This window comes from Sus scrofa, chromosome Y (assembly GCF_054392235.1).
Source record: "Sus scrofa isolate SSC_HxYL_T2T_F1_AM1 chromosome Y, Sscrofa_HxYL_maternal_Yorkshire_Landrace_v2.0, whole genome shotgun sequence".
NCBI classification, from domain to species: domain Eukaryota; kingdom Metazoa; phylum Chordata; class Mammalia; order Artiodactyla; family Suidae; genus Sus; species Sus scrofa.
In genome coordinates, this window is record NC_139402.1 from 10,968,427 (window position 1) to 11,112,605 (window position 144,179).

The 144,179-nt window shown below is 37.6% G+C and overlaps 3 protein-coding genes and 1 pseudogene across 18 annotated transcripts; 2 read left to right on the forward strand and 2 right to left on the reverse strand.

The window, feature by feature from the left end:
• Positions 1 to 853: 853 nt before the first annotated feature.
• Positions 854 to 20,945, forward strand: LOC100624149 (eukaryotic translation initiation factor 2 subunit 3). 2 transcript variants are annotated; one of them, XM_021080929.2, is made up of 12 exons: positions 854 to 936; positions 1,881 to 1,944; positions 2,833 to 2,960; positions 3,053 to 3,174; positions 6,823 to 6,917; positions 8,336 to 8,494; positions 9,656 to 9,790; positions 10,844 to 10,977; positions 11,180 to 11,324; positions 12,845 to 13,014; positions 15,267 to 15,439; positions 20,518 to 20,945. In XM_021080929.2, the coding sequence occupies exons 1-12, from the start codon at positions 868 to 870 to the stop codon at positions 20,579 to 20,581; spliced, it is 1,458 nt and encodes a 485-aa protein (XP_020936588.1). In that variant the 5' UTR covers positions 854 to 867; the 3' UTR covers positions 20,582 to 20,945. The 2 variants fall into 2 exon arrangements, with proteins under 2 accessions (XP_020936588.1, XP_005658004.1); XM_005657947.4 differs by having other exon boundaries at positions 10,844 to 10,938.
• On the reverse strand, positions 20,481 to 48,544 carry LOC146394363 (uncharacterized). The gene is made up of 3 exons (XM_085009131.1): positions 48,413 to 48,544; positions 47,300 to 48,380; positions 20,481 to 22,501 (listed from the first exon to the last, which is right to left on the reverse strand). Exons 1-2 carry the CDS (start codon positions 48,542 to 48,544, stop codon positions 47,547 to 47,549), a joined length of 966 nt encoding a protein of 321 aa, XP_084865257.1. The 3' UTR covers positions 20,481 to 22,501; positions 47,300 to 47,546.
• Positions 47,615 to 108,525, forward strand: LOC100624329 (zinc finger X-chromosomal protein). Of its 15 annotated transcripts, none has more exons than XM_021080934.2 (9): positions 48,075 to 48,132; positions 50,958 to 51,093; positions 84,119 to 84,207; positions 89,801 to 90,361; positions 102,101 to 102,250; positions 102,569 to 102,712; positions 103,081 to 103,236; positions 103,694 to 103,834; positions 104,811 to 108,525. In XM_021080934.2, the coding sequence occupies exons 3-9, from the start codon at positions 84,147 to 84,149 to the stop codon at positions 105,992 to 105,994; spliced, it is 2,397 nt and encodes a 798-aa protein (XP_020936593.1). In that variant the 5' UTR covers positions 48,075 to 48,132; positions 50,958 to 51,093; positions 84,119 to 84,146; the 3' UTR covers positions 105,995 to 108,525. The 15 variants fall into 15 exon arrangements, with proteins under 15 accessions (XP_020936595.1, XP_013846511.2, XP_020936593.1 ...); XM_021080935.2 differs by having other exon boundaries at positions 50,958 to 51,073; XM_021080936.2 differs by lacking the exons at positions 48,075 to 48,132; positions 50,958 to 51,093 and adding an exon at positions 47,615 to 47,732.
• On the reverse strand, positions 74,604 to 76,139 carry LOC146394364 (large ribosomal subunit protein eL29 pseudogene; annotated as a pseudogene).
• Positions 108,526 to 144,179: the final 35,654 nt, after the last annotated feature.

Genomic DNA, 144,179 nt, shown 5'->3' on the forward strand with positions numbered 1-144,179 from the left:
AAGAGAGTTAAGGAATTTAGCCCTTTTCTCTGTATGGGACAATGCAAGAGTGTAGATTCAGTGAAATCATTCCTTCCACATACATCTTAACTACCTTGGACCAGTAGACAGTTTTTTCAACCCTAAGACGGCTCGGGGTTTAACTGTTTATTTTTAAGCCTCTCTGGGTGCACTCTAAGGCCACCCCAAACTCTTAGAGTTCTCCCCTGCAGAGAACTCTAAGAAAAAGCCACAGATTTCCTTTTGGCCACAAGTTGGCCATTGAACCATTCAGTGTACTTATCCAGGAGGGTTCCCCTCTGTCTTCCATCTGTAATTCACCTTTTAACAAAACTCAACACACTGTGTCTTAAGCAAAAGCAGCTTAGAGCAGCAAAGCTGGGTCAAAACGGCCAGACTTTAAAAGACCTAACGTTATTAAGTTATGGGAATTGGTAAAGAACTCCATTTACACTGCAAGAGCCATGCGAAAAACAAAAACAAAAATGTTTCCTCAGCTTTGGGAAACTCTACCAGCTAAAAATGCCAGAAGCCTACTTCTTTGCTAGCAAGATGCTGGTTGACATTACTCTCCCAGCGAGGGTCCTTTACTGGGGCTGCCCTCAATGTTGCCTGCATAAATATCCAACAAGTTCGCTTCCGCTAGATCCTTAGAGTCGGTCTCGCGTTTTACGGTAAGCCTGTCTGCAAACACGGTGTAATCTCAGGTGGGAAGAAGTCCACGGAGCCATTCTCTGACGCACCTATCATCTTCCTTTCCCAGGCGTGAGCCTTAGTGGACCCTCTGGCCCTTACCGCCCCGCCTCTCCACGAAAGGACCTGCGTTCAGTCAGGCAGCTACGGAAACTTCTTTCTTTTCACCGCAAGATGGCGGCGGGAGAGGCTGGTGTGACCCTAGGACAGCCTCATCTTTCTCGCCAGGATCTCACTACCTTGGTAAGGTTTCTCTCTAGAGTGTGCCCAGAAGTGATGATAACTTTGCCTCCGAGGAGGTACTGAGTAGCGGCAAACCCACGCTGTCGGGACCGTGGGTTACGACGAAGGCCTGGAGCGCGGCGCCCTGAGCAGGGTGGGGGTGTTAGATCATGGCACCGCAAACTCCCAGAGGTTTCCGCTGGAAAATCGTGTTAAGTGATAGGTCTACCCCCCCAATACCTGGGAGAAGAGTGGGTGATCCCTTTTGGATCTAGGAAGAGACTGTTTTACTTTTCATGGTAATTCTAAAATTGGGGGTTTCGGCCCTCCGAATCTTCTAGAGTTAATGGGAATAAGAGTGTATAGGGAGTTGGCGCGGTGCGGCGGGAGACGGGGGTTTAGTAAGAATCCGGCTTTGTCTCAGCAAAGGCTTAGGAGGGTGCAGAGGCGATGGGGGTCCATCCCTGGCTAGGGAAGGGGAACTTATGTATGGCCTTGGTGCAGACAGAAAAAAAATTTTTTTTTAAATGTAAAAGAACCTTTACAACTTGTAAGCTCCAAGATTATGAGTTTGCAAAAAAGGGTTCCTAAAAGGAAAGAACACTTTATTTTTTTGCTTTTTAGGGCGAAGTTCCTAGGCTAGAGGTCAAATCCGAGCTACAGCAGCCAGTCTACACCACAGCCACAGCAACCCCAGATCTCAGCTGCATCTGCAGCCTGCATACACGACAGCTCACAGCAACATCAGATCATTAACTTACTGAGCAAGGCCAGGGATGAAACCCCATCCTTATGGATCCTTGTTAGGATTGTTAACTACTGAGCCACTAAGGGAACTTCTGGAGGAACACTGTTTTTCAAAACAAGAGAGAGCTAAATAGGTGGTGGCAAGCCGCATATGCAAAATAATCAGAGTTCTGGTTTGTCCTGAGTGCTTCAGTTTAAACTAAAATGTTTCATTGCAGGATGTTACCAGGTTGACGCCACTCTCACATGAAGTTATTAGCAGACAAGCCACAATTAATATAGGTGAGAATATTGCATGCAGTTCCCATGACTTGGCTGCTCTCTCATATGATTTTTAATACCTTCTTGTGCATTTCAAATTCAGAGGAGGATTCAAATTCGTAAAGAATACGTTTGAGCCCTTCTGAGCAAATCACCTGCTGTATTTCTCGCAACATTTCTCTCCATTCCTGTCTTAAGGAGTAGGTGGAGTGGAATGACAACTATACATAGAGAGACAATGTGCTATATGTGTACCTAGCAGAAGATTAAAGAGATGAAAACTCTTGTTACACAGCATTAAGAACTCAGTTATTAACAAGCCATGAAAAATCTTAATGCTGTTTAATCTTAGAATATTAGGATAATTTATCTGTTGTTTCTTAATTGAGACTTTAAATTTAGAGAAGTTGATTGACTATAAACCTCATATTTTTTATTCTATACCAGCAGTAAAATCTAAAAAAAATTCAGGTATGAAGAATTTATAAAACATTACTCTTAATGTGTACTTAATTACTATAAACTGGGGTTTTCATGAATTCCTCTTATTTATTTTTGGTATGGTATTTTCAGGTATGTTTACCTCCGTCAGAATACTGAAAAGTTTCTTAGAGTGCTAAATTTGTGTTTCTCATGAATCTTTATTTCAACTAGTATTTTGTGAGATTAAGAAGTCAAAATAGTGTTCTACTAGTATTTTTTATATGTCTCTAGGTGCATGAAAAGTAATCTGGTCATGTTTCAGAGAAAGTTTTGTGATGAAAAGGGTATGTAGAGGGTGGAAAATGAAATCACTATTGGTTGAGGATTGAAATATTTACAGTGAGTTATACTTTTGATTTTTCTAATTGTAGTAGAATGTTTGGTGAAGTGGGATGCATAAATACATGTATTTTTTGGTCTTTGTAGGTACAATTGGTCATGTTGCCCATGGGAAATCTACTGTTGTAAAAGCTATATCTGGAGTTCATACTGTTAGATTCAAAAATGAACTAGAAAGAAATATTACAATCAAGCTTGGATATGCTAATGCTAAGGTATGTAGAATTCGGTGGAAGGAGACACCATTTTACTTGAATTGTCAAATAATTCAGATGACTGATTTGATTTTTTTCACTGAAACTTTTAGATTTACAAACTTGATGATGCAAGTTGTCCTCGGCCAGAATGCTATAGATCTTGTGGAAGTAGTACACCTGATGAGTTTCCTACAGACATTCCAGGAACCAAAGGGAACTTCAAACTAGTCAGGTGATCATTCTTGTGCTAAATATACTTTTTTAACATCTTTTGCGTGTTGAACTATTTAACAGAGTAAACAGTGATTAAAACCTGAGTTTAAAGTGAATGTAGTTTGCTAAAACATTTTCTGGCTAAGAGATTTTCAGTTGACTGTATTTGCTAATAACTTTTCCTATTCACTAATGTGGAATATCTCTTTGTTTAGTTCTTTGGCTTCCTTCATCAGAATTTGGCAGTTTTCCTCATAAAGACCTTATAAGTATTTCGTTAGATTTATATATACCCAAGTATATTCTTCTTAGGGATAATGTAAATGACTTGTATTTTTATTATATAAAATTTTTTGTTCATGCCCATGGCATGTGAAAGTTTTGGGGCCAGGGATCACATCTGCACCAAGCAGTGACAATGCTGGTTTCTTGACCCACGGAGTCACCAGGAAACTCCTATGATTTGTGTTTTTAATTTCAAATTCCACTTGTCCATTGCTTCCCTTTAGGAAAGTGATTGACTTTTGTATTAATTAATTAATTTCGAATCTTTCCTTAATCACTTACTGGTTCCAAGAGTTTTTGGTTGCCTCCAGTTTTTCCACTTTAGGTCATTTCCTTTGCAAACAAAAACAGTTTTATTTCTTCAGTTCCAATTCGAATACCCTTTTTTCTTTTTCTTGTTTTTATTTTATTAGCTATGACTTCATTACAGTGTTCAGAAACAGTGGTTAAAAAGGCCATCTTTGCTTTTTCCCAATCTTAGTGGAGACCATTTAGTTTCTCACCATTAATCATTGCATTAGCTGTAGGATTTTGTTAGGTACTCTTTTTTTTGTTTGAGAAGGTGACCCTCTGTGAGTAAGAGGAGATAACTGTTTTTATGATTGGGTGTTGGATCTGCTCTTTCTGCATCTGTTGATATAAAATATAAGATTTTACTTTAATCTGTTTATATGATGGGTTAGTTCATATATTAATTCATATTCAGATACTGCATCAGCCTTGCATACCTGAGTTAAATCCTACTTGGTTGTAGCATGTGATTATTTTATACATTATTGAATTAAATCTGTGCTAACACTTTGTCCCACAGAGTGAGGAAGTATTTCATCTGCTATTATATAGTGCTTCCTGTTTGGGAAGATTATTAATAATTGAATTTTTGATATTGATATAAACCTATTCAGATTGCCCAGATTGGTTTGCAGTTATAATGCAGTTCTTCTCCGAATCAGCAAGGTTTTGTGTGTGTGTGTGTAAATAAAATTGTTTTAAGTAGAGATAATAAGGAGGTCCTGTTGTGGCTCACCAATTAAGGAACCCAACTAGGATTCATGAGGATGCAGGTTTGACCCCTGGCCTTGCTCAGTGGGTTACGGATCCCATGAGCTGTGGTATAGGTCACAGACACAGCTCAGATCTTGTGTGGCTGTGGATGTAGCATAAGCTGGTGGCTGTAGCTCTGATTCAACCCCTAGCCTGGGAACTTCCATATCCTCTGGGTGTGGCCGTAAAAAGCAAAAAAAAAAAAAAAAAGAAGAAGAGAGAAACAATAAAAGGCATGCAGATTGGAAAGAAGAAAGTCTTGTTTCATTTACAGGTGTGCAAGCTACAGGGTTAACACACAAAAGTTAGTTGCATTTTTGTATACTAGCAGTGAACACATATATTAACCAAAATTTCAAATACTCTACTTAAATCTCAAAAATATGAAATACTTAGATCTCAAACATAGTCTCTTTAGAAAATTGAAACAGACAGAATACTTCCTCATTCCCTGAGGCAAGCTTTACTCTATCCCCAAACCAAATAAAGACATTGCAAAAAGGGGAAGATATCTCCCATCAATACGTATGCAGAAATCTGTGAAAATTACACAGTTCTGAAAGGAGTCAAAGAAAATCTAGATAGATACATTCTGTTCACAGATAACTCAGTAAAGATGCTGATTCTGTTTAGACTGATACACAAGTTTAATGCAATTCTTATCAAAATCTAAGCAAGTTTTTTTGTTAATATAGATTAAATATTTTAAAATGTATTTCAAAAGATGAACTGAAGTAGCCACAAGAACTTTGAAAAGTGAATAGCAAAAAATTAGTCTATGTGACTTCAAGGTGTTTGTAGCTACAATGACAAAGATTGTATTGCTGGGTGAAGGGAGGCATTGAATAGTGGAAAAAAATTAGAGAACCCAAAAAAGACCTGGGAGTTCCCATCATGACGCAGTGGTTAACGAATCCGACTAGGAACCATGAGGTTGCGGGTTCGGTCCCTGCCCTTGCTCAGTGGGTTAACGATCCGGCGTTGCTGTGAGCTGTGGTGTAGGTTGCAGACGGGGCTCGGATCCCTGCTTTGCTGTGGCTCTGGCGTAGGCCAGTGGCTACAGCTCCGATTCGACCCCTAGTCTGGGAGCCTCCATATGCCGAGGGAGCGGCCCAAAGAAATAGCAAAAAGACAAAAAAACAAAAAACAAAAAAGACCCAATTATTTCCATCCAACTGATTTTTGGCAAAGTATGAAAAGTAGTTCAGCAGAGAAGAATCGGCTCTTCACCAAACAGGTACTGGAGCAATTGAATGCCTAAAGGCAAAAAAATTAATCTACATTTAAATCTAATGCTTTGCATTTGTAATGTACACTTTCTTTTGACATTTGCCTGTACTCACGCATTTTGATTGCATATTCAAAATATGCACACATTGGAGTATTAAACTAAAATCTTCTAGAAGAAAATATAGACAAAATTTTAGGGCCTGGGGTTTGTTGAGATGTTCATCAAAATTGAGGTGATTATATAAAATTAAAAGTGATCTACAGGAGTTCCTGTCGGTGGCTCAGTGGTTAACAAATCCAATAGGAACCGTGAGGTTGCAGGTTTGATCCCTGGCCTTGATGGGTGGGTTAAGGATCTAGCATCGCCATGAGCTGTGGATTAGGCCGGCAGCTACAGGTCCAATTAGACCCCTAGCCTGGGAACCCCATATGCTGTGGTGAGGCCCCAGAAAAGACAAAAAGACAACAAACAAAGTTATTTTTTAAAAAGTGATCTACGGGAGTTCCCAGTCGTGGCGCAGTGGTTAACCAATCCGAGTAGGAACCATGAGGTTGCAGGTTCGATCCCTGCCCTTGCTCAGTGGGTTAAGGATCCAGCGTTGCCATGAGCTGTGGTGTAGGTCGCAGACACGGCTCGGATCCCACGTTGCTGTGGCTCTGGCGTAGGGCAGTGGCTACAGCTCCAATTTGACCTCTAACCTGGGAACCTCCGTATGCCGTGGGAGTGGCCCAAGAAATGGCAAAAAGACCAAAAAAAAAAAAAAAAAAAAAAAGTGATCTACAAAGATCTGCTAGAAGGGTGGAAAGACAGACTGCTGACCCAGAGATAATATATCTCAACAATGTGTGTGTTTTCTCAAGCTTAATAAAGCCTGTTTTTGGATAAGTTATGTGTGTATGTAGCTAATTTTATCTGTTTTGTAATGGATCTTCGGTCACTTAAATTAAAACAGTCTCATTTCAAAATTCTGGAAGCATCAGTGTTATAGCCACTTTATTTTTCAACCAGATTAAATTATTTCAGAGTGATTAAATTTATAGAAGCATGTGACTTGTGTGTTTAAGTGTTAAATGATCTTAAAGCTGGTTGTTATTTCTTGGTTATTAGACATGTTTCCTTTGTTGACTGTCCTGGTCATGATATTTTGATGGCTACTATGCTGAATGGTGCAGCAGTGATGGATGCAGCTCTTCTGTTAATAGGTAATTGATACCAGAAATGGGTTAATATAGTCACTGTGGAGCCAGGCCAGGATGGAAAACTTAAAGGAGAACCTGAGGCTAATGATATCTTACCAGAATTCTTAGTGGTATGGGGGGAAAATTACTTTTTAAAGACAGTGGTGCATTTTCTTACTGTCTTATATAGAATTTTTTTTTTCTTTTTTTTTTGGTGTGGTAGTATGTGGAGAACATGGGAAATGTATTTTTCAAATATCCCTGAGCTAGTCACTGCAGTACTAACATACAGGGACTTTTAAGACAAGAACCTCATTTATGTGAAATGAAGTCAAGGGCTGTGTGGAAGTTTTCAGTACTAGAGTTGTGCTTTCTTACATGAGGTTTTGTTATTGGAATCTTATGTGAATTTTAGAGTCAGATGTTTTAGAGGTCCCTGTGTCCACTCAAGACCACTTTTGCTTCTGACACACAACTACAAATTCAAGGAATTCTCTAAATCGTCAAGTTTGATAATTAGATTTTGAAATCTCACTGAACGATGTTATACTTACAGTTTATTACAGGAAAAAGTATAAAATTAAGGCGAGCCAAAGAGAGAGGCACATAGGGCAGAGTCCAAGAGGGTTCTGAACTTGAAACTTCTATTGTCTTCTTTGGAAGCAGAGATTACTTTTACGGCGTCACTGTATAACATTGCATGGAAAATACTGCTGATCAAAAAAAAACTCAAATCAGTTTTGGTGTTCAGTTCAGGTTCCATAATGAGTGTTATCTATCAGCAGAAACTACAGTTATTTAAAGACCTGTCTGAAGCTAGAGTCCAATTTTTTTAAAGTTTTCTCTGGCCTTGGTTTCTCTTCATGTGGGTCTCCATAAGTTTCCCATCAGTCCTTATGATATAATAGCTCTTTTGAGAGAGACAAAGAGCTTCCAGTTATGAAACGAGTCTTTGTAACCTAACCTGATAGGATGATCCATCCCTTTTGCAGTTTTCTCTTTGTTAGATGTCATTAGATCCCTTCCATTAGATCCTTTAAAAGGGAGAGTTTCACAGGGGTGTGAATGCCAGAAGATGGGTATCATTGAGCCATCTTTGTGGTTGTCTGTATTTGTGGTTGGATAATTACAAATCATAGACTACATTAAGCAACTTTTCTATTCTTCAGTATTCTGGAGCTGGACAGAATCAGAGGGTAATGTGTCATACCTGAATAAATACCTTGCATAGACTGAAAGAAGCCAAATTAATTGACTTTAAGCGTGGTGCTTAAGGCCAGGAAGAGGAAGAAGTCAATCATGGAATTTAAATGGGCACACAAAAAGACTTGGCAGTGGTGTCCAAGAATTTGCTTTAAGATATCCAGAAGTCTCTTTTTTAAGTGCTGACTGATTCTTATTACTCATCTTGTTTGTGTTTTAATTCTTTGTCATCAATTTAGCTGGTAATGAATCCTGTCCTCAACCTCAGACTTCTGAACACTTGGCTGCCATAGAAATTATGAAGCTGAAACACATATTGATTCTACAAAATAAAATTGATTTGGTAAAAGAAAGTCAGGCTAAAGAACAGTATGAACAGATTCTTGCATTTGTACAAGGTAACATGTTGTAGTATTCAAGAAATGTATGAAACAACCTTTGAGAAGCATTTAATCTCTTTGTTAATATAATTATTTTGATACTAATTACAAATAATAACAAAGTATATGTATGGATTGTAAGTCCACTTTTCCTCAGTGCTTACTTAATGCTTTTGCTAGTTTTAGCCTGATGATAGAGGTAGTAAATATGAGTTTGATACACTGAAAACATGTGTTATGTAGAAGAGAAGTTACATGCTATGAATGTTCCAGTTGGGTTTCTTCCAAATGGAAACACATTCCTTGTTGTTGTTGTTTTTAACTCTATAAAAATTACTTGTCACAGTAGTAAAAACATGGAACATTTTAGTTTGAGTGTCATCTTTACATGGAAACTATATTAATATTCCCTGAATCAGTACAATATCTAGTATATATGCTGCCAAGGTGAGCACCAGTCAGATGTTTAAAAAATTATTTCCCAGGTGGTAGTAAAATGAATGAAAGCATCTTTTTTGTAAGTTTATTTTCTAATTATTCAGAGTCAAATCTTTGTATCTGTTTCCAGGATTGCAACTAAAAGTGACTTCTTTCATCTTTAGTGTCCCTTTTTCTAGAACATTGTTTTCTTTATGTTCATTTTCAGCAAGACATGATGCTTTTTTTTCTGTTCTTTTCCTTTTTTTAAGGGCTGTCCTCACCCACATGGAGGTTCCCAGGCTAGGGTTCGAATCAGAGCTGCAACTGCCAGCCTATACCACAGCCACAGCAGTGCAGGATCCTTAACCCACTGAGCAAGGCCAGGGATTGAACCTGTGTCCTCATGGATACTAGTTGGGTTCATTAACTGCTGATCCATGATGGGACTCCCTGATGTATATTGTTTTTGATATTTTACTTTCTTACTTGTTAGAAAGCTGGCTTTATTAGCCAGATTTTCTGATGTAGAACAGGAAGAGTTATGCCAAGCAACTATTAGGTCAGTTTTATATAAATCTTGTCTGAGATTTAATTAGAGGGCAAAAAAAAAATTGTAATCCTTCTAGACAGGATGATAGCGCTCCATAGTTTTCTCACATTTGTGTAGGGATGCCAGTATCTATTTTAGTAATCTCTGGTGATGTATAGAACAGATTCTTTAAAAGTGATGAATTTTATCTTTTGAATTTTGTCATGTAGGTACAGTAGCAGAAGGCGCGCCTATTATTCCAATTTCTGCTCAGTTGAAATATAATATTGAAGTTGTCTGTGAGTATATTGTAAAGAAAATTCCAGTACCTCTAAGAGACTTTACTTCAGAACCTCGACTTATTGGTAAGGACTTAAACTATTGCCTTTTAATTGCTGACTCAGTCTTTTTTCAAAATGTTTGTAATTTGCTTTTAAGGGTATTTTTTATTATTTGTTGTTTGCACAAAGATGATAAATTATAATCTTGTGTTTGGATTTTTAAATAAGGAATGAGTTTATGAGAACCAGGGCAGCATTCCATTTCAGTAGAATTGAAAGTTTATGTATTATAAGATAGATTGGGAGTTCCCATTGTGGCTCAGCAGTTAAGCAACCTGTCTGGTATCCCCGAGGATGTGGGTTCGACCCCTACCCTTGCTCAGTGAGTTGCAGATTCAGCATTGTCATGAGCCATGATGTACGTCACAGGTGGAGCTCAGATCATACATGGGAACCTCCATGTGCTGTGGTTGTGGCTCTAAAAGACCACAAAAAAAGACAGATTGAGTCTAAGATTATATTGGCAGTGCTAGGTTGGTTGAAGAATAGAATTCTATATAAAAGAGGAACATTTATTTCTTTTTTTTTGCTTTATATATGATATGTGATCAAGATTAAGGTGGTATAGTGTTGTTTATGGGGAGGTAGTAAAGATTTTCATGTTCCTTTTATCTTAAGTTTTACAATACCAACATTAATAAAATTAAGTTTATGGTTCTTTTACACCAGTTCATTAAAAATATCAGCCTTTCTGGGCACTCATCTGGGTCTTGTGTGTGTTTTATGGAAAGTTTTTGAGTGATTGGGAAGCACAGTCTCTGTTAGGTGTCACTGTACTTCTTGCAGGTCACATAGTCCAAGAATTATTTTGCAGTTTTAAAACTAAATTTTTATTACATAAATTTAATATAAAAGTATATAAAAGAAAAATTCAGTCCTATAGCACTGATGACATATGTTTTTCCAAACATCTCTTTGTTCCCATAAGCACATAAGCAGATAATATTTGTACAGTCTTTTAAATGACTGGTTTTTTTTCTTAGGTGGAAAAAACCCCCAAAACCTAACTTAAATAAATGCCCTGTTTAAGTTAACAGGATGAGCTTTATGGTTTCTTTTCTTTCTTCCCCATCCCAGTTATTAGGTCCTTTGATGTCAACAAACCTGGCTGTGAGGTTGATGATCTTAAAGGTGGTGTGGCCGGTGGTAGTATTTTAAAAGGAGTATTAAAGGTGAACTTGATTTTGACACTTCTGAATCAGAAAAGTATGGTAAAAATGAAATCTCAAAGTTAACTTTTAAAACAAATTTTCTTTACTATTTTATATTTTAAATGTTTTTTAATCATACTTATGTTGTAGGTTACTGCTAGATAATTGAGTGGTGGTTGTATTTAGCAATTTACCAATTAGAATTCTTTACCTATAAATGGTAATTGTGTTTTCCCACATGTTTTAATTACTCATGTTTCAGGTGGGCCAGGAGATAGAAGTCAGACCTGGTATCGTTTCCAAAGATTGTGAAGGAAAACTCATGTGTAAACCAATCTTTTCAAAAATTGTCTCACTTTTTGCGGAACACAATGATCTTCAGTATGCTGCTCCAGGGGGTCTTATTGGTAAGGGTTTCACTTACATCTGTAAGATTTTGTTAGTACCTGTTCATGTCACTTCCATGTGAAATGGATTTTCTAAGAGTTCATATCTCTGGTTAGATATTTTAACAGAATATGAAGGAGTGGGGTGGTCATGTGTGCATGTGGTTGAATTGTTTATTATAGATTATAAAGTATTATATGTTTATTAAAAATATTTTATACATAAAGAACATTTTAGGTTCATGCATAGGAAAAGTTTGGTAACAGTTTTATGAGTTAACATAAAATGTTTTATTTGTAGTGTTCTCAGTTGCTTTTTATGTGAATTCTTCAAGTGGGAAATTGCTCACAGGTTTATTATTTTCCTTCTCTTTTTCTTTTTTTGTCTTTGTCTTCTCTTTATAGAGCCGTACACACAGCATATGGAGGTTCCCAGGCTAGGGGTCTAATCAGAACTGCAGCCGCCGGCCTACACCAGAGCCACAGCAATGCAGGATCTGAGCCAAGTCTGCAATCTACACCACAAGCTCATGGCAACGATGGCTCCTTAACCCTCTGAGGGAGGCCTGGGATCAACCCTGAAACCTCATGGTTCCTCCTTGGATTCGTTAACCACTGAGCTACCAGAACTCCCTGTTATTTTCTATATATGATTTTGGGGGGCGGTTTATTTGTTTTTTTGATTTTTGATTTGTCTTTCTTTTCTAGGGCCACATCCGCAGCATGTGGAGATTCCCCAGCTAGTGGTCTAATCAGAGCTGTAGCTGCCCACTTACTCCACAGCCACAGCAACGCCAGATCCGAGCTGCATCTTTGACCTACATGGCAATGCTGGATACTTAATCCACTGAGCGAGGCCAGGGATCAATCCCACAGCCTCATGATTCCTAGTCACATTCGTTTTCACTGCGCCACTACAGGAACTCCGGTTTACTTTTTTATGGACAAGGAAATTTAGAAAACATTTTCTGTAACTTTTTATTATACCAGTGTATAAACATATAATTAGAATAGTGTAATGGCATCCCTATATACCTGCCATCCACTATTAACAATTATCCGTCTGTCTTCTACAAAGTACATAGTCACTATGAACTTTGTACTTTTAAATCTTTATACATGCTATTTTAAATAAAATTCATTTGCCTTTATTTATAATTTTAAATTAAGAGGATCTTACTCTTTTTAAATTTCCAGCAACATTTGTTTCCATTGTTCCCTTTTTTTTTTTTTTTTTAAGATAAAACAATTTTAATTGGAATTGTATGGGATTTTGATTATGTAGCTGTTACATGGCATGGGTAAACTGGGTTAAAATGTATATGTGTGCTGGTGGGGCAGTCTTATCTTTGCAGGCTTTTTAAGAAATAACAACTTGGAGAGTTTTCTTACGGTGTTAAAGTCTAGCATGTGTCACCAGAGCAGCTTGGGTCACTGCTGTGGCACAGGTTTGATCCCTGCCCGGGGAACCTTGATGTGCCAAGGACATAGCCAAAAAGAAAGAACAAATTAGAGTTTGTAATATTTATATCTTATATTAGGAGTTGGAACAAAAATTGACCCCACTTTGTGCCGGGCTGACAGAATGGTGGGACAGGTGCTTGGTGCAGTTGGAGCTTTACCAGAGATCTTCACAGAATTGGAAATTTCCTATTTCCTACTTAGACGGCTTCTTGGTGTACGTACTGAAGGAGACAAAAAAGCAGCAAAGGTAAATGCTTTTTGATACTGAAAAACACAGACAACATATCACATTTCAACTAGTTTTAATTACAGTCTATTGTAGTGACAGTGGAATTACATGAAAAAGGGAAATATGTAGCAATCAGCAATAAACCAAGCCAGAGTTTCATTTTTTTTTTAATGGAAAAAATGATTGTGGCATATATGGCAAAGATGTAATACTTCTAGTATACAAATGAATTTAAAAAAGTAGTAGTTCCTGCTGTGGCTCAGCGGTTAATGAACTCGGCTAGTGTCCATGAAGACAAAGGTTCGATCCCCGGCCTTGCTCTGTAGGTTAAGGATCTTGTATTGCCATCAGCTATGGTGTAGGTTGAAGACATTGCTCAGATCTTGCATTGCTGTGGCTGTGGTGTTGGGCCAGCAGCTACAGCTCTGATTGGACCCCCTATCCTGGGAACCTCCCTATGCTGCTAGTGTGGCACTAAAAAGACAAAAAAAAAAAAAAAAAAAAAAAAAGTAAGGTTTTGTTGGCAGAGATACACTGGAGTAAGCCCTTAATACTTTTCGAGAAAGTATAAATTGGTAAACACTGAGCAGTTTCACTTTTCAGAGTTGTTATCTTAAGTTATTTTCATATTGTTACAGGAAAAATGACAAAAAGGAATGGGGTGTATAATGTGTATTTTGACGTTAAGAGATCTGAAGATAGACTAAGCTTGGTGAGAGAAACAGCAAAATTCTGTGGAATTCTATACTGACTTTTTTTTTTTTTTTGGTGGCATCCAGGGCATGTAGAAGTTCTTGGGCCAGAGATGGAACCCGCACCATAGCTGTAACCAGAGCTACAGCTGTGACAGTGCTGGATCCTTAACTCACTCTGCCACAGGGAATTCAATATGGACATTTTAACATTGCTTTTTATAGTAACAAAGTCTCCTTTGTGTGGCATTATCATTGTGGGATTCTATTCTCTACTTTTTCTTTAGACCTTATTATTGGTTGATTTTGTGCTTAAAATTTCACATTTCTTTTTTTGAGCATATTCCCATTATAGTACTTAAAATTGTGTGTGTGTGTGTATATATGTGGTCATAAATTTTTTTTTTTTTTTGTCTTTTCTAGGACTGCAACTGCAGCATATGGAGGTTCCCAGGCTAGAGATAGAATTGGTGTTGTAGCTGCCAGCCTACCCGACAGCCACAGCAACGTGGGATCCAGGCCACATCTGTGACCCATACCACAGCTCATGGCAACACCCGATCCTTAACCCTTTGAGCATGGCTCATGGTTCCTAGTCGGATTCGTTAACCACGGAGCCATGACAGGAACTCCTGGTCATAAGTTTTTTTTTATGTTAGGAAAAAAGTACGGTCATGAGAAAAGCAGTAGGAAAGAGATTGATTTGAATGTGTGCTTATAAATTTGTATTTGTCATTTTTTTGGAGTTGCTTTAATATTTATTTTCCTTAGTAATTTAAGGAAACATAAAGTCTTTAAAAACACTTATCTGAATTTTGATCTGAGGTCGTAAATGTAGACAGCAGCAAACGGCAGTATAACGGCCAATAATTAGGTAGTAGGTGTTATCCATTTTTACAGAGGCCAGGAAGTTTAAGTACCTAGTTATATTACATGAACCAAATTAGATCTTCAGAAACCAGTTAGCTATGTATTGTGTTTTTGTCTTGCTGCCCTTTTTAGGAAATTTTGTAAATTATTTTTGCCATAAGTTCTTTAGAATTTTAAGTTTCATTGATCTGTGCCATGCTAAGTAGCTTAGAATTAGACTTTGTGTATGTTAGGTAAATGCTAAATAATTATTTAACACTTGTATATGTATATAGTTCAAATTATAATGTAATTTCTGCAGAATTTTTTTTCCTTCATAGCTTACTTATCTCCAGAAGTTATTTTGTAAATTCTCACTGTATTTATTTATTTATTTATTTTTTGTCTTTTTGCCATTTCTTGGGACGCTCCCTCAGCATATGGAAATTCCCAGGCCTAGGGGTCTAATCAGAGCCGGAGCCACCAGCCTATGCCAGAGCCACAGCAATGCAGAATCCGAGCCGCGTCTGTGACCTACACCACAGCTCACAGCAATGCTGCTGGATCCCCAACCCACTGAGCAAGGCCAGGGATTGAACCTGCAACCTCATGGTTCCTAGTCAGATTTGTTAACCACTGAGCCACGATAGGAACTCTCCAATTCTCACTGTACTTTGCAAAGCATTTTCTTAATTTAAGTGTTTATTCTTTCTTAATCTATTTCCATAGGTGCAGAAGCTGTCTAAGAATGAAGTGCTTATGGTGAACATAGGATCCCTCTCAACAGGTGGAAGAGTTAGTGCAGTCAAGGCTGATTTGGGCAAAATAGTTCTCACTAATCCTGTGTGCACAGAAGTGGGAGAAAAAATAGCCCTAAGCCGAAGAGTTGAGAAACATTGGCGGTAAGTTGGTTGGCTTTGCTGCTTTTAATTTAAGAGGAATGTCATATTTACTTGTGGTGCACTAGTTCTTGATAATGCACATACAAACACAAACATACTTTGAATTCAGTGCTTAAGGCTTTAATTCTCAGCTCTGTATTTGGATAACTAAAACCTGTGTTTCCAACTCTTGATTTGTAAAGCTTACTTTTTTACTCCATGTATTGCAGCTGGCTTTCACTTTAGTTTAAGACAGAATCTATATAAAATCAAATGATTCAGAAATAGTATTTCAGTTTTCTTTGACTTTTTATATACATACACTATTCATACTATTTATTACATGTGCACATGTATAAGCATACACATTTATTTTTTCTAAGCCACTGAGTAGTTTGCATAATCTAGAGTTCTTAATGTTTCAGAGTTTGTTTTCCTAGAATAAGAATACCCTCTTATAGAAATAACTCAAGAAACTTAACATTGATAAAATCCAAAACCCGATCTCCTCATTCCAATTTTGATACCCATCTCAACATTGTCACTCATTCAGTTCCTTCATTCATTCATTCTCGTTTTAGGACCACACCCACAGCATGTGGAGGTTCCCAGGCTAGGGATCCAATCAGAGCTGTAGACGCCAGCACGGGATCTGAGCCACATCTGCGACCTACACCACAGCTCACAGCAATGCCAGGTCCTTAACCCACTGAGTGAGGCCAGGGATCAAACCCACTTCCTCATGGATCCTAGTTGGATTCATTTCTGCTGTGCCACAACAGGAACTCCAACGTTGTCCTTTATTACATTTTGTTTGCTCCAACCCAGGATAACACATTTCACTTCCTTTTCATGTTCCTATGGTCTCTTTATTATGGTAGATAGATTTTTAACCTTTTTGTTTTAACATGAACTAAAATTTGAACTAGCCAGTTAATTTATAGAATCTTCTTCAGTTTGAGTTTGATATTTTTATTAGATTTTTATTATGGACTAGAATGCTAAATAGTTTGTGTTGTGTCACTATCAGCAATCACCAGTGCATACAGAACCTGGCTACATCTAATTGGTGAGGCCAATTTTGTTTATATAATCAAGGCATGTGATTTTTCTCTTATGAAGTTTCTTTTTATGCTTGCACTAATAAACAAGTCTATGGGGAAACAGTCTTGACTGCAAGTAGCCTGCTTCTTATTGAATTGCCCTTACCCCTTTCTCACTTGATTTTTTGTACTTGAATTGATCTTCACTTTGGGGATAGCATAAGTTTACATTTATCATTCAGCATTTCTTCTTTTCATATTATTTACTTATTTAGATATTGTAATGCACACTCAAAAATATTTACTTAGTTGATTATGAACATTACTGATTGTATTTATTTTGATGCTCATGATCCATATTGGCCAAGGTTTTCTTCACCCTTATTCCTGTGTTCTTTTGAAATCACCACATCATTTTCTTTCGTGTGTTTCCTTACTTTTTTAAAATTTAATTTTTTTAATTTGGCCACCTCAGGGCATATGATGTTCCCATATGTTAGGGATCAGATCCCATCCATGGCTGTAGCAATGCCACATCTTTTACCACTCTGCTGGCCAGGGATTGACCCTGTATCCTCGTGCTCTGGAGGTGCCCCTGATCCAATTGCACCACAGCAGGAATTCCTTTTGTGTATTTTCTATATATTTGTTGTTGTTATCACGGGATTACATATTATATTTTAGCATTAAAACATTCTATTTAAAACTAGTAACAGCTTGACTTAAGTACAGTAATAGCTTACTCTTTAAATTTATTCATGCATTTACTGCTATCAATAAACAAATTACATCTTTGCATATTGTGTATCTTCTTGTATAGATTTGTCATTACTTCCTGTGTTTTTGTCATTTTTCTCCTATGCAACAAAATTAAATACTACAGGTTACTAACATTTCTGTGGATTTTACTTTAACAAGTATTATATTTTCATAGGGCTTTATTTTGCTGTGTATTACCTTTTCAATTCAACTTAAAGGATTATCTGTAGTATCTCTTTAAAAGGAGGGGTAGGGATAATGAATTTGCTCAGCTTTTATCTCTGGAAGTCTTCATTTTTTCCTTTTTTTCTTTTTTCCGTGTGTGTGTGTGTGTGTGTGTGTGTGTGTGTGTGTGTGTGTGTGAGAGAGAGAGAGAGAGAGAGAGAGAGAGATGGAAGTTCCCAGCCAGGGATCTATTCAGAGCCACAACTGTGATAGCACTGGATCCTTAACCCACTGTGCCACAGAGGGAGCTCCAAAAGCAATTTTTTAAGTAAAATTTCTAGATTGATGTGCAAAAAATTTCCTTCATTTTGAATATATCATCCCACTGTCCTTTGGCCTGCTAGTATCTGCTAAGAAGACCATTGATGATTTTATGAAAGTTCTGTTATAATTTTTTTTTTCTCGTGCTATTTTTAAGTCTATCCTTCTCTTTGACTTGCATAGTTAGATCACAGTGTCTCTTTATATGGTTCTCTTTGGGTTATGCTAGTTGAAGCTTTAGCTTTTTGAATACATTCATAAACTTTCTGAGCCATTGTTTATTCAAATAATCTCTGCCTTGTCTTCTCCTTTCCCCCCAATACATGTATTGATCCTCCTGGTGTCTGTAACTTCTTCAGTTGATGTTTTCTTTTTTTTTTTTCCCCCTGTCTTGCCTTTTCTAGGGCCGCTCCCACAGCATATGGAGGTTCCCAGCTAGGGGTCTAATCGGAGCTGTAGCTGCCGGCCTACTCCACAGCCACAGCAACGCCAGATCTGACACGCATCTGCAACCTACACCACAGCTCATGGCAATTCCAGATCCTTAAACACTGAGCAAGGCCAGGGATCCAACCTGCCACTCATGGTTCCTAGTCAGCTTTGCTAACCACTGAGCCATGATGGGAACTCCGATGTTTAGTTTTCTTCATTGTTTTTTCTTTTTTTTTCAAGACTCAGTAATTTCAGATGACCTGTCTTCAGGATTTGTTATCTGTTTGTGGATAATTTGCAATCTGCTATTTATTAATCTAGTGAATTTTACTATTGTCCTTGTATTTTTCAGCTTCATCATTTCTCTTTAGTTTTTTCATAAATTCTCTTTAATTCTTATTTTGTTCGTATGTCATCTTCCTTATTTATATCTTTATTTCTCCTGCATTTTAGCTCTTTGAAAGTATTTAAAACAGTTCTCTTAAAGTTTTTCTCAATTGAGTATGAGGCCTCTGAATCTATAGGTTGGGTACATAGGTATTTCAGTCTCTTATGGACCACGTTCATGTTCCACTTTTTCTTTATAAGTCTTGTGATCTTTTATTTAAAATTGGGTATTTAGGGAGTTCCCATTGTAGTGCAGTGGAAACAAATCTTGACTAGTGTCCATGAGGATGCAGGTTCGATCCCTGGCCTTGCTCAGTGGGTTAAGGATCCGGTGTTGGCCTGAGCTGTGACATAGGTCAAAGATGAGGCTTGGCTGCAGCTCCATTTTGACCTGTAGCCTGGGAAACCTCCATGTGCCCTGGGTGCAGCCCTAAAAATCACACTGTCAGTCAACCAATCAAATTGTGTATTTAAAGGAAAAAACGAAAGAGCCATTTTTCCCAGTCTTTTGAACACTGGCTTCACTTAGAAGACCTTCACTGATCAATCCAGTATGAAAGGTTGTGGTCTTCTGAGGCCTTCCTGGGTATGCATTTTCCCTGGAACTGTGTCCTTTTGTTCAGTTTTCCTATATACACAATTATTTTATATATCTTAGTTTACTCTTGTGACCCCATTTTACTGTATCCCTCTGCTCAGTCAGCCTCAGTGTATAGTCCCTCTGAAGCTTTTACTCACCTGGTCTCACATTGCTGCTTTGAGCAATCTTAAACCTGTTATGCAACCATGCTTCAGTTCTCCAGGTATTCTTTAGTCAGGCAAGACAGAAACCAGTCCCTTGTGCAGCCCTCAAACAAGCCAGAACTTTGAAAACAAGTTCTAGTCCTTTCCTTTTGTCCAATGGAAAGAGTTGGACATTGGTTGACTTTCTCTTGCTTGTACTCACTGGATGAGTAGGGCCACAAAACTTCCTTCAATTATGAGACTAGCTTTTTTTTGTTTAGCATTTGCTAGGCTACTGCAGATCCATAAAACTGCTTTAGTCAGATGTCATGTTCCTAATAGTTCTGTAGTAAAGCAGGAGTGGAATCTTCAGCCAACCCATTTTTGCTAACCTTCTTCTTCCCTTACATTCTTTAGAATTGTAGTTTTTACCCATATTTACTGTGTTGTGTTTTATAACGTAAAGTTGAAATATCCAGTCTGGTCATTCTCTGAGAAAAGTATTTTTAACTATCTGTTCTATTTCTTCACTTCTTTCTCTCCACCTTTTTCCCTTCAAAGCCATTATAATATGAGTTACTGTCAAAGAAATTTTTCTCAAGGAAAAAAAGGATTTATAATGAGGTGTGTGGGTTTTTTGTTTTGTTTTTGTTATTTTTAAATTAAGTTGATGTGTTTTGTCCATTGATATCATTCCTTAGCGGACCCAAAGTGCTTTTATTTGAGGTTCTCAATGGGTAGGTATTATATTATTTTTTTAGAGAAATGTGAGCATGTTTATGATATGCTTTTCTTTGCCTTTCTTGTAATTTGGGCTAGCCAAATCCAAGTATAAGGCTCTAAAATCTAAGAAAGCAATACAGACTTCTTTTATAAAAGACCATGTTGTGGACACAAGTTTGACTGTAAGAGGAAAGAGTAGTAAAATCAGTTATGTCAAGATTTTGGTGAGTTCCCGTCATGGCACAGTGGTTAACGAATCCGACTAGGAACCATGAGGTTGCAGGTTTGATCCCTACCCTTGCTCAGTGGGTTAACGATCCGGCGTTGCCGTAAGCTGTGGTGTAGGTCGCAGATGCGGCTCGGATCCTGCGTTGCTGTAGCTGTGGTGTAGGCTGGTGGCTACAGCTCCAATTAGACCCCTAGCCTGGGAACCTCCATATGCTGCTGGAGAGCGGCCCTAGAAAAGACAAAAAAAAAAAAAGATTTTGTATTAATGCTAATGAAATGGATTTAAAATTCATGATATATTTTATTTTCATTTTGCAGTTTAATTGGTTGGGGTCAGATAAGAAGAGGAGTAACCATCAAGCCAACAGTAGATGATGACTGAAGATTATCAGTTACATAATACAGTTGGATAAAGTCAGAATTTTTCTTTAACAACCTGGGGATATAATGTCAGAGTAATACTGGAGAAGCTGTTGTTAGAAGCTGTAAAGTTATTTTCATTTTCTTCTGATGAAAATTAGCCTCTATTATTAAAGTAATTAATAGGTCTATAATAAATGTCAGGATTGGTATATTGATGGATTTAATCCACATTTTAGCAGAAATTGATCATTGATTGGTAAACAGTTTCACATTTATGCCTTAATTCAGATTTGAAATGTGACTGCTGTTACAACTAAGTTTTGCTATATAGCATACATAACCATTGAACATGTTTGAAATAAAATTTTTCTCTTATTTTTTCATGATTTGTCTGAGTGTTTCTGGGCCTGGAAGTTTATTTTACCAGTCAAAACCTGAAGACACAAAGTCTCCTCGAAAACCAGATTTCCTTTTTACTCTACATATTATGTTGACTTCTCAAAATTTAGAATGAAAATTAATAGGTTCAAATTAAATTACCCTTTTAGAGCGTATGCTCATTTACACGAACAGAACTTTCCACTTACTCCGTTCCTAGACCTAAGAAAGAAACTTAAGTCAGTTTTACTTAACCTCTCTCTTACAATGCCCTGTATTTGTTTTTCATTCATTCATTCTAAACCCAGCAGTCATTCTCAACCAGAAAATACTGTTTTACCAAATAATCCTACGTAACTAACAAAGAAGTTTCGGATCCTTACTTTATGTTATATCCTAGTTCAGTTAATGTAATATGGATTCTAATAGTAATTTTTTCTATCAAGTAGCAAGTATTTTTTTCTCTAAAATCTTCGTTAGAAATTATTAATATTAATAGTTGTACAAATGCTGGAGAGGGTGTGGAGAAAAACCCTCCTGCACTGTTGGTGGGAATGTAAGCTGGTACAGCCACTATGGAGAACCGTTTGGCGATACCTTAGAAATCTATACATAGAACTTCCATATGACCCCGCAATCCCACTCTTGGGCATATATGCGGACAAAACTCTACTTAAAAGAGACACATGTACCTGCATGTTCATTGCAGCACTATTCACAATATCCAAGACATGTAAACAACCCAAATGTCCATCGACAGATGATTGGATTAGGAAGAAGTACATATACACTATGGAATACTACTCAGCCATAAAAAAGAAAGACAATACCATTTATAGCAACATGGATGGAACTAGAGACTCTCATACTCAGTGAAATAAGTCAAAGAGAAAGACAAAAACCATATGATTTCACTTATAACTGGAATCTAATATATAGCACAAATGAGCATTTACACAGAAAAGAAAATCATGGACTTGGAGAATAGTCTTGTGGCCACCCCAGGGGAGAGAGAGGGAGTGGAAGGGATTGGGAGCTTGGGGTTATCGGATACCACTTGGAATGGATTTACAATGAGATCCTGCTGAGTAGCATTGAGAACTGTCTAGATAACTAGATTGTGACAGAACAAATGGTGGGAAAAAATGTGTACATGTAAGTGTAACTTGGCCCCCATGCCACACAGTGGAAAAAATAGATTTAAAAAAGTAAATGTAGAATTATTAAATATTTTTTTAAAAAATAAATTATTAATAGTTGTAAAATTTGGCATATTGATGATTTTAAACCACATGTGAAAAAGATAAGAGCTTGCAGAAGACAAGATACTAGAGTTCCCATTGTGGCTCATCAGTTTAAGAACCTGACCTTATCTCCATGAGGATGCAGTTTCGATCCCTGGGCCTCACTCGGGGGTAAACATCCAGGGTTCCCACAAGCTGTGGCATGAGATGCAGGTGAAGCTTGGATCCAGAGTTGTGCTGTGGTGTAGGCCTGGAGCTGCAGCTCCAACTCAGTCCCTAGCCTGGGAACTCCAATATGCTACACATGTAATGAGGCTCTAAAAACAAAAAAGACAAGGTACTGATAACATACTGTAAGTTATGTAATTTTACTTAGCTCTCATACATTGAATTGATTTGCTCAATAGCCAGTCATGTTTAAAAAAGTGACCATTTTATGAGTTCCTGTCATGGTGCACTGGTTAATGAATCCAACTAGGAACCATGAGGTTGTGGGTTCGATCCCTGCCTGGCCTTGCTCAGTGGGTTAAGGATCCAATGTTTCCGTGAGCCTGTGGGGTAGATCACAGATGCGGCTCTGATCCCACATTGCTGTGACTGGCATAGGCTGGTGGCTGCAGCTCTGATTAGACAGACCCCTGGCCAGGGAACATCCATATGCTGAGGGAGCGGCCCTAGAAAAGGCAAAAAAAAAAAAAAAAAAAAAAAGACAAAACAAACAAAAAAACCATTTGAGATATCATAGGTTGGGACACTTAAATATTGATTTTTTAAAAGTATTAAGTCTATTACTATTTAGGCTGTTGGAGAGTATAGGTCATAAATTTAAGAACAAAACAGTTAACTCCCCCAAAAAATTCATTTAAGTCTTAAGTTTTCCGTAGCCTCACAATGCCACTGGAGCCTTTCATAAATTTCATATTAAGAATTCCTATAATCTGGGATTTCCTGTTGTGGCTCAGTGGTAACAAACTGGACCAGTATGCAAGAGGACTCAGGTTCGATCCCTGACCTCACTCAGTAGGATAAGGATCCACCGTTGCCATGATCTGTGGTGTAGGTCACAGATGCAGGTTGGATCCCACATGCATGTGTCTGTGGCATAGGTCACAATTTGACCCCTAACCTGGGAACTTCCATATGCTGAGGGTGCAGCACAGCCACAGTAACACCGGATCTGAGCTGTATCTGTGACCTGCACCACAGCTTGCCACAACTTTGGGTCCTTAACCCACCAAGCCACAATGGGAACTCCTGTATTAATTTGCCTCAAAATCCCGCTTAGCTGGGTACTGTTATTCCCACTTTACCACTGAGGAAACTGAAGCACAAGGAAGATAAGAAATTTGTCCAAGTCTCGTAGCTAATAAATAATAGAATTAGAATTCAAACCTAGGTACTCTAGCTCAGAGTTTATGCCCTTTACCATAAAATTACACACCTCTTGGCATATTTTCCTGTTACGGAATGATATTGCTTAGATTTGCCAGTGAGAGAAAATTTCAACTTTGTCATTCAAATTTGTTTCATACATTTTTTCTCTGTTCCTTTTATTCTTATTTTTACCTGCTTGTTATAGTAATGCTCTTTCTATTGCTATTGAGATCTCCTTCCAGGTGTTACCACTATGGCTTAGCAGTAACAAACTTGACTAGTATGCATGAGGATGCTGGTTCGATCCCTGCCCTTGCTCAGTGGGTTAATGATACCACATTGCTATGGCTGTAGTGTAGTCTAGCAGCTGCAGTTCCAATTTGACCCCTTGCCTGGGAACTTCCATATGCCGAGGGTATGGCCCCAAAAAGATTTTAAAAAAAGAAGGAATTCCTGTCATGGGTCACCAGAAATAAATCTGATTAGTATCCATGAGGACTCAGGTTCAATCCCTGGCCTCCCTTAGTGGGTTAAGGATCCGGCCTTTCCATGAACTATGGTGTAAGTCGCAGATGCCTCAGATTTGGTGATGCTGTCTGTGGCTTTGGGGTAGACCAGTGGCCACAACTCTTTTTCCACCCCTAGCCTGTGAACTTCTATATGCCAAAGGTGCAGCCCTAAAAAGACAAATAAAAGATCTTTAATGGAGGAATCCTTGGTTTCCTTTTCTGCTTATCGGTCTTGGTTTTACATGTATTGAGAGTAAGTGGACTAAGGGCATTTTTCAGCTTAAGGAAATAACTTAATATAACTTAATATATAAATGTCTGTTATAAAACTTAAACCTATTGTTGGTATAGCTACCCTAGCATAATCTTGATTAGTATCTACCTCAAGTATCTTTTCATCTTTGGCCTTTGATTTCAACTGTAATTTTAGGCAGAAGTAAAGCATTTGGGAATTTTTGTTTCTTTTACTTCCATAGGTGACAATATTTTCCTTTGTGTGAGAAAAAAAATAAGATGAGCAAAAACACTTGTAAGTTTGGTTTCTATAGCATAACTAGGTCATAGCCTATTGGTTCTTTACCAACAAATCACAGACACTGTATAAATCATAAGTTCCATATTTAAAGTAATACTTGGCCTATAGTAAGGTCATTGGGAGGATATATAGAGCTTTTTTGAAATAAACTTTCCTAAACATTTAGTTTAGAATTTAGTATGAATTATTTTTTTGATTTTTTTGGAAGGACTTATACAGTTGAAATATGGGAAGTAGAAGCTCAACTGTTTGTTCTGTGTGGATATTACCAAGTATCTAAATCTTTAAAACTGGGTTAAAAGGAGATGGTGATTCCAAAGGATAATCAAGAAGGGAAAAATAGTAGCTTTTTCTATTGTTTTTTTCTTTAACATTTTCTCTGAAAAGTCATCAATGGTGAAAACAGTACTTTGGATAATGATTTCTTCTGTATTTGCCATTGGCTTGTTTGAGTCTAATTATTCAGAATAATAAAATTTCATAAAAAAGGGCCTCCTTCTTCCTTCCTTTCTTTCTTTTCCTTGTCTTTTCTTTTCTAGGGCTGCACCCACAGCATATGGAGGTTCCCAGGCCAGGGGTTTAATCAGAGCTGTAGCTGCTGGCCTACACCAGAGCCACAGCCACACCAGATCTGAGCCGCGTCTGCAACCTCCACCATAGCTCATGGCAACACTAGATCCTTAACCCACTGAGCAAGGCCAGGGGTTGAACCGCCATCCTCATGGATACTAGTTGGATTCATTTCTGCTGAGCCCCAAAAGGAACTCCAGGGACTCTTTATTTCACTTTACTCTTTTTTTTTTTTTTTTTTCTTTTTGCCATTTCTAGGGCCGCTCTCAAGGCATATGAAGGTTTCCTGGCTAGGGGTCAAATCAGAGCTGTAGCTGCCAGCTTATGCCAGAGCCACAGCAACGCGGGATCCGAGCCGCGTCTGCAACCTACACCACAGGTCATGGCAATGCTGGATCGTTAACCCACTGAGCAAGGGCAGGGATCGAACCTGCAACCTCATGGTTCCTAATCGGATTCATCAACCACTGTGCCATGATGGGAACTCCAATTTCACTTTACTCTTAAATGAGTCTAAAACACTAGATTTTAGACCTGGGAGTGGAAAAAAATAAAGGTAAAAAGTTTATAAAATCTTACCTTACTCTACATTTAGGGGTGGCGATTTTTAAAATGCTTATTCAGGAGTTCCCTGGTGGCCTAAGTTTTAAGGCTCTGGCATTGTCACTGCTGTAGCACAAGTTAGATCCCTGGCCTGGAAATGTCTGCATGCCTCAGGTGTGGCCAAAAAAAAAAAAAAAAAAAAAAAAAGTCTTATTCATGTGTGTGTTCACACTATAGTTAATATTTATATTCTTTTACAGAAAAAGATCATATCCAAAGGACTATAAGCATTTGTTTATGCAGATGTATTAATTGAATACATTTAATCAAGGAACAAGATCTTCAAAATAAATATATCCTGGGAAAATGTGCTTTTGTAGAGTGTGGAAAACTAGGTCGAATTTTGCAGTTCTTTTTTTGTTTGTTTGTTTTTGCCTTTTGTCTTTTTAGGACTGTACCTGTGGCATATGGAGGTTCCCAGGCGAGGGGTCTAACTGGGGCTACGGCTGCTGGCCTATGCTATAGACACAGCAATGCAGGATCAAAGCCAAGTCTGCGACCTACACCACAGCTAACAGCAGCGCCGGATCCTTAACCCACTGAGTGAGGCCAGGGATTGAACCCGCAACTTCATGGTTCCTAGTTGGATTCGTTTCCATTGCGCCACGACGGGAACTCCGAATTTTGAAGTATTGATGAAAGGTGCGAAGAGATCAGAATTAAATTTTAGGTTTTAAACTCATTTGAGTTAATTTTGTGTGTGTGATATGATTCTTTTTCTTTGGACAACCAGATATCTCAGCATCATTTGTTGGGATATGATACTGTTATACTGTTACACTGTTTGGGCTAGTAAAAACAGCATGTAGATGTCCACATGGTACTTTGTCCTCAGATCTTTCCTCTGTGTCTGTGCATCCCTAGTATTTATTTGTCTAAATTTCCTGTTCTTACAAGAATACCAGGCAGCAGAGTTCCCGTCCTAGCTCAGCAGAAACAAATCTGACTGGTATCCATGAGGATACATGTTCTATCCCTGGCTTCGCTCAGTGGGTTAAGGATCAGGTGTTGCTGTGAGCTGTGGAATAGGTTGCAGGGCACATCCAATCTGGCATAGCTGTGGCTGTGATGTAGGCTGGCAGCCACACCTCCATTTCAACCCCTAGCCTGGGAACTTCCATATACTACAGGTGCAGCCCTGAAAAGTAAAAAAAAAGTAATAATAATAATAACTGTCAGATAAATTTAGGTCCCACCCAATGGCCTTATTTCACTTTAATCACCTCTTTAAAGGCCCTTTATTTCCAAAGTCAGTCACATTCTGAGGTTGAGGGGTAGGGACATAAATTCACCGCAAAACAATGTGGTATGTTACATTGATTTATTATCATACTTTGATCCATCCTTAGATTCCTTGATTAATACCAGTTGATCTTGTGTACAATCATTTTAATGTGCTGGCTGGATTAGGTTTGTTGAGGTTATTGGCTTTGGTAATCCTGAGGGATATTGATTTATCATTTTCTTGTGATGTCTGTTTGGTTTAGATATCATGGTAATGCTGGCATTGTGGTATGAATTATGAAGTGCTTCCTTTTCATTTTTTGGAAAAATTGAAGAAGAGTTTAGTAATGTCCCCATTTTCTTTGCTGCTGTAGTCATTTGAGGCTTCTTTTTTTTTTAATAAGGCCACTTAAAATTTTGTAAATTTTACTCATCTTTCAAAGGAACAATTTTTGATTTAAATGATTTTCTCTATTTTTCTGCTCTATCTTGGGCTGTCCGCTTTGGGGTTGATTTGTTCTTCCCTTTTTTAATTTTCTTTGAGGTGTAAAGTTAGAGTACTGATTTGAGGGTTTTTTTTTTTTTTTTCCTGATTGTACCCAAGGCACACAGAAATTCCCAAGCCAGGGATTGCACTTGCACCACAGCAGTGATCCGAGTCTCTGTAGTGACAAAACTATATCCTAGACCCACTGTGCCACATGGAAACTCTTTTGAGAAATTTTTTTAAATGTAGGATTTTATGGCTATAAATTTCCCTTGATCACTGCCTTTGCTGCATTCTATATTTTTTTTTCTAAAAATAGAACATGAACATACACGAAGCAAAACTGACAATAATGAAGGAAGAAATCATTGAAAAATAAATAACATTTGCAGACTTTAGTACCTCACTTTCAGTAAGGAGTAGAACAAGTAGACAGAAAATCAATAAAGAAACAGCACATGTGAAAAATACTATAAGCCAAAGACACTGCTGGAACACATTGCCCAACATCAGAATATGCATTCTTGTCAAGTGCATATCAGACATTCTCTAGGGCATAACTTGAGCTAGGCTACCAAAAAAATTTAAAAAATAGCAGTTCCCTCTGTTTTGTACCACAACTCTTTGCTGCAGTGCATTAAAAATCTATAGCAGGAGTTCCCGTCGTGGAGCAGTGGTTAACGATTCAGACTAGGAACCATGAGGTTCCAGGTTTTGTCCCTGGCCTTGCTCAATGGGTTAACGATCTGGCGTTGCCCTGAGCGTGGTGTAGGTTGCAGACGGCTCGGATCCAGCATTGCTGCGGCTGTGGCGTAGGCCAGCGGCTACAGCTCCGATTTGACCCCTAGCCTGGGAACCTCCATATGCCTTGGGAGTGGCCCTAGAAAAGGCAAAAAGACAAAAACAAAAAACAAAAACAAAAAACAAACAAACAAAAAATCTACAGCAGCCTAACGTCACAGCAAAGGCATGGGTTTAATCCAGTTGCAGTGTGTTAAGGCATCCTGCATTTCCACAACTGCAGCATGGGTTGCAGCTGCAGCTTGGTTTCAGTCCCTGGCTCAGACACTTACATGTGCCATGGATGCAGCCTAAAAGAAAAAAAGAAAAATTTAAAAATAAAATAAATTAAGTAGTTCTACTTTTGTGCCGCAGGTTAAGGATCTGACATTGTCATTACAGCGGCTTGGGTCACTGCTGTGGTGCAGGTTTGAATCCTGGCCCAGGAACTTGCAAATGCCATAGGCTTTAATTTTTAAAAATTTAATAAAAGTAGGTAAATTTAAAGGAATCGAAATTAAAAAACATGTTCTTTTTACCACAATAGAATGAAACCACTCTATGTTATTGTTTAAGAAAAAATTCTTATGTTTCACTATTGTAAAATTTTTGTTTTATTGTGTGTCTAGCACATATTCTAATCAAATGTTCATTGTTCCATTGAGAAGAATGTCTGTTCTGCTGTTTGGACATGTGTTCTATATGCAGCTTTAGATCTAGTTGGTTTTATGTTTTTGTTCAGGTCTGTTTGCTTGTTGATCTTCATTGTGTTCTATCCACTACGGTAAATAGGATATTGTAGTTACCAACTGTTATTGTAAAATGTCAATTCCCTTCATTTCAAACATTTTTCTTCATCAGTTTGAAGCCTCTGTTGATAGGTTTAAGTTAATAATATTTATATATTCATGATTTATTGACTGTTACCCTCATACATAATATCCTTCAACTCATGTAACAGTCTTTCACATAATCTATATTGTCTAACATGCATATTACCACTCTAATTCTTTTCTGTTTTTTCCTGTTCTTTTATGCTCAACCTATTTGACTGAAAGTGAGTTTCGGATAGACAGCGTATGAGTGTATTCATTCTGCTCATCAGCTCATAGCTGCTTTTTTTTTTTTTTTTTTTTCATCTTTTTTTTTCTTTTTAGGGCCCTTCCGCAGCATATGGAGGTTCCCAGGAGAGGGGTCAAATCAGAGCTGTAGCTGCCAGCCTACACCACAGCCACAGCAATGCTAGATCCTTAACCCACTGAGCAAGGCCAGGGATCGAACCTCACAGTTTCTAGTCGGATTTGTTAACCACTCCACCACAACCCGAACTCCGTTCATCACTGCTTTTTAACTAGAAAGTTTAATTTATCTACATTTAATTTATCTAAATTTAATTACCAATTAAAAAGGGCTTACTTCTGCCATTCTATCTGTTTTCTATATGCCTTATTATGCCTTTTTTGTTACTCAGTTTTTCGATTACTGCCTTCTTTTAGTTTAGTTTACTTTTTTAAATTAAGTTTTTGTGATGTTCTAATTTATATATAAATTTTGTGATGGTTATTTTGGGGATTAGAATTAACATTTTAAATTTACAATACTCTTAAATGGTTTATCAGTTTATACAAAACTTTTTATAAACACCTCTACTTCTGCTATGCCATTATGCTATTATTATCACAAATTATATCTTTATACATTGATTTTAACATAGATTTATGATTACTGTTTCATGCACTTGTTTTTAAGTCCTAGGAAAAAAAATGGAAGAGTCACAAATAATATATTCAGTACTACTGATAATGATATATTGATATAGCTACCTTTACCAGTATTCTCTATTTCTTTGAATGGCTTCAGATTACTTGATAGTATCCTTTTATTAGAGACTGATTGGCTTCTCTTAGCATTTCTTGTAGGATAGGCCTGCTAGGATTGAGTTCCTCCTTCATTTTCAGCAATGGTTACTGGTTATAAAATCCACCATTGACATTTTAATTTTTTTCCAACACTCTAAAAATACCATCTCACTACCATGTAGCCTAAAGTTTTTCTGATTAGAAATGGGCTGTTAATCTTACTGGAGAGTCTTGTAACTCAAGAGTTGCTTCTGTTTTTCTGTCTTCAATATTTGCTTTGGCTTATATAATTTCATTATAATATATTTGGTGAAGAACTATTTTATTCTGATGCTTTTTGAGTTTCTTTAATTTGTAAATTTCCACCTTTAATCACATGTTAGGTTTTTTCCAGCCTACTTCTTCAAATATAATTTCTTCCCTTTTTTTCCTCCTCTCTTCCTAGACTCTAGACTCTCATTACGTGCAATGTGTGTGTTTGCTGTTTCACAGGCTTCTTGAATATCTTTCTGCTCCTTGAATTGTCTTTTTTTATATCTATATTTTTTCATTTAAAAATTTTTTATTTTAAGTGAGAATTGCAATGATTTTTAATTTTTTATTTATATATTTATTTATTTATATATTTTTGCTTTTTTTTTTTTTTTTAGGGCCACACCCACAGTGTATGGAAGTTACCAGGCTAGGGGGCAAATCAGAGTTATACCCGCCAGCCTACACCACTGCCACAGCAATGCAGAATCCGGGCCTCATTGTGAACTATACCACAGCTCATGGCAATTTTGGATCCTTAGCCCACTGGGCAAGGCCAAGGATCAAACTCACAACCTCATGGTTCCTAGTCGGATTTGTTTCTGCTTCACCATGACAGGAACTCCTCCTTGAATCTTCTTTCTGCTCCTCACACTGAATAATTTCAACTGACCTACTCTCCAGTTCAGCAGCACTTCTGTTGAACCATCTAGGTAATTTTTCAGTTAATACTCTTTTTTTTTTCCTCTTAAATAAACTGTATTTTATAGAGTTGTTTTGTGTTCACAGAAAAATTTTTATTTTTGCTTTTTTGCTTTTAGGGCTGCACCTGCTTCATGCGGAAGTTCCCAAGCTAGGGGTCGAAACAGAGCTCCAGCTGCTGGCCTATACCACAACCACAGCAATTCCAAGCTTGTTTGACCTACACCACAGCATGTAGCAACACCAGAGCCTCAACCCACTGAGCGGGGTCAGGGATCAAACCCACATCCTCATGGATTCCAGTTGGGTTTGTTACTGCTATGCCACAACAGGAATTCCCTCTTAGTAAAATTAAGAAAAAGGTACAGAGATTCCCACATGCACAGCCTCCCCCACTATCAACATCCCACAGCAGATGGTACATTTATTACAAGTGATGAGCCTACATTGACATGTCATCATTACCCAAAGTATACATTTTTTAATAGGAATTACACTTGCTGTTTTGCATTCTATATGGGTTTTACAAGTATAATAACATGTATTCACTATTTTTTAAATACAAATTTTATCTTTAGCAAATGGAAGCCTCTTCTTACTGGGTTATGACATCTTTAGAAACAATCTGATTTTTACATTTTTTTTCCTTAATTTTGTATTACAAGATGTCCTCACCAGTGAATTGCCACTCCAAGGGAATCTGTTTTCTTTTTGTGGAAAATGATATATAAAAGCCTTAATCTGAGTAATGTGGTACTTATTGCCACTGGTCATTTTCTAGGCTTCCTATATTGATTTTTACCTATTTAGTTGTGCTAATTTGCCATCTTTTGTGACCTATAACCATAAATTATAGTTCAGCTGGTGATGATTTTCAGAAATTAATTAAACAATATCTATTTAAGAAGTGTGAAAATACTGCTTGAAAGTCACCTAATTGGCAGTCATTATTTTAAACTAATTTTATTCATAGAGTAAGTGTCTCTTAAATATGCAGGTTAAAATTGATACTTGATATTGTTTTACAAATTCAAAAGTTACAACACAATATGAACTTCACCCACTGTTTAATAATAAACTTTTGCTAGACACAGAGTGATGGTTAATTTAGATGTCAATTCATCTAAGACAAAGTACTCAGATACTTAGTCCAGCAGTATTTGACATTTTTCTGTGAAAGTGTTTTTTAAAATGAGATTATTTTTAGGAAAGCAGATTACCATCTATAATGTGAATGGGCTTTTGTCAATCAGTTAAAAAGATTGCATTCAGACTCAAACCATAGCATTAACTTTCTCTTATTCTTCAGCCTACTGGCCTACCCTGTACATTTTGGATTTACCATGTCTCTCATTCTCCTAGGACAATTCCTTAAATTGTCTTTCTCTATCTCTGTCTCTTTCTCTCATACTCTTTTTTTTCATTCTCCTCCTTCTCCCTCTCCCTCTCCTTCTCTTTCTTACTCTTCTTTTGCCACACCCTTGGATTATGAAATTTCCCTGGCCAGGAATTGAAACTATACCATAGTAGCAACTTGAGCTGCTGTAGTGCTTCATTTGCCTGATTCTTAACCTGCTGAGTCACAGGGATCTCCTTATTTTTCTTTTTAATGTATAAAAAATGAAATGGAGATGGCATACCAGAAGCGAGCTCTCACACTCTAAGGATGAAGAGCCCAAGAGGAAGAAGAAAGTGTCCTCTTCTTTCCTGGCAAGGACGCACCTGGTGAAGAGCTCTGTGTTTATTGCATCTTCCTTTTCTTGTCTACAAAAGTCTCCTCTTGGTGTGGCGGATCTTTTCATGGCTTGCCTACGTGGTTCCAGATCATGAATTTCTATTCTCTGCTGATTTTGAATAAAACAATATTTGCCAGGGAAAAAAACTGGCAGTCTACTTTGGGAGAAGGGGTGCATGGTGTCAACATTTTGGTGGGCTACATGGAGACCAGGGAAGAACCCCCCCCCCCCCCCCCCCGCCCCGACAGCCCTCAGTGGTTCTGATAGGGATGGAGTAGGCACAGGTAGTTGTAGAAGTCCTAATAAAGGACCATAGTTAAAGAAGGAAACTTAAGGGACATTAGGAGATCACTGTAACTTAATAACTGCTCAAGAAAGCCATCAGAACAAGGCAGGCTTTCTTGATTAATGGAGGTCTGAGAATTGCCTGAGCTCATTGGTGGGATGCAATGGGGTGGGGGATGGGGGGTGAGGCCTGCATTCACATTCAGACAAAGGGCAGGAATTTGAGAGCCACCCTCCTGAAGATCTGAATACCCATCTTACTGGTTACTAAGGAGGAGCTACTACTCCCAGAAAGGAAGAGGCTGGCTTTTCCCACCCCCACTCCCCTTGGAAGATAAAACTGTAGCCCACTGAATCCTCAGGGCAGAGCTTCCTTGCCTGCCCACTTGCATCTCTCATAAGCATCCTATGCTAATAAATTTATTTATGCCTATCACCTGTCTCACTGATTTCCTTCTGCGTGGAGGCATAAAGAACCCGAACCTCGGAAAGTCCAGATACTGGTTGAGTGATTCTAATTTAAAACCATGTGTTCAAGTCCCAATCTGGGTTTTGCCTGGGTTCAAGTCCCAGTATTTGGGTTCCTGTTCTGGCTAGGTTCAGGCTGTTAGTATTGTCCATTTCAGCTCCAGGACTCAGTGACTAAGTAGGAACATTGAATCCATTACAGCCTACTTCTTTTTTTGCCAGCCTCGAGTTTGAAGGTATGTCTATCTCCTGGATTTGAACTAATGTACCCTTGCTTTTCAGCCTTTATTCAGGATCTATTTTAAAGTTTTGTCCTTTCTGGTTAAAGCTTGTTCTGCCTGCAAGTACTCCCTTGTTACTTTGGTATAATTTTGAAATCAGGCTTGCATACGAATTCCACTGGTTCAACTTTCAGTCCACTCCTTTTGGAATAGGGGTTGTTCTGTGGTAACTGAACTGAGAAGCCTTCATCTTGGTTCTTCCGGTACACATGACTGATATTAAGCCTGCAGTTTGATTGAAATAGTTGAACTATTCAAGCTGTTTGACTTGTAAGCTCTCTGGAATATATGAGTTTTTTGAGGTGTTCAAATAAGGTGTTCAAATAAGGTGTTTTTTGAATTGTTTGAATTCTAAGCTGTTTGAGCTGTAAGCTCTTTGAATTATATAGACTGTTGGAAAGTTATTCTTACTCTAGAGAAAAACATTTGAGAAATGGGATCCCAGATGTCTGAATATTTTGAGGGTATCTCCCTCCATTACAACTGCCAACTTGATGTTTAAAAACTTCAGTTCTTCCTCCTTTATATTTATATAAGTGGATTGACATAACCAAAAGCAATTTGGAATATCAGTGGCCATTAGGGACAGCATTTGAAGTTTTTAAACTTACTTTTCTTAAAACTGAATTGGACTACAATAACTCCAAAATTTTCAGAACTGAGTGGAATCTCTATTTCAATTGATATTTTGAGGTTTCCAAAAGTTTTCGGGAGCCTAAGATTTCCTCTGTGCAAAAAAAAAAAAAAAAAAAAAAAAAAAAAAGAGTGTAAGATTACCTGAAGCAAACAAACAATAAAGAAAGACAAAATGGCTCCCCAAGCCTTGGCTCCTCTTCCTTGGCTTCTTTGCCTCAGGTTCTGCTTCTGGTTCTGTCTTCCTCCTTTCCTTCCACACCTACCTGTGCCTCAAATCTGCACTCAGATTCCCTATACTAATATTCTCCCCAATTTAATTTTTCCCTGAAACTCTCCTCACCCTCTTTTCCTCTGTACCTATCAGAACCTGCCCCTTTAAAATTAAGTCTTTTGAGGATCCAGAGGCTAACTCTTTAATTTCTTTCTTTCTTTCTTTCTTTTTTTAAGAACCACAGCCACAGCATATACAAGTTCCAGGCGGGAAGTTGAATCACAGTTGCAGCTATAGGCCTACACTTCAGCCCCAGCAATGCTGGATCCAAGACATATATGCAAACTTGACTGTAGCTTTCAGCAACATCAGATCCTTAACCCACTAAGCGAGGCCAGGAATCAAACCCACATCTTGACAGACCCCTGTCAGGTTCTTAACCCAATGAGCCACAGTGGAAATTCCTAAACCTTTAATTTCTTACTGTCCCTGAACTAAGGCTGAATTGCAAGCCATGGTCAAAGATTTTCTGTTTAACTAAACATTCTTAGGTTTGGTAAGAACTTAATATATTCATTCAAATTTATCAATCTGGTTTCTCTGACTTAAATCAGTTATTCATATGCTGTGAAGGCCAACCTAGCAACAGATGAAAACTGATAATTGCCAAAGTTTGAAAGGTCTTTATACATACAACTGGGGGTGTGGGGTGGGGAGTATTTTAACATTACGTGAATAGGTTCAAATAATAAGTAAACAAATTCACGGAGAAATTCATAGGGCTTTTCCAAAGCCTGCTGATTGGAGCAAAATTCAGGTTTACTTACAAAAAATCTGATGAACCCATCATTACAATTGGCTTCAGATGGTTTTTAAAGAAAATTCTATTTTTTATTTATCTATTTTTTATTTACCCTTATTTCCATGAGGGTAGATGATAACTCTATGTTTACTAGTGGACTGAACTAGGATTTTTTTCCTTCCTAGTAAAAAAGAAAAGGATGAAGGTGCCATGGTGGTGCAGCATAAATCTAAATAGTATGTATGAGGACTTAGGTTCAATCCCTGGCCTCTCAGTATCTGTGAGGCATTGCCATGAGCTGCAGTGTAGGTTACAGACAGGGCTTCCATGTCTCCTGCATTGCTTTGGCTATGGCATAGGCTGGCAGCTGCAGCTCTGTTTTGACATCTAGCCTGGGACCATCCATATGCCACATATTTGGCCCTAAAAATAAAAAACAAAACCAAAAACATTAAAAACAGGATGGTAGGGGAAATTATATCCACCCAGATTTAGTTAATCTGGTAAACCATTTCTCTTGATCTCCAGGTAAATCATCTAAAGGAAGTTTGCTAAAATCCTTAATTTATAACTACATGAAATGAAGGCATCTGAGTGAAACAAAAACACTTCTAGTTTCAACTATTATTGCAAAGATCCAGGACATTTGAAATTATTAAAAATTAAGTGCTGAGACACCTCAGCCCTGTAAGCAGCATTCCCAAAATCCTCCCACTTCTCAACCATGGGGTTCCAAAGAACAAGGGGCTCTTCCCAATATTCCCTCTTAAGCAGCTTGGGGAAACACTTTCTAGAAACACCTTCTAAAAAGACTAAGTCTCTTCCAGTCATAACTGACAGTGAGACCACATTCTTGGTGTTCAATTGCACTGGTATAAATAAAAACCCCTACCCTGGAGTACTAAACCATTCAAATAGTGTGAACTCTAAAGAACCTCAAGAGGTTCCTCCTCTGAATTTGTTCCCTTTGTTAACACTCTTTGAGAAGCATATGATGTGCTATTTTCTTTTCTCCTTCACTCTTCCACTTCTGTTTATTAGTCTGAAACTTCATAGATAAGTATTTTGCTAGAATGTCCTTCTCCCCAAAAGGAAGCATAATCCTATATATATATTATTTATTTTTTTATTTTTTTTGTCTTTTTGCCTTTTCTAGAGCCACACCCGCAGCATGTGGAGGTTCCTCGGCTGGGGTCTCATCGGAGTTGTAGCTGCCAAGCCTATGCCAGAGCCACAGCAACGTGGGATTCGAGCTGCATCTGCAACCTACATCACAGCTCACGGCAATGATGGATTCTTTAACCCACAGAGCGAGGCCAGGGATCAAACCTACAACCTCATGGTTCTTAGTCAGATTCATTAACCAACGAGCCACCACAGGAACTCCAGAATAATTCTATATTTAGACTGTAGTAGTGAAAGTAACAAACCAGATGAATTAAATGCCCCTTCAACGTCTTGTATTTGCTCCATCTCTGAAGGTACTATAGTTAATTCTGGAAAGCTAATCATTTGTCCCTATTGAATCAGCTATCACCTTCCTGTGGGCAAAATCTCAAATTGTTATTGCCAAATTCCATAGCATACCACTCATCAAGGTTCAAACAGACCCCTCAAGATCTCTTCCCCAAATTAGTCAATATTCTATGAGTAAAGAACCCATCAAGTCCTAAAGATGATTACAGAATCAAGGTTTCATTATCCATTTTTCTAACCTCTATAACTCTCCTATTTTATCAGTGAGAAAACCCAAGGGCTGAGATTGAAGTTTAGTCCCGGACCTCATAGCAATAAAAACGTTGTTATACTTGACAACCATCATGTATTACTAACATCCATTCTGAGGCAAAGAGAGTCCCTTACTGTAACTGAGTTATGCAGTACCTTCTGTAGTATTCCAGTTAAAGAACTAGCCTTCACTTGGGAAGAAAACAATTCAACTGACAGTAATGACTTGGGGTTTTACCGAGTAGTGGAAGTTCCCGTGTGGCACAGTAGGTTAAAGATCCAGTGTTGCCACAGCTGTGGTATAGCTGAAGCACATGTTCCATCCCTGGTCCAGGAACTTCCACATGTGGGGGTGTGGCCAAAAAATAAAAAAGTGAAAAGTTTTTCCAAATTCTTATTTCTCACAGATCCTGGAGGCTGATCTGGATGGTTGATAGAAAGTTCCCTAGAACCGCTTTATTGAAATATGTGGCTGAATCACTTTATCTCCTTCTCAAGCCTCCTCATAGGAAGACAGCATACTTGCTAAGGCTTTTAGCCTTAAAGAGATACAAGATTGCCAAAGAAAAATTGCAGTTACTCAAACAAAATTTTGATATTTAGGACCTCTGATATTGGAACAAAGGCTACACATAACCCAGGTAGACTTCATGGTACCCCAAGTTTCCCAAAACCCAAGACTTTGTGGTAATTATGAGTCTCTCTTGGACTAGTTGGTAACTGCTGAAAATGGATTCTAAATTTCTCTTTTATGGGTAAATGTCTATGAAGGAATAACAGCAATTCAATTAAGAGAGTTTGATGAATCCATCTCCCCTTGGGAATCCCAACTACTCTTTTAGTGTTTAAAAAGGAGGGAATGCACTTGGAATATTCACCCAAAAAACACAAGACTAGCATGGACCCAGCTATACCCAGCAATTCGAATTGTGGCATGAAGATAACCTCTGGAGTTTAAAATAACTACTCCCTTTACTTTTTTGGTAAAGACCACTAAGAAATATTTCTAGAATTTCCCTTAACTAATTTTTTACCTCAGGCATTCTCCAGAATTCTCATCACACTGCATTTCTTGATTGCTTTACTGCCAATGTAGTCTTGTCCTTTTGGTAAGTCTTCACTTGTTTAGATTTTGCTTGTTATATAAGTCTTCTATGTTGTAATAGCTTTAATCTGTTCCTTTTTTTGTTTTCCTTTTTTTGTCTTTTTGCCTTTCTCTAGGGCCGCACCTGCAGCAAATGGAGGTTCCCAGGCTAGGGGTCAATTCGGAGCTGTAGCCATCAGCAATGCCACATATGAGCGGCGTCTGTGATCTACACCACAGCTCACAGCAATGCCAGATCCTAAACCCACTGAGCGAGGCCAGGGATTGAACCCGAAACCTCATGGTTCCTAGTTTTATTTGTAACCACTGAGCCATGATGGGAACTCCTAATCTGCTCCTTTTTATCCTCCCTTACTAAGTCCCTCAATGCTGATAACTGCTGACTCCTTATGATGATTAAGGAAATTCTATTGGGTGACACTAATTTCTCCTGCGGCAGTGTTGGGTTTTCTTTATTCTTTCTTTCTGTTTTTTTAAGGGCCACACCCATAGCATATGGAAGTTCCCAGGTTAGGGGTTGAACGGGAGCTACCGCTGCTTGCCTTCACCATAGCCACAGCCACAGCAATGTGGGATCTGATCTGAAACGCTGGATCCTTAACCCACTGAGCAAGGCCAGGGACTGAAACCACAGTCTCATGGATACTAGTCACATTTGTTTCCACTGCGCCACAATGAGAACTCCTCAGAGTTGGTTTTTACTTAAAAGTTGACAATGGCAGATATTGTGCTGGGTGTACTATTGCAACTACTTTTTATGTTCTTGAAGCAGCAACTTTATCTATAGCTACTTCAGACCAACAAGCTGAATTGTGTGGTCTTACATAAGGACAAACCTGCCAATATTTACACTGGTAGATATACCTTTGGAGAAGTACATGATTGTGGGATCAACATAATTTCTTTCCTTACAGTGGAAGTAAAATTTCAAATGGACTCTATGTCCAAGAATTACTGAATGCCATATTTTACTTGCTGCTGTGGCTATTAAGATTCAAGGGCATTCTAAACCTGCTCTCTGGAATATAAGGTAAAGCACCTGTTGGTATTTTCATAGGGAGTGCTTTCCTTAAAGGGACCTACAGCAGCCAGGTATCGCTTATGGTTCAAAGGAATATTTCCCTAAATAATAACTTAGAAAAACTCACATGAAAAGTTTCAGAAATTGCCCTCAGAAAAAGAAAAATAGGATTGGAAATTTAACATTTGTTGATTTGATTTAAAAAAATAGAAGGCTCTATAGAATTATAGAGACATCTGTAAAATTCTCACTCCTTACCACTGTACATGCATTAAACCAGTGGTCTACTAATAAAAATGATAACATTCACAAACAAATGTTTGTGGAGAAACATTAACAAGTTCACAAAGAGTCTAGCTTACTTGTCTAATTTGTCTGAAATACAACCAAGGAGAGGAGCCTGATTATAATGCTCACAGATATTTTAACTTCCTTATTGACCACTCAAGATCTGGTAAATGGATTTTATATAACTTCCTCTATCTTGTGGAAATAAATATATTTCAGTAATGGTCTATATTTTTTTAAAATAGTGTGAAGTTTCCCCTGTAGATAGACTCCTGCCTCTTCTGTGGGAAAGATCATCTTTCCCTGGGAAACTCCTCTTGAACTTCATAGAACCAAGAAACTCATTTTACTCATTGGGTGCTGGTACAAGTCTGTGCTACTTGGCTGGCTTTGCAATAGGTATGTAGTGCCTACAACCACAACTACAATCCTTCCTTCTAGTTGAGCATACTAATGAGATTATTAAGACTCAATTGGCAAAATTTGGAGAGTCTTCTCAAATACTTTAGCCAAAAACATTGCTACAGGTCCCTTTAAAGCTCATATCAGTACCCTTGTTAGTACTCATAAACTCTAACCTTTTAAGGTAGTCACAGAGTGCATAATTCTCTTGACTTCTGCTTCTTTTGATCTACAACCAGCAAAAGCAGAAATGCTACAACACTGTGAAGGTCTAGTTGTTTCTATTTTAAAAAGCTGTGCGTTTTTCTGTCTTTCTTTCTTTTCTTTTTTTTTTTTTTTTTTTTTGTCTTTTTGCCATTTCTTGGGCTGCTCCTGCGGCATATGGAGGTTCCCTGGCTAGGGGTCTAATCGGAGCTGTAGCCGCCAGCCTACACCAGGCCACAGCAACACCTGATCCGAGCAACGCCGGATCGTTAACCCACTGAGCAAGGGCAGGGACCGAACCTGCAACTTCATGGTTCCTAGTCGGATTAGTTAACCACTGCGCCACGACGGGAACTCCCAAAAAGCTGTGTTTTTTTAGAGAAATCTTTTCACAGTGTACTCAAGGAAGGTACACACCACATCTTGCAACTTGGAGATTTTTTCCATTGGAAAAGACACCTTCAGAAAGACTCTCTTCAACTAAATGGTAAGGCCTCTATCAGGTACGTGTAAGCCATCATGTGACATCAATCTCCAGGGAATAGACCCTTGGATTCATGAGCACAAAAAAAAAAAAAGCACGATTTAAAAAAAAGAACCAAACCCTGCATACCAAATGGTGACCTGAAAGTGAGGATTTCCCAGACTCGAAGGGGATGATATCTGATGAGACAGCTTTCTGAAGACATCCAGATCAGACCTAAAGTAATTTTGCCACTAAGCCTCTGATGGTGACAGAATACTTCAGATGGTCTACAGTGTCTATGAGCTAGGTTAACGTATAAGCTTTGAATAAAAACTGGCTGAGAGTTCTTCTTCCTACCCCTCCTTGTTGCTGGAATATGACCTCAATGTTTTCCAACTGGTACCCCCTCTCTGATATTAAAAAAACAAAACAAACAAACAAACAAACAAAAACAAAAAACACCCAGAAAAGAAGTTTCCTAATGCAGAGGGTCAAAAACCACAGTAACTAGGAAAGCTGCCTCTTGATCTTCAATGTTTGGGTGAAAAATGTTGATCAAAAGAGGGAAATGTGGGAGTTCCCGTCATGGCGCAGTGGTTAACGAATCCGACTAGGAACCATGAGGTTGCGGGTTCGGTCCCTGCCCTTGCTCAGTGGGTTAAGGATCCGGCGTTGCCGTGAGCTGTGGTGTAGGTTGCAGACGCGGCTCGGATCCCGCGTTGCTGTGGCTCTGGCGTGGGCCAGTGGCTACAGCTCCGATTCAGCCCCTGGCCTGGGAACCTCCATATGCCGCGGGAGCAGCCCAAGAAATAGCAACAACAACAACAACAACAACAACAAAAGACAAAAGACAAAAAGACCAAAAAAAAAAAAAAAAAAAAAAAAGGGAAATGTGAGGAGTTCCCCTTCTGGCTCATCAGGTTAAGAACTTCATGTGGTTTCTGTGAGGATGCAGGTTTAAGGATCTGGCATTACTCCAAGCTGTGGCATAGGCTGCAGATGTGGGTTGGATCTGGTGTTGCCGTGGCTGTGGTGTAGGCTGGCATGTGTAGGTCTGATTCCACCCCTAGCCCAGGAACTCCCATATGCTGCAGGTGTGAACTTAAAAACTAAAAAAAAAAAAACGTTGGGGGGAGATGTGAAATTTTAGTAAATAGAAACTGAATAAAATGAAATTGGGAGACCAAAATGAGGAGCTCTCACATTCTGCCCAGATAGTAGTCCCAAACAGGAAGAGGAAAGAGTCCTCTTCTGTCCTGGTAAGAACTCAGCTGATGTAAAGTCACAGATTCTTTGTTTACTCTCTCTCTCTTTTTTATTCCCCTCTCTATAAAATCAATCTCCTTTTCTTGTACTGGGATTGTGTATGGCCCACTATGACTGCAGACTGTGAATAGCAGTTCTCTGCTGATCTGCAGAAAATCCCCCTATTTTCATCCCCCACCTCTGTTACATGCATAACGTCCTAGGCCAGGGGTCAAATCTGTGCCACAACTGTAACCAGAACCACAGCAGTGACAATGCCACACTAAGTCATGAGGGAATTCCTCCTCTTTTATTTTCTGTAGGAATAACTGGTAGTCTATTTGTTGTAGGTCCAAACGGGGGAACATGGGAGAGTTCCTGCTGTGGCTCGACAGGTTAAGAATCCAATGAATATCTATGAGGATGTGCATTTGATCCTTGGCCACACTCAGTGGGTTAAGGATCTGGCATTGCAGCAAGCTGCAACTCTGATTCAACACTTAGTCTGGAAACTTCCATATGCTACAGGTGCAGTCATTAAAACAAAACACTGGAGAACACTGACTAATAAAGATTTTGGGTATTGAGAAGTGGGGTGCTGCTGTAACAAATACTTAAAAATGTGAAAGTGTCTTTTGAACTGGATACTGAGTAGAAGCTAAAAAAATCTTCAAGACTAAGATAAGATTCCTATATTTTAAATCATGTGTACTTCTGGTACAATGATTTGTCATATACTGGTATTTCCTTACTGCTATCCATAAATCTATTTGAAATACAAGTGAATTCAATTTTTAAAAAGCTGCTGTAATATAGTTCACTTCATCTGTATAGTCATCTATAGAATAATCTTTCTTGAATTCTAATAAAAGTTTATCTAACAAATTAGGCCATCCTTTACTTGAATCCTATCAAAAGTTAAGTCTCTTTAAAAAAATTTTTATTGGAGTATAGTTGACTTAAAATGTATTAGTTTTAGATGTTCAGAAAAGTGAATCAGTTATGCATATATGTATGCCCATTCTTTTTTCCTGTATAGATTATTACAAACTATTGAGTAGATTTCCCTGTGCTATACAGGAGATTATCTTTATTTAATACATGTTATTATTAAATGTAATATGTTATCGTATATGTTATTCCTATCCTCCCAATTCTTCCTTTCCCCTATAATTTCCCCCCCGGTAATCCTAAGATTGGTTTTGAAAACTGTGCATTTGTTTTTATTTATATTTATAAATAGTTCTTTTGTATCATTTTTTACTAGATACTATGCATAAGTGAAGTCATATGATATTTGTCTCTTTCCAACTCTCTTTACTTAGTATGATAATTTGTAGGTCCACCCATGCTGTGCAAATGACATTATTTCATTCTTTTTTTACTGCTGAGTAGTAGTCCATTGTATATATGTACCACAACTTCTTTATAAATCCCTCTGTTGATGGTCATTTAGGTTGCTTCCATGTCTTGGCTATTGTAAATAGTGCTGCAGTGAACATTGGGTTATAAGTATGTTTTCAAATTATGGTTTTCTTTGGGTAGAGGCCCAGGAGTAGTATCTCTGTATCATATGCTAGCTCTATATTCAGTTTTTTTAAGGAAACTCCATACTATTCTCCGTAGTGTTTATAACAACCTACATTCCAACCAACAGTGTAGGAAGGTTCCCTCTTCTCCACACCCTCTCCAGGGTTTATTTTTTGTAGATTTTTTGATATGGCCTTTCTTACTTGTGTAAAGGGATACCTTATTGTACTTTTGATGTGTACTTCTCTAATAATGAGTGATGCTGGGAATTTTTTCAAATGCTTTTGGCTATCCATCTTCTTTGGGGAAATGGCTATTTAAATCTTCTGACCATTTTTTATTGAGCCGTTTGTTTTTTTGGTATGAAACTGTACATGCAATGTTTGTGTATTTTGGCGATGAATCCTTTGTTGATTTATTCCATTTCCAAAGATTTTCTCTCATTCTGTAGGGTGTCTTCTTCTTTTTTTAATTGTTTCCTCAGAAGTTCCCATCCGGGCATAGCTGAAATGAATCCGACTAGGAACCACGAGGTTGCAGGTTTGATCTGTGGCCTCTTTCAGGGGGTTAAGGATCCACTCCAATTGGACCCCTAGTCTGGGAACCTCCATATGCCACAGGTACGACACTAAAAGGACAAGACAAAAAAAAAAAATTGTTTCCTTTGCTGTGCAAAAGCATTTAAGTTTAATTAGGTCCCATTAGTTTGATTTTTATTTTTATCTCTCTAGGAGGTAGATCCAAAAAGATATTGTTGCAATTTATGCCAAAGAGATTTTTTTTTTTTTTTTTTAATTTTTAGGGCTGCATCAGGGCATACGGAGATTTCCAGGCTAGGGGTCCATTTGGAGCCACAGCTGCTGGCCTACACCACAACCACAGCTATGCAGAATTTGAGCTGCCTCTGTGACCTACACCACAGCTCATGGCAACGCTGGATCCTTAATCCACTGTGTGAGGCCAGGGATCGGACCTGAAACCTCATCGTTCCTAGCTGGATTTGTTTCCGCTGCACCCACGGCATGAACTCCTAGAGGGTGTTCTAATTTCATTCTTTTACCTTGTAGCTGTCCAGTTTCCCCAGCACTATTTTATTGAAGGGGCTGTCTTTTCTCCATTGTATATCCTTGCCTCCTTTGTTGTAGATTAATCAACCACAGGTGTTGGGTTTATTTCTGGGCTTTCTATTCTGTTCCATTGATCTTTATTTCTGTTTTTGTGCCAGTACCATACTGTTTTGATAATTGTAGCTTTGTAGTATAGTCTGAAGTCAGTGAGCCTGATTCCTCCAGTTCCATTTTTTTCTTTTTCAAGGTTGCCTTGGCTATTTGGGATCTTTTGTGTTTCCCTACAAATTTTAAAATATTTTGTTCTAGTTCTGTGAAGAATATCATTTGTAATTTGATAGGGATTGCATTGAATCTAAGCATTGCCTTGGGTGGTATAGTCATTTTGACTATATGTATTCTTCTAATCCAAGAGCATGGTATATCTTTCCTTGTATTTGTGGCATCACTGATTTCTCTTATCAGTGTCTTATAGTTTTCAGAGGATTGCTCTTTTGTCTTTTAGGTCAGTTTATTCCTAGGCATTTTATTTTCTTTCATGGCATGGTAAATGGGACTATTTCCCTAATTTCTCTTTCTGATCTTTCCTTGTGAGACTACAGAAACACAAGAGATTAAATTAAATGTATTCATTTAATTTATTTAAAAAAATTTGTTTTTTTGTCTTTTTTAGAGCTGCATCTGCGGTATATGGAGGTTCCCAGGCTAGGGGTCCAATTGGAACTGTAGCTATTGGCTTACACTAGAGTCACAGCAAAGCCAGATCTGAGCTGTGTCTGCGACCTACACCAAAGCTCATGGCAATGCTGGATCCCTAACCCACTAGGCGAGGCCAGGTGTCAGACCCGCAACCTCATGGTTCCTAGGTTGGATTCATTTCCCCTGCGCCTTGACGGGAACTCTGTATGTGTATTAATTTTATATTCTGCAACTTTACCAAACTCATTGATGAGCTCTGACAGTTTTCTGGTAATGTCATTATTAGGGTCATCTGCAAACTGATAGTTTACTTCATCTTTTCCATTTTGGGTTTCTTTCTTTTTCTTCTCTGATTGCTGCGGCTAGGATTTACAAAACTATGATGAATAATAGTGGTGAGAGTGTACATCCTTTTCTTGTTCCTTTAGCATAAATTCTTTCAGCTTTTTACAACTGAGAACGATGTTAGCTGTGGGCTTGTCATATGTGGCTTTTATACTAATGTAGGTTCTCTCTCTATGCTCACTTTCTGAAGAGTTTTTATCAAAAGTGGGTGTTGAATTTTGTCATAAGTTTTTCTGTGTCTACTGTATATTATGTATTGTCAATTTCCAGAGGCTCTTCTTAAAACATCACTATCTAAACTACTTCTCATCTTTGCAATGAGGAAATATCTTTTTATTATGTGGCCACTCTTTCCTAGTGCCTTATACGATGGTCTTACTAGCATATTTTGTAATCATGGGAGATCTAACAATAATACTGACATGGTGCTAGAGTTGTAAGGGTGATGTCAGGCCCATTCAATGTAGAGCACAATATAAAACAAGGCCTTAGAAAATATTTAAACATTTATTTTGAAATTACATTAATTATATTTGAGCTTAAGCTAGTTCTTTTTTACTTGAAAAGTATTTGTTTTATTCACCTCGTGAAATATATTCCAGCACAGACTTTTGTAATTTTCTATAAAGACATGTTGTCTTTTGTGATTTCTGAAAAAAAAAATCTAGTTACCTAGGAAAAAAAAAGCTGAAAATTGAGAGGAAGTTCTCATCAAGAGACTTCTCAGAGGTTATTTTTACTATACATTTATCTTTCCTTTTTAAAATAAAATCTCATTATATTTGATTATTTTATTTTTTGGCTTTTTAGGGCTGCACTCCCAGCATATGGAGGTTCCCAGGCTAGGGGTCTAATTGTAGCTACAGCGCTGGCCTATGCCACAGCAATACCACATCTGAGCTGAGTCTTCTAACCACGCCTCAGCTCACTGCAATGCCATATCCCCAACCCCCTGAGCAAGGCCAGGGATCAAACCTACAACCTCAGAGTTCCTAGTCAGATTGTTCCACTGTGCCACGATAGGAACTCCTATCTTTCCTTTTCTAAAGCATTTCATGATTTTAAGGTGTATGAAGGAAGAACACACATTCTGGGAGTTCTGATAGTGTGTATGATAGGAAACTAAAATATATTTGTCCTCTACATAAAAAGAGATTTGTATACCAGTATTGTATTGGTTCTCTTGCTCCCTTGCTCTCTTCTTTATATTTTGCCTAGGTCCACAGCTTGTGGAAATTTTAGTAGGAATGATGGAACCTGAACCACAGCAGTGAAAATCATGGGATCCTTAACTTGTCAAGCCACTAGTGAATTCCTTAGGTCTACAATTTTTGTATTCTTTGTAATTTAAACTGTCGTTTACTACTTAGTCATACTGAGAAAGTATAGCATGTCAGTTTCCAGATTAATGTAGATTTAAAGCCACTTTTTGCCTTTTAACTAGTATCTTTCAAAGGAAGTTTGGATCCCAAGTTCAGAATGGAGCATAGCATAGAAATTTAAAATAATGAAAGCACAAAATAATGTATTTTTGGAACTTATGTTAACTGTTTAATCAAATATATTTTCCTTTTTGTCTCTTAGACCTTTTTAACTTTTAAAGAACGGTTTATGCAGTTGCTAAAAAATAAAAAAAAATTCCCAATTCTATCTGTATATGCAGAAAAATCATTATTTATGAAATAAGTACACAAGACTTACCTTTCAGCGGGCTCCCAAATCCTCAAACACAAGCTACCTCTAATAGTCATTGTCCACCACTTTAATGTATTGCACCATTACGTTCAAAACAATTAAGGATTCCATTATTTAAAAAAAAATTAAAGTTCGTTGTAAAATAACTCTTCTTTTCCTCTCGCCCACAGCATCCTAGTGCAAGGTTATTTTCACTTTGTTTCAGATTTTTTTTTCTTTCTTCTTTAAATGAAGGCAGGTACGGAGGGGGTTACTAAAATTTCTTCTGCAGCTGCAGGGATGCAGAACACACATATACTGTAAGCAGAATTCTGACGGCTTGCAAATAACTCGAATAGGCACCTTGGTCAGGACCCGGCGCGGAGACCCACCAGGTGCAAACCGCCTCCCTCTCTGCGGGATCGACAGAACGCGGCCCCGCGCGGACTTTACGACCGAGGTAGCGGCAGTGGCGCGTGAGCGGCGGCAGCGGGCGGGAGCGGGGAGGAGGGGAAAAGAACGTTGTAACTCGGGCCGCCGGAGACCCCACCGCAGCGAGGCCAGTGGGCTTCTGGGTGGCGGGCCCTGCGCGCTTTCGGCACGAGGCGCCTCGGGATCCACGGGGCAGAGGAGGGGACCTATCTACCCTTCCGGATTTTCCTGGGTCTCTCTCCCGGGTGGTGACGTGACGTGCTGACGGCAGGCCCGTGCCGGGGAGCTGGGCCGTTTTTGTTAGCTCCGAGCTCGGCCCCTCCTCCCTCCCTCCGCCCGCCCCACCAGCCGGAGCCCGGCCCAACGCTCCAGAGAAAGGCCGGCTTGCAGCACCCGTCACCGTCGCTGACCGCCCGCACCCGGGTCTGGTGAGTCTGGGGTGCGGCCGCGGCCGTGAGGCCTGGTGCGAGCAGGGTGGCCTGATCTCGGCCTGGTGGGCGGCCTGCGTGGAGCCTTTCCGCGGTAGGCCGGGCGGTGTGGCGCGAGGCGCTGAGCAGGCCCCAAGGAGGCCGCAGTTAGGCCTGGGGAGGAGCCCGGGTGCCCCGAGCGGCGGCTGAGACAAGCTCAACAAACGGGCGGGGGTTGGGGGAGGGTCGCCCGGTGGCCTGAAAGGCGGCTAAGGGGTCTCGGGTTGGCGTAGCTGCCGGCCTGGGGCACCGAGCGGGGGTGAGGCCTGGCACATAGGCGAAGGCTGCAGGCGTAAGGTGAAGGCCGTAGGCCTGCCGGGCCGTTTTGCGCTATGTAAATATGAGCGAGCGGGGGAGGGACGGGGGACGACATGGCGGCGGACTTACGCCCGCTGCAGGGTACCATTGGGAGGGGTTGCCGGGAGGGGGAGCCGCCATCTTGAAGGCGGTGTCTGAAGAAAAAATTCCGCTACAACCCGTGAGGGGGTGTCGGAGAGGGGAAGGCGGCACCACTGGCGGATCTGGTGTGGGGCTCGTAGGCCGGGCGCGACATCCTGTGCGCGCGGAGGGGGGGGGGTGTTTCCTCCCCACAGTGGCCGTTACCCTCGCCGCCATCATGGGCGCTTGGGCTCATGGCGCTCGTAGGCAGCGCCACCTGCCTGCCTGCTGCAGCCCGGTAACTGGCTGCTGCTGCTGCTGCGTTTTTGAGCTGTCGCACTGGGTCGATCAGTGTCTTATTCCTCCGAGTTTATAATCTCCCGACATTCTTGGGGCCACTAGAGTTCCAGGCACGTGGCCTCACTATGCAAGTAGAGCCATCAGAAATATTATATTTTTACTTACGTTAAGTCATAAGGTACCTTCCATGCCTTTGTTTTCCAGGAATTTCCTCCCTATCTCAATAGGAAATATTTGGTGGGAAACAAATTCCTACAACCCGTTTGTTTTACAAGCTAAAAACTGCTCAAAAGCGGAGATAAAAACTTTAAGTCTTTTTTCCTTATGTGGAGAAACTTTTAAACCTACGTTTAAGTAATTTAGTGATCATTTTATACCGTATATTGAAAGATGGAAGTGTGGTTTCGTATCGAAGTACAGTAAAATGGGATACATTATTGATTAATTTTTGTACCTTAGTGCTGGTTAGATTTTGTCTTACTTGTAACGTGTTAAAGTACAGCCTTATTCCTTAGAGGGCTTGAGGTTATATATTATTCCGCTTTGCTGAACTCGGAAGCCTGTGTGAGATTTTGTTCCTAAAATCAGGTTAAGCCTTTCCTAAGTTCAGTTCTAGGGTTTGACAGGCATGAGAGGTTTCCATCTGGAGCTTTAGGAAAGAGTCAGGAGTAGGTAGCATTTGAAGAAGGTCCTTATTGAAAATATGTGGGATTTCATTGAATAGAAAGAGGTGGACAAAGGTTATATTGTAAGGGTGAAGTTGCTTCAGAATACAGCAGATGTTTACAGTTTCATTAAAGTGGATGGTATACGTACAGGAGTAGTGGGAAAAGACAGATTCTGAAAGTAAGTGAAGGAAGAGAGCTGTGCTTCGTATTTTTTGGAGTTCTGGGTCCAGGAAAAGTTTAACGTTGAGAAGCAATTAAAACAAGTAGTAAATTCAGCAGTATTTCATTACTATTAGAAATCGTATCAGGAGTTATTGGTGCTTTTTATTTTTATTTTTTTGGTCTGTTTAGGGCGAAACATGTGGCATATGAAATTCCCAGGCTAAGGGTAGAATCGGAGTTGAAGCTGCTGGCCTAAGCCACAGCAATGCCTGATCCAAGCCGAATCTGCAACTTATACTGCAGCTCACTGCAACCCTAGATCCTTAACCCACTGAGCGAGGCCAGGGATCAAACCTGCATTCTCATGGATACTAGTCAGATTAGTTTCTGCTGCACCACCGCATGAACTCTGTTTGCTGCTTTTTTGAATGACTCATATTTCCTTGACAGCTGCTTTTTTTTTTTTTTTTGTATCTGAAGTTCTCACGCCAAATAATTTGCTTAGAAGTTTTAAGCTTCTAACACTGAATGAAATTTTTGCTTAACCATAGTTGGAAGTAATCTAAAGGTTTGAAAAAATAGCTTTGAAGAATAATTCCTGGGAGTTCCCGTCGTGGCTTAGTGGTTAAGGAATCCAACTAGGAACCATGAGGTTGAGGGTTCCATCCTTGGCTTGCTCAGTGGGTTAAGGATCCGGCGTTGCTGTGAGCTGTGGTGTAGGCTGCAGATGCTGCTCTGATTTGACCCCTAGCCTGGGAACCTCCATGTGCCGCAGGAGCGGCCCAAGAAATGGCAAAAAGACAAAGAAAAAAAAAAAAAAAGAGTAAGTCCTGAAAAGTATGAATGGCTTTCAGGGTCTTTTCACCCTGGTGAAAGTAACCCCCTCATGAGAATAATCTAAATACTCTTCTCTAAGCCAAACTTTAAAACTTTTTTTGATGGTGGGGGCCCTGTGTAAAATCCCATGCTGGGGATCAAACCTTTGCCATAGCAGTGACCTGAGCTGCTGCAGTGACAACTTGGGATCCTTAACCTACTTCTCTACAAGGGAGCCCCTTAGCTTATATTTTGAAAATATGTGAATGTCCAACATGCACATTTCAGAAAACATGTTTCAACAGTGATGTTCCATGAGTAAGAGTCTCATGAGGGTTGTGTTTAGAAAACTTTTAGAAACTGGATTGAAGGAGACAGATGAAAAGCAAATTGCTAATTCAACTTAGTTTGAAATGTTAAGGGTAAACAAAATGTAGAAGAAGTTGCTTTATATTTTGACAGCTGGGAAAGACAAAGAGTACTAAGAAGATAGAATTGTGTGCTGCTCAGTAAAGCAGCAGCGTATGTTCCAGTACAGCAACAATGGATGTTCAAGATTAAGATTATGTTAGACTCAGGTGTGTAATTAAGAAGACAGGTAAGTGTATAATGTTAAAGCATCTCCATTAGAAACAGCGAAGCATAAAATGTTTTTTGTGAACGGATAGATCTTAACTATAGGTATAATACTTTATTAGCCTGTTAGTTTTTATTTTGTGTATTTTTTAAGTAGATGCAGTTTTTCTATTCCGAAAACCATACAGTGCTTTTTGTAAATGCTTTCTGTGACCCTTTTTATGTTTGTATTTTCACTAATTAAGCCTTTTTGTGTTATTTGTGTTTGCAAGTACAATTACAAACCTTTTTACATTTTTCAATTTTAATTTTTATTCTTTGTCTTTTTAGGGCCACAGCCATGGCATATGGACGTTCCCAGGCTAGAGGTTGAATTGGAGCTGCAGCTGCTGGCCCACACCACAGTCATAGCAACCTGAGATACGAGCCTTGTCTGTAACCCATAGGTAATGGCAGTGCTGTGATCCTCAATACACTCAGCAGGGCCAGTGATCACATCTGCATCTTCATGGACAGTAATCAGGCCCATCAACTGATGAAGCACAACCAGATCTCCACAAATCCTTTTTTTAAAAAATTCTCTTCTCAACCCCAGTCTTTGAAGTCTTTTATTCTTTTACTAAGAAAGGTAGATGATAATCTGATGTAAATGTTTGTTTTCTTCATTTTCATGCTTTCCCTCTTCCTAGCTAGGCTTTCCTCCATTTTCTTTTGCTGCAGTGTTCTAAGCCCTAAGTTCTGCATAAGCACTTCCCTGACAGTCTGCTGGCTTATCTCTCTCTCATTATAATTAACTTAGATTCTCTAATCTTATAGAAATCACCACTGTTTTTGTTTTTATTTCACTTATTTCTATTTACTATGTCCCAAATCATGAAACTGTTCCACAGCATGTTACGTGATGTGTCACGTAAAAAGTAAGTGTTTCTGAAACCCTGCCTTCTCTGTTTTCTGTGATTCTATTCATAAACTAAATGTAGACTTTTTCTTGAGGTCAGTGCTTTATCCTTTTATCTCCATTCTTATCCCTGGCTTCGCTGTCCCAAGTTATGCCCACCTTCTTGTCTAAATTTCTCATCTAGCATTTCTAGTTGCCTACTGAACAAGTTAGCTGCCTTCTTGATACTCCATTCTCAGTATGGCTGAAATAAAACGTGTCTGATACATTTAGATGCCCAGTAATTTGAACTGGTAATTTGTTTATCTCTCTAGAGTCCTTAAAACCCCTTTTGCTTCCTTCTTGATTTCTTTCTGTTTATAACTTATTTTCCTAGGCCAGTTTTTTTTTTTTTTTTTTTAATAAGGCAACTTATTTTATCAGAAAGTGTTTATGAAAAGGCAGGTTTTTTTGTTTTTGTTTTTTTTGGCCTTTTCTAGGGCTGCATCCATAGCATATGGAGGTTTCCAGGCTAGGGGTCTAATCAGAGCTGAAGCCCCTGGCCTATGCCAGACCACAGCAACGTGTGGTATCTGAGCCGAGTCTTCGACGTACACCACAGTTCACAGCAACTGGGGAACCTTAACCCACCGAGCAAGGCCAGGGATCGAACCCGAAACTTCCTGGTTCCTCGTCGGATTTTTTAACTACTGTGCCACGGTGGGAACTCCAGGTCATTCTTTCTTTGTCACATAGAATAATATAGAGATCTTTAATTTAGTGTTGAATCTATTCTGTTCTAACTCTAATTTATATTTTGTCTTCTTTGAAGTCCTATTAAGGGGAGTCAGTTTCTCATCCTGCTTTGTCAGCCGAACAAATTATCTGCCACATGGGACATTGTTTCTTAAAAAATATTATTTAAAGATTGAATGCAGAGATTTATATGGAGTTGAATACCTTTTCAGTTGAAATTAAGTAACTGAATTCATCTGGCAGGGATGTGGACAGCCCATATTCTTACCACATTTTTCAGAGCAATGTTTTACAAAATGTAGGTCTTTTATTTCTATATATCATAAAATAAAGAAGAGTTGCTGGGTTAGAACCTGGCTAATTGAAATAGGAATTTTAATCAGGGAGACCTACCAAAGAATCTGCAGTCTTGAAGACTTAAAAAATGTAGTAGCAAAGTTAATGTAGTAAACATTTAAGTTATAAAATGTGTCATGATTACTGGAAAATGAGTACCACCTAGATACAAGAAATTAAATTGTAATGTTTTACTTTATATTTGCTTCCTATTTTACTTAAATGAAATCCTTTTAAAGGATACATGTTTCCCTCACTCAGTCTCAGTTTTTCCCCAGAAGTAACAGTGTACTCAGCTGTCTGTACTAAAAATAATCTGATTTACCAAGATACATTGCCTTAAATGTATCATTTAATATTTTTTTCACTCAGCTGACAGTTTTCACTCAACTGAGTGTTGGTTTTTGAAAACAAATCACCTTACGCAGAGATGTAGATTAGTGTTTTCTAAAAATGTGGCTCAGGAATCCCTGGGGACCTTTTCAGGATGTCTTGAGGGGAAAACTATGCATTTTCAAAAATAATAGTAAAAATACTTCTCTTTTTTCTTACATTCTTCCATAAATAGCGTGTAGTATAATGTGGTGTGTAATATTTCCAAAAAAAAAAAAAAAAAAAAAGCAGCTTCAGATAGGGGAATAAAGCAGAAAAGCTTTTCAGCAACACATTCGATTTGCAAAAAATTAAAAAAAAATTTTTTTGGCTACACATATGACCTGCAAAAGCTCCCAGGCCAGGAATCAAACCCAAGCTATAGCAGTGACCCAAGCTGTAACAGTGCCAGTGCTGGATCTTAACCCACTATGCCACAGGAGAATTCCCCCCAAAATGCAATTTTTAGTTTGGAAAATACTTTATGCAAATATTATGTTAGTGTCAATGAGTTACAGACTAGTTTTAAATGGAAGTATTAAGTGTTCTTAAAATTGTGCAGCTTTAATTTTTCCTTGTTTTTAATTATATACACCCATATGCACAAATGCATATATGTATGTATATATGTGTGTGTGTGTGTGTGTGTGTGTGTGTGTGTGTGTGTGTGTGTGTGTTAACTGTTAGCAGTGGTTTATAGTTAGATATTTACAGGGCCACAATCTAAAATGTGTTTCTTTTGGAGTTTCCATTGTAGCTCAATGGTTGGTGAGCCTGACTAGTAGCCCTGAGGATGTGTGTTTGATCCCTGGCCTCACTCACTGGCCTTGCTCAGTGGGTTGAGGACCTGGTGTTGCTGTGAGCTGTGGTGTAGGTTGCAGATGCGGCTGGGATCCAGCATTGCTGTAGCTGTGGCAAAGGCTGGCAGTTTCAGCACTGATTCCATCCTTGGCCTGGGAACCTCCATATGCTCTGGGCGTGACCCTAAAAAGACCAAAACAACAACAAACAAACAAAAAAAGTGTTTCTTTTTAATAGCTTAGATTCAGAAAAAGCTCGACTCTTTGCACTACAGCATGCTTATTGTCTCTATATAATTTTGTGAATGGTAATTATCATGGTGTAATTTTATATACAAAAACTCTGAGGTCCTCAAATTTTAAAAATCATACAGGAATCCTGAGGTAAATGAGAAGTTACTAATCTAATTCACTCATTATTTAACTTGTATTTTAGTAGTTAAATAAATAGGCTGTGGCTTATTTATTCATTAATAGCTGTAGTTAGATTTCAAGTTGTTTGAAGACAGTGCTACCCTGAAAATCTTTGCACATGATTCTTCTTTGGATTTATGATATGAAAGAATTGGTACATGAAGTATATGTGCATTGTAAGTGTTACTGGGAATTGAGGAATTCTTTCCACAGTGGTTGTATTTATTTGATACTAAGTTGACTGTGGGCTTCTGGTCCTTCATATTGTTACCAAAGATTTAAGAATTTAATTTCTTTGAGTCTTAAGGGATTAAATATTTTCTGATTGTAGCTTTAACTTTGCATTGATCAGAATATGTGAGATGAAGCCTTTTTTTAATTAACCATATATTTATTGGCTCTCCTGTGAATTGCTTATTCTTACTCTTTTTTTTTTCCTTTTTGGGGCGGCACATGGAGATTCCCAGGCTAGGGGTCCAATCCGAGCTACAGCTTTTAGCCTACAGCACAGCCACAGCAATGCCAGATATGAGCCCCCTCTGTGACCTACTCCACAGGTCACGGCAACACCAGATCCTTAACTCACTGAGCAAGGCCAGGGATCGAACCCACAACCTCATGGTTCCTAGTTGGATTTGTTTCTGCTGCGCCACTATAGGAACTCTGCTTATTCTTATTCTTGATGCATTTTTCTTTTTTCCCTCTCCAGTTTTATTGAGATATGATTGATATACAACATTGTAACAGTTTAAGGTATACTGTACAATGATTTGACTTATAAACCTCATGAAACTTATCACAGTAAGTTTAGTGTACATCAGTCACCTCATAGATATAAAATTATGCAAGCGGAAAAAAAGTATTTTTCCTTGTGATGAGAACTTTGAGGATCTAGTCTCTTAACAGACTTTGATGTGTAACATATAGCAGTGCTAATTATATTTATCATATTATACATTGCTTCCTTGATACTTATTTATCTTGTAACCTGAAGTTTGTACTTTTTGACTGCCCTCATCCAATTATCCCTCCCTATACCTCACCACTGGTAAACACAAGTTTTATCTCTTTTTCTGTTTCTTTGTAATTGATGTACCGCACTGTTACTCCCCTCGGCAGACTCCCCTCAGCGATTCAGTATATCTATACATTTCAGTGTGATCACCACAGGGTCTGGTTATAATATGCCACTATACAAAAATATTGCTTAGTTATCGACTGTATTCCTCACACTGTATATTCATACCCATGACTTAACTTACTTTGCAGCTGAAAGTTTGTACTTCTAATCTCCCTCACCTTTTTCTTTCCCCTTCCTCCTACCCTCTGACAACTACCTCTTTGTTCTTTGTATCTTTTACTCTGTTTCTGTTTTATGTCTGCTAACTTTTTTTTTTTAGATTCCACATGTAAGTGATAGCATAGAAGTAATTGTCTTTATCTGACTTATTTCACTAAGCATAATACTCACTAGGTCCATCCATGTTGCTGCAAATGTCATTATTTCATTCTTTTTATGGCTGAGTAATATTCCATTGTATATATACATATATGTAAATACATTGTATATATACTTTATCCATTCATCTGAATGGTGCACTTAGATTGCTTTCATATATTGGCTATTGTAAACAATGCTGCAATGAACACAGAAACACATCTATCTTCTTTAATTAGTGTCTGTGTTTTATTTGGATAAATACCTAGGAATGTAGCCTATGTTCTTTTTTTTTTGTCCTTTTAGGGCTGTACCCACAGCATATGGAGGTTCACAGGGTAGGGGTTGAATTGAATTGGAGCTGTGGCTGGCTGTGCCACAGTCTCGTTTCCCACCTACACAACAGCTCACAGCTACACTGGATCCTTAATCCACCAAGCAAGGCTGGGGACCTCACCTGCATCGTCATGGATGCTAGTCAGATTTGTTTCTGCTGAGCCGTGATGGGAGCTACTATTTCTAATTTTTTTGAGGAATCTTTTTTTTTTTTTTTTTTTCCTGTAGTGGCCTACCAATTTACATTCCCACAACAGTGTTCAAGAAATCCTTTTTTCTTCACATCCTTGGCAACACTTGTAATTTGTTGTGTTTTGGATAATAGCCCTTCTGACAGATGTGATGTGATAATTCATCATGACTTTGATTTGTGTTTTCCTAATAACTAGCAATGTTGAATATCTCTCCATGTGTCTTTTGGCTATCTGTATATGTTCTTGGGAAAATGCCTATTCAGATTTTCTGCCTTTTTGTTCTTTGGGTAAGTTTTTTTTTTAAGTTGAATTTTGTGACTTTTTATGTTTTGGATGTTAACCCTTTATCAGATATATCCTTTGCAAATATCTTCTCCCATGCAGTTGGTGGACTTTTTATTTTGTTGATATTTTCCTTTGCTGTGCAAAAGGTTTTTAGTTAGATGTAGACCCACATTTCTTTTTTGTTTCCTTTTTGAAAAAGAGACATGGGTAAAGAAAATACTTCTAGTATTAATGTCAGAGAGCTTAATGTGTATGTTTTCTTCTAGAATTTTTATGATTTCAGACCTTACATTTATATTTTTGTACATGATATGAGAGTTGTCTGGTTTGATTCTTTTGTATGTACCGGTCCAGTTTTTTTTTTTTTTTTGTCTTTTTGCCTTTTCTAGGACCACTTCCCTTGGCATATGGTGGTTCCCAGGCTAGGGATCCAATCGGAGCTGTAGTCTTCAGCCTACACCAGAGCCACAGCAACATGGCATCCAAGCTGCGTCTGTAACCTACACAGCAGTTCATGGCAATACCGGATACCTAACCCACTGAGCAAGGCCAGGGATCGAACCCGCGACCTCATGGTTCCTAGTTGGATTCGTTAACCACTGAGCCACAACGGGAACTCCGTACCTGTCCAGTTTTTTCAACATCATTTATTAAAGGGGGTTAAGTTCTCATCTGGCTCGTCAGGTTAAGGATCTGGCATTGTCACTAGTGGTCTGATCACAGCTGTGGTGTTGGTTCCATCCTTGGCCCAGGAACTTTTGCATGCTGCTAGTGCAGCCAAAATAAATAAATAAATAAATAAGAGTCTCTCTTTCTCCTGTTGTATTATTCTTGCCTCCTTTATTATTGATTAATTATTCATATAAGCATAAGCATTTCCTTTCTAAGTAACTTGTTACTTCTAATATTGTTTTTGATTTTAAGTTTTACAATTTAAATTACAGTGTGTCTTTAATTACAGTGTTCCTCTTTGGGTTTATTAGGTATGGGACTGTCTGTGCTTCCTGGACTTATACCGTGTCTGTTTATTTCCCTATTGGTAAAAGTTTTTAGCTTTTAGGTCTTCAGATATTTTTTCAGCCATTTTCTTTATCTCTTCTCCTTCAGGAACCTCTAATGTAAATATTAATGTATTTGAAGTTGTTCCTTAGGTCTTTTAAATTGTCCTTATTTATTTTGATTTCTTTTTTTCTGTTCGACATCAGTAATTTCCACTCCTATTTTCCAGCTCACTGATCTGTTCCTTTGTATGATTTAGTCTACTCTTGATTCCCTTTTGTGTACTTTTTCCCCCCCGCAATTATTGTATTCTCCACCTCTGTTTGGTTGTTCTGTTTTCTAACTCTTTGTTAAAAGGTTGTAATTCTTACTGTGTTCATCCAGTATTCTCCAAGGTTGTTACTATTATTTTTTGGCTGTGTCCATGGCATGTGGAAGTTCCTAGGCCAGAGACTGAACTTAAGCTACTGCAGTGACCTAAGCCACAGCAGTTAAAACACCCAGCCTTAATCCTCTGTGCCACCAGGGGACTCCTCCCAAGTTCTTTGATTATCTCTGTGATCATTGCCTTGAACTCTTTATTGAGTAGATTTCCTCTCTCCACTTTATTTCCTCTGGGGCTTTATCTTCTTCCTTCATTTGGAGTATTTTCCTCTGTTGCCTTATTTTGCCTAATTTGCTGTTTTTATTTCTATGTATATGGTAGTTTGGTTTATGTTTCTTGACCTTGGAGGATCTTGGCCTCTGTGGGAGATAGCCTGTGGGTTGCAGCAGCACACTTCCCTCTGTTTACCAGAGCTGTATGGTCTGAGCATGCCCTTTGGATTGCCTAGGTCCTTTTCTTGTGACTACTGTGAGTGGTCTCATAGGCATGGCTGACTTCATGTCCAGTTGGTTGCCAGGCCCTGCCTTGCATAGAGGTTACTGGCTTCTGGTGGAAGGGTCTGGTTTACAGGGCAGCTGACTGTGAAGCATCAGTGGGTCTTGGGACTGGTGTTGGCCCAGTGGTGGTCATAGTAGAGTCCTATGGTTTCTGGCTGCAGGGCCCTGAGTGTCTTGAAGTTGGGATGGCCAGCTGGTGGGTGAGACCTGGTTCCAGTGGCCAGGATCCCTGGGGTTCCCTGATTAGGTAGTCCTGTAACTAGTTCATTTTTATGTGAGGTCAGGTAACAGGGCATCTGTGGGCTCAGGCTCAGAGACTTTAAAGCAGCAGGCCTCTTTGGTGGGTGGGGTGTGTCCTGTCCTGGCTAGTTGCTTGGGAGTTTGATCAGTGGTGCTGACAGGCCACTGTGAGCAAGGTAGGTCCCAGTGCTAATAAACTTGAAGGAGGATTCCAAGTGATCCTTGTCATAGCAACATCTGTATGACAGAGTAAGAGCCCCAAAATGTCTGCCTCAACCAGAGACTATATCCCCAGGTTGAGTTCCAGTTGCCTCCTTTCTCTCTAGGAGGGGCTCTTCAGTATCAGTATGTGGGTCTGATCCAGATGCCTTTCAGATTGCTGCTTCTGCCTGTGTCGTTTAATATTGGAGTTTATTTCCCAGAGCCCTCTGGGTCTCCTGTAAGAAAGCCCTACTGGCCTTTGAATTCACACATATGGGGTACTGCCAATGCAAGAGCCTCCGGTTGTGGAGCCTGTTGTGGTGCCTGAATTCTTTGCTCTCAGGGAGAACCTTTGCAATTGTGATTATGTACCCATGTGTGAGTCACCCAGCCAATGGTATTTGTAGGTCTTAACTGCATTGCATCTCTCCCCCTCCTTCCTGTCTCATTGTGGTTCCTTTTTTATATCTCTAGTTGTGGAAGATTCTTTCTGCTAGTCTCCTGGTTTTTCACATCAATGCTTGCACTGTAGATAGTTGTAGTTTTGGTGTACCTGTGAGAGGAGGTGAGGTCAGGATTTCTTACACCTCCATCTTGGCCACTTTCCACTGACCCTTTTTTTCTGTTGCTGTTGCTTTTCTTATTTATTTGTAGGTATTATTTTTACATTTTGTATAAAAGTGGTTTGCTGATTATTTATGTACTCCAAATACCCTCTCAGTCTCTCACAGACAAATCACAGACTGAGATACTTTACCTTCGTTTCTGTCATATTTTGATCAGTGGAACTAATGTGACTTTTTTTTTTAGTCTTCACAAATAGCTTTTTTGTTTTTTTTTTCCTCTTTTCTTTGTTCAGAGCCTGAAACATATTCAAGTTCCTGCGGTAGGGGTGGAATCAGAGCACAGCTGTAGGTTTACACCATAGCCACAGCAGCGAAAGATCCAAGCCACATCTGTGACCTGTGCTGCAGCTTTTGGCAGCGCCAGATCCTTAACTCACTGAGTGAGACCAGGGATCAGCTCTGCATCCTCATGGATATATTCATATTTTTAACTCGCTGAGCCATAATGGGAACTCCGAGAATTTCTTGAAGACACAAAAAACAAACCAGACGTTCTATTGTGGCTCAATGGGTTAAGAATTCAGCCAGTATTCATAAGGATGTAGGTTCTATCCCTGGCCTTGTTCATTGGTTTTGGATCCAGTGTTGCTGTAGCTGACAGCTGCAGCTCAGTTCAGCCCCTAGCCTGGGAACTTCCACATGCCTAAAGAAAGAAAAAAAAAGAAAACAGAAATTCTCTCCCTACCACCTGTATAGTCTGAATTAAAAAAAAAAAATACAGATTTTAAATTTGCTCTTTTATATGTTAGTTATTAGTCCCTCTGGATTTTTTCTGTATTTTTGTTGTAGAATTGTACTTTTCTCTTTTTACAGGTAAGTTTATTGACAGACGTAGCCTTTCTCCCCCTGCTTCATGTTTAATTCATGATGTATTTTGAATTCTTTTATGTACCAGTGTATTTTCTCTGTTTTAAAACCTTAATGTATATTCTCTGCTTTAGACTTTTCTCTTTTAGCTTATTTTATTTACTTATTTTATCATTATTGTTTACTTATGTATTTTTTGGCCACACCTGCAGCATATGGAAGTTCCCAGGCTAGGTGTCAAGTCGGAGTTAGAGCTGTGCCTATGCCACACCCATGGCAGTATAGATGCTTAACCTACTGAGTGAGGCTAGGGATTGAACTCACGTCTTCATAGATACTCTGTCATTTCTTAAGCCCCTGGGCCACAGTGGGAACTCCCTTCTTTAGCTTGTTTTAGATTTTATCTAAAAAAATTATAGGAAAAATACTAGATTTTTGAGTTTGCATTGAGTTCATAAAATGTATGGACCTATAGATTATGCTTTTTTATTTTTATTTTTTTACTTTTTGTCTGCACACACCTTTGGAATTTGGAAGTTCCTGGGCTAGGGATCACACCCCTACCATAACAGTGACAATATTGAATTCTTAACCCTAGGCCACCAGGGAACTCCTATATATCTGCTTTTAATGAATGTTGTGTGTTTGTTAACTTTTGTGGGCTTTTTTATGTCTTTTCTCCATTATCTTCTAATTTTCTAACATCTAATTTTCTCCATTATTGTCTTTGCCCTTGTTGTCAAACACTTACTTTGTGCTAGCACTGTAATTCAGACATTACTGTTATAATAACCTTTATATATATTAACTTCCTGTGAAATACATATTATTTTATGTTCTAATTTTGATATGAAACTTTCAAATCCAGAGGATTGAAATCCTTAATCTTCTGGGTTTCAAACTTACTGATAGAATTTTAATTTTACCACCTGGCTCCAGAATTTTAATTTTACTGTATAACATAGGTATATGGTATACCTATGCCATACTCTGTGTTGCTTTTCATAGAAATCTTGCAGAATTTGTTAATTGTGTTGTATTATATTGTGTCATTTTTGTGGAGATAGTGAATAGCAATGTTTTAAAAGTTAGTAATTTCCAGTTATAGTAGACTCTGTTGACTTGCAAAAATTTATTATGCACCCTTGCATTATTAAATGCATGACATATATTAATGGATTCTGAGGTGTACTTCCCCCTTTTGTATATTAACAAGTCTGAAATTGAAATGTATTTTACGTTAGCAGGGTCCTGTAATCAACGCTATTCAGACAGTAGACACGGTCTATTTATCACAAACTGTAATATTCACTAACTGTTCACTATTCCTTCAAATGAATTACAGTCATTATTGAATGGTACATATGTTGCTAATGCTTTTCAGATAGTACCACTAAAAGAATAAATTGCCATTGGAAGAAGGGAAAGAAGTTGAAAAGCAATCAAATCCTGATTTGATGGATTCATAATCCAGTGATAGCAAATGTTGTATATTTTGTCTTTTTATTGCAGAATTTCCAACTTTGAACAAAAGGTGCTTAACTTATTTGAGCAAAAATGAAATAGTAACTTTAGGGAGTTCCTGTCGTGGCTCAGTGGTTAACAAATCCGACTAGGAACCATGAGGTTGAGGGTTCCATCTCTGGCCTTATTCGGTGGGTTAAGGATCTGGTGTTGCCATGAGCTGTGGTGTAGGTTGCAGATGTGGCTTGTATCTGGCATTGCTGTGGCTCTGGTGTAGGCTGGTGACTACAGCTCCAACTCGACCCCTAGCCTGGGAACCTCCATATTCCATGGGAGCTGCTTAAGAAATGGCAAAAATAAAACAAAACAAAAAAGAAATAGTAACTTTAATCAAAATATAAAGTTCTAGTGTCACAGTTTGTGAAGAAGGTGTCAGTGACTTGAAAGAAGATTCCGCTAATTAAGGGATGATTCATCAACAGTCTTATTGTTGGGCAGACACTATTGTTAGACATGGATATTGAATATCTTTGAGCAGAAAATAGAACCAGAATGGTTGAATGTAATCTGAAGAAAATTTAATACAATAAGCCAGTTTATTGCAGTTATTTATCTTTTTTCTTTTTCTTTTGGCCGCACCTGTGACATACAGAAGTCCCTCGGCCGGGGATTGAATCCAAGCCACATCTGTGACCTGCACACAGCTGCTGCAATGCTGGATCCTTAATCTCTATGCCAGGCTGGGGATCAAACCCAGCCATCCACAGACACAATGTTGGCTGGATCCTTAACCTACTATACTGTAGCAGGAACTCCAGATTTTTTTTATTCATATATATATGTTATATGTACTTATACATATGTACGCACATATGCATATATATTTGAAATCCAGTATGTAATTTAAAATTCTAAATGATAATTATTTTATTTAGCAGTAGCTTTTCTTAGTGGTATATGAAGTAATGGTTTAACTAATAATTGGGAGCATCTCTTCTGTGAAATCCAGTAGTAGTATTGGTTAATGATCCTTTTGTATTTTCTCTGTGAGTGATAATACTAGATTTATTTTATAATGATCTAGATACTTTAAAGAAGTGCTTCCAGTTTTTTATCTTTAAATATTGATACTGTAGTGTTCTCTTAGGAGATATTTTTCAAGTTCTCTTCTTTTACAGTTTAAAAGTTTTTTTTTTTTTTCACAAGGAGGTGTTGAATTTGAGGCATTCCTCAAATTTTATTGATGGATTTCCTAATTTTATTTATTTATTTATTTATTTATATGTCTTTTTAGGGCCATACCCCTGGCAGACGGACATTCCCAGGCTAGGGGTGGTACCTCTGGACTGCACCATAGCTATAGCAACATCAGATCTGAGCCACGTCTGTGACCTATGCCATGGCCCACGGCAACGCCGTAATCTTAACCCACTGAGCAAAGCCAGGGGTTGAACCTGTGTCCTTACAGATGCTAGTCAGATTTGTTTCTGCTGAGCCATGATGGGAACTCCAGATTTTCTAAAGGTAAATTCTCCTTGAATCTTCTGGATATTTATTGTGTATATCTCCTTGTGCTATAATGTGTCATTTATTTTTCTCAAGGTCTTTTTAAACATTAGCTTATGTAGTACTTATTTGGGCTTTAACGGTAAACATTTTTAACTTGATTTCAGGCAATAAAGGTTTTTAAAAAATTTTTCTATTCAAGTTTAGTCGATTTACAGTGCTCTATCATTTTTTGCTATACCACAAAGTGATCCAATTATACATATGTGTGTGTATATATATAAATTTACACACATTCTTTTTTTTCATGTTATCTTCCATCATACTCTATCACAAGTGATTGGATGTAGTTCCCTTTACTATACAGCAAGACCCATTGCTGGTCCATTCTACGTGTAATAGTTTGCATCTACTAACCCTAAACTCCCAGTCCATCCCACTACTCCCCCCTTGGCAACCGCAAATATGTTCTCTGTGTCTGTGAATCTATTTCTCTTCTGTAGATAGGTTCATCTGTGCCATGTTTTAACTTTGTAAGTTAAATCTTATGATAATTGTCTTCTCTTTCTGACTTCATTTAGTATGATAATCTCTATTAACATCAGTGTTGCTGCAAGTGGCATTATTTTGTTTTTTTTATTTTTATTTTTTAAAGATTTTTCGTTTTTTCCATTGTAATTGATTAATGTTCTGTCAATTTCTGCTGTATTGCAAAGTGACCCAGTCGTATGTATATATATACGTCATTTTTCTCATATTGTCCATCATGTTCTATCACGAGTGACTAGGTATAGTTCTTTGTGCTATACAGCAGGATCCCACCACCTATCTACTGCAAATGCAACAGTCTGCATCCAGCAAACCCCAAACTCCAAGTCCGTGCCACTGCCTTCTCCTCCCCCTCCCCCATTGGCAGCTTCAAGTCTGTTCTCCAATTCCATGAGTTTGTTTCTTTTCTGTAGATAGGTTCATTTGAGCCGTATATTAGATTCCAGATATAAGTGATATCATATGGTATTTGTCTTTCTCTTTCTTACTTACTTCACTCAGTATGAGAGTCTCTAGTTCCCTCCGTTTTGCTACAAATGGAGTCATAGTAATTTTGACTTGCATTTCTCTAATAATGATTTTGAGCATGTTTTCTTGTGCATCTTGGCCATCTTCATAACTTATTTGGAGAATGTCTATTCACGTCTTTAGCAGCTGGGGTTTTTTACTGTTGCATGAGTTATTTGTATACTTTGAAGATTAAACCCTTGTTGGTTGCATCATTTGTAACTATTTTCTTCCATTCTATAGGTTGTCTTTTCATTTTTTTAAAATGATTTCCTTTGCTATGCAAAAGCTTGTCAGTTTGATTAGATCCCATTTCTTTATTTTTGTTTTTATTTCTGTTACCTGTGGTGACTTTTCTAAAAAAACATTTGTATGGTTGATGTCCCAGAATGTTTTCCTTAAGCTCTCTTTTAGGAGTTTGATGGTGTCTTATGTTTAAATCTTTAAGCCATTTTGATTTTATTTTTATGCATGTTGTGAGGGTGTGTTTTAGTTTCACTGGTTTATATGCAGCTGTCCAGTTTTCCTAGTACCACTTGCTGAAGAGGCTATCTTTTCCCCATTTTATATTGTTGCTTCCTTTGTCAAAGATTAATTGACTGTAGGTGTCTGGGTTTATTTTTGGGCTCTCTGTTCTGTTCTATTGGTCTGTCTGTTTTTGTACCAGTACTACACTGTCTTTATTATTTTAGCTTTGTAATATTGTCTGAAGTCTGGGAGAGTTAATGCTGCCTGCTTGATTTTTCTCCTCATTAATGCTTTGGCGATTCTGGGTCTTTTATGGTTCCATATACATTTTCAGATTATTTTTTCTAGTTCTGTGAAAAATGTCATAGGTAATTTGATAGGGATTGCAGTAAATCTGCAGATTGCTTTGGGTAGTTTGGCCATTTAACCATATTAATTCTTTCAGCCCAGGAGCATGGGATATTTTTCCATTTCTTTGAATGTTCTTTAATTCCCTGTATTTTTTTCAGTTCTCAGCATATAAGTCTTTCACCTCCTTAGTTAGGGTTATTCCTAGATATGTAATTTTTGGGGGTGCGATTTTGTTTTTTCTTTTTCTTTTTAGAACTGCACATGAGGCATATGGAAGTTTCCAGACTAGGGGTAGAATCAGAGTTGGAGCTGCAGGCCTGTGCTACAACCACAGCAACTCCAGATCCAAGCTGCATCTGCAGTCTATACCTAAGCTTCAGCTTGCAGCCATGCTGGATCCTTAACCGACTGAGTGAGGCCTGGGATTGAACTTGTAGCCTGATAGGTACTAGTCGGATTCTTAACCCACTGAGCCCCAGTTGGAACTTCTGGTGTGCAGTTTTAAAAAGTTCTTTAAAAAAAAATTCCTTTTCTAATTGTTCATTGTAAACATACAGAAATGCAACTGATTTCTGAATATTAATCTTGTATGCTGCTACTTTTTTGAATTCTTTGATCAGTTTGAATAGTTTTTTTGTGTGGAGTTCTTATAGTTTTCTATACAAAGTATCATATCATCTGCATATTGTGACAACTTGACTTCTTTTCCACTTTGGATACCTTTTATTTCTTTTGTTTGTCTGAATGTTGTGGCTAGGACGTCCAATACTATGTTGAGTAAACATGGTGAGAGTGGGCGTCTTTGTCTTATTCCAGATTTTAGTGGGAAGGCTTTCAGCTTTTCTTCATTGAATATCATGTTGGTTATGGGTTTGTTTAAATGGCTTTATTATCTTAGGGATATGTTCCTTCTATACCCACCTTGGTAAGAGTTTTTATTGTGAATGGATGTTGGATTTTCTTAAATGCTTTTTCTGCATCCATTGAGATGATCATGTGGTTTTTGACTTTTCTTTTGTTTATGTGCTGTATGACATTAATTGATTTGTGTATGTTGAACCATCCTTCTGAACCTGTGATGAATTTGATCTTTTTTATGTGATGTTATATTTGGTTGGCTAAAATTTCGTTGAGAATTTTTACTTCTATATTCATCAAAAGAATATTGCGCTGTAATTTTCTTTTTTGGTAGTATCTTTATCTGGTTTTGGTATAAGGGTGATGGTGGCCTCATAGAAAGTCTTTGGGAATGTTCCTTCTTCTTCCATCTTTTAGAAACGTTTAAGAAGGGTGGGTATAAGTTCTTTTTTTTTTTTTTTGTCTTTTTGCCATTTCTTGGGCTGCTCCTGCGGCATATGGAGATTCCCAGGCTAGGGGTCCAATTGGAGCTGTGGCCGACATCCTGTACCAGAGCCACAGCAACACGGGATCCAAGCTGCGTCTGTAACCTACACAATATCTCACAGCAATGCTGGAACCCTAACCCACTGAGCAAGGCCAGGGATCAAACCTGCAACCTCATGGCTCCTAGTCGGATTCGTTAACCACTGAGTCACGATGGGAACTCCGGGTATAAGTTATTTTTATGTTTGTTGAAATTCACCTGTGAAGTTATCTGGATTTTTGTCCCGGGAGTGTTTTTTTGTTTGTTTGTTTGTTTGTTTGTCATCTTGCCATTTCTAGGGCTTTTCCCGCAGCTTATGGAGGTTCCCAAGCTAGGGATCTGATAGAAGCTATAGCCGCTGGTCTATGCCAGAGCCACAGCAATGCAGGATCCAAGCCGCATCTGCAACCTACACCACAGCTCACAGCAATGCCAGATCCTTAACACATGGAGCAAGGCCAGGGATTGAACCCGCAGCCTCACGTTTCCTAGTTGGATTTGTTAACCACTGAGCCACGATGGGAATTCCCTGGAAGTGTTTTTATTACATATTCAATTTCGTTTCTAGTGATTGGTCATTTCAAATGATGTGTTTTTTTTGGTTCAGTTTTGATGAGCTGTATGTCTAGAAAGTTGTCCATTTCTTCTAGGTTGTCAAATTTGTTGACAAGTAATTGTTCATAATAGTCTCTTAAAGTTTTTTGTATTTCTGCAGTATTTTGTGTTTCTGTTGAGATTTCTGCTTTTTCATTTCTTAGTTTATTTGGGTTCTCCCATCTTCTTGGTGAGTCTTGCCCAAGAGTTGGTCAATTTTGTTTACCATTTCAAAGAACTGGCTCTTGGTTTTATTGATTTTTTTTTTTCCCCTCTTGTTTTTTGACTCTTAGTGATTTCCTTTCTGATCTTTATGATTACTTTCCTTCTGCTGACTTTAGGTTTTTGTTGTTATTTTTCTGATTCTTTTAGGTGATAGGTTAGGGTGTTGATTGAGATTTTTCTTCTCTTTTTAAGTAAGAGAACTTCCCTCTAAGAACTGCTTTGGCAGCGACACATAGTTTTTCTGTTGTTTGTTTGTTTGTTTGTTTTTGCTTTATGGAGCTGCACCTGTAGCATATAAAGTTCACAAACTCAGGGCAGAATTGGAACTGCAGCTGCTGGCCTATACCACAGCAACACCAGATCTGAGCACATCTGTGACCTACACCACAGCTTATGGCAACTCCAGATCTTTAACCCACTGAGTGAGGCCAGAGATCGAACCCAGCTCCTCATGGATGCTAGTTGGGCTTGTTACTGCTAAGCCATGACAGGAACTCCCTAATCATTTATTTTCATTAGAACTGTGAATTTTTCCCAGGAAGCCCATGATATTCATTTTCGGGACCTAGGTTATAATTTTCCACATCAGTGTCCTTGCAGTTGGGGGAAGGGAAATCTACTATGAGTTTGAGGTGGTACTAGTTTTACAGTAAAGTACTTTCAGGGCATTGATAATCAAAATGAACATTAGAGTTTGTCCATGTAATTTGAAGACTCTTGGCTTTCTGGTTTATTCTCTTTCTTTAGATTCAATTGATGTGTAGGCCTGGTTCCTTCTGTAGGGGCATGAACAATTTCAGTTAAATCATCTGACTATATTATTTCACCTTTACCACAATTATGGGACTTTTTGGAATATATCCCTTTTAAGGACATGATCTTAACTTTGATTTTTGGAGGGAATTGGCAGTATTAATGCAAGGAAGATTACTAAAGTAAGATGCAGTCAGCTTTGAAGTGCCAAGTTTTTTTTCTTTCACCGATTTGAGGTTTTTTTCAGTGAAGAAAAGGGAAGAATAACTAGTCAAATGCATTATTGAAAAATGATTGTTCATTTTAGTAAAAACAATACAGGTAGGCACCTTTCTTATAGGTCCCAGACTGTGTCTTAGTTAATGCATATGATGTAAATTTGTATGTAAAAAGCATGTGTATTTAGCTTCTTTTTTTTTTTTTTTTGAAGATTTTGATTTAGTAGCTTTGTAGAGCAGAGTTCACTAGAGTGCAGCTCAGCAGTTATTGGTGATTTCTCACCTTGAGCTCTTCTTTCCTTCTTTTTATTGTTAGAATTCAGTTATCTATGGCATGTATGTCTGGATATATGAACCAGTTTTCTCTTACCAATCCCCTAAGTCACTGGCATCAGTATCATCTTCCTGTATGTATAAATATTTGTATAGTTAGTTATTGACCCTGTCTATTACTGGTGAAAAGGTGTAGTTTCAGTTTAGAGACTTCACCTCCCAGAGAGCTTCATGTTGTCAAATACCAGAAGTGGTAAGGAAGTATAAAAGCCTTTTTTGAAGAATGATACACACCATTTAGACTGCAAAATAGGATAATAGCTAATAGGATGTTAGCTTGAATATTGGGAAATTTTGATGTTTCAGAATGTCATGGTCAAAGTTGTGCTTTAGAAGAATTAGTCTTCCTGCAGATTGTAAGAAAACTTCAGTATTTGGCATTGACCCTTTCTGTGGTAGGGTGCCTAGTCATTTTTTTCTGGGAGTGACAGAAGCAAGGCCATTTGAGAGGCTCTTTTCATCACTTAGGATCTGGAAATATGGTGCTGACCATAAATATTCATTATGGGAATAAAAGAAAGGAACAGATAATTAAGAAGTTGTGAGAGAAGGAATGGAAAAGATCTGACATTCTAACTGACAGAGAAAAGAGAGAAGATTGTAGTGTCCTTTCTAGAGGAGGCTAGGTTTTGTTCAGATGAAATAGTAGGTGGTTTCTAGGCCAGGCTTTTTTGGATTTTGAGGACCCATCTTCCTGCAAATGGTAGTTGAAACCTTAGGAAAGCAGATTATAGGGCTGATTGTACAATGACGGGCTGGGCTCTTGTAAGGGCAGAGGGGTGGCACAGTAGCTGCAAGTTGGGAAAGTGAAAAGTATCTAAGTGACATTTTAAAAAAGACTGAGACAGTAAATCATTTCAAAATTGAGGGACTTCACTGAAATATGATTGACACATAACATAAGTTTAAGGCACATAGTGCAGTGATTTGATGGCAGGTATACATTGTGAATTGGTTAGTAGGTTAGTTAACACCGCTGTCTCATCATTTAATTACCTTTGTTTGTGGGAGGGGACATGTGGATATTAAGATTAATAAGTCTTTTAGCGGCTTTGAAGTTTGTAGTACAGTGACCGTGCTATTAGATTCACAGAACTTACTTGTCTTTTTTTAAAATGACTGCACCCACAGCAATGGGAAGTTCCCAAGCCAGGGATTGAATTCAAGCCCCAGCTGCCACCTACAATCTACACTGAAGTTGTAGCAATGCCAGATCCTTTAACCAAATGCACTGAGCTGGGGATTGAACCTGCACCTCTGTAGCAGCCTGAGCTGCTGCAGTCAGATTCTTAATCCACTGCACCATAGCAAGAACTTCAATCTTTTTTTTTTTTTTTTTTTTTGGTCTTTTTGTCTTTTTGCCATTTTTTGGGCTGCTCCCGTGGCATATGGAGGTTCCCAGGCTAGGGGTTGAGTTGGAGCTGTAGCCACTGGCCTACACCAGAGCCACAACAACACCAGATCCGAGCCGCACCTGTAGCCTACACCACAGCTCACAGCAACGCCAGATGCTTAACCCACTGAGCAAGGCCAGGGATTGAACCTGCAACTTCATGGTTCCTAGTCAGATTCGTTAACCACTGAGCCATGATGGGAACTCCAAGAACTTCAGTCTTTTAACCGAAACGTTTATTTGTACTCTTTGACCAACCAACATCTTTCTATTTTTCCAACCCTCTGGCTGCTGGCAACATTGATCCTATTCTGTCTTTCTGAATTAGTTGTTTTATATTCTAGATGTTAAGTAGGATCACATAATATTGGTCTTTCTCTGGCTTATTTTTCTCATGGCCCATTCATGTTGTTCCAGCAGGATTTCCTTTTTATTGCTGAATGATATAACATTGTGTTTATATATGGGCATACCTTGTCTTAAGTGTTTGCTTTTATTATACTTCACAGATACTGAGGTTTTTAGAAACTGATGGTTTTTGGCAATCCTGTGTCAAGCAAGTCTATGGTAATTTTTCCAACAGCATTTTATTGCTTTGTGTCTCTGTCACATTTTGGTCATTCGCTGTGTCCAAATTTTTTGTTATATTTGTTATGGTGATCTGTGATCATTTATCTTTGATGTTACTATTTGTAATTTTGGGGGGTACCATGAACTTCATCTGTATGAGATAGCTAACTTAATAAATGCGGTGTTTTGTCTGCTCCACTTCTGAGCCATTTTCTCTTTGCTCCCTTTCTTTAGGCCTACCTATTTCTGTGACAACAATATATTAAAATTAGGCCAACATGGAAAGATTCTTAATAATTAGAGAAATGCAGATCAGAACTGCAGTGAAGTATACACATCAGTCAGAATGGGCATCATCAAAAAGTTTACAAGTAGTAAATGCTGGAAAGGGTGTGGAGGAAAGGGAGCCTTTGTACCTTGTTGGTGGGAATGTAAATTGGTGCAGCCACTAGGGAAAATAGTGTAGAGGTTCTTTAGAAAACTAAAAATAGAACTACCAAAAGATTTAGAAATCCCACTCCTGGGCATATACCTGGGGAAAGCTATAATTAGAAAAGATAAATGCATCCCAGTGTTCATTGCAACTCTGTACACAATAGCCAAGACGTGGAAATAACCTAAATGTCCATTGACAGATGAACGGATAAGGAAGGTGTGCGTGTGTGTGGTGACACAATGAAATATTACTGTCACTAACAAAGATTGTGATAATGCTATGTGCAGTAATGTCGGTGGACCTAGAGATTATCATACAAAGTGAACCAGATTAAGACAAATATTATATAATATTTCTTACATAATATTATAAAAAGCAATGCAAATGAACTTACTTATAAAACAGACTCACAGACATTGAAAACAAACTTACAGTTTTCTAAGTAGGGGCAAAGAAAGTAAATGAAAAGAATGAGATTAACAGATACACACCCTTACATGTAAAAGAGGTAAATAGTAAGGACCTAGTCTATAGCACAGGGACCTCTATTTAGTATCTTATAATAAACCTATAATGGAGAAGAATATATATGTATTCAGTTATGTACACTTGAAACTAACACAGTATTATAATAAATTGTAAATAAATAATAGTTCAGTTAAAGGGAAAAAAATTAGGCCAGTTAATAACCCTCCAGTGGCCTTTAAGTGTTATAAGTGAGAAGAGTCAGCTGATGTGGCCAACTTTAGTGCTGGCCAACTTTAGTGCTGGCTCACTTAATGCCAGGTTGCCACAGCCTTTCTACAACCAGCAAAGTGCTCAGTCAGCAGCTGTCAAAATCAGGGCAAGACCCTCCATTAGCAAAGATTATGACTTTCTGAAGGCTCAGATGATGGTTAGCAAAAAAGTATAAATTAAGATTTTTTAATATGTAATGCTATTGCACACTTAATGGACTATGCAGTATAAAAATAACATGTATATATTCAGGACTCAACCAAAAATTTTCATGTGACTTCTGAACCTAAAATATCTTCAGGGTTTGCCTGTTCCATATCTTGTGCCCAGTTGGCCATTTTGGGCACTAAGCTGGTTTTCATGTCTGGGCTGTTGCAAAAAGGTACAGTTGTTCCTCCTTTTGTAAGATTCACTTTTCAAGGGTTTTAGTTATCTATGGTCAACTATGGTTGGAGAGTATTAAAAGGAAAGTTCCAGAAATGAACAGTTTATAAGTTTTATATTGTATAGGTGTTCCTGCTGTGGTGCAGTGGGTTAATGATCTGCCTTGTCTTTGTGGAGGTGCTGGTTCAATCCCAGATTGGTGCTGTGGGTTAAGGATCTGGCTTTACTGCAGCTGTGGCATAGGTCATAGCTTTGGCTCATTTGGTTGATTTGAATATGGCCTGGGAACTTCCATATGCCTTGAGGGCAGCTGAAAAAGAAAAAAACTGTTTAAATACAGATACCATTCTGAGTAGCGTAATGAAATCTTTTGCCGTCTTGCTCTGTCCTACATGGGACAGATGAATTATATCCCTTTGACTGGTATATCCTGCCTCCTAATCAAGTAGTTGCCTACTTCATTATCAGATCTCCTGTCATGATGTCACAGTTCTTATGCTCAAGTAACACTTATTTTACTTAAAGATTACCCCAAAGCGCAAGAGTAATGATGCTGGCAATTCAGGAATAGCAGGTTAGTCCAAAGAGAATCCTAAAGTGTATATTTTAAGAGGACAGGTCGAAGTTTTGGATTCAGGAAGGAAAGAAAAAAAATTGCTTAGGTTGCCAAGGTTTAAAATAAGAATTAACCATGAAATTATCCATGAAATTAATTAACCATGAAGTTAATCCATGAAACTATGAAGAAAGAAGAACTCATCCTAGCTTTACTATTGAACCTCAGATTTAAAGTTACAGCCCAGTGCATGATAAGCATGTAGTTGAGATGAAAAAGGCATTGAATTTGTACAATAACATATTTTGAAAGACATTCCCATAACTTTATGATGCCTTTAGGATTTTTTTCTATATATAAGATTGGATCATCTGCATGTAGACACGGTCTTTTCTTTTCCAATTCTCATGCTTTTCTTTTTCTTGCCTAATTTGTCTAGTTAGAACTTCCAATACTGTGTTGAATGTGAATGGTGGTTGTGGGCACTCTTGTCTCGTGCCTGATCATAGAGGAGATGGTTTCAGTGTTTAACACTGAGTATATTATTAGCTGTGTGTTTGTTACATGTGATTTTTTATTCTTTATCTTGTTAATGTGGTAACCATTTTTAATGTGCTGTTGAGTTTAGTTTACTGGAATTTTAAGAAATTTTGAGTTTGTATTCATCAGGGATAAAGACCTAGAGTTTCCCTTTCTTATATGAGCCTTAATATTTCTTTAATATCAGAGCAATGCTGGCCTTATACATTGATTTGATACTGTTCCCTTCTCTTCTTCAGCTTTTGAAAGTATTGGAGGTTTGTCATGGTATCAGTCTTTGTATTGTCTCGTCCTGAGCTTTTTTTCTATCTTGGGAGGCTTTGTTTACCGATTCAGGCTTCTTTCTTATTTATTGTTGGTATGCTTAAATCTTCTATTTCTTCCTGAATCAGTCTTTCTGCAGCATTTGTCAAAAAAAAAAAAAAAAAAGACAGTATGTTTCTTGGACTATGTACATTTTTTGTAAGTTCTCCTATTTGTGGGCAAATAGTTCTTAATGATTGCATTTCTCTGTTGTCAGAAGTAACGTATACTGTTTCTTTTCTGATTTTATTTATTTGACCATATTTTAAAAATTTTTTGTATTTTTAATCTAGCTAAGGTGGGTCAGTTTTCTTTAGCTTACGAAAAAACAGCTCTTAGGGTTTGTTCATCTTTCTTTCTTTCTTCCTTTCTTTTTTTTTTTTGTCTCTTATTTCATTTATTTCATTTATGTTATTTCATTCTTTCTGCCAACTTTGGGTTTAATTTGTTCTTCTTTTTCTAGTTCCTGACATGGTAATGTAAAGTTGTTAACTTGAGATGTGTTTTTCTTTCTTTCTTTCTTCTTTTTTTTTTTTTTTCCTTCTAATTGCTGGACCTGACGTATATAGAAGTTTCCAGGCCAGGGACTGAATCTGAGCTGCAACTGTGACCCAAACTGCTACTGTGGCAAGTTGGATCCTCTAATCCACTGTTCTGGGCCCAGGATGACACCTGCACCTCCACAGTGATTCTTAACCTACTGTGCAACAGCAGAAACATTGAGATCTTTTTTTTTTGACAGATCCTGCAGCAGGTTTATTTATACAAATAGCACCGGAGGACACAGCCCCATATAGAGAGCAGCCCAGAGGTCACACCAGCCCTTTTGTCCTCACATTGGCAGACAGATGCCCCTAATGTGGAGCCTTTGTGGGGGTCTGGGCACCTTGGTAGGCAGAGCTGGAGCTGCAGGTGTGTATCTCCACCTGTGTCCTTGACATTGGTCTGAGCCTTGGCCTGGGAGAACCTGAGACCCTGGGTGATGTGGGCATGAGCACTTTTCTCAAGTTTGGCATGCGCATTGTAGGCAAATTGACTGTGTTTGCAGCTATCACCCTTTGGGATGTTGGGCTTGACCTCCTTAGGTGTTACAGGGGCCTTGATAGTGTCAGCATGTGTGCTCAGGGCCTTGGTCTTGTCTGTGTGCATCTTCTTTAGGCCTTTCTTGTGCTTTTTGGCAGAGTGCATATTCCTCAGGAACTTGGGGTCCACCCCCTTAAGAGATGGTTGTGATTGGGATTTTTGATGCCGTTTCTGGGACAATTTTGGGACTGATTGTATGTGGTGTTTTTATTGGACTTTGATGAGAGCCAACCGTTCCCAAAGCACCTAGGGCCAGAGGAGGAGATCTTTTTTTCTTAATGTAGGTGTTTATTATCTGCTTTTGCTGAATCCAGTAAGTTTTGGCATATTTTGTTTCCATTTTTGCTTTAGAAAATTTTTAAATTTCTACATTACTTCTTCTTTGACACATTGTGTATTTTGGAGTTTTTGGTTCAATTTCCACATAAATGTCAGTGTTCAGCTTTCTTCCTATTACAGATTTCTCATTTCACACCACTGTTGTAGGAAAAGATAGGGGATAATTTCATTCTTCTTACATTTGCTAAGATTTATGACCTATACAATGATAAATCCTGAAGAATAGTCTGTGTGTGCTTGAGAGGAGGTATTCTGTTCCTGTTGCATGGACTGTTCTGTGTCTGTCTGTTAAGTCCAATTGGTCTGATGTATAGTTCAAATCTAATATTTCCCTTTAGATTTTCTGTCCGGATGATCTTTGTGTTAAAAGGTGAGGTATTAAAATCCTCATCTCTAATTGTATTATTGTTATTTCTCCTTTTAGATTTGTTAGTATTTACTTAATATACGAAAGTAGTCAGTCTTGATTGCAGGGTCCAAGGTAGGCTGCATGTATATTTATAGTTTGTTATATCATATTGATAAATTGACCTTTTATCATTACTTAATGACCTTCTTGACCTTTTTTTTTTTTCCCTGTTTTTTTTAAGTTGTGCTTGGGGCATCCCATAATTCCTGTGCCAAGGATCAAACCCATGTCACAGCAGTGACTTGAACCACTGCAGTGATAATGCTGTATCCTTAACCTGTTGCGCCATAAGGGAACTCCCCTTCCTTACCATTTTTGATATGCAGTTCGTTTTGTCTGATATGTGTAGTAGTTATGTCTGCTCTCTCTTGATTTCCATTTGCAGGAAAATACTTTTTCCATCCCTTCACATTGAGCCTGTGTTTGTCCTTACTTCTTTTGATTGGAAAATTAAATCTATTTATGTTTAGGGTACTTAATGATACATAAAGACTTAACTAATGACATCTTACTGTTTACTGAATAATTTGTAGTTCCTTTATTCCTTTCTTCTTCTCCTACTGCTCTCCTTTGGGAACTGATTATTTTTCATAGCGGTAAGCTTTGCTTCTTTTTAAAAATTTTTAATGTATCTGCAGTATGGTTTTACCTTTCAGTTTCCACAAAGCTTAAAAATGTATAAATTTTCTTGTACATATAATCTTTTTTAAGCTGATAACAGCTTAAACTTGATTGCATACAAAAACTTGTCCTTTTACTCCTTGTATTTTGTTTTTTGTTGCATAATTTACCTTTTTTGTATTGTACCTACTAACAAATTGTAGCTAATGTTATTTTAATGCTATTGCCCTTTATAGGACAATTTAATATGTACTTCATTTATGTGCTTCATAAATAGAGGAAAGATATTCTCCCAAACAAAAAGTAAGGTAGTTCATCACACTTACCTGCCTTATAAGAAAGCTGAAAGGAGTTCTTTAGGCTGCAATGAAAAATAATCAGTGGGAGTTCCTGTTATGGCTCACTGGTAATGAACCTGACTAGTACCCACATGAGGATGTGGGTTCTATCTCTGGCCTCGCTCAGTGGGTTAAGGATTGCCTGGCTTTGCCATGAGCTGTGCTCTAAAGAGCAGATGCAACTCAGATCTGGCACTGCTGTGGCTGTGGTGTAGGTTGGCAGCTATGGCTCCAATTCAGCTCCTAGCGTGGGAACTTCTATATGCTGCTGATATGGCCCTAAAAAGACCAAAAAAAAAAAAAATTAATTAGGAACACAAAAACTTAGAGGACAGTAAAAAACACACCAGTAAAAAGTAAGTCTGCACTCATATTCAGAACAATCTCATACTGTTTTAATCTACCCTGCGGTATTTTTGCTGAAAAATTCACACTTCTATGGTTTCATGTTGGTTCCCTTATGAGAGAACTTTTTCCTCTTGCTGATTTAAAAATCCTCTATTTCTCTTTGATTTTGTAATTTTTTCTTTCTAAAAACGGCCTCATCTGTAACATGTAAAAGTTCCAAGGCTGTGGGGTCTGCGCCACAGCCACTGCAACACCAGATCTGAGCAGTGTCTGCTGCTTACACCACAGCTTGCATCTATGCCAGGTGCTTGACCCACGAGTGAGGTTAGGATTGAACCTGCATCCTCACAGAGGCAATAACCTACCAAGCTGCAATGGGAATTCCTGTTTCTTTTTGACTTTACAGTTTGACTGTGTGTCTTGGAGAAGTTAATTTTAGGTTGAAATTCAGGGGAGATATATCTTGGATGGCCAAATCTCTACAGTTTGAGGAAGCCATTATTTTCTTAAATAAGCTCTGTGCCCTCTTCTCTTAGTCTTCAATTTCTGGTCCTCCAGTGATATGTAGATTATTTCCTTTGATGGTATCCCATTGTTGAAGTAGGTTGTCTTTTGTTTTGTTTTGTTTTTTTGTTTGTTTACCTCTATCTAGGTGGATCAAAGGACCTGTCTTCTACTTCACACATTTTTTTCTTAGGCTTGATCCATTGTGCTGTGATGCTCTATTGCATTTTTTTTTCCCATTTCATTTCACTGATTTCTTCAATTTCAAAGTTTCTATTTGGCTATCTTTTATGATCTCTGTCTTTTAAACTTCTTATTTTATTTATCATTGCTTTCCTTACTTTGTTAAATTGTTTTTCCAAGTTTTCTTTTAGTTTACTGAGCTTTCTTAACTGCTTTGAATTCTTTTTTTTTTTTTTTTTTTTTTTTTTTGTCTTTTTAGGGCCAAATCCACGGTTTATGGAGGTTCCCAGGCTAGGGGTCGAATCAGAACTGTAGCTGCTGCCCTGCACACAGAACCGTGGGATCTGAGCCGCATCTGTGACCTACACTACATCCAACAGCAGTGCCAGATCCTTAACCGACTGAGCAAGGTCAGGGATCAAACCCGCATCCTCATGGATACTGATTGGGTTCATTAACCACTAAGCCACATCAGGAACTCCTGCTCTGAATTCTTTATGGCAAATTACAGATCTCCATATCTTTGGGGTTGGTTACTGAAAAATTTTCATGTTCTGTTAGTAGGTAAATTGTAAGAATAATAAAAAGGTAGTCAGAACTAGATCCTAAGATGCTTGTGTCATGTGTCCTTGATTTTTCAAATTCCTTCAGGTCTGTCACTTTCTTTGCATTTGAAGAGTTACTTCTTCTAGTCTGTACTTAATTGGCTTTGAGAGAGGAATACCTTCCTTCATCCCTGTGAGGGATTCTAAGGCTTTTTCGTACCTTTTCTATGAATGTGCCTGTTTCATCTTTTTTGCTCCCACTTTTGAGGCAGTTTTTAGATTGTGTGGCCTTGTCTATTCTACAAAGCTAGCCTGGGTGCTGAGAGCCTTATGTTTGCTTAACTGAGGGTGGTGCTAAATCCCTTAGTTTGTGTGGAATCGCCCAATCCCACAGAATCAGGCCTGCTCTTGGCCACCCTTGGCAGTGCAGACAGGGAGTCAGCCATGGGATGGGAATGTGTATGGGTAAGTCGGGTGCATCGGTAGGAGAAAGAAGCAGGGGGTCCTTGCAGCTCATGAGTGGGTTTTCTGACAGAGCTGTGAAGCAGTTAGGAGGATCATGTTCTTTTGATGCCCTCTAAGGACCCTGGCACTGTTCTCACAGCTTCTCTATACCCTCTAATCCTGTAGCACATCTCTGTGTTGCAGATATGGTAAGAGTAGTAGATCTCTAGAGCAGGATTCTGCACCACTGGGAAAGTGAGACACTCATTCACAGGCTAAGACCTTGAATACTTGGTACTGAGCTGTGCTATCTTAGGGGAGGTTTAGTGTGGTGAAGTGAAATCATTTTTAGCTACTTTAGTGCATCCAGTCTCAGATTTTTTGCTTAAAAGAGTCCTAGAATTTCTCTGTTGGATTCTCAGACTTCCACAAAGGCTTATCCATGGACGATTGTCTCAATCTTCTTTTTTTTGTTTGTTTTTTTCCCATTTCTTGAGCTACTTCCACTGCATATGGAGGTGGTTCCCAGGCTAGGGGTCGAATTGGAGCTGTAGCCGCCGGCCTACACCACAGCCACAGCAATGCAGGGACTGAGCCTCATCTGCAACCTACACCACAGCTCATGACAACACTGGATCCTTAATGCACTGGGCAAGGCCGGGGATTGAACCCACAACCTCACGGTTCCTAGTCGGATTCGTTAACCACTGCACCACAACGGGAACTCCCTCAGTCAATGTTCTTTGGGGCGAGAATGGTATAAAATTCTTATTCCACCATGGTAAGTCCAAGTTGAAGTTTTATTAGCTCAAATGAGATTGACTTCTATGGGGAAATTCAAAGACTCCCGTAATAAATTAGTTTTAATTATGCTCACAGAATGTTGTCTCATTTATTATTTTGTAGTCAGATTTTAAAGAAGGGGCAAAAATGTACATGCCAGAAAGTTTTCAGCAGAGGAAGCTGTGAAATTTATTTAGAGGATGTATTTTTTCTGTTTTTATGATTGAAAATATATTTATTAGTGTACCCTTCATGTCCTCTTTATTTAAAGTATTTTGACTAAATGTCATAAGACTTATTTTTTTAAGTGAATTGGGTATGTCTCAGGGGTGACATGTTGGAAACTAATTTTTTAATGATATAAATTAAAATTGAGTTTCTTACCTGTGTATTTCCCTAAGGACTGTGTAGTTTAATATCAAACTTTAAAACATAAAAACTATGACATATGCTTTAAAAAGACAGGGATAAAGTGCTATGTAAATTCAGTGGTGGGAGGGGTTGTTTCTAGCATTTTCTTTCCCCCACCCCCATAGGATGCAATAGTTTTATTTTAGGTGTTTGTTTTTTTGGTTTTTTTTTTTTTCAGTATGGGGGTGGTCTTTTTAGAGTTGCACCCATGGGACGTGTAAGTTCATTAGCTAGGAGTCAAATCAGAGCTGCAGCTGCTGGCCTACACCACAGCCACAGCAATGCCAGATCCAGGGGCATCTCTGATCTGTGCTGAAGCTTGCAGCAATGCCAGATAGGTTTTATTTTTTAAGTTTATTAAGGTATAGTTAATTTACACAGTTGTGATTATTTCTGCTGTACAGCAAAATGATTCCAGTTTTTATACACACACACCCACCCACCCACGCATATTCTTTTTCCCAATTCTTTGTCTGTATAGAATATAATAGAGTATTGGGTAGAGTTCTCTATTCTATACAGCAAGTCCCCATTGGCCAGTCATTCCATATACCATAGTGTCCATATGCAAATCCCACACTCCATTTCATTCCTCCCTTCACCCACGCCTGTCCCCTTTGGTAACCATGAGTTTCGTTTCTTTTCTTTTCTTTTCTTTTTTTTTTTTTTTAGGGCCTCACCCACGGCATATGGAAGTTCCCAGGCTAGGGGGAGAATTGGAGCTACAGTTGTTGGCCTGCACCACAGCCGCAGCAATGCCAGATACAAACCACATCTGTGTCCTTCACCGCAGCTCATGGCAACATAGGATCACTGACCTACTGAGCAAGGTGAGGGATCGTGTCCTCATGGATACTTGCTTTTGTTTTCACTCTACCAACCGGGAACTCCTGTAAGTTTGTTTTCAAAGTCTATGCGTCTTTATTGGTTCTGCAGGTGAGTTCATTTGAATCCTTTTTAGATTCCACATATAAGTGATATCATAGGTTGTTTGTCTTTCATTGTGTAATTTCACTAGAGTATGAGAACCTCTAGGTCCATCCACATTGCTGCAAATGACATTATTTCATTCTTTTATATGGCTGAGTAGTAATAGTCCACATCTTCTTTTTCTGCTCCTCTCGATGGACACTTAGGTTGTTTCCATGTCTTGGTTATTGTGAATAGTGCTGCAGTGAGCATTGGGATGCATCCATCTTTTTAAATTATGTTTTTTTTCTGGTTAGATGGTTGGTAGTGGGATTGCTGAATCATATGATAGTTCTGTTTTTAGTATTTTGAGAAACTTCTGTACTATTTTCCATAGTGGTTGCACCCATTTACATTCTTACCAACAGTTCGGGAAGATTCCCTTTTTTCCACACACCCTCCAGCTTTTATTGTTTATGGACTTTTTGATGCTGCCCATTCTGACTGCTGTGAAGTGGTATCTCATTGTAGTTTTAAGCATTTCTATAATCATTAGCAATGTTGAGCATCTTTTAATGTGTTTTTTTTTTTTTTTTTGCCATCTCTAGCTTTTTCTCTGTGAGAGGAAATACATGTAGGGGATAAATTAAAGCAGAAGTGATGTGGAAAGACCTTTCACATTGGACAAATCTAAAACCAAGGATAGATGGAGACACTGAGTATTTTTGTTTGGCTAAAGACAGACATAAACAAATTATGGTAGTGGTAGAGAGGGGGGCAAGGTGAATTGAAGGTAAATTGTAAGAATAATAAAAAGGTAGTCAGAACTAGATCCTAAGATGCTTGTAGGCCAGGGAGTTTGAATTTTATTTGGAGTCGGCAGGGAGCTGTTAAAACATTTTGAGTTGAGTTCTAACATCATTTAAATTATGCTTTAGAAAATCACTCCTTTTTATGATTACATACAGTAAGATATTAGATACAGCAATGATTGGCATGAAGGAAGAAGTTTATATGCACATATATAAGAGGAGAAGGAGGATGGCATCCATTCCATGAAGGGCACATAAGGGAAGGAAGCAGAGGAGATATTATGGCCTAGAGCTTTTGTTAGGGTTCAGTAAGGAAGAAAATGGGCAAGGAAGGGTAAGTATAATAAATTTAGGATTGGATTGAACAGTTTTGGTAGGTTCTGAGCTTTAGGAAATGTCTCTAGTTGTTTGGTACATGACCCTGTGTTATTTTCTGGTAAGCAGCATCTTGGCTTAGTATGTAGGTTTGATGGTTGGAGGGTATGCCCTAATTGGTTGGTTTATATATCAAAGGCACATTCACTGAGGAGACTGTTGCTGTCCTTAGGATTTAGCTAATTCTGGGAGGGGCAGTCCCTCTAGGATCAAGGCCACAGAAGAGAAAATACAGTGAGTACACTACATTTACTTGAAATTTTAACAAGCATCTATTTTGTATATAAAAGTGATAAAGATTAAAGAAGCTGCATCATATAGCATGTTGAAGGGTAAATTAGAAAACAAGAAAGTAGAAATAGGAGTTCCCTTCATGGCTCAGAGTTCCCTTCCCTTGTGGCTCAGTGGTTAACAAATCTGACTAAGATCCATGAGGATGTGGGTTTGATCCTTGGGCTCACTCAGTGGGTTAAGGATCCCTTGGTGGCTGTACCTCCAATTTGACCCCTAGCCTGGGACCCTCTGTATGCTGTAAATATGGCCCTAAAAAGCAAAAAAAAAAAAAAAAAAAAAAAAAAGTAGAAATAAAACCAGTTAGGAAGTTTTGTATGATACTTTCAGCATAAGTAAATTATGGCCCCTAATAAACCTTCCCTTTCTGCTCTTTTTATCTACTCACTTGCATTTTACACATGTACTAGGTTCTTTTTTAAGTTTTTTTTTTAAACTGGCTGTTTCTTCTGCTAAGCTGGATTTGATAGATGATTTTCTTCAGCTTTTGTTTTCCTGTGTTAGTTTCATTTAGCATGAGACAGAAAGACAGAGGGTAACTCTTCTTCACAGTTTCAGATACCCTGTAAATGGGACCTTGATTTTATTGTTTTCAAAGATGAACTTATTTTTTAACTTTTTGTAACTGGTACCTAATCTGCTTTGACGTGGAAAATATAAATATACCATGAGAATTACTTCTTCATTTGGTCACTTAAGGAAGGTCAGGAGTGTTTACCATGCATTTTGAGTTTTTACCTCTTTGTAATATATTGGTAGGAAGATTGTAGACTATATTAAATTTAAATATGTAGTAAAATCTGGCTGGAATTCCCCCAGTAAGTACAAAATGTGTTAAAGTTGATGCATTTTGGATGGAGAGAAGCAAGTGGGAGTTTTCTGTGGTACAATAAATGTTCTATATCCTATTTTGAATAATGCTAATATAAATGTACATGTATATAAGTTTATTAAGCTAATCACTTGAGATTTATTTGCTTTAATATGATAAATCAGTATGTATAACAAAAAGGAAACCTTCACACATATACTGAACAAACTAATGTTTATCAGTGGGGAGAGGAAGGGGAGGAGGGACAGTATAGAGGTGAGGGAGTAAGAGGTACAAACTACTTTGTATAAAATAAATAAGCTACAAGGATATATTGTACAACACAGGGAATGTAGCCAATGTTTTATCATAACTATAAATGGAGTATAATATTTGAAAATTGTGAATCACTTGCTGAACACCTGAATCATAGAATAATTATACATCAACTATACCTCAATTAAAAAAAGAAAAAAATGTATGTACTTTGTGTAGCTTATACGTAATTAAACAAAATCCCCAAACACTGTCAACTTGCCTCATTTAAATGATAAAGATAAAGCTGCCGAAATATTATTGTAAATCATTATGTTTCCTTTTATTTTACATTGGTAGGCTTTTCTCGTCTTTATTTTATTTTATTTTTTGGTCTTTTTAGGGTTGCACCCATGTCATATGGAAGTTTCCAGGCTAGGTGTCAAATTTGAACTGTAATCACCAGCCTATGGCATAGCAATGCCAGATCTGAGCCACTTCTGCAGCCTATACTGCAGCTCACAGCAATGCCAGATCCTTAACCCACTTATTGAGGACAGGGATTGAACCTATATCCTCATTGATAGTAGCCAGGTTCATACCTCCTGAGCCATAGAAGGAGCTCCTACACTGATAATTTTTTGATAAATCAAGAAATATAACCATTCCTGAAGTATAATATCATGATGATATTTTAAATGTGTGATATGTAAAATAATTAATGTTTGATATACTTTATTTCCTGGTTTAGGAGCTGTGACTGATGAGAATCAAAGGCCATGGATGAAGATGAACTTGAATTACAGCCACAAGAGACAAACACATTTTTTGATGAAATAGGTATATGTCTTCCTTGGGTTGTTCCGCTTTCATCTGCCAGTTTGGAGTTATCTATCAAGAGGGTGAATTGCTTTGTCTTAAACTGATTCTTAATAGGTATCTTATCATCCTGTCACAGTCTTACTGCCAACTCATAATCTTGTCAGTAACATCATCAGCATCAAAATCTTCCTGTTATCTTCAGTTATTCTCATTTTTCTCAGTTATGCCACTAAATTCTATAGTTTTCTCTTTGAAAGTATTTATTTATTTCTGCTGTTGGTTTTCTCTTGTTGGGTAATACATTTCCACAAATTAGTGACCTAAACTAACATCAGAGTTTCACAAAGCCAAAATCAATATGTTGATAGGGCTTCACTCCTGTCAACAACATTCCTGGAGCTTCTAAGTGAGAATTCTCTTTCAAGAATATTCAGACTTTTGACTTTTTATTAGTTCTTTATGGTTGCATGATGGAGGTTCTTATTTCCTTATTGACTATTAGCTAGAGCCATTTTTTGCCTGTAGAGGATGCTTATATTCCTTCTCATTTCTTACATGTGGTTCTCTTTTGCAGCAGCAAGTTTAGTCCGCATGCTCCTGACTCCAGCCAGAAACCCCACCCAGGATAATCTACCTGCTTGGATTTAGAACTTTCATTCCATCCACAAGATTTCTTTTACAGTATCATACAGCATACTTAACCTAATCTAGGAATTAGGGTTTGGATGTCTATGGGGGACCATTCTGCCTGTCACTGTCTGCATTATTCTCTGGAAACATTTAAGTCCCTAACAAACATAAAATCCATTTACTCTCTCCTGATGTTCTCAGACTTAGCATCCAAAATACTTTTCTGAAATTAGGCAGCTCAGAAATCTAAAATGTCATCTAAATCACATGTACATGATACTCTGGTTATAGTTCAGTTAAGTAAAATTCCAGGAAATAATTCTTCTTCATCTGCCAGTTTATAAAGCGAGAGAAGCAAGTGCCTACAATATAAGTAGTAGGCAGGTTTTGAATATTCTGGTTCAGCAGGGTGAAATGGAAGGTAAAATGGAGTTTTAAAAAATGTTGAATTCCAGCTGGGTAAAAACTCCATTAGGTTTCAAGTCCTAGGCTCTCTTTACCTGGCTTTCCTCCTGAGTCATCCTTACCCTTTTTTGATAAAAGACGGCTGGTGTTTTTTAGCTGAGTAGTTTTATTCACATGCGTCCTACTCCTAGAATTTGCAGTACCATTCTTCTTTGTATTGTAATTTTTCCTTTTCTTTTAGTTCAAAGTAGCAGTCCAAAATAGTATTGATTCTGATGAACTAAGTTTTTAAAGAATTTTGTGAACCTCCTGTGTATCATAGGAATATACTTCATTAGAAAAGAGATTTGTTTCCATATCTTTTAGAGATAATCCCATCTCATTTTGACTTCTGCTGGATACTTAAGGTACAATGCCTTAATAAGCTTATTTGAAGCATCCTCTTTTGATTAAGGCTATCTGTGAAGCATACCCTTAACAGCCTTAGAAGATGTTATATGACTGAATTCTCAGACCTTTTGGATTTTAGGAAAAGTCTGAGAATTCAGTCCTGAGAGACAATAATTTTTTTTCTCTAGAAATAACTTCCTGACAGCAAATCACCCCAATTTTAACTTTTTTCTTTCTGTCCTTTCTTAAGGCTGGTTTCCCAAATTGTTAAATCCTGCTATCTTTTTATTTATTGATTCTTCCCACAGTTTTTCTTTTCTTGAATTTGCCATAGTAGCAAGAAAAAACCAGGGAACATCATCAACACTTTGCCAAAATATCCTGAGCTATAAATGTCTCAGTTCACTGTTAGAAGTTATGCTTTTCACATAACTTGGAGCATACAATTTTTAAGTTGTCTGCTACATATGATAAGAGTGTTTCTTCAGTTTTGGTTAATGTGTTTTCTCTTCTTTTAACCTTAGCTGTGTGCTTTTTTTTTTCCCCTCTCAATTCTTTGAATGATGATATATTTTCAGAATGACTGGGTTATTAGAAATATTTTTACAGAATTCTGAACCCTTAGAAAGCTATTTTAGCAATAGTCCTGCATTTATATTAACTGCATATAGTGACTTAGAAAGTCCATCTAAAAATTTTCTATTTTGGTGGTTTCCTTTTTCTGAATTCCCACTAGTATGAGTTGTTAACATTGTATCTCTATTAGTAGTCTATTCAAGTGAATACAAAGCACTTCACATGTATATATATTTGCATAGCAGCACACCACTCTCTAGTACCAAAAATCTATATTCATTTCTATTAATGTTCCAAACATTTGACAGACCTAGCGGTTTAGAACAATAAAAGTCATCTCACTTCTCACTTCTCATCTTATTCGATAGATAATAAGTCTGTCATGGCATGACTCTGCTATCTGGTCTTGGTTTCATATGGCTGAAATAAAGTAGTGTGCAGGGTGTTGTTCCTTTCTAGGGATTTTGGGGTGAATCTAATTCCAAGCCAATTTAGATGTATGGTGGGAATTCACTTCCTAGCATAGTTATATGGCTGGGATCATTATTTCTTTGGTCACTGTGAGCTGAAAACCTTTTCTTTGCTGCTCGCGGCTACTTGTGTGTATTCCTTGTTATGCTTTCCATGTGTCCACTTCCAGCACTAGTGAATTGAAACTCTCCCAGACTTAACATTCTGCTTCAGCTCTATGATGCCAGCCTTTGAAATTTTTCTGCTTTGAGGGTTCGTGTGATCAGATTGGACCCTTACAAATTATCTAGTAAAATTGTCCTATTTTAAGATTCATAACTTTAATTTTATCTGTAAAATATTGATGGCATAAGGCAGCATAATGCGAAGGAGTCACAATTCCAATCATTGAAATTTGGACATTTTTCAGGAAGGTTGAGGTGGAGTGGATGACCCTGGGAGTCTTACATACTGCGCTGGCTCCTCATGCCATTGCCTCCCACTTAACCCAGGCACTATTAACTCATTCTTAATAATATTAAATTATTTTCCTCATAGTTTCTTTTTTCATTAATGATACCAGTACTTATCCTAAAATAGCACATGGTTGACATCATTTCTGTTTTCTGCACTACTTAGGAGATAATACAAGGTCCTTAGTATTTTGACAGTATCTTAGTTATGCAATACTGTGTCTTCAAAGGCTTTCTAGAAAGAGCCTTCTGCATTGTTGCAGATGGAATCTTGCTTCATTCTTCTAACTGTCCAAGGAAAATTATATTCATGAATTTGTGATAATGAAAAAAAAAATGACATTTATGGATGCCCATGGTTCTAAGTACATCATATTGTAAAGTGATTTATACAGCTACTCCTTTAAGTTAAAATTTTAAGGATTTAAGTTGTTGAATTTTATGTGGTCATATTGCCATATATTAAAGTAGAATTTACCAAGAAACATGAAGATTTTTAATATGCTCTCTAAATCCTGTGTGTGTGTGTGTGTGTGTCAAACAATTTAGGGTAGTCTTTTGATAGATGTTTGATAATTTCAGTTTGATAATGCTAAATACATCTATGTTCATTTGAACATATTGGAGGATGTAATGTACTTGAAAGAGAGATTGTGCGTTTTTTGGAAAAAAAAAAAAAAGAACAAACAAACAGTATTTAAGCTTAAAGCCATAAGCCTCGTGCAAGTCTGAGTCATGGGCTAAGTGGTAGATTGAAAGACTCCTGCATTTTAGCCACAAATCACTTAATCTTCCAGGACCTCTATGTTCACATGTCTAATAATAATGAAACCTCTCATTAGTTTTTCAGAATACTTCCCTTACATTTCTGCTTGATCATCACAACAGTCCCGTGAGGTATGCATGGTAGATATTACTGTCCTCATTTTACTGGTGAGGAAACCAAAACTAAATGACTTGAAGAAGTTAGCAAAATGAATATGTCTAAACCATTGTTTCTGATTTAGATCTTTTTATCAGTGCTCTTGGCACTAAGTGCTTTAAGAGCTCTGTTTTTAAGATGGAGATTAAAGTCATCTATTGCTTCATGTGAATGATCACAGATATTGAAGGCAAATTATTATATATTTTGTAGAAGTTCTGTAAAAATGGAAGAAAACATCTCTCGTTATTGTTTCTCTGTGTCACTCAAGTGAGTATTAACTGGCTTTAAAGACTTCCTGTAGCCTTATTTTTCTTTGATCTTTGTTAATCATTTTTTTGTTTGTTGAAGAATCTGTTTGTTTCTTGGACAGCCTAGTCATTGACATACAGTAACTGAGGTAGACCTCTGCTTAAATTCAGCTTCTCCGAGTCACAGCCAGGGGCACTAATCAACTAAATAGCATTTTAGTTAAGACTCCTGTGTTGACTTTTCAACAGAACCAAGATACCAGAAATCTTTTCTTTTCTTTTTGTCCTTTTAGGGCCGCACCTGGAACATATGGAGGTTCCCAGGCTATATATCTAATCAGAGCTTCAGCTGCTGGCCTTTGCCAGAGCCACAGCAACTCAGGATCCAAGCCAACTTACGCCACAGCACATGGCACTGCCAGATCCTTAACCCACTGAGTGAGGCCAGGGATCGAACCCGCATCCTCATGGATGCTAGTTGGGTTCGTGAACCGCTGAGCAATGATGGGAATTCCGTATGTAAAATTTTTGATAAGGATATTTTACTTATTTTCCCGTTGATGGCATTCGTTCAGTACTTTGTCTTCTGGAAATGACTGTGTGATCTTGGTGAAGTCATTTAATCTCATTGGACTCCAACTGATTCACTTTCTTAATGGCACAGTGGAGTAATGTAGGTTTCTTATATTTTGAGGAATTGCCTTAAAGAGAGGTGTAGGGGGTCATTAAAAGACTAGATGTAGGTGAAATACCCTGGTAAACTTGTGAAAAGGCCCCACAGCAACTGACCTCACCTTCCACTGCTCTGGTACAACTGTACATTTTCTCATCTTATCTAAGTGGTCATTAACCAGTTGTCTTTCTCCTTTCTTCTTAACTCTGGTCTTCTAGTCTTCTTTGCATTGATGAGCCAGTCTTTTTATTTCTTAAATTCAGAGGATAATTTCTGAATTTCCAGTCTGGTAAATGGATACTGGTAGAATGTTACAGCAGAATAGAACGGGATGATTACAGAGGATAAGTTTTTTTAAAAGGAAAGTAATAAAATGGAAAAAGGAAGGAGAGAAATATGAAGAAAACTGTTACGTTAAAGGAGTGGGGGGGAAAGGAAAAAAATGGAACAGATGTGAAAGAAGATCATTAGTTTTCAGAATTTATATTACTTGCTTAATTTTCATAATTATCATAATTATTGAATTTTTTTGCCTGTGAACTTTAATGTTCTTTTTTAATGAATATTTTTCTTTTGTGACTGCTCTGCATTTTTTGTCTATCTAGTATTTCTTTCCCTATTAATTAGAGTTGAATAAATACAGTGCATGTGTAAAAATTTTGTGTTTCTTGTATGACTTAAAAATACAATAGATTCACTCTTTATTTCTTAAAGCTGTTTTACTATTTGCGAAAACTAAGGCTATGTTTTTTTCTGGTGGAAGTTAAGTAACATTTATATCGTTTGAGTTAGTCTTGCATGCCTACCTGAAATTTGTCATTTTAATTTTTGTTTTTTTAAGGAGCTGATGATACACACATGGATGGTGATCAGATTGTTGTGGAAGTTCAAGAAACTGTTTTTGTTTCAGATGTTGTGGATTCAGACATAACTGTACATAATTTTGTTCCTGATGACCCAGACTCAGTTGTAATCCAAGATGTTATTGAGGATGTTGTTATTGAGGATGTTCATTGTTCAGATATCTTAGAAGAAGCAGATGTGTCTGAAAATGTCATCATTCCTGAGCAAGTGCTTGCCTCAGAGGTAACTGAAGAAGTTTCTTTAGCACATTGCACAGTCCCAGATGATGTTTTAGCTTCTGATATTACTTCAGCCTCAATTTCTATGCCAGAACAAGTCTTGACAAGTGAATCCATACATGTGTCTGAACACATTGAACACATTCATAATAGTGTAGTTGAAGCAGAAATCGTCACTGATCCTCTGACAGCCGACGTAGTGTCAGAAGAAGTTTTGGTAGCAGATTGTGCCTCTGAAGCAGTCATAGATGCCAATGGGATCCCTGTGGACCAGCAAGATGGTGACAAAAGCAGCTGTGAGGACTACCTTATGATTTCCTGTAAGTCTTGGGGTATAGTGATTGTCAGAGGTATTTTTGAAGGCTGTCTTTTCTAACATATATCTTTTGACTTATGTAAAAATAAGATAAGTCTCATAAGCATATTTGTTTTATTGTTTTAGTTTGGTTTCTATAAAATAAGCCATAATTAAGAAAAGTGAAATGATAACAAAGTAAACACTTACTTCTTCATAAGGATTGTAATACAAAAGTAAAGGATGAAAAGAATAGGGCTGAACTATATGAAATCATGAAAGATGATAAGGCTCTTACCTGCTTTATTAGAATTTCACTGAAATTATTTGAATTTCAGTTTCACTTGCAAGGGTTTCACCTGGGGTAGGGGTGGGGTGGGAAACTTCTGTCTTTATAATGCAGTCATCTGCGCACTTACTGTCTTTCTCTCATATAATGTCTTTGTCCCTTTCAAAGGTAAAATCATATTTTAAAAATAGGTTCACTTTGGTTTGGAATTATATTAATTAGTTTAATGCCTAGCTTCTGGTTTAAAAAACTTATTTTTCCTACATCACCAGGTCATGGGACAAATAGGGTCTTTGGAATCAAGTTTTGCAGTATAGATAGAGATCAGAGTGTTCCCAGTAACTCTTGAGTATATTTCCACTTGGGTCTTTGGGCATGGCACAGCAAAAGTTATTACAGAAATTTTTGGGTCAGGGAAAATAGGCATTTATTTACCTCTTATGTGATCAAGTAAAACATCATGATCCAGCTTTATGATAATGATACGTTTCTGCATTCAGCTGAATTTGCTTAAAACCGTCAAGAGCCTGATTCTCCTGATTTAGTAACCATTTGATGAATTTATTCTCTGTATGAAAGCTTGTTCTAGATTGAAGATGTTGAGATAATTAATAAGTATTTCCAGTTATTGTCCTTGAGTTTGTATTCTAAAGAAAAGGGGGTAAAGGTAGTATTTATCATAACTGGTTTAGGATTTAACTTTAATATAAATTTAATTGAAATATTGTTTTAATAAGGTGATTTTATTTAAAGACTTAATTTTTTTGATATCCTCTTGTTTCTGACTTCTGTGAAAGATACTTCCTGTAATGCTTTCTTATAATTTAAAACACTATTTGGAGAGGAGGGTGGTTGGAACCTATTTTGGTAAGTTAGCTAGAGGAATTATGGACTGATACATTCTATACATGATAGAGAAAACTGAGATGCTGTTATCGACCATCTGCTTCAGTGCTTTTAATAATTGCATGAGATGTGGGAGTATTTCAGTCCCTTTGATATATTTATTCAACATATATAGGTCAAAGAATGTAGATGAATGTCTCTTCTCTTCTTGTTAGAAATGTCAGTAAGTTGTTAGGTCTAAATGCCTAGTAGTTTTTATAATCTTTAGTGTCCATCTTGGCAAGTTTCTTCCCTTTGAAGATCTCACCTAAAATAGTAACAAAGAATAGTTTTCATAATAGTGTATCTGGACATAAATGCTCATTATTACAGTTGCAGTATATTGTCTTCTATTCTGTATGCTACTGTTGCTTAGAATTGGTTATATCTTTCTTGAAGACAATCTGATACATCTTACTTAGCTATCTGTCCCATCAAACTCTATGCATATTAGATTGAAATATTTGTGGATTGTTGCATATATTAAAATTCTGTGGATAGCATGCATCCTGCAGGGCCATCTAGTTTAGATGTTTTAATCAGTTGACCTGTTACTAGTTTCTCAGTGACTGGTTATAGTGAACATTTAATAAAAAGAGATCCAGTGCATTCTCACATCTAATGCATAACTTTTGATGATCAGTATAATTTATGAGTTTTTTCCCTTTTAGTAGTTAGTAGAAGGGATGGTAATTTTTTTTGTAGGGGGGGGTCTTTTGTATTTTTAGGGCCACACCTGTGGCATATGGGGGTGCTCACACTAGGAATCTAATCAGAGCTGTAGTCACTGGCCTACGGGTTCCTAGCCACGTCTGTGACCTATGCCACAGCTTACAGCAATGCCAAATCCTTAACTCACTGAGCAAGGTCAAGGATTGAACCCTCAACCTCATGGTTGCTAGTCAGATTCGTTTCTGTCACAATGGGAACTCCAAAAGATATTTTTAACTTGTATTTTTAATGTACATATTTATTCCTTTGTTCTGTATTTAGTTGTTGGATATGTGTATACCTTACCAGGCTCCCTACGAGGTGGTTTTGCTTAATTTTTTTTTTAAACTGGTAAAACAAAATTTTGAAGTTTTAAACATAAATATACACAAGAAAGTATTTCTGAAAATTGAGTAATATGTTATAGGACATTTTTTTTTTTTTAAAGGTTGTTCTGATAAAACTTTAGAAAGGCTTCTGTTCATTGGATGAGAGTTGATGTTTTTTAATGTAAGGACTCTGAAGTGTATTTAGAAAATATAAATCCAGGAGTACAGTATATCAAAGGAAATAGGCAAAAGGAGGTGAAAATTAAACTGTTAGATTCAGGAAATAAGCAGTAGGGAAAATAAAGTCATCATTAAGATAAAAAAGCCACTTGTAGAAGCAACAGTAAGAATAAATAATCTGCTATCAGGGATCTTATAATTAGATTTTAGAAAATTGCAAACATGAAATAAAAAGGTAGAATTAAACTTGATTATGGAGAAAATTGATAGGCACAGGAGATGGAAAGTAGGAAATAAAACCCACGTACAGAAAGGAAGGAAACAATAAATGTATCAAAGTTATGGGAGAAAAGTTTTCCTGATTACTATTAAACATTCACTCCTCTATAGAAATAAAGAGAATACTAGTAAGAATGTCAAAAACAAGCTTTTTCAGAACTGTGGAAACTAAGGGGCTTTGCAGCATTATAGAGAGTGTTTATTTAAGATAATAGACTTGGAATTCCCATTGTGGTACAGCAGAAACAAATCCAACTAGGAACCATGAGGTTGAGGGTTTGATCCCTGGCCTCACTCAGTGGGTTAAGGATCTGGTGTTGCTGTGAGCTATGGTGTAGATTGCAGACATGGCTCGGATCTGGCGTTGCTGTGGCTCTGGCATAGGCCAGCAGGTGCAGCCCTAAAAAAGACAAAAGACCAAAAAAAAGAAAGGAAAAAAAGAATAAAATAGACTGAGTCTTGGTAAGGTAAGAAGGGTGAGCTTTGTGGCCTTTTAACTTGCACTATTTACATGTACCCTTCCCAAGCTGTGTGAGTTAAACTTAAAATCCAGAATCTTTCCCATGGTAAGCATCAGTTGCTTGGCAGTTACAGGAGGGGACAGGAAGGCGTTAAAATTCCTTCAAGGCCCATTTCCAGAGAATTGTTATTGTTTGACTTGGGAATGGTTCCCTGGAAGACCCCACTTTTTTCTAAACTCTAAGGTTGCCTACTCTTTCCCTGAGGTTGTTCTCAAAAAACATCAGCGGAATCAGAGCAGAGAACATCACTCCTAACTGAGGCAGTAGATGTCATTAGGGCAAACAATAGACGTAACCATAAAGTTTAGGAAATGCTTTCGTGAGAAGCTCTGAAGAGCTGGGACATTTTTCTTAGAATCTTGATTATGTAAATGCCCTGGGCTATACCACTGTTAAGGAAAGACCTAGCAAGATGCTGAGCTCAGATCTTTAGCAAACCTTGAAACTCTGCCCAAGCAGGAAGTAAAAGCCATGTGGAGTATGAATTTCCAGACTGTTGAAGATGTGTTTCAGTGTGCTCACAGAACTCCTTGGCAAACATTAGAAGAATTATTGGTGACATGAATGTATAGAAACCTTGATCCAATCAATAGCTAATCATTTATCTGACAGAGCAGAAATTTTATTATCCACATAGAGAATACAAACTTTATGGAATTCATTCAGAAAAGTTTCTAAACAAGTAGCAGCAACAAGTGGGAAAAGGCACAACCTGATTTAGAGCTGCCATGTTGTATTATTTTAAATCTTTTCATTTTCAACAAAAATTGTAAATATGCAAAGAAACAAGATGTGGCCCAAACAGTAAACAGAAAGTCATGCTGAAGAATTCCAGACAGTGAACTTGTAGAGCATTAATGAGCTATTGTTTTTTCTTGTTTTATTATTTTAATATAATGAGCTATTTTAATTGTATTCACAGAGCTAAGGGAAACCTTATATGTATAAAACTAAAGGAAAATATGAGAATGGTGTCTGGTAAGATTGAGGGTATCAATAAAGAGATATTTTAAAAGAACTAAGTAGTAATTCTGGACTTAAAAATTATACTTGAAATTTATACCAAAGGAGCTCAAAAGTAGATTTGAACAGGCAGAAAGAAAGAGTTAGTGAACTTAAAGATACATCAAATGATACTGTCCAGTCTGAGAAGAAAGAAAAAAAGAGTCATGTAAGATGAATGTAGTTTACATAGACCTATAGACCACTCTCAGGCACACCAGCATAAGCAGTCCCAGAAGGAGAGAAAAGATGGAAATGGACTGAAAGAATATTTCAAGGAATAACAGCTAAAACCCACAAATTTGGTGAAAAATATTAATCTACATATATAAGCTGAGACATTTGATGAACTTTTTAAATTGTTAAAAGACAAAAAGTCTTGAAAGCTAGACAAAATTGACTCATCACATACAAGTGATCTTTCCTCAAAAAGTGTAATTGCAGATTTTTCATTTGGGAATTTTGGAGATAAGATGGCAGTAGGATGATAGATACAGCATATTGAAGGAAAAAAGACTGCCAACCACCTGTGGAATGAGAAGAATTAGAGAAATGAAGCTTGGAGAATTAATATCAAGAGAGTGGAAAGTGGTTCTATTATTGTTTTAAGAGGGAAGAGAAAGCTTAGTTGTTTACTGGATGGAATGTTCTCGGTGAAAGATGGTGTGTAAATTAATGATGTAAAAGATAGTTCTTGAACAGTAAAGAGGAAGTATAATTTAGTGCTTAAGCAGAGGGATTAATCTTAAATAGGAGCACAAATAATTTGTGATAACATGGTAAGTCAGAATTTATAGTTGGCAAATGAGTAGAGCCAAATTCATTGGGTTGTGAAAGTGATACATCAGTTGTTTTTGAGAAAATAGGAAGTAAGATTATTAGGTGGTGATGGAGATTTGAGGAAAAAATATGAAATATAATTCATTTTAAGGTTTATGGCCAAGTATTTTTAAATGAGACCATAGAAGTTGTGGTATATTTTGAAATCTAGACTTAGTTGCCTAAATAATAGGGGCAGAGACAAAAAATTGCATTTGACAGGTAAGTGGTTCTGTAAAGCATGTGGTTATATGAAATGAGAACGGGCCACAGGAATTGGGAAAATATTCAAAGGAGTAGCTAGAATGGTCAACCATGGAATTAAACTGGTTTTATTGTTGGACTTGGCTAAAAATAATCTTGTTATAATTTTTGAGCATTTTCCCATCCTTTTACAAGTGTATATGCATAAAAAATATATGAATAATATTCTTGTATATTGTATTGATAGCTCTGACTGATGGAATTAGAGCACAGTAAGATGTATCGTTAGCAAAAGGTGATCTTTTTTTTTTTTAAGTTGCTTTTTAAAGGAATGAGAATTGCTTAAACTTAGGTGGGATGTTTTTATAGGAGCAAGGGTATTGGGAAAGATAAGACTATATAGGCAGTATGCAGTTTGAGCAGATGATGGTAGGCTGATTTCTAATTTATTTGCATCTTTTTTTTTTTTTTTTTTTTTTTTTTTTTTAAGAGGGCCGATTGATAGCAGTGTTAGGTGGGAAACCTGGAGGGGGGAAATCAAATACATGATTGTTAGGTTCCTGAAGTATGGGCAGTGATTGGTAAAGTTTTAACACCAACCTGATCTTGAGAGATTAGGTGATACATGTAAATGGAAAAATAGGCCAGATACTTTTATGCAGAATGCTAAGGATGATGAAAGTTTTCTCTGTTTATGAGGTTAATTTAGACAAGATGCAATTCCAGTGCACATTTGATACTATTTTTTCCTTCTAAAATTATAAATAAGTTTTCCTAGAAGCTTAGGGAAATGAGGTAACAGAACCAGCTGAAAATGAAATGAAGGTCTGAGTTCTGAAGACATCTTTATTACTTCTCCTTCATTCTTTTTTTTTTTTTTTTTTGTCATTTTGCTATTTCTTGGGCCGCTCCTGTGGCATATGGAGATTCCCAAGCTAGGGGTCTAATCGGAGGTGTAGCTGCCAGCCTACGCCAGAGCCACAGCAATGCGGGATCCGAGCCGCGTCTGCAACCTGCACCACAGCTCACGGCAACGCTGGATTGTCAACCCACTGAGCAAGGCCAGGGACCGAACCTGCAACCTAATGGTTCCTAGTCGGATTCGTTAACCACTACACTACGACGGGAACTCCTTCATTCTTTTTTTTAAAAAAATACAATATCTCTTTATTTTTCTTTCTTTCTTTCTTTTTTTTTATTATTTCCCCAACACAATTTTTTTTTTCCCCATTGTACAACATGGGGACCCAGTTACACATACATGTATACATACTTTTTTCTCCCCTTGTCATGCTCCATTGTAAGTATCGAGACATAGTTCTCAGTGCTACACAGTAGGATCTCATTGTTAATTCATTGCAAAAGCAATAATTTGCATCCATTAACCCCAGGCTCCCCATCCATCCCACCCCCTCCCCCACCCCCTGGAAAACCACAAGTCTATTCTCCAAGTCCATGATTTTGTTTTCTGTGGAAAGGTTCATTTGTGCTGTGTATTAGATCCCAGATATGAGTGATACCATATGGTGTTTGTCTTTCTCTTTCTGACTTATTTCACTCAGCGTAAGAGTCTCTAGTTCCATCCATGTTGCTGCAAATGGCATTATTTCAGTTTTTTTTTTTTTAATGGCTCAGTAGTATTCCACCACATCTTCCCAATCCAGTCGTCTGTTGGTGGACATTTGAGTTGTTTCTATGTCTTGGCTATTGTCCTTCACCAGTCAGTAGCTCACTGACTTAAGACAAATCACCTGCCACCCCAAAACTTTCATTTCTTTATCTGTAAGTGATACAAAATATTAAGAGTGCTAAAGCAATTGTAAAATGCCATGCAAAAAAGGCAGTTTTAATTTCCAGAAATTACACCTTTGTATCTAGAGAAGCCTTATTATTCTAAAGCTTTAGCTCTTAATATTGCTACATTTTTTAAAAGAGAATTATGGAAAAATCATTTATCTGATGACTCAGTTTTGTGCAAGCTTTTCCCTGTTTTTAAATTTAAATTGTTTGTTTGTTTTGCTTTTTTAGGGTGGCCCCTGCTGCATATGGAAGTTCCCAGGCTAGGGGATGGATTGAAACTATAGCTGCTGGCCTATGTTACCACAGCCACAGCAATGCCAGATCCGAGAGCTACATCTGTAACCTATGCCACAGCTTATGGCAATGCCAGATCCTTAACCCTCTGAGCAGGGCCAGGGTTTGAACCCACATTTCATGGCTCCTAGTCTTATTCATTAACCACTGAGCTACAAAGGGAATTCTGTAGTGGGATATCTTTTGAAGGTGAAATTTTTAAGGTGAATTCCAGTTTTCTCTAGTAAAAGAATAGGTTTGCTCTTCTTAGAGCTTATATGCCATGGTGTCTTTATTCCGTATTTTAATGATTTTTTTTTAATTTTTAAAAATATTGTGGCTGCATCATGATAGGTGAAAGTTCCCCGGTCAGGGATTGAATCCAAGCTGCAGCTGTGCACCATCAGATCCTCTAACCACTACACTAGGCTGGGGATCAACTCATGCCTGCCCAGTGACCCAAGTCACCTCAGTCAGATTCTTAATCTTCTCTGCATGGCTCGAATTCCTCTAAATTTTTAAAACTAGAAGGTCATTAACAAGCTGATGGTAAATGTGACATTTTGCAGACTCTGAAATTACTAGATTTTCCAGTCCTGAGGAGTTTTATTTTAGGGATACCTACAAACTAAGATTTATAAGAATATCTAGTATGTCCTGGTAAACACAGGACATTAAGTTTTTCAGTACCTGTTTGGAAACACTTTTTACAAACTTGCCTGAAGAGGCAAGCTTCATCTTAATCACTGTTCTTAGGGGTTAGTATTCTATAGAGAATTATATATTTATATATTTAGTCTGAATTTTCCTGCGTCATTTGCTGAGATCTCCATCCTTCAATGCTATCTCAGTTTAATATTCCAAAGTTACCTGTAAAAAAGTCTTAATTAGGTCAGTTAGCTTCATATGTCATGTAAATATTTAGTTTTGAAAAAACATCAGACCATGATTAATGGCATGATACCTCTTTCTCCTTATGTATATATTAAACATTGTCAAGCTATTTTCTATAGTTAAAATCAGGGTTTAGGGAAGGGTGTGTGTGCATGTGTGCGGGTGTGTGCAAAGAATTTAATTAACCACTTGGGCTTTTTGAAGCTTGATACCATTAAGTTCTTCCTATACCAGCTCATTGTCCCTCATTGTCTCATGTTCTTGACCCAGTCTGCCATTCTCTTACTTTTCAACAAAAGTCCTTCCCTTCTCTTGTGTATTTATGGTAGAAGCCACCAGTCGAGATTTTTTCCCCCCTACTTTGTGCATTTTTAGTTCTTTTCCAGCCCTCTCCCTTAAACAACCTTCCTATTGATACTTATTCACCATTTTTAGTCTCAAATGTAATAGTATTTGTTCTCCCATATAAGGAAATTTTCTTCATCTTTGTGCTTAAGTTTCATCTCCCTTCTGAGATCTTGAACCAGCAGTTTACAATGTGCTCTATCTAACTCTAGCCTCCTCCTTGACTTTGTATATGTATTATCTTTGTAAGAAGATTTCAGGATATTGCTTAAAAGTAGTTAATGTGTAAGTAATTTGTTGGGAAGGCAATGGTCTTGATTTGTCGTAAGAAACTGAAGAGTAATATTTTTACTTTTGAAATACTAATTTTTTTTCTTATATGTATTTTTTTCTACTATACAGCATGGTGACCCAGTTACACATACATGTGAAATAACTAAATTTATTTGGACGTCTATGCAAGAATGTTCTGTAATTCTGTGTAACAGTTTGTTTACACAACTCCAATTTTTGGGTTTTTGAAGAAAATGAATATGGGGAAGATGGGGAAATATTTCAATGATAAAAAAATCTAAATTCTATCTTTATAAGCACATTAAGAATTTAAGACATAAAAAATTATGTAGTGATCAAAACTATCACTGTGGCTTCAGCTGAGTTGTACTTGAGTCATGAACAACTCATCTGTAGCTACCTATGGAAATCATCTAATTGTACTATTCTAACAACTTAAATCTCATAGAATACATTCTTAAAACACTAAAAGTTGATGAACATTAGATGTAAGTCACATAGGTTTTCTATTCTGGCTGAGGTTATTAGCTGTGTCCCCTCAGATAAGTCATTCAGCTGTCCTGAACATCTGTTTGCTCTCCTTTAAAATTCTGGCAGTACTTTAGCACTTATATCATAAGTATGTGGTGGCCAGGTAGGTGATCACTTAATAAATGGTACTTATATTATTTGTACTATCACATTTAAAAATAATCACATATTCACTATTTATTCCTACTAGAATATAAACTTCTTAATTAGTACATGAGTTTTTTGTGTTTTTATTTTTATCTCTACCTAGCCCAAAGTCTGATTTATAGTTGTGATTCATTGTTGAATTTAATAAAATATAGTCATTCAAAAGGATAATAGAACTCATTGGGGCACCAACAGAACCAAAAAATGGAATAAAAAGTCTTTTTTTTTTTTTTTTTTTTGTCTTTTTGCTATTTCTTGGGCTGCTCCTGCAGCATATGGAGGTTCCCAGGCTAGGGGTGGAATCGGAGCTGTAGCCACCAGCCTACACCAGAGCCACAGCAACGCAGGATCCGAGCCGCGTCTGCAACCTGCACCACAGCTCACGGCAACGCTGGATCGTCAACCCACTGAGCAAGGCCAGGGACCGAACCCGCAACCTAATGGTTCCTAGTCGGATTTGTTAACCACTGCGCCATGACGGGAACTCCTGGAATGAAAAGTCTTAATGGCAGTACTGAAGACAAGCTAAATCAACTTACTTTTCTGGGCTTTGGTTCTGTTCTGCTATGCTTCTCCTTCTCTGTTAGATAACACCACCTGTGCCTAGAGAAGAGAGAATATTCCTTTTCATTCTTTCTCTAATGCACACAACATCAGTAAATCCTACTTTTGTGATGAATTGTACTGGCTAAGTTTTTATCAGTCTTTGCCAAACTTTCTTTTGTGCCAGAGATAACATGAATGACCACAAGTGGGTAGTAGTGGATCAAAGGTTATATTATTTGGGAATTATATTTTTGGTATTATTACAATTTAGAGTCAGTTTCTTCGAGACATTATTTTTTACTTTTGTTAATTTTCCAAGTCCTAAGCATAATGCTGCCCTTTTTTTTTTTTTGCTTCTTTCATAAAGTTTAAAATATGAAAATGTTTGTTCTGTATTCCCTCAATCTCTACTGTTGGGAATCATGTGAGCCTCTGTTGGTAAGTAAAGGTATTTTTCTTTTCAAAAACATAAAAACAGCCTGCCTTCATTAAGGTTTATAAGAGTATTTTTAAGCATAGATTTGCTGCATTTGTGAGCACTGCGTCAGGCTCTTTACTTTTATGCACTTAAGTATGTTTTTGCATATGTTACTTTCATGTGTACACTGTGTGTATGTAGTTTTACAGTAAACAGTTTGATATTTACATTGATCATTGGGTACGCTTTTGTGAAAATTGTTAGGATTTTTTAATGCAATTCTAATAGAAATAGACAAAGTCAAACAATATTCAGGAGTAGTACATATAAGATAGGATTGATAAAATGTTTACATTAAGACTAGTATTTGGTATAAACCAACTATAACGGAAAAATAAAAGTCATTAAAAAAAAAAAACACTAGTTTTTACTAGGACATATTTTACTAGGGCATATTCCACAAAATCTTTGAGGATATAATACTGCTTTACCTTATGAATGCTATTATATCCAAGGATAAATTGTGAAATTTCATTACTTTAGCTAGTTTCCTAGATTTCCAGCATTTTGCTTTAAGTACCCTTTTTTTTTTTTTTTTTGGTCTTTTTGCTATTTCTTTGGACCGCTCCTGTGGCATATGGAGATTCCCAGCCTAGGGGTTGAATCAGAGCTGTAGCCACCGGTCTACACCAGAGCCACAGCAACTCAGGATCTGAGCTGCGTCTGCAACCTACACCACAGCTCACGGCAACGCCGGATTGTTAACCCACTGAGCAAGGGCAGGGATCAAACCTGCAACCTCATGGTTCCTAGTCGGATTCATTAACCACTGCGCCACGACGGGAACTCCGCTTTAAGTACTTTTTATCTTAATATCTCATCCCACTTTTAGAAAGCTTTCAAAATGTATTTATTAAATCTTATACTTTCTAGGTGGAATCATACTTTTTTTTTAAAGGGCTGCTCCCACAGCATATGGAAGTTCCTAGGCTAGGGGTCGAATTGTAGCTACAATGGCAGGCCTACACCATAGCCACAGCATCACAGGATCTGAGCTGCATCTATAACCTACGTCACAGCTCATGGCAACACTGGATCCCCAACCCACTGAGGCCAGGGCCCAAACCTGCATCCTTGTGAATACTGGTTGCAGTCATTTCCTCTGTGCCACAATGGAAACTCCTCGAATCATTTGATTTCATGGTTAAACTAGAGATTATATTTGTAAAAAGGGACTTTTGAAAATGATAATATCTGTCTGCTGTTATTATCTGTAACGTGTTTCCTGCCTTTTTAGTGGATGATGCTGGCAAAATAGAACATGATGGTTCGTCTGAAATGACCATGGATGCAGAGTCAGAAATCAATCCTTGTAAAGTGGATGGTACTTGCCCTGAAGTCATCAAGGTGTACATTTTTAAAGCTGACCCTGGAGAGGATGATTTGGGTAAGAGTGATTCAATCAAACTCTTCAACTTGATTACTTTTCAGGGGTTTAGACTGAGAATATTTGAGTTTTTAATGAAGGTAACTTTTATTTATTTTTGGCCATGCCCACAACAAGTTCCTAAGCAGAATCAGACCACAGCAGCTGCTGCATTGACAACACCAGATCTTTAAGCTACTGCACCACAAGGGAATTCCTGAAGACAACCTTTAAAACAGACTTTCAATGTATTAATAAAATGTTGAGTATTTATTAAGGTGAAACAGGTGGAAATGAAGTTTTCATGTAAATTCTTGGAGCTCTCATCTTCCTTGCTAGGTGGCACTGTAGACATTGTGGAGAGTGAGCCTGAGAATGATCATGGAGTTGAACTGCTTGATCAGAATAGCAGCATGCGTGTGCCAAGGGAAAAGATGGTTTATATGACTGTCAATGACTCTCAACAAGAAGACGAAGATTTAAGTAAGTAGGTGGCCTTTTTGTGGGAGAGGCTATAGGCCTTTATGTTCCTGTAGCTTTTTTTTTTCCTTTTAAAAAGTACGGCCAGTATTTGAATGAAAGAACTAGCATTGTTGTGGAGATTATTATGCTGCTGTATTCCAAGGGAAAAAGCAGTGACTTGTTATGTGTGCTTAAAATGTTGCTTTAAAAGCAAATTATGGTGAAATCCAGAATTGTAAGATTCACAGTATTTAGTATGTAAAAGTAATATGTAGGTGTGTAACGTTTGAATCTTCTTTGTGCATACTAACTGAATTCAAATAAAAATATATTTTCTTTCTCATCTGTAAACTTCGTTACAAAAATGGTTCTATTAACCTTTCACTTAGATGTTGCAGAAATCGCTGATGAAGTTTACATGGAAGTAATCGTAGGAGAGGAGGATGCTGCTGTTGCAGCCGCAGCAGCTGCTGCTGTGCATGAACAGCAAATGGATGACAGTGAAATCAAAACTTTCATGCCAATAGCATGGGCAGCAGCTTATGGTAGGTCGTGTTGCAGCTTGAGGGATTGCATGGTTCTTGAACTTTATTATTGAAAAACAGTTTCTGTGGTCTTAAATTAAAAAATGTAAAGTACTCATATAGTGATTTAATCAAAAGAGAGGAAGATGATATAGTCTACCTTTTGCCTTTTAATAGGAATTTTCTCCATGCTTATATTACATAAGACATATGTAGTACATAGCACTGAAGTGTATCTGGCTCATGACCTTTAAGTGACAACGAGAGAGTTTATGGGGAAGAGTGCTCCTAGATTGCAAAGCTAGACATTTCCTGTAGTTTTATATATAAATATGCCCAATAAAAGCCCAATACCTAGATAGGAAATTTTTGTCATTCATGAGTATCATATCTTTTAATTGTTGTACTTAATAAAAAATCCCTAGTTCTTTATAGTTTATAATACTGTATAATTTTGTTTTTTAATACACATTGTTAGGTAATAATTCTGATGGAATTGAAAACCGGAATGGCACTGCAAGTGCCCTCTTGCACATAGATGAGTCTGCTGGGCTTGGCAGACTGGCTAAACAAAAACCAAAGAAAAGGAGAAGACCTGATTCCAGGCAGTACCAAACAGGTGAGGGCACTTGAGTTTCACAGTGCAGTGTGCTCTGCAAGCTCTCAGATGAAACTAGTGGGTATCCACAAAGGTGTTATGATAACATTTTAGCTTTGAGAATACCTGTAACTTTTGTGTATTGAATTTGAAAATATGATTTTAAGAATTCAGTGATATTCATGAATGATTTCCTTGGATAGAAAAAAATTAAGTTTTGAATCAGAACCTAATTCAGGAAGAAGAATTAAAATATCAGATTATTTTAATTAAATTGAAAATAAATCACTTAAGTATGTTAGCTTTAAATGAACAAATTTAAATATTGTTTGTATATTAACTTAAAACAGGCATCATTCACAGAGGAGCAGGACACATAGTTCAGTTCAGTGTTCCTTGAACATAATCCTTTTCTCTGTATCTTGTACAGTGATTTGCATAGTAGAATTTTTATGGGTATGGTTGACTTTACTATAAGCTAGTATAATTTAACTTGGCATATTTAAAGCTGAAGTGTTGAACTTTGTTTTGATGCATGATTTTCTGTAGATATCTAAATTTTTATGGCTTTAAAAATTGCTTCTTTATTTTAAACTGGGGATGAGGGAGAACCCTGGTGGCATAGTGATAAGGATATGGCATGTCCCTGCTGTGGCTCAGGTTACTGCTGTAGCCTGGGTTTAATTTTGGCTCAGGAACTTCCACATGCTGCAGGCTTGGTCCATATAAACAAATAAATAAATATTAAGAACACTAGGGGGAAAAACACCAAAACTGGGAATGAGATTGGTATAGTCATAATGAAATTTCTGGACATAATGAAATAATAAGGTTCTTTTTATTACTAGATTGTTGCAGCTTTTATTGAAAAGTGGTGAAAGGAATGTTAACGTAGGAGTACTTGTAAATAATGATCAAAACACATGGTTTAAATGCTTGAAGAAACTGAAACAGAGCTTGGTTTGACACTCATGCCTCTTTCTTTTTCATTTCTTAGCAATAATTATTGGCCCTGATGGACATCCCTTGACTGTCTATCCTTGCTTGATTTGTGGAAAAAAGTTTAAGTCAAGAGGTTTTTTGAAAAGGCACATGAAAAACCATCCTGAACACCTTACCAAGAAGAAGTACCGCTGTACTGACTGTGATTACACTACCAACAAGAAGATAAGTTTACACAACCACCTGGAGAGCCACAAGCTGACCAGCAAGGCAGAGAAGGCCATTGAATGTGACGAGTGCGGGAAGCATTTCTCTCATGCTGGGGCTTTGTTTACTCACAAAATGGTGCATAAGGAAAAAGGAGCCAACAAAATGCACAAATGTAAATTCTGTGAATATGAGACAGCTGAACAAGGGTTATTGAATCGCCACCTTTTGGCGGTCCACAGCAAGAACTTTCCTCATATATGTGTGGAGTGCGGTAAAGGTTTTCGTCACCCATCAGAGCTCAAAAAGCACATGCGAATCCATACTGGGGAGAAGCCTTACCAATGCCAGTACTGCGAATATAGGTCTGCAGACTCTTCTAACTTGAAAACTCATGTAAAAACTAAGCATAGTAAAGAGATGCCATTCAAGTGTGACATTTGTCTTCTGACTTTCTCAGATACCAAAGATGTGCAGCAACATGCTCTTATTCACCAAGAAAGCAAAACACATCAGTGTTTGCATTGTGACCACAAGAGTTCGAACTCAAGCGATTTGAAACGACACATAATTTCAGTTCACACAAAGGACTACCCCCATAAGTGTGAGATGTGTGAGAAAGGCTTTCACAGGCCTTCAGAACTCAAGAAACATGTGGCTGCCCACAAGGGTAAAAAAATGCACCAGTGTAGACATTGTGACTTTAAGATTGCGGATCCATTTGTTCTAAGTCGCCATATTCTCTCAGTTCACACGAAAGATCTTCCATTTAGGTGTAAGAGATGTAGAAAGGGATTTAGGCAACAGAATGAGCTTAAAAAGCATATGAAGACACACAGTGGGAGGAAAGTGTATCAGTGTGAATACTGTGAGTATAGCACTACAGATGCCTCAGGCTTTAAACGGCATGTTATTTCCATTCATACGAAAGACTATCCTCACCGTTGTGAGTACTGCAAGAAAGGGTTCCGAAGACCTTCAGAAAAGAACCAGCACATAATGCGACATCATAAAGAAGTTGGCCTGCCCTAACAGTACTTCTACAGAGAGGTGTTGGCCTTAAAGCAGAAAATTCATTTTAAAGCCAATCAGTCTTGTCACATATAATACTGTACATTGATTAATATTGTGCACAGATAGGATTATTCCTTCTAGTTAACATTACATTTTATTCAGTAGGGTGTTCTGTATCCTGTTCAGTTTGTTCAGTGAGGAAAAGTAACAACAAAGAAGTTGCTTTTAATAAAATAACCCATGATTCTTTATTGCATTTTTAAGTCTTAGAAGTTTTATTATTTAAGTGTTTACTTTTCACCTTTTCACTCTTCTAAGACCACTTAAAGATTTAAAAATAGATTGGTAACTCTAAAAGTAATCATTTGATCCATTTTGTTCCCTACAAATTCTTTGCATTTAAATAGAAGCATCTGCTAAGTATCGGTGGGAGATTTTACTGTCAGGTCCAACTATAACGTGAAAGTTACTCCTTGTCTTGCTTAACATTTTCAAGTCACATGACCATGAAACTTTTCATTTGAGCCTCTATATTTGCTAAATATGGAACAATGTATTTCATTTTCTTTCATTTAGCAAAGTGTGCTTGTTTTTACTTTCTTTGTAATGTTTATATTTTCTGCCGCTCCAGCATACTTACAGAAAATCTCTGAAAAGTTTTTCCTGTTTTTCATTCTCTGTATTATTTTGTTTTGGAATTCTTGTGTTCTGCAAATGAGACTTACTATGAACTAAGTTTTGGAATTTTTTAGAGATAAATGTGGCTTATATGATTTTCTGTAACTGGATGTGTAAGTGTACCTTAAATTTTACATGTGCCTGTGTGTTGCTTATTTTACACACTTAAACGCACAATCCCAAATTTTATGTTTTTAATGATAAGTATTAAATGCACAATAAACGGAAAGATCCAGGGATGTATAGAGCATTTTCGCCAACTTTTTATTCAGAGAGTTTAAAATTTAAGCGAATAATTAGAAAACAAGGACAGTAGTATATTTGTGAAGTAAAGGTATTATCTTTTAAAAACTTTGGTAATTGGTAAAGCAAAGTTAATGTATTTCAGGATAAGAATGGTTTCATACAGCCTCATCTTTATACCTTAAAATTTTATGAAAAGCTAATGAGTATGTAGAAATAAATCTCGGTTCTGAGAAGCCTATAAAGAAAAACTGTCTTTTAACAGAATAAGGACTATTAAGAGGAAGCAGTGGCTCTATATACTAGAGAAAAGGTGCTAATTAAACTTGACAAATTCAGGCTGCGTCTTTATTTCTCAATTAGCAAACTTAAAAATAATTTAACACTCAAGTTGGATTTTATTAGAAGATAGAAATTGTGTTTAAAGCATGTAATAAAATGTAAGGCTTTATTTGAAATAGCAGCAAAGTTTTCATAGGTTTTTTTATTATTTGAGAGTTGTATTTTAAGCAGTGAGTCATAAACATACAAAATGAATTCAAACAGTTAATTAGAATATGGTTATTTAATACAAATTTTTGAGAACAGGAGACATTTTTTAGTTTGCTTCAATTATCTATTGGCACACATGCGCTGGCACTCTGTGGGAGGTTAGAAATTTTCTTCCCTTCTGATAGGTACCTTACAACTTCATTATGGTGCTTTCTTTACTTCCGCTTTAAATAAATTTCACCTTCTGCCTTTCTCTGTGCCATTAATACTCATTCAGAAGTTATAGTAATAGGGTTAGATGTCTAAGTGTATGGGGGTTTTCGACAGCCTCTAAAGGCTAGTTTAGTCTAGTTCTAAATCAGGTTCTTCAGATACATGGGAATTTAAGCTTAATGCCAACCAAAGCCACAGTATGGATTTTGGAACCGCCTCCTTCCTAGCCCCTATTTATGTCCCCACCTATTTCAGTGTCCGTCTGTTGGCCTGTTCTGGAAAACTCTCATTTTTATGCGTGAGAATCTTTTAAATCTCCCTTGAATTTGTTTTTCCCTAAGTAACAAAGAAATGTTTAATGAAAGTTTACATTTACTGAAAGTTTAAAAAGTTAAGAATTGTAAAACATTCTGTAAAATTAATATAGATAAATAGTTATTTAATTATATTTTAAAGAGAAACTGAAAGATAATGCAACACTTGACATATTCATATTTCTCATATTCTGGAGTCATACAGAATTGTTTTGTTTTTAAGCACAATATTGAAACCTTTAAAAGGTACTTAAGGATTTGGTCAAGTAAATATGATACCACATTTGTCTTTAAAAGAAAATATGAAATTGTACTTACTGTTATGTACTGATATTAATTGAGTGTTTTAATTCTTAAAACAATTTGATTAGCAAAGCTAAAAAGTGGATATTTCAGTTTAATGTTTTAAAAGGTACCAATTTTTAGAACATAAGTTATTGTTTTGTTGAAATAACCTGTTAAATACTGTATGTTCCTTCCTCTGTACACATTGTAAAATACTTAAAGTAAAATACTTAATAAGAAATTCATACAGAAAAACGTGACACTATTGTAAATGTGTACTTGAGAGTAACATGCAAAAATAAAAATCATACTATTTTCCTGTTAGTGTTTAGTCTATTTGATACCAGTACTGAGTTAACACTTTTACTTAAGAAAAAAAAAGTACAGTTTTGTTAAATTTAACAAACATAAAATAGTGCACTATCAGAGATCCCATCGTGGCTCAGTGGAAGTGAATCCGACTAGTAACTATGAGGTTGCCAGTTCGATCCCTGGCCTTGCTCACTGAGTTACAGATCTGGCGTTGCCCTGAGCTATGGTGTAGGTCTCAACATGGCTCAGATCGGTGATGCTGTGGCTGTGGTGTAGGCCGGCAGATACAGGTCTGATTAGACCCCTAGCCTGGGAACCTCTATATGCCATAGGTGTGGTCCTAAAAAGAAAAAAATCCCAAAAAAACAGTGCACTATTTTTGTTTCCCCATGTCTTAATTCATTTTGTATAGAAGTGAAATGAATGCAAAATACTTAACGGCTTTTCATTTTTTGACATGGATGGAAATGTTCATCCTTTGAGTCTGCAAGTAGTATTTAATTTTGAAAAAATCTTTTAAGATTGTTTTCATCTTTTTTAAAGGGTGGGGGGGGTTGCCTTTTTTTTTTTTTTTTTTGTCTTTTTTGGTCTTTTTGGCCATACCTGTGTTATATGGAGGTTCCCAGGCTAGGGGTTAAACTGGAGTTGTACCCACTGGCCCATATACAGCCATAGCAACACAGGGTCTGAGCCTTGTCTGCAACCTACGCCACAGCTCACGGCAACACCAGGTCCTTAAAACCTACTGAGCAAGGCAGGAATCGAACCTGTGCCCTCAGGGATCCTAGTCAGATTTGCTTCCGATGAGCCATGATGAGAACTCCATAAATTAAAGTGTTTTTTTTGTTTGTTTGTTTTCTTTATAGGACTGCACCTGAGGCATATGGAAGTTCTCAGGCTAGGAATCAAGTTCACAGTCTGTGGCTGTGGCCACAGACACAGCAACATGAGATCTGAGCTGCATCTAGGGCAACTGTGACAATGCCAGATATTTAACACTTGAGCAAGGTCAGGGATCAAACCCACATTGTCAAAGACAATATGTTGGATTCTTGATCCACTGAGCCACAACAGACACTCCTCAGGTAGTATTTTAGAGTACTTAAGAGCTATCATTGCTGAGTTTTTATTAGTATGTCCTGGAAATGTATTTATTTATTTATTTTATGAAGATTTACTGCAGCAGCTCCTGTCGCTGCAATGGTGCGGGTTCGATCCTTGGCCTGGGAACTTCCACATGCCATGGGCATGGGAAGAAAAAAAAAAGGAAACATCACATTGCTGTTGTCTTAAGATTTGTCAGAGACATTCACCATATTCTTTTTAAGTCAAATTTTTATTATTTACTGTTTAAACTATTGGGTAAAACATATGTTCCTATAGAGTTGAACTGCAGAAGCTTTAACCTTAAAATCAAAGATTTTTGAAATTAAATGGAGGTAATTGTTGCAAAATATTTTCAACATATTAAAGTGTTTCACTTAAGTAAATTTTCATGTACAAAGTTCTTTAGAGCAGTTAAAAATTCATTTTAGTGATGATTATTACTGTCTTCATAGAAGATCCTATCGTTGAGTTTTCCTTTTGTGCCCAGTTTGGAGGTCTCTAATAATAGATACTGACATTCTATAGAATGGGTTATTGTCATAGTAAAAAATAGAAGCTAGATAAGGTCATCAAGAGTTAAGAATTATTCATTAACAAGAATTAATTCTTAATTCATTAAGAATGCTGTAACAGTACTATAGATGCTAGGAAATCCAAGATCTTGGTGCTGTCAGATTCAGTGTGTTGTGAGAACCTTTTTCTTTGTTCACAGACTGCCATCTTCTGATTGTGTTTTTACTTGGTGAAAGGAGTGAGGTAGGTCTTCTCTCTGAGGGAAGGCACTAATTGCATTCATAAGGGCCTCACCCTAATCAGTTTCCAAAGTTCCCACTTCCTAGCACCATTACATTGGGATTTGGTGGCAAATAAAAACATTGGAGTTCCAAGAATATGAACATTAGGAGGGGTCAATAAAAGGAGTGAAAAAAAAAGGATTGAGACATTTAGATTTTTATTCATATAAAATTGACATAACTTGAAGTTACTAAGTTTTTCAACTAGTAGCATTTTATGTTGAAAATGTTTTGCAACAGTTACCGCCATTTAATTCCAAAGATTTTTGATTTAAAGCTTCTGCAGTTCTTCAACTCTATAGGAACATATGTTTTACCCAATAGTTTAGACAGTAAATAATAAAAATTTGACTTAAAAAGAATATGGTCAATGTCTGACAAATCATAAGACAACAGCAATGTGATGTTTCCTTTTTTTCCCCCATGCCCATGGCATGTGGAAGTTCCCAAGGCCATAGATTGAACCTGCGCAATAGCAGCGACTGGAGCCATTGCACTGACAATGCCAGATCCTTAACCCACTGAGCCACCAGGGAGACCTTATGTCCAGTTTCAGAGCAGTTGGTCTTTTTAGAGCAGCAGTCTGTGTGGGTCACTGACTTTTCCTATCAGCATTAATGAAATTTGGGGCTGCAGTATATATCTGCTACATTAAAAACTGCATAGGACCCAGCAACCTTTTTTTTTTTTTTTTAATTGTATATAACACACAACAAAATTTACCATACTTTAATAGTGATTAAAATTTGTTAGCATTTTCTTGAGGGTTTTTGCATCAGTATTCATCGGGGATATTGGTCTGTATTCTTATAATCCCATTTTCTGGTTTTGGTATTAGATAATAATGCCACTTCACAGAGTTTGGAAGTATTCTGCTCTGTATTGGGGTGTGCTTTGACCATTAACTGGTATTATGTGTTGATCATTATGTGTTGTATATTTTCATGTGTTTATGTATTTAGTTAGTGTTGTATCAATTCAGCTTGACAAATTCCTTCTTCCTTTTTTTTTTTAGGCCAAATGATGATGAGTTCCTTTCATTTGTGTTCTGGGAAAGTCTTTATTTCACCTTCATTGTGAAGAATAACTTTGCCATATTGAATGTATGGCACTTAAAAATTTTTCAGTACTTGCTATAAATAATATCTCAATCTCCAGGCTTGTGTTTTTTGCTGAGAAATCTTCTAATAGCAACTTATGGTTTCCTTTGTAGGTTATAATCTTTTCTCTTGGTATTTTTAGGATTCTGTCTTTGATTTGTGACAGTTTTATTATAGTAAAACTTCCTACTATAAATATAAAGTAATAAAAATGCCTACTATAATAATACTGATTGGAATGATGAGGCTTCCTGAACCTGGATGTCCAAATGTCTCTTCAGATTTGGAAGAGAAGAATGCTTAGCCATTATAAGTCAATTTTTCCCTTTTTTCCATCTCTTTTTTTAGAACTGAACTATTTAAATATTTGAGTCTTTGTGGACTTTTTTTTTTCTTTTTTGTTTGTTCTGACTTATTTTAAGCTTTCAAACATCTTATTAATTATTTTAAAATTTGATTTGTTGTTGCTGTCTTGGTTTTTCCAGATCACTCATTGAATTCTTCTCTTTCAGAATGTCTGGTTTTTCCTTTATGATTTTTGTCTTGTTAGATTTCTTATTTTTGATCATGTATGTTTTCTTGATAGCAATGGACTGTCTGTTACAGTAGCTCATTGAGTTTCCTTAAAATACCTGGTTTTGGAGATGCCGGTGTGGCTCAGCAGAAAGGAATCCATGAGGACACAAGTTCAATCCCTGCCCTAGATCAGTGGGTTAGGGATCTGGAGTTGGGTGACGCAGGTCACAGATGCAGCTTGGTTCCTGAGTTGTTGTGGCTGTGGCATAGGCCTGTGGCTATAGCTCTGATGCAACTCCTAGCCTGGGAACGTACATGTGCTGTGGGTGCAGCCCTAAAAAGACGAAAAATTAATAAATAAAAATAAAATGCCCATTTTAGGCATTCCTGCTATGGCACAGTGGGTTAAGAATCTGACTGCAGCAGCTAGGGTCATTGCAGAGGTGTGTATTTGATCCCCAGTCTGGTACAGTGGATTAAAAGGATCTGGCCTAAGTTGTGACTATGGCTTAGATTCAGTCCCTCACTGGAATGTTCCATGTGCTATGGGTGCGGCCAGAAGAAAATAGCTCTTTTCAACTTTTTATTGAGTAAAACCCTAGATCTCCAGGTCTTTTAGTTGGTTACCAGGAGATTATCAAAGTACTTTGGTTATCATTTTTCCTTGATTTTTCATGTTCCTTTTAGGTTTTATTACTATTTTCACATTTTAAGTAGCAGACACCTCCTCCAGCTTTAACTAATTATCCTCAGAACAAATTCTTATGTTAGTCCTATAATAACTTTTGAGGATTTTCAGACCTTGTTTGAAATACTTGTGCTCCAAACCTCTCGTTTTCTTTTGTGGAAGAATTTTTAAGCTTATGTATTTTCTCTTACTCCTACAATGTATAAAGCTAAATTCTGACAGATTCCTTTTTTTTTTTTTGTCTTTTTTTGCCTTTTCTGGGGCCACTCCTAAGGCATATGGAGGTTCCCAGGCTAGGGGTCTAATCAGAGCTGTAGCTGCTGGCCTACGCCAGAGTCATAGCAACGTGGGATCCTAGCCATGTCTACGACCTACACCACAGCTCACGGCAACGCCGGATCCATAACCCACTTAGCAAGGCCAGGGATCGAACCTGTAACCTCATGGTTCCTAGTCGGATTCGTTAGCCACTGAGCCACTACAGGAACTCCTGACAGATTCCTTTTTTGATCTCATAAATGTAGAACTAATGTTTTCTCCTTTACTTGGACATCCTGGCTTACTTTCTGCAATGGTCCTTGTTTACCAAAAGTCGCTTTTATTGGCGCCTCTGGAGACACACAGGGACACTACCACAGAGTAGGGGAAATGTGAGTTTGTCATATGAGGTCCTCAGGGCTGGTGGGTAAGTTGAGAGTTTCTGGAGGTTAGGGTTTTCCACAGGTTTATGGAGCAGGCTTCTTGATGGAGTTGATAGCACAGTGAACAAATTGTAATCCCTTTACGAACTGTATTCTGAGAATCATCTGCTTCTCTCCTAATTGGCTTTTTCTCCATTGTAAGGGAGCTCCGAACTTAATAATATGATGCTCTGAGAAGGAAATGAGCTTCTTTGACAGATTCCCACAATCTGGGCATCCATAAGTTCATTTACCATGTGAGAGAAAAACAGGCTGAGAGGATTTCTTTTTTCTTTTTTTTTTTTTTTTTTTTCTCCTATTTCTTTGGGCTGCTCCCGCGGCATATGGAGGTTCCCAGGCTAGGGGTCGAATCGGAGCTGTAGCCACTGGCCTACGCCAGAGCCACAGCAACGCAGGATCCGAGCCGCGTCTGCAACCTACACCACAGCTCATGGCAACGCCGGATCGTTAACCCACTGAGCAAGGGCAGGGACCGAACCTGCAACCTCATGGTTCCTAGTCAGATTCGTTAACCACTGTGCCACGACGGGAACTCTTTTTTTTTTTTTTTTTTGAGAGGATTTCATTTAGCTGTAAATTGTGACCCCTTATGCAAGGTGTAATATGAACAAAGTCAATCTGTTCTTCTTTCCCCCTCCATGCATCATAGATCACTTTCTTTTTTCACCAACGGAGTGCTAAAAGTTCTCCTCTAGAAAACTGGACTTCCACAAAGCTTCTCTTATTTATGAGGACTGACCAAGTCACAGTTCTCCAGGTGCTCCCAGACTGTGGCCAAGAAGGACTGGTACTTGTTGACATTCTCATTCACTTTCCACAAGTTGTATCAATGTCCATCTGACTATAACCCATTGCATTGGTGGGTAAGAATACTCCTGGATCCCATGTTATATGGTGTGGATCCCACAATTCCCAGAGAGGTACTTTTTTTTTTTCCATGGACAGATGTTAAAATACAGCAAATTTTTGTTGATAAAGGTGCGGGCAAAAAATTAACATGTCTATACAATACCATAAAAGATATCAACATATATATTATAGAAGTTCCAAAAGGAGAAAAAAGAGATAAAGGAGCAGAAAATATCTCTGAAGGAATAGTGGCAGGAAACTTTCCAAATTTGAGTAAGATGGGGACATACATGTTCAAGAAGCTCAAATTACAGGCAAGATAACTCAAATGTATCCCAAATCAAAATGCTTTATAATCAAAATGTCTAAAGATACAGAATTTTAAAAGCAGCAAGAAATGAGATACTCAACACATACAAGCAATCCTTAATAATATTAATACTCCTTGGTGAAAAAATGAATTAATTTCCCAACAAATCAGAATTTAGAATGCCCACTCTCACCATTTCTATTCAACATCACACTGAAAGTTGAAGGCAGAACAGGGAAGAAAAGCAAATAAAACTATTCAAACCAAAAGGAATTAGTAAAATGATTTTTGTTCATTGATGACATAAACATGTATGTAGAAAACCTGAGGATTCCACACGTAAAAAACTGTAAAAGTCAATAATAATTAGCCATGATGAGCATCTTTTCATGTGCCTACTGGACATCTTTATGTCTTCTTGTGTGAAATGTCTTTTTTTTTTTTTTTTCCTTTTTGTGTTTTTAGGGGTGCACCCGTGACATTTGGAGGTTCCCAGGCTACTTGCAGCTGTAGCCACCGGCCTACACCAGAGCCACAGCAACACCAGATCCGAGCTGTGTCTGTAACCTACACCGCAGCTCATGGCAACACCAGATCCTTAACCCACTGAGCAAGGCCAGGGATGAAACCTCATGGTTCCTAGTTGGATTAGTTTCTGCTGCACCACGATCTGAAATGTCTTTTAAGATCTCTCCATTTTTTCAACTGTGTTTTTTGTTTTTGTTGTTGTTGAGTTTTATGAGCTGTTTATGTATTTTGGAAATGAAACCCTTGTCAGTCACATTGTTTGCAAATATTTCCTCACAGTCTATAGATTTTTTTTTTTTTTTTAAGGCATTCTTTGCTGTGCAAAAGATTACAGGTCTGATTAGTTCTGTTTGTTTATTTTTGTGTTTGTTCCTGTTGCCTTGGGATACTGACCTAATAAAACGTTTTTATGTTGTGTATCAGAGAATGGTTCACCATATTCTCTTCTAGGAGTTTTACCTCATCATATGTTCAAAGCTTTAAGCCATTTTAAGTTTATTTTTGTGTATGGTGTGAGAGTGTATTTGAACTTCATTGATTTACATGTGACTATCCTTTTTCAATACCACTAGCTAAAGAGAGGTATAAAGGTGTGTTCTAGTTTCATTGATTGTCGGGAGCCATAGGGCTGCTCCAGTAAAGAAAGCAAAGCCACAGTCGGCACCTGCATGAGGCTTGTCTGGTTAGCAGAGCTACAGACAAGCTGAAGAAAGAAGAAGGATTGCGGATGCGTGGGGCTTGTCTGGTTAGCAGAGCTACAGACAAGCTGAAGAAAGAAGAAGGATTGCAGAGCAATCCCTTGAAAGACATCGGTTCCAGGAAAATAAAAATGCTATCCCCTAAAAATATGTTAATCTATTTTTCTGTGTTTATCTTTCCTTTTCTATCTCTATTCACAGCTTTCTTACTGCTAAAGATTTGCCCTGGGTACGTAAAACACTTGAACCAAAACAGAATGAAGTTGTTTAAACAATGTAATGGAAAAAGCCTTTGTTTTGGAGTAACAATTTATGGCACCTATTTTGTGAGAGTATACAGGGGAAACTTATGATTTCAGTCCCTTTACTTAAAAAGAAGTTTGAGGCTGGGAAAATGTTGTTTGGCCTATAAATTGCTATTTTCTATAATAGATATATTTTTAACAGTGTCACTTGTAACTTTCATCCCTTGTGGGGGCATTTGTTAATTTTTGGGTATAATACTCCTTTCTATTGAAATTGGTGTTTTGGAACTTACGTAAATCAGCACAATAGGTTAAATGCTTAGCTTGCTGGCGCCAAATAAATCGTGGTTTTAAGAATGCCATGAGCCCAAAGCTTTCATGCGTTTTGTTAACCACATACACCTTTAGTTAAAGAATGTTAGGTATCATAGTTTATTACTTATTAAAGCTTTGTTCTTAATATAGAATAGAATAGCTACTGTTGTTGACCTTTTAAGAAAAATACAGTGTGAAACTTTAAGTTTGTAATCTTGTAGGAAAATCTGAAGTTGAAAGGAACATGTTTTAACTAACCTTCTTTTTTGTATCTCGGGTGGAGGGAACAAAAGGGCTTTAAATCAATTGTTAATGTTAAATCTTACACAAAATCTGATTGTGAAATGGTATAAAAACTGATGATTTTCATTTAATAAATTGGGTCATCTGCAGCATGCAGCTGAGGAGTTGGCTCCAATTCTTTCCGCGCCGTTTGTAGCCCATCCTCTCCTTCGGCACTCCCTGGACGTAGAGGCTGGACCTCGGCAATTGATTTATATGCAGCTGTCCAGTTTTCCCAGCATCACGCTAAAGAGACTGTCTTTTTCCCACTGTATATTCTTGCCTCTTTTGTTTAACTATGGATGGGTATGTTTATTTCTGGTCTCTATTCTGTTCTACTGATCTGTATGTCTGTTTTTGTGTCACTATCATCTTGTTTTGATTACTGTAGCTTTGTAATACTGTCTAAAGTTTGGAAGGGTTATTTTCTCTGCTTTGTTCTTTTTTCCTCAGGATTGCTTTGGCAATTCTGGGTCTTTTCTGGTTCTATTTAAATTTTTGGATTAGTTATTCTAGTTCTGTGAAAAACGTCATCGGCAACCTGAGAGAGATTGCATAAAATCTGTAGATTGCTTTGGATAGTATGGCCATTTTAAGAGTATTAATTTTTCCAATCCAGGGGTATAGAATATCTTTCTATTTATTTGGATCATCTTCAATATCCTTTATCAATGTGTTATTATTTTCAGTATATGTGTCTTTCACTTCCTTGATGAGGTTTATCCTAAGTATTTTTTTAAAAGAGGATTCAATTTTAAAAGGTATATTTTACCTTTCCTTTCTAACATTTCATTTTTAGTGTAAAGAAATGCAACTGATTTCTGAATGTTAATCTTGTATTCTACTTTGCTGGATTGATTTATCCATTCTAGTGATTTTTGTGTGGAGTCTTTAGGGTTTTCTATATATGGTGCCATGGTCATCTGCGTGTAATGACAGGTTTTTCTATTCCTTCCAATCTGGAGACCATTTATTTCTTTTGTTGGTTAAGTCGCTGTGGCTAGGACTTCCAATACCATCTTAAATAGAAGTGGTGAGAATCCTTGTTTTGTTCCAGATCGTAGTGGTAAGGCTTTCAGCTTTTCTAGTGTATGGTATGAGGACATGTTCTAACTTTATTGATTTATAGGTGGCTGTCCAACTTTCACCACTGAGAATTTGTATTGGCTGTGTTTTTGTTTGTCTTAAGTAGCTTTTATTATGTTGAGATACACCCCCTCTATACTTTCCTCAGTAAGAGTTTTTATCATGAATGGATGTTGAATTTTGTCAAATGCTTTTTCTGTGTGTGTCTATTGAGATGACCCTGTGATTTTTTTTTCCCCCTAGCTCAAGACTAAGTTTTTTTTTTTAAGCTATCTCCTGCCATAAACAAAGGGATAAGAGATAAGTATAATGGTTATCACTGGATACAAGGTGAGCTTCAGGTCCTAAACAATTTTCTGGTCCATATGTGCAAAGTAATGGTCCAAACCAGTGCTGAGGTCCCCACCGGGTAGTGGTCCAGTGGAAGTAGATTCACATGTGTATTATGGAATAGGGTATGGTTACCATCTCCCCAGGGAACGGACTTGGATCTGATGCTGAGATGAAGGTAGGCGATGAACTCAGATCTCTCCTCCTCTGTGGTGTGACTTCAGGAAGACATTCAGCATGCTCGCTCATACTCCTGGAAGCACCATGAAGCAGGTGATATGCCTTCCACATTCACCTTGCAGTGGGCTCCTCTTGACATGGGCTACCCCAGCTACAGCCCAGAAACCAGAAAGCCAGGAACTCAACATGCTGCTGCCATTTTTGACCTAGATCACCATGGGAAGTTGATCTTGTAATTTTTATCCTTCATTTTGTTAGTGTGGTATATTACATTGATTAACTTTTTATGTTGAACCATTCTTGTCAACTTGAGATTAATCCCACTTGGTTGTAGTGGTTTTTTTTTTTTTTTTTTTTTTTTTTGTCTTTTTAGGGCTGCAACCATTGTGTATGGACGTTCCCAGGCTAGGGAGCTGCAGCTGCAGGCCTACATCATAGCCACAGCAAAGCTGAATCTGAGCTGGCACCAGCGACCTAACCCCCAGCTCTTGGCAACATCTGATCCTTAACCCACCAAGTAAGGCTAGGGATCAAACCCGCATCCTTGCTCATTATTGCTAAGCCACAAGAACTCCCATATGGCCATTTTTAAATGTGTCATTGGATTTAGTTTGCTAATATTTTGTTGAGAATTTTTATGTCTATGTTCATCAAAGATAGTGGCCTGTAATTTTCTTTTTTTTTTGGTAATATCTTTGTCTGGTATGGTATTAGGGTGATGGTGGCTTTATAGAATATTTTTTGGAGTGTTTCTTCTTCTTCAGCCTTTTGGAAGTGTTTGAGACAGAGTGGTGTAATTGCTTCTCTGTATTTTTGGTAGAATTTGCTTGTGAAGCCATTTGATCCTGGACATTTTTTTTGTAGGGAGTATTTTTTATTACAATTTTTAAAATTTATTTTTATTTTTAAAATTTTTATGCTTATTTTATTTTTTATTTTTTAAATTACATTTATTTATTTTATTTCACATCTTGTAATTAGCCTCTTCAACTATATATTTCTTCTTGATTCAGTTTTGATGGGCTGTGAATTCTTAGAAAGTTGTCCAGTTGTTGAAATTTAACTGTTCATAGTATTCTCTCTCTTTGGGGGTTTTTTGGTTTGTTTGTTTGGTTGGTTGGTTTTGGTTTTTCTGCAGTATCAGTTGAGATTTATCCTTTTCATTTATTATTTTATTTGGAGTCTCTCTTTTCTAAGTGAGCCTGGTGACAGAGGTTTGTCAATTTTGTTTACCCATTCAAAGAACCAGCTTTTGCTTTTGTCATTTTTTTTAATACTTTAAAAAATATCTCTTGTTTTTATTTCCTCTCTGACCTTTATTTTTTCCTTCCTTCTAGCCCCAATTTCTTGATGGTTCCAATGCTTCCAATGACAGGGTGACCAAAGTGGGAACATAACCCAATGTCCATCAGCTGATGAAAAGATAACCAAATAGTAGTATGTATAAGCAAATGAAATATTATTCAGCCACAAAATTGAGTGAAGCACTGACATATGTTACAGTGTGGATCAACCTTTCAAACACAAGATAGATATACGAGGCAACATATTTACATGAAAAGAAATGAAGTAACCAATATGATGCGAAGAAACAGAAATTATCAATGAACAGAGGGAAAAATGTTGAAATTTTAAAAAGGCAACCCAAGAGTTCCCGTCATGGCGCAGTGGTTAACGAGTCTGACTGAGAACCATGAGGTTGCGGGTTCGATCCCTGGCCTTGCTCAGTGGGTTAACGATCTGGTGTTGCCGTGAGCTGTGGTGTAGCAGCTCAGATCCCGCGTTGCTGTGGCTCTGGCGTAGGCCAGTGGCTACAGCTCCAATTTGACCCCTCGCCTGGGAACCTCCATATGCCGTGGGAGCGGCCGAAGAAATGGCAAAAAGACAAAAAAAAAAAAAAGCAACCCAAACAATTTACCCATCGAACTGATAAAGAGGGATAAAGGATTGGATAATGAGTGCTCATGCTTTGTTTCAAAGGTACAAATTAATCAACTTTTGAAATGATAATATTTACTAAATATACATGCATATGTAGTCTTTGAGTAAGTCTTTGAATTTATACTTTAAGAAATATAACTTCACAATGCACATACTCATATATCTATACCCACACATACAAATGTTTATGAGTGTACACGTGTCATATTCATTTCAGCACTGTTTATAATTGCAAAAGCAGAAACTATAAGCAATCAAGGTATATAAACTGGATCAAATTACTAGATATTTATGTAAATAAGCAGGATTCATTATAGATAAGGAAGCAAGAACTATTAAAACCAAACATAAAGTCAGTACCAAATTGTATAAAACCTCTGTACTGCTCCATTTGTATCTTCCTGCCCAGGATATTAGGAATTCAGATCAACTGTAAAGGGAGATTATGGGTGACTTTAAATTGATCCTTCTTAGATTCTCTAAAATTTTATAGTGAACATGTATTAATTTTTAATAATAAAATTTCTGAGTCTGACAATATGTAAAGAAGAGTATTTCATTTTCATTCATAAAATAGTCGAGATTCTCTTTATCCACAAAGAGGCACAATAAGCAAAAAAATAGAAGCAACAGTACTTTTTTTTTGTATTTTTGTGTAAACTTGAATAATGCTGTTAATTGCTCAGTTGTTTATTCTGACCTACTTGTTCACTTGTTATTTTTCTAATAAATGACTACATGTTTTTGGGAAGGATGGTTTATTAGAGAAAATATAAATCATCTATACATAGTCACACTATTAAGAGATAGCCATGATTTAAAAGCTTGTTGTGCAGCTCCCACTGTAATATAGCAGGTTAAGGATACTGTCACCTCTGCCAGCCTTCAGTGGCTGCTGAGGCAAGGGTTTGCGCCAGGCCTGGCACAGTGGGTTAAGATCTGGTATTGCTGTGGCATAGGTCACAGCTGCTGCTTGGATTCAGTACCTGTCCTGGGAACTTACATATGTCACACTATAGCCAAAAAAAAAAAAAAAAAAAAAAGAAAGACCTTGTTATTACCTTTAATTTCAAAAGTGAGTGATGAAAAGACAAATTTACATATTTTAAAGCAAAAATATGTTGCCTTTATACAGTTAATATAATTAGTCTTTTATTCCATAGGTGTCTTGAGCATTTACCCATATCCCTGAATATTTTTTGATATAGTGATCATAAAATTTGGATGGTGTTCCAGCCTGTAGATGCATTGTCCTTTGTTTAATGTATTTAAAATTGTCATTTAAACTGTTTCAACTGTTTATAAAATATTTTGCATATACAAAATACATAGTGAAAAAACATCACTGAAATACTACATAAGTTTGATCTATTTTTTGGTCACCTTTCATTTCAGATTATATAATAAAATTTTACACATAGAGTTGAAGCTTTATTCAGTTGTTCCTATCCTGCAAACCCCAAATTAATCTCTAGCCTTAAACTGATGATTATTCCTCCTGTTTTTATTTTTATCTTTATTTTTTGTCTTTTTAGACATATGGAGGTTCCCAGGCTAGGTGTCCAATTGGAGCTGTACCTGCTGGCCTACACCATAGCCACAGCAACGGAAAATCTGAGCCAGATCTGCAATCTACATATACCACAGCTCACAGCAATGCCAGGTCCTTAACCCACTGAGCAAGACCAGGGGTTGAATCTGCATCCTCATGGATACCGGTCAGATTTGTTTCCTCTGAGCCATGGTGGGAACTTCCCTCCTATTTTTAAAAAAAATTTTTCTTATTTTTTGTTTGTTGAATTTTTCAACTGTGCCCATAGAAACTTACAGAAGTTTCCATGCCAGGGCTGGAAACTGCACCACAGCAGTAACCCAAGCTTAACCTGCTGAGCCACCAGCAAACTTTTTTTTTTTTAAATTCTTGATCTAATTATTTAATTACAAGGTTAAAATTTTGGTCTATGTTTTAAAAATTCTACTCATAAATTGCAATTTTATATCTTTAATTGTCTTAACACTATGACTTTGATATTTACCCATGTTGCCACACATCAAGTTCACTGTAACTGTTTTATTATAATTTACATAAATATAAAATTAATGTAATTTATGCACAGATTTTCTACTGATAAACATATTGGTTGTTTCAAGTAATTTAGAATCAATGCCTTATGATTGAGTAGGTGTGCAAGAGTTTCTCTAGAGTATTTTTAGGGGATATGCCTAGAAAAGAATTAAGAATTAACTGTTTCAGCTAAAAGAGTTTGAAATTCCAAGGAGAGGAACTCTCATTAAAAGTATGTTCTGTTTTAGTTTTTATACATACTGGAAAATTGAATAGTTCAGGCAGTGGTGAATGAAGATTTCATTTCTTCATATCCTTGCCAGCACTGTATGTTGTGAGATGATGCTTTAAGCATCTTTGCAGTTAAATATCTTTAATGTTTCTTGGCCAGCAAGATTCCATCTTTAGTGAATTTGCTGTTCATAACCTTTGCTCATTATCTTTTTGGCTTGTACATCTTTTTATTATTTGCTTAAGACAGGGTCTCTTAGTTAGGTTTGTGTAATATGCACAAATGTATGGTGAAGGACTATTAAAGGACTAGTGCACAAGTAAGAGCAGGTTTGGAGGAAAACCAATTAGGGGGTCATACAATGCCAAGGTGAGTAACCCTGAAGAGTTCTTACCACTTTAGGTTTGTTGTGAAAAGGAGCTATTGCGGACAATTCTTAATAGATTTTTAGTATTCCTTAATGCAGTTACAGTTTGGTGAGCAAAAGGCACAGACTGGCTTTGTTCATGGGTGGCAGGAGAGCAGGCAGCACCGGGAGCTGGAGGGAATGCGCATAGCAGACAAAGAACCGGGCGCTCCGGGACCGCCTTGTCCTTCCTGTGCTCCCCTTGCAGGGTGACAGACCCGGGGAAACCTTCCCCTGGACCTGGGGAATCTCAGGAGGGAGGAGGGCAGCCCCCAGCAGCCTCACGACAGCCACCTCCTAACTCAGGGCTCCTCTGCTCTGCTGCGTGCTCCACACGTGCAGGTGGACAGCGTCATGGTCATGTGGCCCTGGGGGAACCAGGCAGATGCCCTCAAGTCCAGACTCTGTCCTGGCTGCTGCTTTGGCTGGAATGCAGTCTGTGTCTCCACACTCGGGGGCCTCAGCCAGGACGTGCCCCCGACACCTGGGCTGGCGGACCCCTTAGCCTGCAGGAGGAGGCACACACAGAGCCTTCGCAGTTTGGGACAGGACAGCAGTGAGCAGAGCCCAGTTCAAGCCAGCTGTCCTCCCATGAGCTAAGCTCTGGTGCAGGCGGGAGCCAGGCCCTCAGCACACCCCCTGCCTTCAACTCTCCCCTGGGAGGCCTGCCTGGAACCAGGGGGTCGGGAGGGCCCACCTCGGCCATCCTGGTCCCGAGGGAATGGGGGATGGTGGGACCAGACAGGGCCCAGGCAGGCCATCGGGCACTGTGCGTGGTTTGTGCTCTGTTCAGTTCTTCTCTCACCACGAGCCTTGTCTCTACCTCCGTAAGCACGGTCTGTGTGATGTGATTTTTTTGCTATGTGTTCAAACTTACTTTGTATACTTTTATATTTATAAATGTCCCATGTATGCACTGAATAATTATTGTATATTATTTATTTATTTTGTCTTTTTGCCATTTCTTGAGCCACACTGTAGCATATGGAAGTTCCCAGGCTAGGGGTCTAATTGGAGTTGTAGCGGTGGGCCTATATCATAGCCACAGCAACAGCAACAACAACAGCAACAGGGTATCTGAGCTGCATCTGCGACCTACACCACAGCTCACAGCAATGCTGGATCCTTAACCCATGGAGCAAGGCCAGGTATCAAACCTGCAACTTCATCGTTCCTAGTTGGATTTGTTAACCCCTGAGCCACTATGGGAACTCTGAATAATTTTTATATATTAGCTTCTATATATGTCTGCTAGCTAGAAAAGAATGACAGTAATAGTGTTGTAGCTGGAAAAATATTGAGGAAGCTGGCTAAAACAAGGTGGAACTAAAATACTCAACAGTAACAACATGCAGGAGGGAGGGCACTTCTCTGAGAATGCTTCGGGTTGCAAATGCCAGAAACCGTAACTAACTGAACAAATAGTAAGGTAATTTATATCTCTTTTAAGAGGACGTCCTATGTAGTCAACTTCAAGTTTGGTTGAATCATCATCAGCTTCATGATGTTGTCATAAATCTGTCCTTAATTCCATTACTCTTCTCTTATATGATTAGTGTTTAAGTTTGACAATGCAAAGAGGAAGAGAAATGTTTTTCTATAGCTTTCTGAAAAGAGAGGAAACTTGTCTTAAAGCCCCTTTTCTTAGATTATCTATTTTATAATGGTTGCTAAAGTTGTGTCACAGATTTTCCTGGGAACATTACTAACATAACTTCACTAACAAGATAATAACATTAAAAATATATCAAGACGGAGTTCCCGTCGTGGCGCAGTGGTTAACGAATCTGACTAGGAACCATGAGGTTGCGGGTTCGGTCCCTGCCCTTGCTCAGTGGGTTAACGATCTGGCGTTGCCGTGAGCTGTGGTGTAGGTTGCAGATGCGGCTCGGATCCCCCGTTGCTGTGGCTCTGGTGTAGGCCAGTGGCTACAGCTCCCATTCAACCGCTAGCCTGGGAACCTCCATATGCTGCAGGAGCGGCCCAAGAAATAGCAACAACAACAACAAAAGACAAAAAGACAAAAGACCAAAAAAAAAAAAAAAATATATATATATATATATATATATCAAGACCCAGAACAAATGAAACAGTTGGCTTTTCCTTCAAAAACACGCCATACAGTAGAGGGGTAGATACCTAAGCAAGACTTAAATTATCTTTCATGGAAAAACAGAGTGAGTGGATGCTGGTAGGTAATCCCTATCCTTCACTACAAATCAGACTAAAAGAGTCCTAAAGTATTGTAAACAGGAGAAAACTGATTGATTCTGAATTTAAGTCAGGTATGTGTGTTAAAATCTTAAGGTTAATCATTATCAGAATGAAAAGGAAATGAAAAATTTCTAAATAAGTAGAAACAGGAAGCCAAAAAATAATGTGGAACAAAGTCTTGAAAGGAAATTCAATAGATGGCAGTAAAAAAGTGAAACAAAATTGCATGATGAAGGAAATAATAAATAGAAATAAAACAATGCATTGATAATATCAATAAATATAAATGGATCAAATCATCTTGTTAAAAGTCAAAATTACAAAATTGGATTTAAAATTCCAGATATGTAACACTGACAAAAAAATATTCCTGAATTACAATGTTAGAAAAAACCTGTGAGTGAAAAGATAAAAGCAAGTTAAAATTATCAATAGATAAACTTCTTCAGAGCAGCCATGTCAACTTATAATAAACAATGAGGAAGAGTAATTTCCCCTACTTTCATCTAAATCTTGTATTACATAACTTTTTTGGGGCATCTCATAAATGGTCAGAGTTTATTTAATCTATATTTCTTTTACTGTGGGTAAGACTGAATGTCTTTTCACATATTTAAGAGCCATTTGTTGAGTTCCTGTCATGGCACAGTGGAAACAAATCTGACTAGGAACCATGAGGTTGTCGGTTTGATCCCTGGCCTCACTCAGTGGGTTAAGGATCAGGCACCATGAGCTGTGGTGTAGGTCACAGACGTGGCATGGAGCCCACATTGCTGTGGGTCTGGCCTGGGAACCTCCATATGCTGCAGGTGTGGCCCTAAAAGAAAGGACAAAAAAAAAAAAGAACCTCTTGAATCACTTTATCCATTTTCCTAATTTGTGGTGGGATTTTCTAATTGTTTTATAAAAATTCTTTATATAGAAAATTAATCCTTTTTTTGGTCATGTTAGTTACCACTAATTTTCCTCAGTTCATTAACATGATATTTTTATGTTTTTTTTTTTTTTAGTATTGTGATATAATAAATTTGAAATTTATGCCCTGACAGATAATTTTATTTTTGTGTAATCACATCAGTCATTTCCTTTGTGGCATCCAGAATTTTAGAATTTTGAGAAAGATCTTCCCCACTTAGAGATGATAAAGTCATGCATGTACTCCCCCCCCACAGCAATTCTACACATCTTTTCCCAAAAATAGAAGAGGATGGAATACTTTTCACTTAATCTTATGAAGCCAGTATTACTACAAAACCAGACAAAAAATTACATATCAATTAAAATTACATATCATTATCTCTCATGAACTTAGAAACAATATTACTCAATAAAATCAATCTAAGTAAATCAATCTAAAAGTGAATTAATAAATTTTATACATGACTAAAGTTAATTCCAATGGGGCAAGACTATTTTTCTCTCTATATATATAAACATACATTTTTTTTTAAAGTGGCCACACCTGTGGCATATGGAAATTCCTGAGCTATGGGTCAAGACACAGCCACTGCAGAAGCAAGGTGAAGTCGTTATGTTGTGAGCCACACAGGAAGTCCTGTTTCAATATTTTTTAAAAAAATTGCTCAATTTAGTTCACATATTCACAGGCTAATGAAGAAAAAATCCCATGATTACATTGGTTGATATAAACAAAGCATTTGACAAAACTCATCAGTTATTTATGATAAGGAATTTTAACTAAGCTAGAAATAAAAGCAAACTTTTTGTACTTTATAAAGGATATGTACAAAACTCCAAAGGATAATATATTATTGGAGAAAGAAAAAAGGATGTCCTATCTTATCACTGCTTTTCAGCATAGTACTTTGTAGGTTTTGTGTAAGGCAAGAAGAATTGTAGGAGTTAAAGAGGTAAGAAAGGAATAAAACTGCTTCTATTTGTAAATGTCATGATAATCTAAATAGAAAACACCCCTGAGTCTGTCCAAAATATTCTAGATTTGGTAAGTATAGCAAATTTTCAGTATAAAAGATTAATATTCAAAAATTACTGTGTTCTTATAATGTAATAATAGCAATGAATACATGAAATTAAAAATAGAATACCATTTAAAAATAAATAAAAAACAAATTATTTAAACAAGGTATAAATTTAAACAAAACATATTTAGGCCTTGGAAGATGAAAGCTGCAAACTACAAAGAGGATTTAAATAAATGGAGATACTGCATTCATGGATTAGGATTCTCAATGTAGCAAAGATGTTAATTATTCCTAAATTAATAAATTTAACCCAATTCCTATAAAACTGTGGGCAAGACTTTTTGTAGATTAAGGTGAGGCTATTCTAAATGTATATGAAATTAGATTTGTTAAAACAGAAGTATGAAGAAAAATCAGTCTACCTGGTTTCAAGATGTTTCATTGATTTGGAAGCACTGGAGGTATAGTGTTGGAGGAAGGATAAATATACATATAAATGTAACCTACTAGAGAATTCAGAAAGAGAAGTAGGTATAACTATAAAGGCGTGTCAGGAAGGAGATTTTCATCCTGATGAAATGGTTCTGTAGTTGTTAAATCTGTATATGTTATAAATAGCACTCTAACAATGTCAATTTCTCATTGTACTACAGCTACCTAAAATTAATTATTGGGGTAATCTTGGATAAGGCACACGAGGATTTCTATTTTGGGAGTGCAGAATCTCTGTGTACTGACTTGGCAACTTCCCATGAAACTATTATTTCAAAATGAAAAGGTTTTTTTAAAGCCTCTTTTTTTTTTTTAATTTGAAAGTTTGATCCACCTAGAATTTGTTTAGTTGAGATGTGAATTAAGGATCTCTACGATAAAGCATGAAAGTTTTATTTTCCCTAGAAATGAGATTTCAAAATGTTCAGTAGTTTAAAATATAAATCTCATAAAATGTGACTTAGGGTGGCTATAACAAAAGGCCACAGACTGGAAGTAACATGCATTTTTTGTCATAGTTCTGGAGACTGTGAAGTTCAAAATCAAAATGTTCACATATTCTGCGTCTGGTGAAGGACTTCTTCCCGGTTCTTAGATGTATTCTCTCTGTCTTCTTTCTGTATTCTTACAAGGTGTGAGGACTGAGGTGGCTCTCCGGTATCTTCTTCATAAGAGAACTTATCCCACTCATGAAGGCCCTATCCTCATGACCTCATCACCTCCCAGAGGATCACCTATAAATACTATCATATTGGGGGTAAGATTTCAAAATATGAATTTGGGGGAGATGCAAATATTCAGTTCATAGCAATGACTAAGATGGTCATTCCAGACCAATGGCTGGTTTGCTTCCAAACTACATTGAGAGATCCAGGTTCATTTTTCCCTCCCTCCATTCCCTCTGCTGTCTCTTTTTCAAATTCTGTGGTTGACTCCATCTCTGAATGGCAACAAGTTGGAAAAAATATGAGAGTAAGTTGGAAGTATATTCAAGGTCTTAAGGCTAAGTTGGAAACTTACCTTTACTCACTCTCTATTTGCAACAACTTTGATCTACAGTTAGTTATACCCACTCATGAAAGGGTCTATTAAATATATCTGGGTACCCAAAAGGAGGAGAAAACAGTTTGGTGGACAACTACCAGTCTTTGGAAAGAATTTGGCATAATTTTTTCCTAAGTGACTACATATTTGCTATTTATTAAATAATCCCATTTTACATGCACTTCCACGACACTACTTTGTTATAAAATGATATTTATACTATGCACTAATTTCAGGCACTTTTACCCATTAATATGTTAATTAATGTTTCCGAACTATATTCATAAAATTAAAGAATTCATAATGTGTTTATAATGTGTTTTTCTTTTCGTTTTTTGGGGAGGCCCCACCTGTAGCTCATGGAATTTCCCAGGCTAGGGGTTGAATTGGAGCTACAACTGCCAGCCTACACCACAGCCACCATAACACTAGAGCTGAGCCACATCTGTGACCTACACCACAGCTCACAGCAGTGCTGGATCCTTAACCCACTGGGCAAGGCCAGGGATTGAAGCTGCAACCTTCTGGTTACCAGTCAGATTTGTTTCCATGGTGCCATGATGGGAACTCATATAATGTGTTTTTCCGTATTCATTTTTAAAAAAACCTACATATTTCTAAAATAAATTATCATTACATTTGAGGTTTTGAAAAAATTAGATTAATTTGTGGATTTCTTATTGAATGCCAGATATGCTCATTCGTCTTTTCAGGCTTTTGGATTGTTTAGTAGTATTTTTAAGGTTTCTTTACAAATGTCTTGCACATTTATTTTTAACTTCTTAGTTGTCAGAATTCTAAATTGTTGGCACTTGTAGATATTTATTCTATTGCTGCTTTTTTCGTTTGCTCACATAATTCATACTATTAAGCTACTTCCTTTTTCTCTTTTGGTAATTTTTTCTCTGTTCTTAAATTTTTCTCTTGGCTCTTATGTTAGGAAATTTTATTCTGATTTGTATACCCCAGATTTTGTTTTTCATTTACCTGCTCTAAGCATTCATACCTTTCTATACTGATATATTCCTTTTTTTTTTTTGGCTATCTTTAGCGCTGCAGGTGTGGCATATGGAAGTTCCCGGGCTAGGAGTCCAATTGGAGCTTCAGCTTCTTGCCTACACCACAGCCACAACAACATCAGATCCAAGCTATGTCTGTGACCTACACTACAACTCATGGCAATGTTTCTGATTGAACCCACATCCTCATGGATCATAGTCAGCTTTGTTAATTGCTGAACCATGATGGGAACTCCCTGTGTTGATATATTCTGAGTTATTCTTTTTTTACTCTGTAAAGAGATTGTGCTTTCAGACTCCTGTGTTATGCAGGCTTGAGGTTTCATTTTTTCGTTGGATTGTTTACCATTTCCCTCTCTTAGAGTAACAACAAGAAATAACCTAATTTGCTACTTTAGTGGGGGAAGTTTACTTAGTCTTCCCTTTCATGAAGCAGGGTCAGTTCTTGATCAAGTTTTAGCAGAGGCCTCAATTCCACCTCCTTTTCTTGTTGGGTCAACATCATATATTTTATTCCCATACTGGTATAAAAATCTTAACCTGTAAGGCATATTCTCCCTAAATAATATTGTTTGTTCCTAGATAACTGCAATAATAGGGAATATCTTTTGTAAAAAAAAAAAAAAAAAAAAAAAAAAAGAGAGAGCGAGAGAGGAGAGGGGAATATGCATTAACTCAAACTGCCAAATAGTAATAACTGAAATTTGTATTCCTTTTCCAAATTTTCAGCATTGTAAAAAAGACCATAGTGAAATGGTGACAGAATGATCTTGATTCACCTCCTTCCACAATATGCATAAATCTGAAAATAATTTACAAACTGGCTAAGCAATTCCTACACACTGGGGGAGGGAGGTGTTCCTAGCCCTTTGTATAGGCTTTTCTAGGACTCTTAGTGGAGGATGAAACTTGTTGTTAGGCTAGAGAAGAAAGCAGGACTAGATGAACTGGAGGTAAATGCGCAAGGAAGAAAGAGGTAGGAGTTTTCAAGAATATTTGTATTATTTCCTGTGGTGAATACTGAGTGCATAATTTAGTATGGTAAATGCTAAACTCTGAAAAACCTTGAAGGCATATTAGTGTTAATTATTACATTAGTCTTTATTTGTTTAAATGTTTTAAGGAAGGTGAAAAAGACTGTAAGTGCTTTCTAAACTGTTAACACAGAACATATCTCAAATTCTTAATCATGGCATCTTAAGCTTTAGCCCCCCAGGTCCATATTGACTTCTGTCAATGGAAAATTTAAAGAAATTAAATTATTGATCAGAAGCTGAATACAAGATAATTTAAGGAATAGATATTTACCTATGATAGAGAATAGAGACAGGATTAAGACAGCAGAGTAGAAGGACTGGAGATCACCTTCTCTCATAAAAACAACAAAATTACAACCAAATGCTGAGCAACCTTCAACTAAATGGACTGGAAACTTTCAAAAACCACATCAAGAGGTAGGAGGGGTGATTATGTGATATAAGCAACCCTATACTTCCCAGGTGGGAAGTCCCACAGACTGGAAAGTAACTGCATCATAGAGACACACCTACAGGAGTGAGAGTTCTGAGCTGGATGTCAGTCCCTATGCCTGGGGATCTGGAATGGGGAGAAGGAGCACCAGAATACCTTGCCTTGAAGGCCAGTGGGACTTGTTGGCAGGAGACCCCATTCTTAAAAGGCTCACACAGACTTTCACATGTGCTGGGTCTCAGGGCAAAGCAGAGGTTCCATAGGAATCTGGGTCAGGCCTGACTGTAGTTCTTGCAGGATCTGCTGGGAAAACATAGAGTGACAGTGACTTGTGGGGGACATGGGAGCAAGGTTCTCAGGAATATTCAGCAGCATACCTTTTTCTGGAGGTGGCCGTTTTTGGAAATCTGGCCCCACCTATCAGTGCTGAGAAGCCCCACGCCCAACAATAATCCATGTGGGATCACAGCCCCACCCATCAGTAAACAGGCTGCCTAAAGACACCGCCCAATCACACAGCTGCCGCTAATCTCACCCAGAGACAAAGCCCAACCCACCAGAGGGATAGGAATCAGCTCCTCCTCCCAGGGGGCAGGCATCAGCCCCTCCCATCAGGAAGCCTACAGCAAACCCCTGTGCCAACCTCAGCTACAAGGGGGCAGATACCAGAAGTAAGAGAGGCTACACCTCTATTATCTGTAAAAAGGTCACCACATAAAAAACCTATAAAAATGAAAAGACAGAGAACTATAACTCAGATGAGGGAGAAAGGAAAAACCCCAGAAAATCGGCTAAGTGATCTGGAGATTCTCAGCCTTCAGGAAAAAGACTTTAGATTGATGATGCTGAAGATGAGGGAAGACATTGGAAATAAACTAGAGGCAAAGACTGATAATTTACAGGAAACATTGAGCAAAAAAGCTAGAGACTATTTAGACTAGTTTGCTAATTAAAAGCTGAAACTAAGTCCTAAAAAATAACAAAAATATAAGTTTTTGAGTTCTCTACTGGGTAGAAACAATTTTCAACTATGGCAGGCAAAAATTTACAGGCCAACATTTAACTTCAGAGAGTCTGGTTTGTGAGTGGTTGTAACAGCAAGTCAAAAGTAGTTAAATAATAAAGTTAAACAATAAAGTTAAAAAATATTGAAAGGGTACACAGTTATCATTTTGCCTTATTACCAACTTTATATAATTTTTCTTTACATCTCCCCTCCACTTCCCTTAATATTCTTCAAAGATTCTTTTTGATTATTCACAAAAAGGACTAGCCTTACTGTGTTTTGATCTGATTAATTTATATAAGGCAGCAGTAACTCTTCTTTATAGAAATATGGTTTTGAGTTACTACTAAAGGTAGACTTTTTTTTTTTTTTTAAGTCTAGGAAAACTTCATAATGTATCCAGGATTAGGCTTTTAGAGACTTTTATTTTTTGATTTTCAATCTCATGACTAGAAAGCACCCCTAGTCATGAGATTGGTTTTCAGTATGTTTCACCCCTACTGCCTAAAGGTGGCCTGCCAAGAAGTGACCTTCCTTACTCCCTGAAAGACTACAACTGTACAAATCATAAAACATATAAAAATCCCACTTTAGTTTCCTGGTGGGTCGTTTAGAATTTGATTTCACATGTAAAATAGAACTGTTGCTGCTTAATCAGGTTTGCTTGGTATAATGATATACTCCATGGATAGAAAATAGGTTTATCTATATGCTGGTAGAAAGAGGACATAACTTCTTGAAACTATGCCAACATTACTTAACAAATAAAGTTTAAGATTGAGAAAAACAGACACTGATATGCCAACGTTCAATAAAGTATTACTCACTATAGCCAAAAGATGGGGAAAAACACCCAACACATGATTATGCATAAAAAATGTATATTCATATAATGGTATACTATTTAGCCATAAAAAGCAATGAAATTCTCATATACACCATGTGAATGAAATTTGAAGACATTTTGGTAGGTAAAAGAAACCAATCACAACCCAGCAACCTTCTTTCAGCTAGAAGAGTGCAACCTTAAGAGTTAGTAACTTACTTCCTTTCCTAAGCCAGCCTTTACTCTGAAAGAAAGGCTCTATGCTGGGTGTGACATAAAGAAAACTGAGGCCTCTAGTAGTCTTCTACCCCTAAGAGCAGTTTCTGAAGAGGCAAGCCAAGAAGACCTTGGGTTAGTGCTCCCACTAGCTAGGCACTCAGCTCTTAAAGTAAAGAAGTTACTGAGAGAAATGAGTCATTGATCCCACGCCCAAATACAGAAAATTTGCTAAGAGAATGCCAGCAAGAAGATAATTTCAAAAAAGAATTCCTATCTCTTAGTAGAATGTACACTTAAATATAAGTGAAATCAATAACAGGAATGGTAACTGGAAAAAATCTCAAAATATGTGGAAGTATAACCCCACTTTTCACATGTAACATGGGTCAGAGAAGAAATTGCAAAAAAATAATATTTTTAACTGAAAATGACAACATCTTTATTAGAAAAAATGTCACACACCATGATCAAGACTGATTTATCCCAGAGATGCAAGGATTTTTCAATAGCCACAATCAATCAGTGTGATACACCACATTAATACACTAAAGAATAAAACCATATGATCCTCTCAATTGGTACAGAAAATACAACAGCCATTTCTGATAAAAATCCTTCTGGAGGGCATAGAGAGGAATGACTTCAACATAATAAAGGCCATATAGGACACACCCACAGCTAATATCATTCTCAATAGTGAACTGAAAGTATTCCTGCTAAGATCAGGAACAAGACAAGGATTTCCCCTCTTGACACTTATATTCAGCATAGTTTTGGAAGTACCAGCTATGGCTATCAGAAAAGAAAAAGAAGTAAAAAGCATACTATTGGAAAGGAAGAAGTAAAATTTTTTCTGTTTGCAGATGACATGATATCATACACAGAAAATCCTAAAGACACTACCAAAAAACTATAGAGCTCATTGATTAATTTGGTAAAGTTTCAGGATATAAAAATAATACACAGAATTTGTGTGAATTTCTATACAGTTAACAACAAAAAAGCAGAAGAGAAATAACATTTCTCTTTATTTATCATCATAACAACAAAAAAAAGAACTACCTGGAATAAAAGTACCTAAGGAGGCAAAAGACTTCTACTCTGAAAACTATAAGATACTGATGAAAGGAACTGAAAATACACAAACAGATGGAAAGATATTGACTCCTCTTGGACTTAAAGAGTCAATATTGTTAAAATGCCTGTACTGCCCAAGGCAATCTACAGATTGAATGCAATCTCTATCAAATTACTGAGGACATTTTTCACAGAACTAGAAACAAATATTTTTAAATTTTGTGGAAACAGAGAAGACCCCAAGTTGCCAAAGAAATCCTCAGAAAGAAAAATGGAACTGCAGGAATTAGGCTCCCTGATCTCAGACTATACTACAAAACTATAGTCATCAAAACAGTAATAGTACAGGCAGAAAAGCAGACATTTGGTTGAATGGAACAGGATAGAAAGTCCAGAAATAAACCTATACACCTATGGTCAACTAATCTATGACAAAGGAGGCAAAAACATACACTGGAAGACTGTCTCTTCAATAAATGGTGCTGGGAAAACAGACAGCCTCATGCAAAAAAATTAAATTAGAATACTCTCTAAACCATAAACAAAGGTAAAACTCAAAATGGATATAAGACTTAAAGGTAAGGAAGTGTACTATAAAACTCTTAGAAGAAAACATCGGCAGCACACACTTTGACATAAACCCCATCAATGTCTTCTTATATACACCTCCTAGAGTAATGAAAATAAAAACAAACAAATTAAGAAAAAACAAATGGGACTTAATCAAACATGTAAGCTTTTGCACAGCAAAGGGAATCATAAGCAAAATGAAAGGACAACCGGTGTTCCCATTATGGCTCAGTAGAAATGAATCTGATTAGAAATCATGAGGTTGCGGGCTTGATACCTAGCCTCACTTAGTGGGTTAAAGATTGGTGTTGTGGTGAGCTGTAGTGTAGGTTGCAGATTCAAGGCTGATCTGGCATTACGGTGGCTCTGCTATAGGCTGGCAGCTGTAGCTCCAGTAGGACCCCTGGCCTGGGAACCTCCATATGCCATGAGCGAGGCCCTGGGAAAAAAAAAAATAAAGGACAACCCACAGAATGGGAGAAAATCTTTGCAGATGAAGCAACAAACAAGGGATTAATCTCCAAAATATACAAATATCTCGTGAAGCTTCATATTTTAAATAAAACACAAACCAATCAAAAAATAGGCAGAAGATTAAGTAGACATTCCTCCAATGGCTAGATAAATGGCTAAAAAAAAAAGAGGAAGAAAAGAAAAGAAAAGATGCTCAATATCACTCATTAACAGAGAAAAGCAAATTAAAACCACCGTGAGGTACCACTTTACACTGGTCAGAATGGCCATCATCAAAAAAGTCTACAAACAATACGTGCTGGATAGGGTGTGGAGAGAATGTGAGCTGGTACAACCATTATGCAGAACAGCATGAAGCTTCCTTAAAAACCTAAATATAGAACTACCATATGATCCAGCAATCCCACCTCTGGGCATCTATCCAGAGACAACTGTAATATTAAAAAAAAAAATCATGCATCCCAGTGTTCACTACAGCACTGTTTGCAATAGCGCAGGCATGGGAGCAACCTAAATGTCCATCAATAGAGGACTGGAAAAAGAATATGTGGTGCATATATACAATGGAAAACTACTTATCCATAAAAAGAATGAAATAATGCTATTTGCATCAATATGTATAGACTAGAGATTATCATAAATTGTGAAGTAAGTCAGAAAAACAAATATTATATGAACTCATATGTGAAATCTAATAAACATTATTCATGGGAGCTTATTTATAGAACAAAAATAAACACAGATTTCAAAACCAAACTAACGGTTACGAAAGGGAAACTCTGGAGGCGAGGGAAGAATTGGAAGTGCAGGAATAACATATACATACTACTGTATGGAATACGTGATTTTTAAAAAAATATTATTTATTTATTTATCTATTTATTTATTTATTTATTCCTGCTGTGCAGCATGGGGATCAAGTTATCCTTACATGTATACATTTTCCCCCCAACCTTTGTTCTGTTGCAATATGAGTATCTAGACATAGTTCTCAATGCTACTCAGCAGGATCTCCTTGTAAATCTATTCTAAGTTGTGTCTGATAAGCCCAAGCTCCCGATCCCTCCTATTCCCTCCCCCTCCCATCAGGCAGCCACAAGTCTCTTCTCCAAGTCCATGATTTTCCTTTCTGAGGAGATGTTCATTTGTGCATAGATTCCAGTTATAAGTGATACCCTATGGTATTTGTCTTTGTTTTTCTGGCTCATTTCGCTCAGGATGAGATTCTCTAGTTCCAGCCATGTTGCTGCAAATGGCATTATGTCATTCTTTTTTATGGCTGAGTAGTAGTCCATTGTGTATGTATACACCACATCTTCCGAATCCAGTCATCTGTGCATGGACATTTAGGTTGTTTCCATGTCCTGGCTATTGTGAATAGTGCTGCAATGAACATGCGGGTGCATGTGTCTCTTTTAAGTAGAGTTTTGTCCGGATATATGCCCAAGAGTGGGATTGCGGGGTCATATGGAAGTTCTATGGATAGACTTCTAAGGTATCTCCAAACTGTTCTCCATAGTGGCTGAACCAGTTTACATTCCCACCAAGAGTGCAGGAGGGTTCCCTTTTCTCCACAGCCCCTCCAGCACTTGTTATTTGTGGACTTATTAATGATGGCCATTCCGACTGGTGTGAGGTGGTAGCTCATGGTAGTTTTGATTTGCATTTCTCTTATAATCAGTGATGTTGAGCATTTTTTCATGTGTTTGTTGGCCATCTGTATATCTTCCTTGGAGAAATGTCTATTCAGGTCTTTTGCTCATTTTTCCATTGATTGATTGGCTTTTTTGTCATTGAGTTGTATAAGTGGCTTATATATTCTAGAGATTAAGCCCTTGTCGGGTGCATCATTTGAAACTATTTTCTCCCATTCTGTCAGTTGTCTTTTTGTTTTCTTTTGGGTTTCCTTTGCTGTGCAAAAGCTTTTCAGTTTGATGAGGTCCCATGGGTTTATTTTTGCTCTTATGTCTATTGCTTTGGGAGACTGACCTGAGAAAATACTCATGACGTTGATGTCAGAGAGTGTTTTGCCCATGTTTTCTTCTAGGAGTTTGATGGTGTCCTGTCTTCTATTTAAGTCTTTCAGCCATTTTGAGTTTATTTTTGTGCTTGGTGTGAGGGTGTGTTCTAGATTCATTGCTTTGTATGCAGCTGTCCAGGTTTCGCAGCAATGCTTGCTGAATAGACTTTCTTTTTCCCATTTTATGTTCTTGCCTCCCTTGTCAAAGATTAATTGGCCATAGGTGTCAGGGTTTATTTTTGGGTTCTCTATTGTGTTCTATTGGTCTGTCTGTCTGTTTTGATACCAGTACCACACTGTTTTGATGACTGTGGCTTTGTAATATTTCTTGAAGTCTGGGAGAGTTATGCCTCCTGCTTGGTTTTTGTTTCTCAGGATTGCTTTGGCGATTCTGGGTCTTTTGTTGTTCCATATAAATGTTTGGATTGTTTGTTCTAGTTCTGTGAAAAATGTCATGGGTAATTTGATAGGGATTGCATTGAATCTGTAGATTGCTTTGGGTAGCACGGCCATTTTTACAGTATTGATTTTTCCAGTCCATGAACATGGAATATCTTTCCATTTCTTTACATCTTTGATTTCTTTGATTAAAGCTTTATAGTTCTCAGCAGATATGTCCTTCACCTCTTTGGTCAGGTGTATTCTGGGTTTTTGATTTTTTGAGGTGCAATTTTAAAAGGTATTGTGTTTTTGTATTCCTTTTCTAATATTTCAATGCTGGTATACAGAAATGCAACTGACTTCTGAATGTTAATCTTATATCCTGCCACTTTGCTGAATTTATTAATCAGTTCAAGGAGTTTTGGGGTTGAGTCCTTAGGGTTTTCTATGTATAGTACCATGTCATCTGCATACAGTGACCATTTTAACCCTTCTCTTCCTATTTGGATGCCTTCTATTTCTTTTGTTTGTCTAATGCTGTGGCTAGGACTTCCAGCACTATTTTGAAGAGCAGTGGTGAGAGTGGGCCTCCCTGTCTTGTTCCAGATTTGAGTGCGAAGGCTTTCAATTTTTCTCCATTGAATATTATATTTCTGTGTGTTTTCCATAAATGGCTTTGATCATGTTCAGGAATGTTACCTATATATGCACTTTGGTAAGAGTTTTGATCATGAATGGATGTTGGACTTTGTCAAATGCTTTTTCTGCATCTATTGAGATGATCATATGATGTTTGACTTTTTTTTGTTAATGTGGTGTACGATGTTGATTGATATGCGTATGTTGAACCATCCTTGTGAACCTGGGAGAAATCCTATCTGTTCAAGATGTATAATCCCTTTGATATGTTGTTGGATTAGGTTGGCTAAGATTTTGTTGAGAATTTTTGCATTTATATTCATCAAAAATATTGGCCGAGAGTTTGGTTTTTTGGTGTAGCTTTGGTTTTGGAATGTCTTTGGGAGTTTTCCTTCTTCTTCAACCTTTTGAAAGAGTTTAAGGAGGATGGGCACCAATTCCTCTTTATATGTTTGGTAGAATTCGCCTGTGAAGCCGTCTGGTCCTGGACTTTTATTTGTAGGGAGTGTTTTTATGACCTCTTCTGTTTCATTTCTAGTGATCGGTCTGTTCAGTTGGTCTGTTTCTTCTTGATTCAGTTTTGGCAGACTCTAAAATTCTAGAAAACTGTCCATTTCTTCCAGATGGTCAAACTTGTTGCCATATAGTTGTTCATGGTATTCTCTTATGGTTTTTTGTATTGCTGCAGTATCCGTTGTGATTTCTCCTTTTTCATTTCCAATTTTGATTATTTGAGTTCTTTCTCTCCTCTTCTTAGTGAGTCTGGCCAGGGGTTTTGTCAATTTTGTTTACCTTTTCAAAGAACCAGCTCTTAGTTTTATTAATTTTCTGTATTGTTTTTTGAATCTCTATTTTATTGATTTCCTCTTTGATCTTTATAATTTCCTTCCTTCTACTGACTTTAGGTCTTTTTTGTTCTTCTTTTTCCAATTTGTTTTGGTGAAGGGCTAGGTTGCCTGTTTGGGATCTTTCTTCTTTTTTGAGAAAGGCCTGTATTGCTATAAATTCCCTCTGAGCACTGCTTTTGCAGCATCCCATAGATTTTGAGAGGTGGTGTCTTCATTATCATTTGTTTCAAGATAGTTTTTAATTTCCTTCTTGATTTCCTCATTGACCCATAGGTTTTTTAGTAGCATGTTGTTTAGTCTCCATGGAGTAGATTTTTTCTCTTTGCTTTTCCCATGGTTGATTTCTAATTTCATGGCATTGTGGTCAGAGAAGATACTTGAGATAATTTCTGGTCCTAAATTTATTGAGGTTAGCTTTGTGTCCCAATATGTGGTCGATTCTTGAGAATGTTCCATGAGCATTTGAGAAGAATGTGTATTCTGATTTTTTTGGATGTAGTGTCCTGAAGATATCAATTAAGTCTAACTTTTCTATTGTTTCCTTTAGGATCTCTGTTGCTTTATTGGTTTTCTGTCTAGAGGATCTGTCCGTTGGTGTGAGGGGGGTATTTAGGTCTCCTACTATGATTGTATTCTCATCAATATCTCCCTTTATGTCTGTTAATATTTGTTGTATGTGTCTGGGTGCTCCTATGTTTGGGGCATATATGTTGATGATAGTAACATCCTCTCCTTGGATGGATCCCTTAGTCATTAAATAGTGTCCTTCTTTGTCTTTCTTTATGTCTTTTGTTTTAAAGTCTAGTTTGTCTGATATGAGTGTTGCAACTCTTGCTTTTCTTTCATGTCTATTGCCGTGAAATATTTTTCCCCACCCTTTCACTTCCAATCTATATGTATCCTTTGTCCTAAGGTGAGTTTCTTGTAGGCAGCATATTGAAGGTTTTTGCCTTTTTATCCACTCAGCCATTCTGTGTCTTTTGATTGGGGCATTCAGTCCATAGACATTTAAGGTGATAATTGATAGGTGATTATTTATTTTCATTTGAACCTCGTGTTCCAGATGATTCTGTGGTTCTCCATTCTTCCTTTCTTTTTTTGGTTGGATGGTCTCCCATTATTATCTGTTTGAGTGTTTTTTTTTTCTTTCATTTTTTGCGGATGCAAAGTTTAGTTTTGGCTTGTGGTTGCCCTGTTTTTTAAGTATGCTACCCCCTTCCTATAATTGTGTGTTTTAGCCTGATGATCCTGTAGGTTCAAACACTTCATTACTATATTAAAATTAAGATGAGAAACAAACAAATGAACAAAGGGTCTATTTATTTCCTAACATGCCTTGCCCACATTTAATGATTTTGATGAGTCTTTTTTTTTTCTTTTTAATTTTCTTTTGTTTGAAACATGTTTATGATTAAATCTGTATGCTGGCTTATTTGAGTGACTGCTCTCTGATTGCAGTCTCCTCAGTCCTAGTTCTTCCTCTTATTTTTTTTTTCATTTTTCCTCCCTTTCTTTCCTTCCTTTCTTTTTGGTTTAGAGAAGCCCTTTCACTATTTCTTTTAGCCTGGGTTTTATTGCTGTATTCTTTCAGCTTTTGTTTGTTAGAAAAAAATTTTATTTTTCCTTCTATTTTAAATGATATTCTTGCTGGATAGAGAATTCTAGGTTGCATATTTTTTCCAGGTTGCATATTTTTTCCTTTTATTACTTTAAGTATCTCTTGCCATTCCCTCCTGGCCTGTAGTGTTTCTGTAGATAAATCAGCTGATAATCTTACGGAGGTTCCCTTGTAGGTAACATTCTGCTTTTTTCTTGCTGCCTTTAGGATCCTCTCTTTATCACTAACTTTTGCCATTTTTATTATGATGTGTCTTGGTGTGGGTCTATTTGGGTTCAACTTGTTTGGGGCCCTCTGTGTTTCCTGTATCCTGAACTCAGTATCCTTTAGATTTGGGAAGTTTCCAGTGATAATTTCTTCAAATATACTTTCCATTCCTTTAACTTTTTCCACTCCTTCTGGAATTCCTATTATGCATAGATTGGCCTGCTTTATATTATCCTATAGGTCTCTTATATTGCTTTCCTGTTTTTTTTTTTTGTTTTTTTTTTTTTTTCATTTGGTTTTCTGTCTGCTGACCTGATTGGGTGATTTCCATTATTCTATCTTCCACATCACTGATTCGTTCTTCTGCATTGTTCGTTCTGGTTTTTACTGACCTTAGTTCAGTTTGCATCTCTGCAAATGAATGTTCTAGTTTTTCTTGGCTCCTCCTTATATTTTCTAGTTCCTTTTTGAGGGTATCTGTATTACTGCTCATATCTTCTCTTAATTCTTTCAGTATTTTCACTATTTCTCGTTTGAACTCCAGGTCTGTCAGACTGCAGAGATCTGTTTCATTGTTGACTGTTTTAGGTGAGTTCTCCTGTTGGTTTGACTGGGGGTGGTTTCTCAGCTTCTTCATCTTGCTTGTTGTTTTCTTTTTCCTGGGGGAGTTGTACCCTCCATGGCTGGGCAGTGTTTGCCTTGTCACTGCCATTTAATGTTTCCTGAGGGCTGGTGTTGTTGGTTAGTCTTCTTTGAGGCAGTGTGGCTTTTCTGGAGGGTGGGCAGGTCTGGCAAGGTCTCTCTGAAGCAAAGGAGGACTTCCTGAGGGCAGATAGGACTGGGATGTCCACACCACAATGGGAGCAGATTTAACTTGGTTGGGCAGGGCTTGCTCTGTGTTTTTGGGCTGTGGGTCTCTTGCAGGGGTCTGGCAGTGCTGGGCAGCTGTTCCGCAGGAGTGCAGCACCCCCCAAGGGCTGAGCAGATATCTGAGGAAGAGAACCCAAGAGGCTCTTCCCCAGGGCAGCCCAACTTGGAAGGACTGTCCAAGAATTAGGCAGATCTTTTCACAGCCTGGCCAAGCTTGTTCTAGCTTTTCTGGGCTGCAGGCCTTTTCTCAGGGGCTGGCGATGTTTGGTGCTGCTCCTGTAGCCCCTCCAAAGGGCAAGCAGGCCAGGGCAGGGACAGCCCCTGTGGTGGTAGACTTCCAGCAATTGTTGAGGCCAGCCCTCTGGGATGCTAGGCAGCCCCAGGTCCTGCACGTGCATAAGGGGTGGGGGTGGGGGGGATGCACTGGGAAGCACAGCTTTCTGATAGCTAGTGGACCAGTAAGATCGCTGTGGCATGGGGAGTATTCTATGGGGACCCACCCCTTCTTCTCTCCCCTCCCCAACACTGGCACAGACCCAGCTCTTCTCCCAGGTTCCCTCTGATGTGGCTTTCCACTTCCCAGCCCTTAGCTAATTGCTCCCTCCCCCCGTGATGCCCTGCTTTCTAGTTTCCCAGGCAGTCTCTGCCCTGTCAAACTTGACAGACTGGTTCCTAGACCTCCCAAGCAATCTCCGCTCCACCCCCACCCCCAGCCCTTTTCCTGGGACTAACCTCCGGAGCCAAGGTCTTGGTGCCCAGCCCCACCGAAGCGTCTCAATTTTTGGTGACTCTGCCAGTATTTCAGATGATCTGTTCGGTTCTCGCTCTGCTTTTCAGAACTCTGACTTACTGCTACACTCTTATCTGCATCTGGAAATTCCTCCATTCGGTTGATCTTTCCATTGAGCATGTGACTTTCTAGGGTGTGGGATCCCTTTCTCCTCCACAATTCCCTTTTGGGAGCATCCGTCCAGCTCAGATTCCCCTTCTCTCACTCTCCTCTTTTCTCTTGTTTTACATAGTGATGTCACAAAATTCTTGCCATTATCAGAGTTTAGGTTCTTCTACCAGTGATTGATTGCTGTTCTATGCGAGTCGTTTATCCTGTAGATGTGTTTTTTGTTGTTGTTGTGTTTGTGGGGGAGGGCGAGCATGACCCCTACTCTTCCACCATCTTGCCTTCTCCTACTAGTCTGGAATAGATGATTAATGGTAACCTACCATTTAGCTCAGAGAAATCTACTCAATACTTTGTAATAACATATATTGGAAAGAAATGGATATGTTTATATGTATGACAAATTCCCTTTGCTATACACTGGAAACTAGTAAAATATTGTAAGTCAACTCTACTCCAATAAATTTTTTTGTGTGTGTTTTTTGGGACACACCCATAGCAGATGGAAGTTCCCAGGTTAGGGGTCTAATTGAAGCTGTAACTGCCAGCCTACACCACAGCCACAGCAAAGAGGGATCCAAGCCATGACTGAGACCTACACCACAGCTCACAGAAATGCCAGATCCTTAACCCACTGAGAAACACCAGGGATCAAACCTGCATCCTCATGGATGCTAGTTGTGCTCATTACCACTGAGCCACAAGGGGAACTCCCAATAAATTTCTTTCGAAAAGAAAGTAGAAGTAAAAGAATGGGAAAATATATATATCATGTAATAGCAACCACAGGAAGGCTGGGGTAGCTGTAAGTAATATTAAACAAAACAAATTTTAAAGAAAAAATTAAACTACATCAAAAAAGGAATTTTAAATCATAAAGGGTGAAATACAACAGGAAACTGTAACAAGAGTAAATATATATGCACTTAATAACAGGCCACCAAAATATATAAACTGACAGGAATAAATGGATAAAGAACTGGAGACTTCAAAACCCTACTTTGAAATAGTGAAAAAAATGATGAGACCAAAGCCAACAAGGAAACAGAAGACTTGAATAATTACACCTGTTATTTATGGAACACATAGCTCAAAACCTACCAACTATAATCCTTTGCAATTACACATGGAGCATGCTCTGCAATGGATGATAGCTAGGCAATTAAGCAAACTTCAGTTAATTAAAAAAGTAGAAATAATGTAAAGTACATTGTAACCAAAATAGAATAAAACTGGAAATCAATAACAGGGAAATTTTTGAAAAACACAAATATGCAGAAACTAAAAATATACACCTTAAAACAAACAGGTTATGATAAAATCAAAGGGGAAATCAGCAGGTATTTTGAAATGAATGAAAATGAAAACTAAAACATACTATAGTATGTAGGATACAGAAAAATAATGCTTTGGTATAAATGTATACCTATAAATGCCTATACCAAACATGAATAAAAA

Coding starts and splice junctions, on each gene's coding strand:
- LOC100624149 (XM_021080929.2), top strand. CDS start 868: ATGGCGGCGGGAGAGGCTGGTGTGACCCTAGGACAGCCTCATCTTTCT. Junction 10,978..11,179: donor TTCTGAATCAGAAAAGTATG/GTAAAAATGAAA, acceptor CTCATGTTTCAG/GTGGGCCAGGAGATAGAAGT. Junction 15,440..20,517: donor AGAGTTGAGAAACATTGGCG/GTAAGTTGGTTG, acceptor TTCATTTTGCAG/TTTAATTGGTTGGGGTCAGA.
- LOC146394363 (XM_085009131.1), bottom strand. CDS start 48,544: ATGTCGTCCCCCGTCCCTCCCCCGCTCGCTCATATTTACATAGCGCAA. Junction 48,381..48,412: donor ACCCCCGCTCGGTGCCCCAG/GCCGGCAGCTAC, acceptor GAGACCCCTTAG/CCGCCTTTCAGGCCACCGGG.
- LOC100624329 (XM_021080936.2), top strand. CDS start 84,147: ATGGATGAAGATGAACTTGAATTACAGCCACAAGAGACAAACACATTT. Junction 102,251..102,568: donor CCCTGGAGAGGATGATTTGG/GTAAGAGTGATT, acceptor CTTCCTTGCTAG/GTGGCACTGTAGACATTGTG. Junction 103,835..104,810: donor TTCCAGGCAGTACCAAACAG/GTGAGGGCACTT, acceptor TTCATTTCTTAG/CAATAATTATTGGCCCTGAT.